This window comes from Panulirus ornatus, chromosome 18, assembly GCF_036320965.1.
Source record: "Panulirus ornatus isolate Po-2019 chromosome 18, ASM3632096v1, whole genome shotgun sequence".
Classification (NCBI taxonomy): domain Eukaryota; kingdom Metazoa; phylum Arthropoda; class Malacostraca; order Decapoda; family Palinuridae; genus Panulirus; species Panulirus ornatus.
The window spans coordinates 57,212,163-57,334,058 of record NC_092241.1 but is presented as its reverse complement, the minus strand read 5'-3'; the positions used below and the strand labels follow the sequence as shown (position 1 = coordinate 57,334,058).

General features: G+C 44.0%; 5 protein-coding genes and 4 long non-coding RNA genes across 24 annotated transcripts; 4 read left to right on the top strand and 5 right to left on the bottom strand.

Annotated features, from left to right (window-relative positions):
- The first annotated feature begins 391 nt into the window (after nucleotides 1-391).
- On the top strand, nucleotides 392-2,361 carry LOC139755147 (uncharacterized). The gene is made up of 2 exons (XR_011714053.1): nucleotides 392-529; nucleotides 1,469-2,361. It is a non-coding gene; the product is annotated as an uncharacterized lncRNA (long non-coding RNA).
- Nucleotides 2,362-13,478: 11,117 nt separating this feature from the next.
- On the bottom strand, nucleotides 13,479-15,667 carry LOC139755146 (uncharacterized). Its single transcript, XR_011714052.1, has 3 exons — nucleotides 15,521-15,667; nucleotides 14,514-14,619; nucleotides 13,479-14,035 (listed from the first exon to the last, which is right to left on the bottom strand). It is a non-coding gene; the product is annotated as an uncharacterized lncRNA (long non-coding RNA).
- A 3,999-nt stretch (nucleotides 15,668-19,666) lies between these two features.
- Nucleotides 19,667-21,637, bottom strand: LOC139754918 (uncharacterized). Its single transcript, XR_011713984.1, has 3 exons — nucleotides 21,512-21,637; nucleotides 20,460-20,565; nucleotides 19,667-20,221 (listed from the first exon to the last, which is right to left on the bottom strand). It is a non-coding gene; the product is annotated as an uncharacterized lncRNA (long non-coding RNA).
- Nucleotides 21,638-24,011: 2,374 nt separating this feature from the next.
- On the bottom strand, nucleotides 24,012-52,019 carry LOC139755145 (uncharacterized). Of its 3 annotated transcripts, none has more exons than XM_071673298.1 (4): nucleotides 51,780-52,019; nucleotides 31,342-31,581; nucleotides 28,946-29,310; nucleotides 24,012-28,649 (listed from the first exon to the last, which is right to left on the bottom strand). In XM_071673298.1, exons 2-4 carry the CDS (start codon nucleotides 31,359-31,361, stop codon nucleotides 26,257-26,259), a joined length of 2,778 nt encoding a protein of 925 aa, XP_071529399.1. In that variant the 5' UTR covers nucleotides 31,362-31,581; nucleotides 51,780-52,019; the 3' UTR covers nucleotides 24,012-26,256. The 3 variants fall into 3 exon arrangements, with proteins under 3 accessions (XP_071529399.1, XP_071529398.1, XP_071529401.1); XM_071673297.1 differs by lacking the exon at nucleotides 51,780-52,019 and adding an exon at nucleotides 36,643-37,229; XM_071673300.1 differs by lacking the exon at nucleotides 51,780-52,019 and adding an exon at nucleotides 36,643-37,229 and having other exon boundaries at nucleotides 24,013-28,649; nucleotides 29,216-29,310.
- A 5,077-nt stretch (nucleotides 52,020-57,096) lies between these two features.
- Nucleotides 57,097-70,841, top strand: LOC139755143 (NPC intracellular cholesterol transporter 2-like). 5 transcript variants are annotated; one of them, XM_071673295.1, is made up of 5 exons: nucleotides 57,097-58,218; nucleotides 66,389-66,475; nucleotides 67,114-67,218; nucleotides 68,994-69,163; nucleotides 70,396-70,841. In XM_071673295.1, exons 2-5 carry the CDS (start codon nucleotides 66,409-66,411, stop codon nucleotides 70,477-70,479), a joined length of 426 nt encoding a protein of 141 aa, XP_071529396.1. In that variant the 5' UTR covers nucleotides 57,097-58,218; nucleotides 66,389-66,408; the 3' UTR covers nucleotides 70,480-70,841. The 5 variants fall into 5 exon arrangements, with proteins under 5 accessions (XP_071529396.1, XP_071529395.1, XP_071529394.1 ...); XM_071673294.1 differs by having other exon boundaries at nucleotides 57,097-58,333; XM_071673293.1 differs by having other exon boundaries at nucleotides 57,097-58,901.
- A 3,808-nt stretch (nucleotides 70,842-74,649) lies between these two features.
- LOC139755142 (mite group 2 allergen Pso o 2-like) lies at nucleotides 74,650-81,542 on the top strand. The gene is made up of 5 exons (XM_071673291.1): nucleotides 74,650-74,704; nucleotides 75,385-75,483; nucleotides 79,627-79,731; nucleotides 80,265-80,434; nucleotides 81,142-81,542. The coding sequence occupies exons 2-5, from the start codon at nucleotides 75,417-75,419 to the stop codon at nucleotides 81,268-81,270; spliced, it is 471 nt and encodes a 156-aa protein (XP_071529392.1). The 5' UTR covers nucleotides 74,650-74,704; nucleotides 75,385-75,416; the 3' UTR covers nucleotides 81,271-81,542.
- Nucleotides 81,543-90,990: 9,448 nt separating this feature from the next.
- LOC139755140 (uncharacterized) lies at nucleotides 90,991-108,736 on the top strand. Of its 10 annotated transcripts, XR_011714048.1 has the most exons (8): nucleotides 90,991-91,194; nucleotides 96,112-96,162; nucleotides 97,092-97,190; nucleotides 102,192-102,289; nucleotides 103,415-103,552; nucleotides 106,837-107,218; nucleotides 107,258-107,287; nucleotides 107,376-108,736. XR_011714048.1 is itself a non-coding variant. In XM_071673289.1 (6 exons), exons 1-6 carry the CDS (start codon nucleotides 91,059-91,061, stop codon nucleotides 106,885-106,887), a joined length of 573 nt encoding a protein of 190 aa, XP_071529390.1. In that variant the 5' UTR covers nucleotides 90,991-91,058; the 3' UTR covers nucleotides 106,888-108,736. The 10 variants fall into 10 exon arrangements, 1 of the variants encoding a protein (XP_071529390.1); XR_011714050.1 differs by lacking the exon at nucleotides 107,258-107,287 and having other exon boundaries at nucleotides 106,837-106,958; nucleotides 107,288-108,736; XR_011714047.1 differs by having other exon boundaries at nucleotides 106,837-106,958; nucleotides 107,258-108,736.
- Nucleotides 107,350-109,246, bottom strand: LOC139755141 (uncharacterized). The gene is made up of 2 exons (XR_011714051.1): nucleotides 108,089-109,246; nucleotides 107,350-108,027 (listed from the first exon to the last, which is right to left on the bottom strand). It is a non-coding gene; the product is annotated as an uncharacterized lncRNA (long non-coding RNA).
- Nucleotides 109,247-113,495: 4,249 nt separating this feature from the next.
- LOC139754917 (uncharacterized) lies at nucleotides 113,496-117,859 on the bottom strand. Its single transcript, XM_071672742.1, has 2 exons — nucleotides 117,142-117,859; nucleotides 113,496-114,450 (listed from the first exon to the last, which is right to left on the bottom strand). Exon 2 carries the CDS (start codon nucleotides 114,397-114,399, stop codon nucleotides 113,608-113,610), a length of 792 nt encoding a protein of 263 aa, XP_071528843.1. The 5' UTR covers nucleotides 114,400-114,450; nucleotides 117,142-117,859; the 3' UTR covers nucleotides 113,496-113,607.
- Between the last annotated feature and the right edge of the window lie 4,037 nt (nucleotides 117,860-121,896).

Here is a 121,896-nt window from a genome sequence, read left to right as displayed (position 1 = left end):
TATACCTCTATATCTGCGTGTGTGTGTGTGTGTGTGTATGAGTGGTTTCTCCGTATCAAGGCGAGAGCGCACTTTAGTAAGACTTTATATAATTTTAGCTAACATATAATTTTTCTATGCATGTGGCACGGCATGTTTCGTGGAGACAATCCTCCTCCTCAGGTGTCAGTATCTAAGAAAATTATCTAAATCTCAATATCACAACGGAGTAACACCTTTCAGAATCTACCCTTATATCTGATTTGGAAGTTCCAACCGAATGAGTGTGGATATGAAGAAAAAGTAGCATAATATATTAGGTTTTCATATTTCTGTTCAGTGGAATACTCCTTCCAACCAGACACAGCATGACAGTGATGAAGTTACGGGCTTTCAATCATAACATTCAACACTCAATGGTGAAGGCCACACCACAGTCAGCCGCCACAGACATATATAAAGGCTGAGGTGTGGTAGAGAGGCACAGTCGGAGAGTGAGTCCCCGAAGTTAACTGAAGTCAACAGTATTCGCTGCGCACTTCAAGGACAAGTAAGTCTACCACACGACTAGCCTCTGCATGTATGTATGTATATATGTATGTATGTATGTATGTATGTATGTATATATGTACCCAGGTGTCTCAAACATTTAAACTGAGAGTATTTACTAAATAACTTTATTTTATAAAACTTAAGATTGCATGACATAAACAGTAACACACATAATCATGGGTACCAAGTTCCCATGGATATATGTATACCAGTTCATGAGACGTAATATGAAAGTCTGTTGAACTAAAATAGTTAATTCAGCCTTTCATTCCTAACTTTTGAAGCACCATCTATGTTGAACGATGTAGTTACATTTTACCATAACATGAGCAAAATGTGATAAAATCCTTAACATACATGTGGAACATGTGCTTGAAAGCAAGTGAAACACGAGGGACACCATGATATACAAGTAAAACTGAACAATAAAAAACAATTGAAACGTGTGCCTAGATCCACATCACACAAGTAAAACATAAAATACATATTAGGATATAAGTGAAACTTGCTAGAATACACAATACACACGTGAAATATGTACTAGAAAAAAGACATACAAGAGAAACAAACTATTACCATAATCTATAAGTACAAAAATTTGTTATATATGCAACTACTATATGTAAATTCAAGAGAAAGAAGTAAACCATTACTACTAATTACATCATGCACACACTATTATAAATATATATAGATATACACCTAATCAATCAGTATACACCTAATCAGCGTTTGAATCCTTTGCTTTATACGTAAAATTAAGTTATGAAGTACCTCCCAGACACTGAATGATGATTGTAGCCGTAGAACTCATCAAACAATATTTAACTACATCATTTGTTAGTGGTCATGTGCATTGAAAGTCTATCCGTTCACTCCAGTAGGATGCAGTAAACTCATCTTGTAGGAATCAGTAAATTCGGTTCTTCATGTACAGTGAAGGTGTTGATGCTCCTGCTGATGGTGGCGCTGGTGATGGTGGGCGCGAGTCACCTGGACTTTGGGTGGCCATATTATTACCAGCAGCGAAAGTGAGTTGATTTACTTATTGACAACTTAACACTCACATGAACCAATGGTGATGAAAACGTTAGTGTAAAACAACATAGATGTAACTCAACATAAATACTGTATGTCTTCATTATATATATATATATATATATATATATATATATATATATATATATATATATATATATATATATATATATATATATATATATATATATATATATAATTGTGTGTATGTGCATTAAGTAATATTCATTGTTTTTTCAGCCACATAAATGCTGCTCGAAGGGCCCAGCAGTCACTCGTAAACTTCGACCGCCCATCTTATTATTACTAAGGACCGACCACCCATCCACCTGTCTTAGGACTTCCTGTACTGTGCCCAGAAGATGACAATTTCACCTCTTATTTCTATTTTCGTAAGGGTCATTTCCTTATCGATCTTTGTCAAATTCCATTTGATTGCTTATCCTTGGTTCGCTAGGTAATCCACGTAAGTATAGATAACATCATCTTCCAACTTATATCATCTTGAACAAACAAATTCCGATCGCCCGAGGATTATTCGATTGGTTGATTATAATTGTTGTTTTGACTGATTATTTGTCTACATTGGAGAGATGATTTTTGGTGTAACATCTTGGTACACCTAAGAAACTTTACTATTATCAACATCACCAGTGAGATGGAGGGACTTACTGTGTAAGCAAAGTGTAAAAGATTATACCTAGCTATTTAGCCAGTGAACAGATACACCTGGATAACTCGAACAGACTGTCACAAAATTAGTTCTTCAAGAAATAAATATAATGGTTACAACGACTTACTTTGATTTGTCCCTACCTTTGTCTTTAGGATTATGGGAGGGAGACTTTGGAGGAACAGTGGAAATTAACCTGCTGAAAGAAATAATGCTCGTATTTAGGGGTACCATATGCATGGGAAGAGCAAGCTAATCTTCCTGGTATAGCCTTTCATAATCTTATATGTTCTAGATGTATAACCATAGAAACTGAATAATCATCGGTACAGAAAATGGAAAACATGGATAACATATATGTATAACCAAGTGAAGGTGCCAGACGATGAAAGGATTGTTAGCCTACTGTAACGTCCGCCTATGACTTTACGTAACACACGCAAATATTTCGTCCAGAATATTTATATCTTTATTTCTTACAATGTGTCACTGCTTTGGTTGCACTTGATTATATTTTCCTCGTGATAATTATATTGGGTTTACCACCATCGTACCAGAAAGTAATGGGTCATCCTGAAGAAGACGTTGTCGAAAATAGGTGAGAAGAATCATTCCTGGATCTTGCTTTCAGTTTTCGTGGCTACAGATATAACCCATCCACCTCAGTTCACAATACTGGAGTTCACTGCTCCCGCAACAACTGGGTCAAGTCCTGGAAACCCATTTGGGCCTCCTGAACTGAACTACTTACATATTTTCTTTGCCTCTCTATGATTTTCCAGAGTCATGCTTGTTGGATGATCCATTCATATAATGCTTGATGCCACCACTACTGAACTAGCTATGCCTCTCTCTGTCCCCCATACAGTAAGTTGTTAAGGGCCTGCAACTGTTACGTGTTCCAGTCTTCCTTATTGAGGTCTGGCGTTTAACCCTAACCTTGCTCAAGTAGAGGTCATCTTAGTCTTTCAGTTTAGAAATGAGAACATTTGCTGGAATTCTTGACAGAACTATTCACAAAGAATTACGGACGAGTCTCGGATTAGAGTTTCTCATCATGGTAAATAAATCAAACTATCCTGGACGATGTGGATTGTGAACATTCTGTAACACAAAAAACTGGAAATGTTCTAATACCAAACTTAATGCTCTTCAACTCCTTATCCTCAGTCATGAGCTTTTCCACCTGTTCTCTCCTTGCCTGCCTGAACTTGACCATCCAGCTGGTAGTCCATAATCTGAGGCATCAACCGGGTTATTCTGCGAGTTGTCAGGTGGTATCAGGACATCTTCAGCTCTACCTCGGGTGTCAACTTTGACATAAAGGCTAGTAAGAAGACACATGTCAGTACATCCCTTAATGAAGTATCTGTAGTAATATACCTTACCAATCCCCGACTTCATTTTCTTGCTAATCTAGAGTCTGCGGATATCTTATTCATATAAACCAGATTCACTATCATCCTTCCTTTGCGCCATGCAGCTCTACCATAATGCATAAACAAGTCTGCCTCTTTCATGATATATCGTCGTTCGACTGGTTCACCTTTGCTTCATAAAGGTGTTATCTCGTCCGTCATGGAGTGAGACACACATTGACCCTAGTGCTGATTGTAGGTTAGAGACAACTGCTCCCATAGGAAGTTCTACTCTTGTAACCTGGGAGTAATGAAGTGGTATCAGGAACCATCTTACACCCTACGTTGTAAATGTATCTGAGGTCTAATGAGGAGCGGGTGGTGGTCAGCTGGGGAAGCTCAGTAGGTGGTGGTCAGCCGGGGTAGGCGAGCCAGTGAGCAGCTGAGATCAACACTAATTCATCTTTTCTTGTTTCCATTTGTGATAAAGTATAGCAAACATGTACGAAAAACAAGAAAAACAAGTAGAACAAAACTATATACAAATGGAATTCGCCAAATATTATGCCTCACAGTTAGGTTCCTTGTGTACTCATAGGAATATATTTGATCACGCGCAAAATTGCATTTGGTTGGGTTGGGCCATTTTTTCGTCTGTTTCCTTGCGCTACCTCGCTACCTTTGGAGACAGCGACAGAGTATATATATATATATATATATATATATATATATATATATATATATATATATATAGCCAGAGGTTGAACCTTTATGTGACAATCATTTTTCATTTCATTTCAAGCTAGAAGTTTCAGTTTTCTGAATTATTTCTTACATTTTTCATATGTATATATATATATATATATATATATATATATATATATATATATATATATATATATATATATATATATATGTATGTATATTATCCCTGGGGATAGGGGTGAAAGAATACTTCCCACGCATTCCTCACGTGTCGTAGAAGGCGACTAGAGGGGACGGGAGCGGGGGGCCAGAAATCCTCCCCTCCTTGTATTTTAACTTTCTAAAAGTGGGAAACAGAAGGAGTCATGCGGGGAGTGCTCATCCTCCTCGTAGACTCAGATTTGGGTGTCTAAATGTGTGTGGATGTAACCAAGATGTGAAAAAAGGAGAGATAGGTAGTATGTTTGAGGAAAGGAACCTGGATGTTTTGGCTCTGAGTGAAACGAAGCTCAAGGGTAAAGGGGAAGAGTGGTTTGGGAATATCTTGAGAGTAAAGTCAGGGGTTAGTGAGAGGACAAGAGCAAGGGAAGGAGTAGCACTACTCCTGAAACAGGAGTTGTGGGAGTATGTGATAGAGTGTAAGAAAGTAAATTCTCGATTGATATGGGTAAAACTGAAAGTTGATGGAGAGAGATGGATGATTATTGGTGCATATGCACCTGGGCTTGAGAAGAAAGATCATGAGAGGCAAGTGTTTTGGGAGCAGCTGAATGAGTGTGTTAGTGGTTTTGATGCACAAGACCGGGTGATTTGAATGCAAAGGTGAGTAAGGTGGCAGTTGAGGGAAAAATTGGTATACATGGGGTGTTCAGTGTTGTAAATGGAAATGGTGAAGAGCTTGTAGATTTATGTGCTGAAAAAGGACTGGTGATTGGGAATACCTGGTTTAAAAAGCGAGATATACATAAGTATACGTGTGTAAGTAGGAGAGATGGCCAGAGAGCGTTATTGGATTACGTGTTAATTGACAGGCGCGCGAAAGAGAGACTTTTGGATGTTAATGTGCTGAGAGGTGCAACTGGAGGGATGTCTGATCATTATCTTGTGGAGGCTAAGGTGAAGATTTGTATGGGTTTTCAGAAAAGAAGAGGGAATGTTGGGGTGAGAAGGGTGGTGAGAGTAAGCGAGCTTGGGAAGGAGACTTGTGTGAGGAAGTACCAGGAGAGACTGAGTACAGAATGGAAAAAGGTGAGAACAATGGAAGTAAGGGGAGTGGGGGAGGAATGGGATGTATTTAGGGAATCAGTGATGGAGTGCGCAAAAGATGCTTATGGCATGAGAAGCGTGGGAGGTGGGTTGATTAGAAAGGGTAGTGAGTGGTGGGATGAAGAAGTAAGATTATCAGTGAAAGAGAAGAGAGAGGCATTTGGACGATTTTTGCAGGGAAAAAATGCAATTGAGTGGGAGATGTATAAAAGAAAGAGACAGGAGGTCAAGAGAAAGGTGCAAGAGGTGAAAAAGAGGGCAAATGGGAGTTGGGGTGAGAGAGTATCATTAAATTTTAGGGAGAATAAAAAGATGTTCTGGAAGGAGGTAAATAAAGTGAGTAAGACAAGGGAGGAAATGGGAACTTCAGTGAAGGGGGTTAATGGGGAGGTGATAACAAGTAGTGGTGATGTGAGAAGGAGATGGAGTGAGTATTTTAAAGGTTTGTTGAATGTGTTTGATGATAGAGTGGCAGATATAGGGTGTTTTGGTCGAGGTGGTGTGCAAAGTGAGAGGGTTAGGGAAAATGATTTGGTAAACAGAGAAGAGGTAGTAAAAGCTTTGCGGAAGATGAAAGCCGGCAAAGCAACAGGTTTGGATGGTATTGCAGTGGAATCTATTAAAAAAGGGGATGACTGTATCGTTGACTGGTTGGTAAGGTTATTTAATGTATGTATGACTCATGGTGAGGTGCCTGAGGATTGGCGGAATGCGTGCATAGTGCCATTGTACAAAGGCAAAGGGGATAAGAGTGAGTGCTCAAATTACAGAGGTATAAGTTTGTTGAGTATTCCTGGTAAATTATATGGGAGGGTATTGATTGAGAGGGTGAAGGCATGTACAGAGCATCAGATTGGGGAAGAGCAGTGTGGTTTCAGAAGTGGTAGAGGATGTGTGGATCAGGTGTTTGCTTTGAAGAATGTATGTGAGAAATACTTAGAAAAGCAAATGGATTTGTATGTAGCATTTATGGATCTGGAGAAGGCATATGATAGAGTTGATAGAGATGCTCTGTGGAAGGTATTAAGAATATATGGTGTGGGAGGCAAGTTGTTAGAAGCAGTGAAAAGTTGTTATTGAGGATGTAAGGCATGTGTACGTGTAGGAAGAGAGGAAAGTGATTGGTTCTCAGTGAATGTGGGTTTGAGGGAGGGGTGTGTGATGTCTCCATGGTTGTTTAATTTGTTTATGGATGGGGTTGTTAGGGAGGTGAATGCAAGAGTTTTGGAAAGATGGGCAAGTATGAAGTCTGTTGTGGATGAGAGAGCTTGGGAAGTGAGTCAGTTGTTGTTCGCTGATGATACAGCGCTGGTGGCTGATTCATGTGAGAAACTGCAGAAGCTGGTGACTGAGTTTGGTAAAGTGTGTGAAAGAAGAAAGTTAAGAGTAAATGTGAATAAGAGCAAGGTTATTAGGTACAGTAGGGTTGAGGGTCAAGTCAATTGGGAGGTAAGTTTGAATAGAGAAAAACTGGAGGAAGTAAAGTGTTTTAGGTATCTGGGAGTGGATCTGGCAGCGGATGGAACCATGGAAGCGGAAGTGAATCATAGGGTGAGGGAGGGGGCGAAAATCCTGGGAGCCTTGAAGAATGTGTGGAAGTCGAGAACATTATCTCTGAAAGCAAAAATGGGTATGTTTGAAGGTTTGGTCGCATGGAGAGAATGAGTGAGGAAAAATTGGCCAAGAGGATATATGTGTCGGAGGTGGAGGGAACGAGGAGAAGTGGGAGACCAAATTGGAGGTGGAAAGATGGAGTGAAAAAGATTTTGAGTGATCGGGGCCTGTACATGTAGGAGGGTGAAAGGCGTGCAAGGAATAGAGTGAATTGGATCGATATGGTATACCGGGTTTGACGTGCTGTCAGTGGATTGAATCAGGGCATGTGAAGCGTCTGGGGTAAACCATGGAAAGTTATGTGGGACCTGGATGTGGAAAGGGAGCTGTGGTTTCGGGCATTATTGCATGAGAGCTAGAGACTGAGTGTGAACGAATGGGGCCTTTGTTGTCTTTTCCTAGCGCTACCTCGCACACATGAGGGGGGAGGGGGATGTTATTCCATGTGTGGCCAAGTGGCGATGTGAATGAATAAAGGCAGGCAGTGTGAATTGTGTGCATGGGTATATATGTATGTGTGTGTGTGTATATATATGTGTACATTGAGATGTATAAGTATGTATATTTGCGTGTGTGGACGTGTATGTATATACATGTGTATAGGGGTGGGTTGGGCCATTTCTTTCGTCTGTTACCTTGCGCTACCTCGCAAACGCGGGAGACAGCGACAAAGCAAAATAAATAAAAAAAAAAAATATATATATATATATATATATATATATATATATATATATATATATATATATATATATATATATATATATATATATATATATATATATATATATATATATTCCTATGAGTCCACAGGGAAAATGAAACACGATAAGTTCCCAAGTACACTTTCGTGTAATAATCACATCATCAGGAGAGACACAAGAGAGAAATATAACAGTCAGTTGATATACAACCAAGAGACGTAGCTAGGACGCCATTTGGTAAACATGAGATTGTCGATGACAGACAACGAGCGTTCATAAACTTATTATGTGGACAAGGTGAATTGTTTACAAATTTTATCAACAATAAAGTTATCCAATTTGTATTGACCTTCACTAATATTAAGATTATAATTCTTTGTGTATTCAGTAATAGAAGATTCAATGACATTTCTCGTGGTACTGGAGTTAGAGTTAATAACTGAGATTACATTACTCCAGTCAATACAATGATCATAATTTCTAACGTGATTAAACATGGTATTTGATTTTTGTCCCGTTCTTATACTATATTTATGTTGCATAAGTCTAACGGAAAGATCCTTACCAGTCTGCCCAACATAAAATTCATCGCAATTTCTACTTGGCACTTTATAGATGCACCTAGGAAAATTTTCTGGAGAATTCCTGATTAAGATATTCTTTAAAGTATTATTGTTGCTGAAGGCAACATATACATTAAAGGATTTTTAGCAACATGGGAAGTGAAGTAAAATTGTTATTAAAAGGGACAACTAAATGATTCTTGGTATCACTGGGAGGTTTGGGCTCAAGTCTATAAAATCATTTCTTTGCTAACTTAAGGGATTTATCAATGAAAGATCTAGGGTACTTTAACTTAGATCCATTAGAATATATTTCCTCAAACTCATCATCAATAAACTCTGGACTGCAAATACGTAATGCCCTAAGGAACATAGATTGAAATGATCCTCTCCAATATATATTATCATTATCATTAGTATCATTATTAGTAGCAGAAGTAGTATCTTTTATTTATAATCATTATACTTTGTCGCTGTCTCCCGCGTTAGCGAGGTAGTGCAAGGAAACAGACGAAAGAATGGCCCAACCCACCCACATACACATGTACGTACATACACGTCCATACACGCACATATACATACCTATACATATACATATACATACCTATACATACTCACTTGCATTATTTCCCTGCAAAAATCGTCCAAATGCCTCTCTCTTCTCTTTCACTAATAATCTTACTTCTTCATCCCACCACTCACTACCCTTTCTTATCAGCCCACCTCCCACGCTTCTCATGCCACAAGCATCTTTTGCACAAGCTATCACTGCTTCCCTAAATACATCCCATTCCTCCCCCACTCCCCTTACGTCCTTTGTTCTCACCTTTTTCCATTCTGTACTCAGTCTCTCCTGGTATTTCCTCACACAAGTCTCCTTCCCAAGCTCACTTACTCTCACCACTTTCTTCACCCCAACATTCTCTCTTCCTTTCTGAAAACCTCTACAAATCTTTACCTTCGACTCCACAAGATAATGATCAGACATCCTTCCAGTTGCATGTCTCAGCACATTAACATCCAAAAGTCTCTCTTTCGCGCGCCTATCAATTTACACGTAATCCAGTAATGCTCTTTGGCCATCTCTCCTACTTATATACGTATACTTATGTATATCTCTCTTTTTAAGCCAGGTATTCCCAATCACCAGTACTTTATCAGCACATAAATCTACAAGCTCTTCACCATTTCCATTTACAACACTGAACACCCCATGTACACCAATTATTCCCTCAACTGCCACATTACTCACCTTTGCATTCAAATCACCCATCACTATAACCCGGTCTCGTGCAACAAAACTACTAAAACACTCACTCAGCTGCTCCCAAAACACTTTCTCCCCTATCCCTGGGGATAGGGGAGAAAGAATACTTCCCACGCATTCCTCACGTGTCGTAGAAGGCGACTAAAGGGGACGGGAGCGGGGGGCTAGAAACCCTCCCCTCCTTGTATTCTAACTTTCTAAAAGGGGAAACAGAAGGAGTCACGCGGGGAGTGCTCATCCTCCTCGAAGGCTCAGATTGGGGTGTCTAAATGTGTGTGGATGTAACCAACATGAGAAAATAGGAGGGATAGGTAGTATTTTTGAGGAAAGCAACCTGGATGTTTTGGCTCAGAGTGAAACGAAGCTCAAGGGTAAAGGGGAAGAGTGGTTTGGGAATGTCTTGGGAGTAAAGTCAGGGGTTAGTGAGAGGACGAGAGCAAGGGAAGGAGTAGCGCTACTCCTGAAACAGGAGTGGTGGGAGTATGTGATAGAGTGTAAGAAAGTAAACTCTAGATTGATATGAGTAACACTGAAAGTGGATGGAGAGAGATGGGTGATTATTGGTGCATATGCATCTGGGCATGAGAAGAAAGATCATGAGAGGAAAGAGTTGTACATGTGTATATATGTATATGTTTGTGTATGTATATGTATGTATACGTTGAAATGTATATGTATATATATGTGCATGTGTGGGCGTATATGTATATACATGTGTTTGTGGGTGGGTTAGGCCATTCCTCGTCTGTTTCCTTGCGCTACCTCGCTAACGCGATAGACGGCGATTAAGTATGACAGTAAAATATATATATATATATATATATATATATATATATATATATATATATATATATATATATATATATATATGTATATATATATATATATATTTGCTTTGTCGCTGTCTCCCGCGTTTGCGAGGTAGCGCAAGGAAACAGACGAAAGAAATGGCCCAACCCACCCCCATACACATGTATATACATACACGTCCACACACGTAAATATACATACCTATACATCTCAATGTACACATATATATACACACACAGACATATACATATATACACATGTACATAATTCATACTGTCTGACTTCATTTATTCCCATCGCCACCTCGCCACACATGGAATAACATCTCCCTCCCCCCTCATGTGTGCGAGGCAGCGCTAGGAAAAGACAACAAAGGCCCCATTCGTTCACACTCAGTGTCTACCTGTCATGTAATAATGCCCGAAACCACAGCTCCCTTTCCACATCCAGGCCCCACAGAACTTTCCGTGGTTTACCCCAGACGCTTCACATGCCCTGATTCAATCTATTGACAGCACGTCAACCCCGGTATACCACATCGATCCAATTCACTCTATTCCTTGCCCGCCTTTCACCCTCCTGCATGTTTAGGCCCCGATCACTCAAAATCTTTTTCACTCCATCTTTCCACCTCCAATTTGGTCTCCCACTTCTCCTCGTTCCCTCCACCTCCGACACATATATCCTCTTGGTCAATCTTTCCTCACTCATTCTCTCCATGTGCCCAAACCATTTCAAAACACCCTCTTCTGCTCTCTCAAGCACGCTCTTTTTATTTCTACACATCTCTCTTACCCTTACATTACTTACTCGATCAAACAACCTCACACCACATATTGTCCTCAAACATGTCATATCCAGCACATCCACCCTCCTGCGCACAACTCTATCCATAGCCCACGCCTCGCAACCATACAACATTGTTGGAACCACTATTCCTTCAAACATACCCATTTTTGCTTTCCGAGATAATGTTCTCGACTTCCACACATTCTTCAAGGCTCCCTGGATTTTCGCCCCCTCCCCCACCCTATGATTCACTTCTTTTGTAGGTTATGGGTTGCCTGGACTTTTCGCCTGTTGCTTACAAAGGTCATCGTTAACAACGTTAAGGTCTAGTAATAACTAAAGGCATACAAGATCTAATTGAATATGTGGTCTTGAATGCCACAGAGTCTGGTTACTTATGTCATCTTTTGGAAGTTGCGGGTTAACGAGCCTTGGGTTGAAGCTTTGCGGCTTCCTATATCTATATACGGAGAAGCTAACTACACGTGACGCAAAGGAAGGATGAGAGTGGGTCTGGTTTACAAGAATATAATATCCCCAGATTTTAGATTGGTAAGGGCACCGACTGGTTTTATGAGAATGATGAGAATGATTTGAGGAAGTTCAGGTCAGCATAAAGCTCCGGCATAGTGGAATGATTTGATTTGATTTCGTAAGACGCAAGAAGAGCAGCATTTAAGAGATCTTGAGAGAGTATTTGATAGAGAGGAGCCGCATGATCCCAACGTACATCCTGGTAAGACGCAGGTATTACGGAGGTAGGTGACCGAGTTGGGTCTGAATTTCGTTTACCTGGAGGAAATGTTGTCCAAACATAGGCATCACTACCAAAACTAGAATCTTACAGCATATAGCTACTGTAAAGGAAAATGAAGACGTGGACTGGTAACGTATACTGGTACAGAAACTTCATTAAGGGATATGCTGACATTTTGTGTCTTCTTACTCGCTTTCATGTCAAAGGTGACACACGAGGTAGAGCTGAAGATGTCCTGATACCACCTGACAACACGCAGAATAACCCGGCTGATTCCTCAGATTATGGACTACCAGCTGGATGGTCAAGTTCAGGCAGGCAAGGAGAGAACAGGTGGAAAAGTTCTCAATATATCACATTCTCTCATGACTGAGGATAAGGAATTGGAGAGCATTAAGTTTGGTATTAGAACATTTCCAGTTTTTTGTGTTACAGAATGTTAACAATCCACATTGTCCAGGATAGTTTGATTTATTTACCAATGATGGGAAACTCTAATCCAAGACACGTCAGTAATTCTTTGTGAATAGTTCTGTCAAGAATTCCAGCAAATGTTCTCATCTCTAAACTGAAAGACTAAGATGGCCTCTACTTGAGCAAGGTTAGGGTCAGACGCCAGACCTCAATAAGGAAGACTGGAACACGTAACAGTTGCAGGCCCTTAACAACTCACTGTATGGGGGACAGAGAGAGGCATAGCTAGTTCAGTAGTGGTGGCATCAAGCATTATATGAAAAGATCATCCAACAAGCATGACTCTGGAAAATCATAGAGAGGCAAAGAAAATATGTAAGTAGTTCAGTTCAGGAGGCCCAAATGGGTTTCCAGGACTTGTCCCAGTTGTTGCGGGAGCAGTGAACTCCAGTATTGTGAACTGAGGTGGATGGGTTATATCTGTAGCCACTAAAACTGAAAGTAAGATCCAGGAATGATTCTTCTCACCTATTTTCGACAACGTCTTCTTCAGGATGACCGATTACTTTCTGGTACGATGGTGGTAAACCCAATATAATTATCACGAGGAAAATATAATCAAGTGCAACCAAAGCAGTGACACATTGTAAGAAATAAAGATATAAATATTCTGGACGAAATATTTGCGTGTGTTACGTAAAGTCATAGGCGGACGTTACAGTAGGCTAACAATCCTTTCATCGTCTGGCACCTTCACTTGGTTATACATATATGTTATCCATGTTTTCCATTTTCTATACCTAAGATTATTCAGTTTCTATGGTTATATCTTTAGGACATATCAGATTTTGAGAAACTATACTAGGAAGATTAGCTTTCTCTTCCCATGGATATGATACCCTTAGATAAATGTTACTTTCCACGTTACCTCTTGCAAATTCTATCTCTGCTATGATCCTAAATAGAAAAGTAGGGAGAAATCAAAATAACTCTTTGTAACCATTACATTTATTTCTTGAAGAACTAATTTTGTAACAGTCTGTCAGAGTTAACCAGATGTATCTGTTTAATGGACTAATTAGTTGGGCTCCATCTTTTACAGTTTGTTTACACAGTAAGTCCCTCCATATCACTAGAAATGTTAACAACAGTAAAGTTTCTTAGGTGTACCAAGATGTTACACCGAAAATCATCTCTCCAATGTAGACAAATAATCAGTCAAAACAACAATTATAATCAACCAATCGAATCATACTCGGGCGATCGGGATTTGTTTGTTCAAGATGATATAAGTTGGAAGATGATGTTATCTATACTTACGTGGATTACCTAGCGAACCAAGGATAAGCAATCAAATGGAATTTGACAAAGATCAGTGGGGAAATGACCCCTACAAAAATAGGAGTGAGAGGTGAAATTGTCGTCTTCTGGGCACAGTATTGGAAGTCCTAAAACAGGTGAATGGGTGGTTGGTCCTCAGTAATTATAATATGCGGGTAAGTAGGTTTTGGGTAGCCACTTGTATGGTGCATATGGCCTTTCCCAAAAGCTGAAAATAATAAAGAATTCTATTCAATACACACACACACACACACACACACACACTCATATATATATATATATATATATATATATATATATATATATATATATATATATATATATATATATATATATATATCTATATATATATATATATATATATATATATATATATATATATATATATATATATATATATATATATATATATATACTGAAGAAAGAGTTGAGAGAATTTATGGAGACAGATCTTTACGTTGCTTTACGTCGTTTTCAACACCAATGGTTCAGGAAAGTGTTACGTTGTCAATAAGATAATCATCTCCTCCAACAACTGAAGGAAGCAAATCTCGGTAACTTTGGGAAGAGAGTGAGGCAAATGAAGACACACATCATGTCAGTGTGTGATCATAAGATTTTGGGAATAACTTTCATTTTTGATATAAATAACACATACGAACACACACAAAAGTTATATAACTCACCTTCGCTGACCATAATTATAACGATAATATGGGTTCACTTCAACATACGGGTACATCGCGCCCACCATCGCCAGCGACACCATCAGCAGGAGCATCAACACCTTCACTGTACGTGGAGAATCGAATTTACTGATTTCGTACAAAATGAGTTTACTGCATCCTACTGGAGTGAACGGATACTCTATGAATGCATATGACCACTAACAAATGATGTAGTTAACTATTGTTTGGTTAGTTCTTCGTCTACAATCATGATTTAGAGTCTGAGAGGTACTTCAAAACTTAATTTTACATAGAGTGTAAAGGTATCACACACTAACTGATCAGGAGTATACATATATATATATATACTTATAATAGTGTTTGCATGTTATAATTTTGAGTAATACTTTAAATTCTCCTTAAAAATTCAGATATAGTACGTGAATGTATAACACTAATTGTTATTGTAGTTATATATCATTATGGTAATTATTTGTTTCTCTTGTATGTCATTTTTCTAGCATATGTTTCACGTGTGTGTTGTGTATTCGAGCAAGTTCCACTTATATACTAAGGTGCTTATTATGTTTTAGTTCTGATTTTGGTACGTTTAAATATTTTTATGGGTGTCTTCGGGTTTAGTTTTACTTGCATATTATGGTGTTTCACTTGTGTGATATGTTTTCTAACACTTATTCCACATGTATGTTCCCGTGTTTATCACGTTTCACTCGTGTTAGGGTTAAAGGAAACTACATCATTCAATATAGATGGTGCTTCAAAAGTTAGGAATGAAAGGCTGAATTAACTATTTTAGCTCAACAGACTTTCAAATTACGTCTCATGAACTGGTATAGCTATATCCATGGGAACTTGGAATCCATGATTATGTGTGCTACAGTTTATGTCATGCAATCCTAAGATGTATAAAATAAAGGTATTTAGTAAATGCTCTCAGTTCAAATGTTTGAGACACCTGTGCAAATACATCCATACATACATACATAGTCGTGTGGTAGACTTACTTGTCCTTGAAGTGCGCAGCGAATACTGTTGACTTCAGTTAACTTCGGGGACTCACTCTCCGACTGTGCCTCTCTACCACACCTCAGCCTTTATATATGTCTGTGGCGGCTGACGGTGGTGTGGCCTTCACCATTGAGTGTTGAATGTTATGATTAAAGCCCATAATTTCATCACTGTTATGTTGTGTCTGGGTGAAATGCTTATTTCATTGTGCAAAATTATGACAAACATTTAGGGTCCTTTTTTGTTGTTATATCCAGACTCATTCGCATGGAAACATCGAAATTCGATGTAATGGTAGAAGCTGGAAGGTGTTACTCCGTTGTGATGTTAGGATCTGAATAAATTTGCTAAGCATTGGCATCTGATGAGGTGTATAGTCTCCACGAAACATGGTTTACCACATGTTTAGAAAAATTACAAGTTTCCTTGAATTGTTTAAACTTTTTCTCAAGTGCGATTTCACCTTCACACACACACACACACACACACACAGGGGAGCGGAGGATTTCCAGCCACCCGCTCCCTCCCCTTTTAGTCGCCTTCTACGACACGTAGGGAATACGTGGGAAGTATTCTTTCTCCCCTATCCCTAGGGATAATATATATATATATATATATATATATATATATATATATATATATATATATATATATCTATATATATATATATATATATATATATATATATATATATATATATATATATATAACTATCATATATTTTGATATACTCTGTCCTCGTCTCCCGCGTTAACGAGGTAGCGCAAGAACACTCTTCCCCTTTACCCTTGAGCTTCGTTTCACTCAGAGCCAACATATCCAAGTTCCTTTCCTCAAATATACTACCTGTCTCTCCTTTTTTCTCATCTTAGTTCCATCTACACACATTTAGAGAGAGAGAGAGAGAGAGAGAGAGAGAGAGAGAGAGAGAGAGAGAGAGAGAGAGAGAGAGAGAGAGAGAGAGAGAGAGAGAGAGAGAGAGAGAGAGAGAGAGACGTTGCCTAATGTGGAGAAAGTAAGAAAGGAAATATCTTAGAGAGAATAGGATGCAGACATTTCTAATTATAAATCCGCAAATAACGTTCGTCATATATTTAAAGTGAGGTATACTAAATCATGCGCTTAGCTTCTTCTCTTTGTAAATCAAATTAAATCAAAATGAAATGTCTCCCTTCTACATCTGTAGTATTTAGTGCAGCTGTTAATTAGGGAGTTCTAAATTAGATCTAGACCCACGAAACCATTCATATATTTTGAATGCTCTTGCTGTATTCTGTATCATTTTATCTCTTATAATTTTCTTGTCCAAACGAAGCAAGTTATAGTCGTCTCCATCGCTCTAATAGGAATTGTTGCTCAGTGTGGGGAAGATCTAGTAACTCATTGCTCGGCTCTTTCGATTCTATTTGTCTTTTTACAAGGAAGGCGATCAGCTCTGAACACAATATGAATGGTTAGAACACACCAGTGAATCGTCAAAGCTGACGAATATTTTCTTTTCTACACTTGAATTTGAATGCCTTCGCGGTGAAGGCAATATTTTCTATAGAAAACAAGAATAGTGATGATAAATCTATAGAGAGATAGCTCTATGCGATGTTGTCACAGAGATGAGGATGCTGAATTAAGAAAACTATCAAAAGTGAGGCATAATATCTAGCGAATTCCATTTGTTAATAGTTTTGTTTTACTTGTCTCTCTTGTTTTTCGTACATGTTTGCTATACTTTATTACAAAAGGAAAGAAGTAAAAATATATTTCTTGTTGATCTCAGCTGCTCACTGGCTCCCCTACCCCGGCTGACCACCACCTACTGAGCTTCCCCAGCTGACCACCACCTGCTCCTCATTAGACCTCAGATACATTTACAACGTAGGGTGCAAGATGTTTCCGGGTACCACTTCATTACTCCCAAGTTACAAGGGTTGTACTTCCTTTGGGAGCTGTTGTGTACAACCTACAATCTGCATTTCTTCGTCTACCAGTTTCCATATCAGGTCACAAACAAGAGATCTCGGTAGCAAGAAGACCACCTTTATAAGTTCAAAATAACACCATCTCATTCCATAAGCGAGAAAAACTGTATATAAAATGCTTATCCGGACATCTGAAGCAGATAAAGTAAGGAAAAGAAATGTTACTAAGGGACACACCACTTTATATTTACTCGACAGTCATACATAACCAGTATACTAAAGGTAATCCGTTACTGGTAAATTATTGTTACAATGATCATATCAATAATATGATAGAGACTTCCATAGACACAGCTATCTTGACCTCTGGAGGACGACCATACGACCCCGGGGAATGACGAGCAGGCCAGCGTATCCAAGGGTAGTTCAGTCGTACTCCTGGGTCGCATCATGGTAGTCAATAGGTCAGTGCGTGTCTCAGTTCATGACGGACGAGAAAACATCTTTATAAAGCAAAGGTGAACCAGTCGTACGACGATATATCATGATAGAGGCTGACTTGTTTATGTATCACTGTAGAGCTGCCAACCTATCCGTCATGATGCAGGGCTACCAACCTATGCGTCATAATGCAGGGCTACCAACCCGTGCATCAGGATGGAGGGATACCAACTTGTGTAACATGATGTATTGTTGCCAACCTCTGTGTCATGACGTATGGCTACCAATCAGGGCGTCAGAATAAAGTAATGGCATATTGGAATGATTTGATTTGATTCTTTTAGAAGGAAGAAGAGCAGCATCTAAGCGATCTTGAGAATGTATTTGATAGAAAGGAGCCGCATAATCCCAATTTTCATCCTGGCAAGACGCAGGTATTTCGGAGGCAGGTGACCTGTTGGGTTTGAATTTGGTGTACATGGAGGAAATGTCGTCCAGACCTAGGTATCACTACCAAAACTAGGCTCTAACAGCATCCAGCGACTATCAGTCAAAATGAAGACGTGGATTGGTAAGGCATATTACTACAGATACTTCAATAAGGGATATACTGACATGTTGTGTCTTCTTACTAGCCTTTATGTCAAAGTTGACACACGAGGTAGAGCTGAAGATGTCCTGATACCACCTGACAACTCGCAGCATAAGTTGGTTGATACCTCAGATTATGGACTGCCAGCTGGATGGTCAAGTTTAGACAGGTGAGAACAGCTGGAAAAGCTCTAAGTACAGGATAATCTCTTAAGGCTGAGGGTAAGGAGAGAAAGGGTATTAAGTTCGGTATCAGACATTCCAATAGTCTTTTGTGTTACAGAATGCTCAGAATCCACACTAACGAGAAAAGTTTGACTTATTTTCCAATGATGGGATATTCTGATCTGAGACCCGTCCGGAATTCTTTGTGAAGTGTTTTGTCAAGAATTCCAGCACATGTTGTCAACCCTGAACTGGAAGAAGATGACTGATTGTGGAGCAAGGTTTGGGTCAGACGCCCGCCTTAGCAGTTCCAGGCCCTAATAATCTCACTGAATGGGTGACAGAGAAAGGCATACCCAGGTGAATGGTGGTAGCATCGGACATTACATGCATGGATCATCCTATATGCAACACTCTGGAAAATCATAGTGAGGAAAAGAAAATACGTAAGCAGTTGAGGTCAGGAGGCCCAATCCGGTTTACATTTGTTGCAGAAGCATTGAACGTCAGTATTGTGAGATGAGGTGGATGAATCATATCTGTAGCCACGAACACTGAAAGCAAGCTGCAGTAATGATTCTTCTCACCTATTTTCGGCAAGGTCTTCTTCAAGACGACCCATTGCTTTCTGGTACAATGATTGTAAACCCAGTATAGTTAACACGAAGATATCATAATTGAGTGCAACCAAAGCAGTGATAGACTGTAAAAAATAAAGATATAGATATTCTGGATGAAATATTTGCGTGTCTTACGTAAAGTCATAGGCAGACGTTACAGTAGGCTAACAATCCTTTCATCGTCTGGCACCTTCACTTGGTTATACATATATGTTATCCATGTTTTCCATTTTCTGTACCTAAGCTTATTCAGTATCTATGGTTATATATTCAGAACACATGAAGTTTTGAGAAGCTATACCAGGAAGATTAGCTTTCTCTTAAAATGTTAATTTCCCAGTTTCCTCTTGTAAATTCTGTCTCCACCATAATCCTAATTAGAAAAGCAGGAATAAATGAAAATAACTCATTGTAACCATTCTATTTATTTCTCGAAGAAGTAATTTTGTGATTCTGTTCAAATTAACCAGGTATATCTCTTCACTGGACTAATCAGTTAGGTACAATCTTTTGCACCTTGTTTACACAGTAAGTCCACTTCATATCACTGGTAATGTTAACAACAGTAAAGTTTCTTAGGTGTACCAAGATGTTACACCGAAAATCATCTTTCCAATGTAGACATATAATCAGTCAAAACAACAATTATAATCAACCAATCGAATCATACTCGGGCGATCGGGATTTGTTTGTTCAAGATGATATAAGTTGGAAGATGATGTTATCTATACTTACGTGGATTACCTAGCGAACCAAGGATAAGCAATCAAATGGAATTTGACAAAGATCGATAAGGAAATGACCCTTACGAAAATAGAAATAAGAGGTGATATTATCGTCTTCTGGGCACAGCACTGGAAGCCCTAAGACAGGTGCAGGGATGGTCGGTCCTTAGAAATGAAAATATTCGAGTGAGTAAGGTCTGGCTAGGCTCTGCTTGTGTGCAAATGGCCTCTGGAGAACGCTGAAAATAATAATGAATATTACTTAATGCACACACACACACACACACACACACACACACACACACACACATGTATATAATCTTCTCCTCCAACAACTGAAGGAAGCAAATCTCGGGAAGACAGTGAGGCAAATGAAGACACACATCATGTCAGTGTGTGATCATAAGATTTTGGGAATAACTTTCATTTTTGATATAAATAACACATACGAACACACAAATAAGTTGTATAACTCACTTTCGCTGACCATAATAATAACGATAATATGGGTTTACTCTAATATATGGGTAGATCGCGCCCACCATCGCCAGCGACACCATCAGCAGGAGCATCAACACCTTCACTGTAAATGGAGAACCGAATTTACTGATTTCGGACAAAATGAGTTTACTGCATCCTACTGGAGTGAACGGATACTCTATGAATGCATATTACTACTAACAAATGATGTAGTTAAATATTGTTCGATGAGTTCTTCGACTAAAACCATGATTCAGTGTCTGAGAGGTATTTCAAAACTTAATTTTACATAGAAACTAAAGGTATCAAACACTAACTGATCAGAATTATAATTATATACATACTTATAATATTGTTTTCATGTTATAATTTTGAGTAATGTTTTTAATTCTGATTATAAATCTAGATAGAGTAGGTGCATATATAAGACAAATTGTTAGTGCATATATGAATGGTTATGGTAATTATTCGTTTCTCTCGTATACCATTTTTCTAGCATATGTTTCACGTGTGTGTTGTGTATTCTAGCAAGGTTCACTTATATACTAAGGTGTTTATTATGTTTTAGTTATGTAGTTCTGATTTTGGTACGTTTAAATATTTGTATGGGTGTCTTCGGGTTTAGTTTTACTTGCATATTATGGTGTTTCACTTGTGCGATATGTTTTCTAACACTTATTCCACATGTATGTTCCCGTGTTTATCACGTTTCACTCGTGTTAGGGTTAAAGGAAACTACATCATTCAACATAGATGGTGCTTCAAAAGTTAGGACTGAAAGGCTGAATTAACTATTTTAGCTCAACAGACTTTCAAATTACGTCTCATGAACTGGTATAGCTATATCCATGGGAACTTGGAATCCATGATTATGTGTGCTACAGTTTATGTCATGCAATCCTAAGATGTATAAAATAAAGGTATTTAGTAAATGCTCTCAGTTCAAATGTTTGAGACACCTGGGTACATATATACATATATACATACATACATATATACATACATACATACATACATACATGCAGAGGCTAGTCGTGTGGTAGACTTACTTGTCCTTGAAGTGCGCAGCGAATACTGTTGACTTCAGTTAACTTCGGGGACTCACTCTCCGACTGTGCCTCTCTACCACACCTCAGCCTTTATATATGTCTGTGGCGGCTGACGGTGGTGTGGCCTTCACCATTGAGTGTTGAATGTTATGTTTGAAATCTCAAAATTTCATTACTGTTATGTTGTGTCTGGGTGAAATGATTATTTCATTGTGCAGAATTATGACAATCATTTAGGGTCGTTTTTTGTTGTTTCTATTGACACTCATTCGGATGGAAACATCGAAATTCGATGTAATGGTAGAAGCTGGAAGGTGTTACTCCGTTGTGATGTTAGGATCTGAATAAATTTCCTAAGCATTGGCATCTGCGAGGTGTATAGTCTCCACGAAACATGGTTTACCACATGTTTAGAAAAATTACAAGTTTAATTAAATTGTCGAAACTCTTTCTCAAGTGCGATTTCACATTCACACACACACACACACACACACACACACACACACACACACACACATATATATATGTATATATATACATATATATATATATATATATATATATATATATATATATATATATATACATATATATATATATTTTTTTTTTTGCTTTGTCGCTGTCTCCCGCGTTTGCGAGGTAGCGCAAGGAAACAGACGAAAGAAATGGCCCAACCCACCCCCATACACATGTATATACATACGTCCACACACGCAAATATACATACCTACACAGCTTTCCATGGTTTACCCCAGACGCTTCACATGCCTTGATTCAATCCACTGACAGCACGTCAACCCCGGTATACCACATCGCTCCAATTCACTCTATTCCTTGCCCTCCTTTCACCCTCCTGCATGTTCAGGCCCCGATCACACAAAATCTTTTTCACTCCATCTTTCCACCTCCAATTTGGTCTCCCACTTCTCGTTCCCTCCACCTCCGACATATATCCTCTTGGTCAATCTTTCCTCACTCATTCTCTCCATGTGCCAAACCATTTCAAAACACCCTCTTCTGCTCTCTCAACCACGCTCTTTTTATTTCCACACATCCCTCCTACCCTTACGTTACTTACTCGATCAAACCACCTCACACCACACATTGTCCTCAAACATCTTATTTCCAGCACATCCATCCTCCTGCGCACAACTCTATCCATAGCCCACGCCTCGCAACCATACAACATTGTTGGAACCACTATTCCTTCAAACATACCCATTTTTGCTTTCCGAGATAATGTTCTCGACTTCCACACATTCTTCAAGGCTCCCAGGATTTTCGCCCCCTCCCCCACCCTATGATTCACTTCCGCTTCCATGGTTCCATCCGCTGCCAGATCCACTCCCAGATATCTAAAACACTTTACTTCCTCCAGTTTTTCTCCATTCAAACTTACCTCCCAATTGACTTGACCCTCAACCCTACTGTACCTAATAACCTTGCTCTTATTCACATTTACTCGTCATATATTTAAAGTGAAGTATACTAAATCATGCGCTTTGCTTCTCTTTGTAAATCAAATTAAGTTAAAACTGAAATGTCTGCCTTCTACATCATTGTAGTATTTAGTGCAGCTGTTAATTAGGGAGTTCTAAATTAGATCTAGACCCACGAAACCATTCATATATTTTGAATTCTCTTGCTGTATTCTGTATCATTTTATTTCTTATAATTCTCTTGTCCAAACGAAGCAAGTTAAGTAAGTCGTCTCCATCGCTCTAATGGAAATTGTTGCTCAGTGTGGGGAAGATCTGGTAACTCATTGCTCGGCTCTTTCAATTCTATTTGTCTGTTTACAAGAAAGGCCATCAGCTCTGAACACAATATGAATGGTTAGAACACACCAGTGAATCGTCAAAGCTGTTGAATATTTTCTTTTCAACACTTGAATTTGAATGCCTTCGCGGTGAAGGCAATATTTTCTATAGAAAACAAGAATAGTGATGATAAATCTATAGAGAGATAGCTCTATGCGATGTTGTCACAGAGGTGAGGATGCTGAATTAAGAAAACTATCAAAAGTGAGGCATAATATTTAGCGAATTCCATTTGTTAATAGTTTTGTTTTACTTGTTTCTCTTGTTTTTCGTACATGTTTGCTATACTTTATTACAAAAGGAAAGAAGTAAAAATAAATTTCTTGTTGATCTCAGCTGCTCACTGGCTCGCCTACCCCGGCTGACCACCACCTACTGAGCTTCCCCAGCTGACCACCACCCGATCCTCATTAGACCTCAGATACATTTACAACGTAGGGTGCAAGATGTTTCCGGGTACCACTTCATTACTCCCAAGTTACAAGGGTTGTACTTCCTTTGGGAGCTGTTTTGTACAACCTACAATCTGCATTTCTTCGTCTGCCACTTTCTATATCAGGTCACAAACAAGAGATCTCGGTAGCAAGAAGACCACCTTTATAAGTTCAAAATAACACCATCTCATTCCATAAGCGAGAAAAACTGTATATAAAATGCTTATCCGGACATCTGAAGCAGATAAAGTAAGGAAAAGAAATGTTACTAAGGGACACACCACTTTATATTTACTCGACAGTCATACATAACCAGTATACTAAAGGTAATCCGTTACTGGTAAATTATTGTTACAAGGATCATATCAATAATATGATAGAGACTTCCATAGACACAGCTATCTTGACCTCTGGAGGACGACCATACGACCCCGGGGAATGACGAGCAGGCCAGTGTATCCAAGGGTAGTTCAGTCGTACTCCTGGGTCGCATCATGGTAGTCAATAGGTCAGTGCGTGTCTCAGTTCATGACGGACGAGAAAACATCTTTATAAAGCAAAGGTGAACCAGTCGTACGACGATATATCATGATAGAGGCTGACTTGTTTATGTATCACTGTAGAGCTGCCAACCTATCCGTCATGATGCACGGCTACCAACCTGTGCGTCATGATGTAAGGTTGCCAACCTATGTATCTGCACATAGGGTTACCAACAGTTCACGCACGACACAAGGGTTGTCAACTACAATGTTTGGTACAAACTGAAGCACCACTGAAGCAATTGCTCTTTAGTTGATTCGCTGCAACACTGGTGTAACACTCACCACAGTGTTGCCACTCAGCTGTAACACTCAAAATATAGTAGTGACAACTGCAACACTGGCGCAACACACAACACAATGTGCCACTCATTTGCAACACTGGTGTAATACGACACAGAGTTGCCAATCAGGCGCAACACTGATGTTCCAGCTAAGTTGCAATACTACGTTATGAGTGTTGAAGCTGAATGGCAATAGTGTGTCCTAGGTGTTGCAACTCAGTAGCAACACTGTTCTGCTGCACTACTCACATCACAATGTCACCACTCAGCTGCAACACTCATGACGTAGCATTGCTACTTAGCTGGAACACTCATGACACACTCTTGCCACTCACCTGCAATACACAACACAGAGGAGGATTGTTATTCAGCAGCAATAATCACAACTCAGGTTTGCCACTCAGATGCAACACTCACAACACTTACAATACAAGGAAGCCAAAAGTCGCTCAGTTATGAGTGATATTGATAACGCGATTACAGTCTAGTGTTGCGTGATACTACGGATGACAGTCTAGTGTTGCGTGATACTACAACTGACAGTTTAGTGTTGCTAGATGACACAACTGACAGTTTAGTGTTGCTAGATGACACAACAGACAGTTTAGTGTTGCTGGATGACACAACTGACAGTTTAGTGTTGCTAGATGACACAACTGACAGTTTAGTGTTGCTAGATGACACAACTGACAGTTTAGTGTTGCTAGATGACACAACTGACAGTTCAGTGTTGCTAGATAACACAACTGACAGTTTAGTGTTGCTGGGTGACACAACAGACAGTTTAGTGTTGCTGGATGACACAACTGACAGTTTAGTGTTGCTAGATGACACAACTGTCAGTTTAGTGTTGCTGGATAACACAACTGACAGTTTAATGTTGCTGGGTGACACAACAGACAGTTTAGTGTTGCTAGATGACACAACTGACATTTTAGTGTTGCTGGCTGACACAACTGACATTTTAGTGTTGCTAGATGACACAACAGACAGTTTAGTGTTGCTAGATGACACAACTGACAGTTTAGTGTTGCTGGCTGACACAACAGACAGTTTAGTGTTGCTAGATGACACAACTGACAGTTTAGTGTTGCTGGCTGACACAACTGATAGTTTAGTGTTGCTGGATGACACAACTGACAGTTTAGTGTTGCTAGATGACACAACTGACAGTTTAGTGTTGCTGGCTGACACAACTGACAGTTTAGTGTTGCTAGATGACACAACTGACAGTTTAGTGTTGCTGGCTGACACAACTGATAGTTTAGTGTTGCTAGATAACACAGTTCACACTTCATAATCATCAGTGATGAAAACTTTTACTAGAAGACGAGAGTTCATCTCAATCTTAGGTAAAGGTGAACAGAGCGCAGTTCAGTCGTTCAGTTCAATGTTCACAAAGTGTAAAGCCTGATTCAGTGTACTGTTAACTGAGCGTAATGCCTGATTCAGCTCTACATCATGAGATCGAAGGCCAGGGGAATATGGCTTCCTAACGTGGATGTCTTGTGTAAACATGCCGGATGTCTGTCCCTCAGTAATGAGGGGTTGACTGATTAATCTTCTTTGTCCTGTTGATAGTTCTGTTAGCGGGTTACTTGGCGCGACAAGTTGCAGGCAGCCTGGGAGCTGGGTGGATCGACCTCAGAAAGCGTAAAGGGAGAGTTAGAATTTGGGGGACTCATCACCGGTGTGGTAGGTGGGCGTAACGATTCTGTGGCTAATGGCACGGCGCGGCAACCTCGGGGCTCGGGGCGTCTGCTTGCTGGTGGTCAGGGCAAAACTACCTGTGCGACGGACCCCTGCGCCAGGCAACGGGGTCCCGTTCTCGCTAGGGAGCGGGGCCCCGTTCTCGCCAGAAGGCACCGTGTCCTGGCCAGGGAGCGGGGCCCCGTTCTCGCCAGAAGGCACCGTGTCCTGGCCAGGGAGCGGGGCCCCGTTCTTGCTAGGGAGCGGGGCCCCGTTCTCGCAAGTCTGAGAGACCGCCTCTGTCACTGGCTCGCTGACAGGCTTCCGCTTAAAGCTCCTAGCCAGGGCGCCCAGCCCAGATATTGCCCTCCGGAAGGATCCCTGTCGCCGGTCGGGTAGTCTCTGGAACGGTACTTCTCGTTCCACCTTCGGGATACTGAGGGAGACGGACCGACGGACCAGTGTTGAAGACAGCCGTGGGACGCGCACCGACCCTACCCGCTGGGGCAAGTCAGGTTCCAGGAACGTCCTCGTGGCGACATTGTCGGGAGGGGAGGTGGTAAGCGTTCTGAGGGGCACCTCTATACCCCGTGCGTCTTCGTTCCTTCCTTGCAACGATCTCTCAGTGTTTCCTGTATCTCTTACGTTGACGGCTTCAGATGGGACCTCCTCGAACAGGCCGGGTCCGCTGTTCATCGTGAGCGCTGCCCTTGAATACCTAGGAGGGACGGGTTCCGTAAGCTTCCCATAGTCCGTGGCGTTGATTCGACGACTGACTGAGTTGAGGACATTTTTACTGACCCGACGTCCGCGCTGCGAGTACGTCCGTATGAACCTCCCTCTATAGGGTTCTGGGGCACGCACCACGCTGGGATCCATCAGGTTTACGATGCTGGCGTGATGGTCATCTGTGGACGGCGGTGGGGATGTTGTGGACGACACAGAAGTCTGGGCAACTCCAAAGTTATCTTCGTCAAAGTTTTGAGAAGGAAAACTGTTTGTCGAGCTGAAGTTAGAGGGACATTTGGAACTAACAGCCAAGTGTTCCGTAGATCCAGCGTCGAACTTGATCCAGTGTTCCCGCTGCACGTTCTCTGTCACCTGAAGGACTGAGGCCTCACAGTCGCCGGGAATGGCACGAAACTCGTTTTCATCGTCGACTCTGGAGGTCATGGATGCGGACGGGTGATTAGCAACATAGAAAACATCTGCCATGTCCGCTTGATCGTCCACCATCACATCGGATCCCACCTTAAAACACTCCATGTCAAGAGAGTCGTTGCTGAGAGCAAGTGATAGTTCAGGGCTCAGTCCTCCAAACCTGTCGTCTTGTGTAAAGTTATCAGGCAGTTGGTCGCTGAGGTTGTCGGTCGCGTCCAGATGGTCCCTGAGTTCATCTTGTCTCCCGCCGTAAAGGACTTGAGAGTAGGATCTCGGAGGAGGTAAGAAGTCCTTATTTTGACCGTCTCGTCCCTTTCTGTCGTAGAATGTAAAGTCCTCACAGATGAAGCTATCAGAGGAGGCCCAGAGGCGAGGGTCAGTGATGCTGGAGGAAGCACCGACGCCTTTCTTAGAGGGGGAATTGGAGGCTGATTGAGGAGCCACGTTGGTGGTGGAGATGGAGCCATATTGACCTTGCAACCGAGACTCGGGGAAAAGGTGGTTTACGCGTTCAGAGAACTCTCTAAAATCGAGAGAATTTGCTTCGTTCATTTCGTGAACGATATTATGATTTCTTCTCCACACTCGGGGAGAGGCGGGGCTCTCGATCACCACATTCGACAGCTTCCGGCCGTCTGTGGTACACTGTCCAGTCTGTGGGGCTTCCTTTATGACGAACGGCGGACAAAACAAACTTTTATCCACATTGGCATTTTTCTCTCTTCCACCACAGTTATGGCCTACGTCCTCCCAGCCTGTTGGTCTCTTCTCGACCTGACAGGACGAACGGACCTTGTTCTTGTTCCTCAGGGAATCCCATCTTGTCTCGAAGGAAGCGTCGCCCTCCAGGACGGCAGCTTCCCCGCGATGAAATTGGGTGGTCTCAATCTGTCTCGCTTGGCCATGGCTTTCCTCGAGCCACATGGGCAGCATGTTTCGTTCATTGCCCAGGTCCGAGGCGTGTCCCGCCAGCTTGAAGGCTCTGCGGAAGGGGAGAGGGTTTTCACCAGTTTCTGCCTCAGATCCTGCCCGTCCGTCACAGAAGGGGTCTGCTAAAGGCGGTCTGTTCCCTGGGTATGGCGGCGGGCAGACCTCGTCCTCCTGCAGACCACAACAGCCAGCAGGAACGGGCAGATCGCTCGGGTTACTCTGCCACTCTCCTCCGCCGTCTTGGCTCCTCCTCTTCTTCTCCTCCTTCTTACTTCGATCTGGGGAAGGCATAAGATTTCCGGCATGAACGACGGAGCGAAGAACACGAAATGAAATAAGGAAATGTTTACGTGTTAGTTAAGACTTACGGAACAGATATTCTATATGTAACTTAATAGTCTATCTCTTGAGAAAATATTCAGATACTTACTGAAACATAATGCTTTATCTTGGCCATAGATATATCCTTAGATTCACAGGAATAGGCAAATAAAATCTAACGAAAAAGAAATAGTTTTCGCTTTGAGCGGGACAGTGAGTGAGGGAAACATGGCGCAGCGTCAGAAGCTCCTACCTTTCTTGGTCGACCTAATGAAGATCTTAAGTCTCTTGAATCTGCTGGCAGGCGTCGGAGGCAGGATCTTGCCCGCAGGAGCCACAGCGATGCCGTCTCCTGTACCACCAACATTACCCACAGCAGCAGCAGCAGCAGCAGAAGTAACAGCAGCAGTTGTTATATGAGAATACGAAGGCCTGACATAATGAGCAGCAGTAGCAGCAACAGCAGCAGGAGCAAGCGCAGCAGGTGAGAGAGCAGCAGCGGTAGGGTGGAGGAGCAACAGACCTGGGCGTGTTGGGGGACCCGGCGGCGGGATGAGGTTCGACACGCTGCTGCCAGCCATCGATACTCCCCCTCCTCCAGCAGTAGGACCCTGCTGCCTGTGGGCACAACACACGCACGTCAGACTAGCTCTCCTGCAGAGAGAGAGAGAGAGAGAGAGAGAGAGAGAGAGAGAGAGAGAGAGAGAGAGAGAGGAGTTAGATAGACATATCGAAAATTCCTCACAACGCTTGTCTCTCCTTTGACGATTCTGTAATTCCACCTCTGGACTCAATGAACATACCTGGTATTACTGTAACATCCACTCTTTTTCTGGAAACCCCACATCACAGGAATAGCTAAGTCTGCTTCTATGAAAGTTGGTGTCCTGTTTAGATGTCGAAACTTTTTCTTTTGAACAATTGCTCCGTTTATACAAGGGATTGATTCGTCCTTGTATGGAATACTGCTCTCACTTCAGGGGTGGTTCTAGGTCTGTATCCTTACTAGACAGAGTTAAGTCGAAAGCGGTCCGCCTTATAAACTGTCCCAGGAAACTTCCAAACCGCGATGTTGGTTGACTTTCCCTCTTCTATAGTTATCACTTTGGTTTTTGCTCCCAAGAGCTGGCTGCTTGTGTCTCCCTCCACCACTAGCTAGACCACGCAATACTCGGCAAGCTGCTGCCTCACATGATTATTGTGAGGCCGTCGGCAACTCAAGGGTGGGCCGTTTTGATACCTGTAATACCTAGTAAGAATATAAGACAGGACAAGACTCAAATGCCTTGTTTAATCATGTTGAAAATTATGATCCTTGTACTGACGGGAGTAATACCGAGTCAGTTATGAACTCTAACTTTTATACCACGAGAAATATCACTGAATCTTCAATCATCAAATACACAAAGAACTGTAACATTAATATTGGTGAAGGTCTATACAAATTGGATAGCTTTATTGTTGATAAAATCTGTAAATAGTTCCCTTTCTTGTCCACATAATGGATTTCATGATACGCTTATTGCCAGAATTGAACACAGCCTCCATTTGGGTAGTCACTTGTTTACCACAGCAACCAGCACTGACGATCGTTATAGGTAATCTACCCTTATCGCGCCAGTCCTGCCCCCACCTCCCCTTGTGAAGCACTCCTGGCCTATTCCTGTAAAAGCTCTTCTCCCAGAGAACCAAAAAAAACAAAAAAAACATACCTATGAGACACTACTCAGAAATCAGCAACAGATCAATCTCCTATGCAGAAAAAATCTTGAAAGTCTTACACAAAATCCATCCTGGAACAATTGCCTACCCAAACTTCCTCCCAGTGCAATTAAAACCCTAAGTAACTCTCTTGCTACAAGTCTTCACAACTTGTCGAACTTTGACACGAAATAGTTTACTGCAGTCGTTATCCAAGTACTTACAGATATCTTCAACCACTTCTGGCTACACAACAAAATCCTTAACATCTGGAGACTTGCTGGCATAATACTAGTACTAAATCCCTGCAAACTACCCAACGCCTCGGCCCTCTCCTACCACACCTTCAATCACTTCTATCCTCAGTATCCAAATTCTCACCCTCACAACATGGCTTCAGACCCAACCACTCTACCATCACGCTACACACTGACCTCACACAGTATATCCTAGATGGCTTCGACCGACCACAGCTCACCCTTCCGCACACTACTAGTGGCATTGGATATCATCAAAGGCTTTGTCACTGTCCCCAACACAAAAGAGGTACTTCATACCATCCTCCGCAACAATGATAAAAAGTGATTACCCTGGCTGCCATGTCACTCACGATCGCTTCACCTTTAAAACAGAAACTCTATAGTTCCCCAAGGAGTAGTTCTTTCTCTGTCCCTCTCCAACTCTCTTCTCTCTTCCTACACGACCTTTCATTACCTCTACAGCAAACCACGGCATGTAGGTTCTTTCATATGCTTGACAACCTCATGACACATCCGTCATTAGCGGGTCGAGTCATCAGGTCAGTGTGAGTACGACATAGGTCATGAGGAAGAGTTGAACCCTTACGTCACATACTGGTAGGTGTGGGTGTCATACTGAGGAGGTTATGTAACACACTAACAAGATGATGGGTAGCGAGGCTCTACCGCTGCCACCACCACCACCTACCTGGACAGATTGATCCACATGATGAGTAGGGGGACGCCTCCGGCTGCCTATTTCCTTCACTCACTCTCCTCTTCTTCCTCCATCCGTTAGCTCATCCACTCTCCTCTTCTCCTTCCTTTTATTTCCCTTATTCTTCTCAGGTTGCTTCCTGTCCTTCCCTCACCTGTCTCTTTTCCCGTCTCTTGTTTCCGTCGACGGTAGCAGAGGCGTAGGAGGGACGTCGCTTTTCTTTCCGCAAAACTGAAAACACAGGCTGGATGAAACACACACACACACACACACACACACACACACACACACACACAGACGACGCTAAATGGATTAGTCTTCAATAATCCCAGGTCCCTGGGTGACCTACTGGGGCTTCCCAGGGTGAGGAGGCTGGGACGTGAACCATCCCCCGTCCCTCTCCATCAACACCACACCCTACGTGGGGACAAGACTCCCTCCCCAAGCATAACAAAAAGGCAGAAAAGTCATCAATAAAAAAAAAATGGAGTCATTGATAAGAAATTTTATCTGTTCTTTCGTGAAGATCTTCCACAGCTTCCATGAACGTTCCTACCAAGGTCGTGCTGACGCCTGATGATGTGTGTGATTCATGGTTACTGGCAGACTGACACAGTCCCTTCCGTCCTTGACCAGGAGAACACATCAAGTGACACATGTGGACAGAAAACACTTGAGAATCTCGGACATCGGACAACCTTATGAATTGCTTCGATAGTTCCCTACGACCTGTGTTCAACACAGGTACATGCCACGCCTCCTCACAGCATTGTTTCTAACCTGATTACAACACACTATACGTCATTCGGTGACGAGATCATCCAATAAACCAGAAGCCTTAAAAATGTTTGAATTGTTGTTGTTCATAAGGATTATGAAGGCGACCAGGTATGAGGATATTACACAATGGAAGAAACTGAGGCAGAAGCTCAGAGCGAGTTCTCTCACTTCCTGGGTAGGTTGACAGCTGTGGTTTACACCTTCAGTGTAAGAGAAACACTGTCTAAGACGTTACCTTTTGTGGAGTGTGTTGTTATGACGTTTAACCCAATAAGTCGAACGTCTTAACCCTCTCAAGTAGGACGAATTAACTCCTCGGGTGCGACAACTTAACCCCTGGGTACGATGACTTTACCACTGAGTACGACAACTTAACCCCTGGGTACGATGACTTTACCACTGAGTACGACAACTTAACCCCTGGGTACGATGAACCCAAGAGTTAACTAATCATCGTACTTCCCTGAGTAGGTAGGCACTCTTGATGGAAATAAGACCACTAGCGGATTAGGTATGTCTACGAGAGGGACACCACACGACCAGTAGAGGGAGCAGGCCTACTTAATGAAGTCACATGAGCATCGCAGTGACGTCATACGGGATCAGCAGGTGGAGAGGAAGGGGTTACGGGGGTATGGCTAGGGGAGAAGGGGGAGTTGCCTATCAGTATTTGTCCACACGAGGAGGGAGTTTACCCGCCGAGGGTTCCTCATACTTTAGTATCTTGTCAGACATTTTACTCCTCCTCCCCCACCCACATTCTCTCTCTCTCTCTCTCTCTCTCTCTCTCTCTCTCTCTCTCTCTCTCTCTCTCTCTCTCTCTCTCTCTCTCCCAGAACATTTCCTAACATCTTCTTGGGTCGGGCCCCTGTCATTCCCTCACATGTCTCCTGACTCGCATCTGGGTCAGTGTTCTGTTGCCTCACTGGGTCACCCCGTGAGGGGGTGGGGGGGGGGGGGGTGTTCTGTCCTCATCCCCTGAGGACAATACTGCCGTCGACATTATTGTCCTCCTGCACAGATCATGATCAACAGGACACCTCGTCCACAAACGGCCCAACGTAAAGTTCTCATCTCACTCGTGACCACACGGGAGCTCTTCCCTAGTCATACTCTCACGACACTCAAGTGTGAACCTTGACGCATCACCTCCTTGCCTGGTCATGTCTCCCCCTCCTTCCTGATCCTGTCCCTCCTTCCTGATCCTGTCCCTCCTTCCTGGTCCTGTGTCCCTCCTTCCTGGTCATGTCTCCCTCCTTCCTGGTCCTGTCTTCCTCCTTCCTGGTCCTGTGTCCCTCCTTCCTGGTCCTGTGTTCCTCCTTCCTGGTCCTGTGTCCCTCCTTCCTGGTCCTGTGTCCCTCCTTCCTGGTCATGTCTCCCTCCTTCCTGGTCCTGTGTTCCTCCTTCCTGGTCCTGTGTTCCTCCTTCCTGGTCCTGTGTTCCTCCCTCCTGGTCCTGTGTCCCTCCTTCCTGGTCATGTGTCCCTCCTTCCTGGTCCTGTGTGTCCCTCCTTCCTGGTCATGTGTCCCGTCTGCCTAAATCACAAGGAAGGCCACTGCTTTAGATACAGTGGGATGTTACGGGCGATACTCTGAGAACACACCACGTCATGCGCGTTAGTCAAACGCAGCGCAAGGAGCTGGTCGCATCTTATGAGACCAGGATTCGTATCCTCGATGTTCCTACGTTCAATATATTGGATGAATGAATGTGTTGTTGTTGCTGGTGACACGACGCCGCCACCAGCACTAGTGCCTCTGTGACCTCACACAGGGACCGAGTCTTGGTATGCGACTGTTCTTAGATCGGTCAGACTCTCCTGTGTCGGTTATGCAAGGTCTGTGCTTGTCTAGTATGACATAACTAACTCCGCACTTGACCTTCACATTCTTAATAAACTTCCACAAGTGTTCTTTCCTCCACCTTAAACTCCTGAAACTCTAATTTCCCGTAGGTATTTTCAGCGAGGTGAAGGTCAATGCTTTCCTTCATTTCCAGCGTCCTAGCTGCCCAATAATTCCTTATGTTCACAATCCTCTTCAACAAAAGACGCTTCGCCTCATTCGAGGTAAAACGTTTGCCCACGAGTTTGTACAAATCCATCGCTTCGAGTGAAACCAAATGAATCAAGTCTTAAGTAGCTTGATAGATCAAGTTCATCAGATCATTAGAAAATGTTAAGTACTCGTATTAGATCACCTCTTATCCTTCTCTTTTCTAAGTTAGATAGATTCAGATCGTTTAATTGGCCTTAGCATGATGCGCTTCTCAAACGTAGAATCATCTTGGTTGCTGGACGGTGTGTTCTTCTGTCCATTCTGTTTATATCTTTTGTTAGGTAGGATGACCAGAACTGAACACAATTTTCAAGATGGGGATTAAACAATAAATTGTAAAGAGTAAAGAGTAAGGCTGAGCATTATGGATTTAAACTCTAAGACGTTACCTATAGATTCAAGAATTTTCTCTGCTCTTTTCACTGCTCCTATACACTACTTACTTGGTTTTAAGGCACCATAGATTATTACGTCCAATTCTTTTGACTCATTTACCTTCTGAAATTCAATGGAAGTCATACGGTAGTATGCCTTTTCGTTATTACTACCGATATGTAAGACTCTGCACATATCAGAATCCATTTGCCACACCAACTCTCAGCACATAAGTTTAATGCACTTCTCCGCCACTCTGCACTTCCCTCATTTTCCTCCCTCAGTATACGCCTTCCTCATTCTCCTCCCTCACTATACACCTTCCTCATTATGCACCTCCCTTATTCTCCTTCCTGACTCTACACCTTCTTCGTACGCTTCCCTCATTCTGCACCTCCCTCATTCTGTACGCCCGTACCCCTCACAGTCCTCTCGTGTGCCCTTAATCTCTACTTTTCCTCACTGTCATTACGTTTTCTTCTCAGTGAGGAAGAACATGTTGTCTTTCCACGGCTCATGGCTCATTTTCCTTTCTGACACCCAGAACCGTAATAATGGCCAGGCCTTTGACCTTGAAGGGCCAAGGGTGGGTGTAGTGAAGATGCCTATGTGAAGGATGTAGTGAAGATGCCTTTGTCAAGGATGTAGTGAAGATGCCTTTGTCAAGGGTGTAGTGAAGATGCCTTTGTCAAGGGTGTAGTGAAGATGCTTTTGTCAAGAGTGTAGTGAAGATGCCTTTGTCAAGGGTGTAGTGAAGATGCCTTTGTCAAGGGTGTGGTGAACATGGCTTTGTCAAGGGTGTAGTGAAGATGCCTTTGTCAAGGATGTGGTGAAGATGCCTTTGTCAAGGGTGTAGTGAAGATGCTTTTGTCAAGGGTGTAATGAAGATGCTTTTGTCAAGAGTGTAGTGAAGATTGTCAAGGGTGTAGTGAAGATGCTTTTGTCAAGGGTGTAATGAAGATGTTTTTGTCAAGAGTGTAGTGAAGATTGTCAAGGGTGTAGTGAAGATGCCTTTGTCAAGGGTGTAATGAAGATGCCTTTCTCAAGGGTGTAGTGAAGATGCCTTTGTTCAGGGTGAGGTGAAGATGAGTTTATTGGAGGGAGATATTTTACATTAGCTCACGATTGTTGGTGTTTATAACTGATATTCCACTCTTTAATACCTCTACGGTTCTGACCTTTTCCCATCATCTTTCCACTTTTTCCCATTTATGTAAAAAAAAAGATGTTTGACTCATTCTTCTGTCTCTTTATATTTCTTATCCCGGAGCAGTGTACACTAGCACATGGGTGTTGTACACAGTGTACGCTAGTGCAGGGGTCGTCATCCTGTTGATTGTTGATCATGATGTATAAGGCTCCAGGGGTCGTCATAGTGTTATATGTTGATCATGATGTATAAGGCTCCAGGGGTCGTCATAGTGTTATATGTTGATCATGATGTATAAGGCTCCAGGGGGTCGTCATAGTGTTGTGTTGATCACCTTATATAAGGCTCTAAGAATATATCTTCACTAAGGTTATTTCCCAAGGTTCTCTCGCTATTGATAACATCAACACATTCCCTACGACTACGCTGATGCTGCACATTGGCTTGTTCACATTCACCCATGACCTCGACGTTGAATGTTATTATGTACAAGGTGCTGCCAACACCCGCCCCCAGCTGCTGGAAGAGATGGTGTTTTTGAGTCTATCGCGCTTGATGGCTACTGGGTGTGTGCTAAGGACAACAACAGGACTAAGACATGATGGAGATCCTGACAGAGGACATGAAGGGAGTCGAACTCTGGCCTCGCTATCTCTCTACTAGCATAAGCCTTTCTCTCCTAACTCTGTAGTGTTCATAGTGACATAAAGTCTCAACCTTTCTACAGAAAAAAATGAAGTCCCACCCATTTCTTATTCTCGTGCACCATCACCCATAAGATATCTCATGTCAATGATTCAACAAAAGTAACTGTAAGGGTTCGTGGCTGTGAGGGTTTACTGTCCACAGAAATAAGAAATGGTGGTCGTCCAGGACCATCCTATACTCAAAAACTTCAAGAATGAGAAAGATGTTTGAGGTGAACGTTACCTGTCAGGGCGGTAGTTAATCCGACGACTGGCGAGGGACCAGCTCGATGCCTCCGCCGAGAGGAGGGTCTCCTGTCTTTAGCTCCTCCTGCTACACACACACACACCCTCACCCAGATACACCGCCAGGATACTGATGTAGTAATGTTACGCAAACGATGCCTTAATAAAGACTGCCCTCACCTTCCAGTTCAGTGTCATTATGAAATATTTCTACACTTTTCGGGCGTCCAACTTTAGCACGACACGAGTATCTCTCCCTCTGGCTAGACAATGTATGTGAGCGACAGACACAGATCTCTCTCACATCTCTGACGAGGGAATCATATGATTTTTTTGCACTTTCATCGCAAACTCCTTCCTCCGTGGTCCTTCAAATGCTTTCTGAACGACTTCCTCTGTGCACTAATGAATCACGAAAGATCCTCGTCGCCAGGAGTTGGTTTGCCAAATTTTCCTTTTCTAGATCTTCACTTTTTCTTTGTATTCCCTTGTACCCTAGTGTAGTTGAACCAGCTTCCGCCAGGGGGTCTAGCTGGCATAGGTGCTGCTCTGGTTGTCACCACCATCAGCTGGTTGAGAGTGAGTTGTGTGGAGGCAGCGTAGTCACCTCTACCTGAAAGGCTTCCTTCTTTCTTCCCTCCCTCCCTCTCCCTCTCCCTCTCTCTCCCCTCTCCCTCCCCCCACCACCACAAGCTCTCACCTGCTTCTCCCTGACTCCCACACCATCCTCTCCCACCCCTCTTTCCAGGTCGTCCGCCTCAACAACACACACTTGTAGTGCAAAAAAATCTTTTGAATAAGATCATCATTTTTTTTTCATTGGGATGATGATAGACGACCATGATCATCATAGGGAAATATATACAAATAAGAAGTGTTCATCATGAGACTGTGAAGGTAGGATGGGAGAGACAACGAGATGAGAAATCATCAGTCACTGGATGAGACACACTTAGTGTGGATGACGCCATCACTGGATGAGACACACTTAGTGTGGATGACGCCATCACTGGATGAGACACACTTAGTGTGGATGACGCCATCACTGGATGAGACACACTTAGTGTGGATGACGCCATCACTGGATGAGACACACTTAGTGTGGATGACGCCATCACTGGATGAGACACACTTAGTGTGGATGACGCCATCACTAGATGAGACACACTTAGTGTGGATGACGCCATCACTAGATGAGACAAACTTAGTGTGGATGACGCCATCACTGGATGAGACACACTTAGTGTGGATGACGCCATCACTGGATGAGACACACTTAGTGTGGATGACGCCATCACTAGATGAGACACACTTAGTGTGGATGACGCCATCACTGGATGAGACACACTTAGTGTGGATGACGCCATCACTGGATGAGACACACTTAGTGTGGATGACGCCATCACTGGATGAGACACACTTAGTGTGGATGACGCCATCACTGGATGAGACACACTTAGTGTGGATGACGCCATCACTGGATGAGACACACTTAGTGTGGATGACACCATCACTAGATGAGACACACTTAGTGTGGATGACGCCATCACTGGATGAGACACACTTAGTGTGGATGACGCCATCACTAGATGAGACACACTTAGTGTGGATGACGCCATCACTGGATGAGACACACTTAGTGTGGATGACGCCATCACTGGATGAGACACACTTAGTGTGGATGACGCCATCACTGGATGAGACACACTTAGTGTGGATGACACCATCAATAGACACCAAACTATCAATTAATGTGACACGTATGACACTGTCGCATATCTGACACAGTTTTTTGGGCATCATCAAGAAGCATGACACACTCATAGGGTATCATACCACCACTAGGTGTCATACCATCACTAGGTGTCATACCACCACTAGGTGTCATACCATCACTAGGTGTCATACCATCACTAGGTGTCATACCATCACTAGGTGTCATACCATCACTAGGTGTCATGCCACCACTAGGTGTCATACCATCACTAGGTGTCATACCATCACTAGGTGTCATACCATCACTAGGTGTCATACCATCACTAGGTGTCATGCCACCACTAGGTGTCATACCATCACTAGGTGTCATGCCACCACTAGGTGTCATACCATCACTAGGTGTCATGCCACCACTAGGTGTCATACCATCACTAGGTGTCATACCATCACTAGGTGTCATGCCACCACTAGGTGTCATACCACCACTAGGTATCATACCACCACTAGGTGTCATACCATCACTAGGTGTCATACCATCACTAGGTATCATACCATCACTAGGTGTCATGCCACCACTAGGTGTCATACCACCACTAGGTATCATACCACCACTAGGTGTCATACCATCACTAGGTGTCATACCATCACTAGGTATCATACCATCACTAGGTGTCATACCATCACTAGGTGTCATACCACCACTAGGTGTCATACCATCACTAAGTATCATACCATCACTAGGTGTCATACCATCACTAGGTGTCATACCATCACTAGGTGTCATACCACCACTAGGTGTCATACCATCACTAGGTGTCATACCACCACTAAGTTTGATGCCATCAACAGATGTGACGACATCAACAGGTGTGACATCATCAACAGGTATGACAGGTATGAGACCATGAATGGGTGTGACACTATTCATAGTTGTGACTCTATCAGCGGTTGTGTGACACAGTCACCAGGTAACAACCAATAACCACCATAACATCAAAAGGCGTGTCACCATTAGTAAGTACCACATCAACAGATGCAGGTACTACTACATCAAAGGCACTGCATGAGTTAGCAATACGTACATTCCAATGTTCACTTTCTTATCAGGGAGATAGATAACGCTCACACGATAGATAGGTAGACTATCTCAGCTAAGCTGGGGCGCCGTCTAAAGCCAAGTTAAAATAACAATGTCTGAAGTTTACTCGGTTGTTCGGTACATCACGTGAAGCAGCTTCACACTGTGGCAGACCTCGACCAGATAATCTGGCCCAAGGTTGGACGTAACTAGCGGGTCCTTGTTTATCTATCAGCCTTAGGTCGTTCCAGTGAGCTTATGACTTGAAACTCAAAGAAAACATCAATGGAAATTATTCATTTTTTTCATTTTTTTTTCTCTCACTCCATTTTTGGGGACGGGAGTCAGTGAGGCAACTGGGGATGCGAACGTAACTGGTTCGTTCCGGGTCCGTTGTGTGTCAGGGTCTTCTGCCGGCGACGCCCTCAGCACCTCCTGGGTTTCTTGCATTCGTGGGAAGGCTGGAAGGTGTCGGAGTGGGCTGGGCGGACGCTGTATGCACAGTCCCTCGGGAGGGAACGGTGTCTGATGAAACATGAATTAATAACTACTTGTTGCTGCGGATTTAGCTGTGATGTGACTTCGAAGTTTCATTCGGTCGAGTTTCCTCAATCTCCTCTCTAGTGAGTCCTCCCCCCCCCCCCCCCACACACACAAGAGAAGCCTCCACGGTAGCCCAGGGAATAGGAATATCCGTATGGACGAACCCTTCCCTAGACGCAGATGCACACATACCCTGTGTGTATCTATATGTGTGGCAAGCCTCGGGTGATCTTGTGATTCGAGATCCCATGAGTCGGATGAGAGTAAACCCGGATATTCCCGACATGTAGAGTGGAGGAACTGCTGCAAGACGGTGTATCGCGGTCGCAACAGACAGACGAATGCTTCAGTAAAGCAGAAGTGAGCTATGCAGTATGGTCCTCTCACAGCTGATCTGTCTGTCTTCCTTCGAGGAGGTTGCTGGGAAAAATGATATGTTCGAGGAGGATAGGGTGGGGTGGGGATGGGGTGGGGTGGGGTGGGGTGGGGGGATTGAGGTGCGTGGATGACGTCATGATTCTACCTGACATCACTGGAGGAATACGAGACATCATCTGGCTAGCTGTGTCATAGAAGGACATGACAATAAGGGAGAGATTTATGGCTCGAAGTATTTGGAAGGACAGGACAGCACTGAGCTATGTGGACAATCTTGCAGGCAATAGAGCCACCAACAGTAACTCGAAACTTAGTCTGTCTGTTCCCAGAGGAAGTTGTCTAAGAGAAGTTGAACACTTATTCAAAAGTGGATCAAAGTGTTATTTCATCTTTTTCTCCTGTTCTTGTGGTGGTGATGGTCCTGCCCCCACACAGGACGAGTTTATTTTCCGACCAAGATACAAGATTGGCGGAGTGAGGGGCTGGCATGACCTAAATCATTCATGTGTTGTCCGTCCTTTACAAACACCTCAGTCCGTCAGTGTGGCAAAATAGTTCTTACAGTGTACCATCTTAACTTCCTCCTGTGATCAAAGGTTGATCAATCGACTATGAAGAAGTGAGACCTTAAAGAGAGAAGGCATTCATGATGTGTGTGTGTGTGTGTGTGTGTACTCATGGTGTCAGGCCTGGTGTGTGTGTGTGTGTGTGTGTGTGTGTGTGTGTGTGTGTGTGTGTGTGTACTCATGGTGTCAGGCCTGGTTATGTGTGTGTGTGTGTGTGTGTGTGTGTGTGTGTGTGTGTGTGTGTACTCATGAAATCAAATCAGTATTAGTTTTGCTCTTGAATTGACGAATTGGCTGGTGAAATGTCTCTTCCGATCTTTCCCTGTGTATATATAATCTTAGTACCTACATGATCAATAAAGAATATTCTTATCAGCTCCACCAAAGATGTCTCCCCCACACGTCATCTACCTGGATACTTGGAGAGCAACACTGTTTTCTGCAGGAGAGGTCTGTGGCACAGCACATCTCTAGCTGGCCTGAATGAGGCAGTCTTCACGACCAAGTCTTACTTCACATCAGCCTCGTCCTCTGCTGCGTGACTGAAGGCCCGCCCTGAAGACGATTCCGTCTACACATCTGGCAAGCAAAGACTCACGTTGGAGGAGGATTTTCGCCGGTCTGCACTTCGCTGCTTTCCTACAAAAGGCCGGTTTATTTATGGCAATGAAGGACGAAGGACTCAGTTCGTTGTGCCTCAACACCCACAGCCCAGCAGATTACTCCCTAACACACACGAGACGCTGGTCTCAACGAATACTGAAGACCGTCAGGTCAGCCTTGGTGTCACAAGGATTAATCCTATGGAAAGCAGCAGGTTCCGAATCTGTTCCAGGATTCGTCTCTCCTCTGGCTACAACCTGGAAACTGTTCAATAAGAACAGTGAAGCACTGGTAGCCAAGCATCCCGGTGCCTATCGAACACTCCTGGACATACTCAAGATGTTGTCAAGGAAAACAGGAAACTGGAAATATATGACTGGGTGTCACTGTGAGGAATTAAACCATTTATAGCGTCCTGGAACTGTAAGGCTTTGGTCTTCTATCTTCATATACCGAGAGCAACAGCTAAACACGTTCCTTCATCAAGGGCGACCACATACTGCAATACCTTCAATGGTCTAATGGTGTTTTTTTTGTAACCTATCAACAGAGAACGCTTCTGAACACCGTATTATGTAACTTACAGAAGAGATATGTGACTTACAAACGAGATATGTGACTTACAGAAGAGATATGTAACTTACAGAAGAGATATGTAACTTACAGAAGAGATATGTGACTTACAAACGAGATATGTGACTTACAGAAGAGATATGTAACTTACAGAAGAGATATGTAACTTACAGAAGAGATATGTAACTTACAGAAGAGATATGTAACTTACAGAAGAGATATGTAACTTACAGAAGGGATATGTAACTTACAGATGAGATATGTAACTTGCAGAAGAGATATGTAACTTACAGAAGAGATATGTAACTTACAGAAGAGATATGTAACTTACAGAAGAGATATGTAACTTACAGAAGAGATATGTGCAGTGGAACACACAGTTCGCTGGAAAGCAGATGGAGGAAGCAGACTGCAACACATGAAGCAGGTAGGGGAGGGTGGAGTCTGACCTGCTTGTTGAGGTGGGACGCACGCACGGACGCTGGCTCACCTCCTCCGTCCTCTGCTGTGGTGGGTGACGGTGGGTCGTGGTTGGTGGTGGGTCGTGGTGGGTCGTGGTGTGTGGTGGGTCGTGGTGGGTTCTGGTTGGTGGTGGGTCGTGGTGGGTCGTGGTGTGTGGTGGGTCGTGGTGGGTTCTGGTTGGTGGTGGGTCGTGGTGGGTCGTGGTGTGTGGTGGGTCGTGGTGGGTTCTGGTTGGTGGTGGGTCGTAGTGGGTCGTGGTGGTGGTGGGTGTTGTTGCTGGTGGTTGTTATTGTTGTCGTGGTGGTGGTGGTGGTGGGTCGTGGTGGGTCGTAGTTGGTGGTGGATGGTGGTGGGTCGTGGTTGGTCGTGGTGGGTCGTGGTGGTGGTGGGTGCTGTTGCTGGTGGCTGTTGTGGTAGTGGTTGATGAGCTAATGATGGTAGTGGTAGTGGTGGTGGTGATGGTGGTAATGGTGGTGGTGGTAGTGGTGGTGGTGGTGGTGCTAGTGGTGGTAGTGGTGATAGCGAGTCTGGTGGTGGTGGTCGTTCCAGTGTTGGTGATAGTGGTGATGGTTTTCATAATGGTGGTGGTTTTGGTGATGGTGATAACGGTCGTGGTTTTGATGCTGGTGATGGTGGTAGTAGTAGTAATGGTAGTTGTTATCATGCTGGTGGTGGTGGTGGTAGCTGTGGTAGTTGTTATCATGCTGGTGGCGGGTGTGTACAGGCAAAGAAGACCCACAGTGACCTGATGCTGAAGACTCGTGTGTGTGTGTGTGTGTGTGTGTGTGTGTGCGTCGGGGGCAGGTGGGTGAGGAAGCGAGGGAGGGAGGAGACGGAGGGAGAGCGACAGGGAGGAGGGAGGCTGACGAATGTATGGTTGGGAAGGGAAGATATGGTGACTAGGGGGAGGGAGGCAGGCTTGACCAGGACACAGGCTACAGGTCAGGGCTACACCAGGTCACGTCCGCACGTCTCTCCTCGGGGCTTCGTTCTGTATATTCTCGGGAAGTCTTGACCCAGAAAATGATGTGTGTTTTCAGGTCATGACCTCCCGAGCGATGCGCGTTCGCAGGAGGTGAGCAGCTGCGCATAAGGCGGAGAACTCCTGTTTATCATGGGGTCGTGGCCACATGATTCAAGTCTTCCGTTATTGTTACGTCATCTGATCCACTGCGCGCATTCTTTATGGTTTTCCAGAGTACTGGAAAGAGGTTTAGCTAACCTCTTGGCTTGTTTATAGGGCGCGCTGGCGATGCCTGATGGGACGCGCGGGTATGCCAGGTATACGAGTTTGGGGAAGACCTCATCGTGTGCGACCTCCTACATGAAAGGGTTATCACTATCTTGCCTCTGTCAGACTGGCACAAAATCCTCCTAACCTGTTTCTCGAGTGGTTCTTCTTCCTAGCCCTTCCTGCATTTGTCTTTTCATAGGTTGTTACGTCATTCAACAGATCCATCACCTGGCTGACGGTAAACACAATGGGCCATACAAACAAGATGGTGACGTAAACATCCAGAAGTGGATGATGATGGTCAGCTCTGACGTAAAAACGCTCGTAAACTGTCCACTGGAGACGGCAAGAAGGGTAATTACAAGACGATAAAAGACGAAGATCTTCCTGTTGCAATGAGAGATTACATGGTCAGTCTACGTGTTACATCTGGAGCGTTCCCTTCTGAAGGGGAGGGATATAGACTCCACAGGGGATTGGCCATAGGATACTCCGTCAGTGCCGCTATAGCCTGTGTACAGGAGGAGGTGCTTGAAACACACAAGAGAACAATGCGGCAAGAGGATCCTCATGGTAGAGATACGTGGATGAAAACGCAGAGACGAAAGGCATACTAAGGATGGTAGACAAAGTAGATAGGGACATTCAGTTCATAGTGGAGCTGGAGGAGACATGGACATTCAGTTCACAGTGGAGCTGGAGGAGACATGGACATTCAGTTCACAGTGGAGCTGGAGGAGACATGGACATTCAGTTCACAGTGGAGCTGGAGGAGACACGGACATTCAGTTCACAGTGGAGCTGGAGGAGACAGAGACATTCAGTTCACAGTGGAGCTGGAGGAGACGGAGACACTCAGTTCACAGTGGAGCTGGAGGAAAACAAGACAATACCACGTCTTGAGAGACACTAACACACAAGGGAGGATCGAGGAGTAAGGGGTCGTAGTCTACTGAAAGTCACAAGTTGTGATGATTTCACACCACCTCTTGTCAGCGCACACAGTGACAGAGGACCACAACAGGTGGAGTCTTTCCCACGAACGATCAAGTTCTGCAGCGAAGAATACTTCGATGATAGATTCAGTTACATTACAGAGGCTCTCAGTAAATCGACTTATCCAGAGGGTCCATATGGTAGCCAAGTGATCCACATGGTAGCCATCTGATCCATCTTTTTCTTCTTGGTTTGGGTATCAATTGATCCACCTACTACTGGATGGAGGCACTTAACTGATTCACCTACTCCTTTTTATCTAAAAATGTTAACCTTCATTATTTTTTTCTCTTTCGTATAGGCAATTAGTCCATCCACCTATCCCATTTTACGTCCTGTTACTTATCTAGTCCACGCTCTAGTTACTAACGACCGTATGGTAATCTGTGACTCACTGGCTTGCCCAACTGGCAAATCGCTGGGGCACACAAGCAGACGATTCTTAATAACAGTAATCGAAGCAATATCTGTAGAAGAAGGAGAGAGAATCAACAATACAGAGTGTGGCAAGTGAGGTCAGTCTTATAAGGGTCAGATTAGGAGAGTTGATAAACTGAACTGCTTCATCCTCGGCTCCTGTCAGATCCCAAGATGTGAGGCTTGTACTGACGCCATACAGGAACGTATCAATATTATGTATAAATGAAGCAACTGCTCGGAGGAGAAGAATCCTCACCCTTCCAGGAGGCTTCTCGGTGTCTCAGGGGAGAAGACTTAATTATCTGTGCCACGTCTGGTTTCCTGGAGGGATTAGACGTCACCGTGATGGACCTGGGGAGCTGACGGAGGAGACAGAAGAGCGGGGGAAAGAAAGCATCCTGAGGGAATTACGAGGAGCAACAAGGGTTCAGAGTCGCTACCTCTGTTACGTCAACCACACTGGGACATCCTGTCCACATCTATGATTGTGGAGGAAGACGAGACGAGACGAGACGAGACGAGATGAGACGAGACGAGACGAGACGAGATGAGACGAGACGAAGCGAGACGTACGTGCGAGGAGAGAGACAACTGCGTGAGGGAGGGAAAGCCAGAAGATGGAAGCTTGGTGATCAGACCCCTAATGCTACACCACCTTCCCGTAGGCTTCCGTATCATTAAGAGCGACAGCGCAGCATTCCAAGATGCCTCTCTCAGAGAGGAATTCTCGACATGGGAGCATATCTCGCCTGAAGGTAGAGTCTCAGGGTAGATCACCCAGCTGAAGAACAGCGTTCTGCATAAGAAAATGAACCTGTTACCTCGTCTACAATGCGTTACTGCTGTGATGCTAAACTTGGACATCTGAGGGCAAGAGAAAATTCCCATTTTCTTTATCTTTCTTTCGGAGGCAGACTTAGCTATTTGTGTACTGTGGTTGGTGGGGGATGATGCAAAGATAGTAGATTATGTGTTATGGTGATGCAATCCATGTTTCTCGTGATGACTGGTGGATTTACAGAGCTATCGAAGTAGGAAAATATCACAAGAGACTTATGAAGTAAATATGATAATCTTGGGTCTTTAGAAACATGAAATTCACTATTACCTATGTATATATAATATCTATAAACCATCCATAAGCACAATGAATCGTTATGACACAGATTAGAGAAAACGGGAGAGAGATAGAGTATTTGTTCACCGTTACTTACAACCCAGTTTTGCCAAGAGACAAGAAGGACTAACGCGTAACGTGTTACGTGTGAGTTACGCGTTAGTTACGTGTGAGTTACGTGTTCACATATGGTATGTATGAGATGGATAGATAGTATGTTTGTTAACTGAATACTAACAGCCCACGCGTGGGTGAGGCACAAAGAAAGACAGCCGCCTGGGCCTAAGGAGTAACACTTGACAGCCACTGAAGTGCTAGCTCTTTGCGCCGCAGTCCGTCACTACCCCTGTATACCCAGGCGGATAGTACCGGCAATCTAGTACCTCTCTGGTCGATGGCTACCTACTCCTTACCTACCCATCTACATATCTACCCACCTACTTGCCCTTCTACTCACTTACCTACCTACCCATTTACCTACGTACCCTCTTTAAGCAGTTCTGCTCTCCCTCCATCCACTGAGGATTACACAAGTCTCGCCTGGGCTCGGTCCACGGCCCGTTCCTCCTGCTGGGGTAACCAACTTGGTGAGGAGGGGCCCTCAGCGCCCCCCCCCCCCCCCAGTGGGAAACACGCCACCTGCCTGTTGACGTGTCGCTTCCCAGCCCCCCCCCCCCCTGGTGGACGCCACCTGCACCTGTTTCCGTAGTTTGTTTACAACGAGTGACGGAACCGATCGGGTTATTCCCAGAGCACTTGAACTTTATCACTGAGATACGCTACGAAGAGAGAGATGACCGACCGTCTACGTCGGAGGTAATAGGAGGATAAGAATAGGTTAGGATTAACTCGTAGTAGGGGAATCTGAAAAGAAATGACAGAGGTTTGATGTTACTAAGTCCCACACCACATCAGCAGGGGGTCGGCTACCAATTGTACCCTATAGCTGTGCCAACGTTGCTCTCGCAGGGCCTTCCTTACCCCACTAGTGTCAGACGCTGCGTCTCCCTGGCTCGGGGGCCTTAAGAGCAGCCAGGGAGGAAGTGTGGTCATGACGCTAGAGATAATTTCTTGTGTACATCTGAAGAATGTATGATACACCCATGAAGAACTGCTTACATGACACTTCATGTTTCCCTACGTAACTGTAGCAGACGATGACCCATGACTGTAACTGTAGCAGACGATGACACATGACTGTAACTGTAGCAGACGATGACACATGACTGTAACTGTAGCAGACGATGACCCATGACTGTAACTGTAGCAGACGATGACACATGACTGTAACTGTAGCAGACGATGACACATGACTGTAACTGTAGCAGACGATGACACATAACTGTAACTGTAGGAGACGATGACACATGACTAACTGTAGCAGACGATGACACATGACTGTAACTGTAGCAGACGATGACACATGACTGTAACTGTAGCAGACGATGACCCATGACTGTAACTGTAGCAGACGATGACCCATGACTGTAACTGTAGCAGACGATGACACATGACTGTAACTGTAGCAGACGATGACCCATGACTGTAACTGTAGCAGACGATGACCCATGACTGTAACTGTAGCAGACGATGACGCATGACTGTAACTGTAGCAGACGATGACACATAACTGTAACTGTAGGAGACGATGACACAAAACTAACTGTAGCAGACGATGACACATGACTGTAACTGTAGCAGACGATGACACATGACTGTAACTGTAGCAGACGATGACCCATGACTGTAACTGTAGCAGACGATGATCCATGACTGTAACTGTAGCAGACGATGACACATGACTGTAACTGTAGCAGACGATGACCCATGACTGTAACTGTAGCAGACGATGACGCATGACTGTAACTGTAGCAGACGATGACACATGACTGTAACTGTAGCAGACGATGACACATGACTGTAACTGTAGCAGACGATGACACATGACTGTAACTGTAGCAGACGATGACACATGACTGTAACTGTAGCAGACGATGACACATGACTAACTGTAGCAGACGATGACACATGACTGTAACTGTAGCAGATGATGACACATAACTGTAACTGTAGCAGACGATGACACATGACTGTAACTGTAGCAGACGATGACGCATGACTGTAACTGTAGCAGACGATGACGCATGACTGTAACTGTAGCAGACGATGACACATGACTGTAACTGTAGCAGACGATGACACATAACTGTAACTGTAGGAGACGATGACACATGACTGTAACTGTAGCAGACGATGATGCATGACTGTAACTGTAGCAGACGATGACACATGACTGTAACTGTAGCAGACGATGACGCATGGCTGTAACTGTAGCAGACGATGACACATAACTGTAACTGTAGCAGACGATGACACATGACTGTAACTGTAGCAGACGATGACGCATGACTGTAACTGTAGCAGACGATGACACATGACTGTAACTGTAGCAGACGATGACGCATGACTGTAACTGTAGCAGACGATGACACATAACTGTAACTGTAGCAGACGATGACACATGACTGTAACTGTAGCAGACGATGACGCATGACTGTAACTGTAGCAGACGATGACACATGACTGTAACTGTAGCAGACGATGACGCATGACTGTAACTGTAGCAGACGATGACACATGACTGTAACTGTAGCAGACGATGACACATGACTGTAACTGTAGCAGACGATGACGCATGACTGTAACTGTAGCAGACGATGACACATAACTGTAACTGTAGCAGACGATGACACATGACTGTAACTGTAGCAGACGATGACGCATGACTGTAACTGTAGCAGACGATGACACATGACTGTAACTGTAGCAGACGATGACGCATGACTGTAACTGTAGCAGACGATGACACATGACTGTAACTGTAGCAGACGATGACACATGACTGTAACTGTAGCAGACGATGACACATGACTAACTGTAGCAGACGATGACACATGACTGTAACTGTAGCAGACGATGACACATAACTGTAACTGTAGCAGACGATGACACATGACTGTAACTGTAGCAGACGATGACGCATGACTGTAACTGTAGCAGACGATGACACATGACTGTAACTGTAGCAGACGATGACACATGACTGTAACTGTAGCAGACGATGACGCATGACTGTAACTGTAGCAGACGATGACACATGACTGTAACTGTAGCAGACGATGACACATGACTGTAACTGTAGCAGACGATGACGCATGACTGTAACTGTAGCAGACGATGACACATGACTGTAACTGTAGCAGACGATGACGCATGACTGTAACTGTAGCAGACGATGACACATGACTGTAACTGTAGCAGACGATGACACATGACTGTAACTGTAGCAGACGATGACACATGACTGTAACTGTAGCAGACGATGACACATGACTTGTCTTCATGGCCGAGACTGGGATGGGGTTACCCCAGCTCCTGGGGGAACCTGGGGCCAATGTGTGGCCTTACTTGCCTCAGCTGTGACAGAGCACCGCACTGAGGACAGTGGCCAGCATCATTCACACTCCAAGACGAGTCAGTCATAAGGTATACTGTAGCTCATGAGCTCTGTGTTAACACGATGTCCCACTTGGGATAACAATCCCAGGGTAAACAGAGAGAATGACTTGATGTCTCTGTTCCCACTCCCTCGGTACACTTGGGACTGAGGGATATCGATGACCTGCCCACAGACACGATGCGATGTGGCGTCGACACAAAAACTGTGGCCAAGATTCCATCACAAGATGATGAAAACTAAAGAAAAATGAAGATCAACGTTCGCCTCCATTATCTATCGTGTGTCTGCCTCTGACCACTACCCAGATGAACGAACGATGGTGTAATGTTCAAAGACACCTTACTGACGCAGGGATGATTATGATGACCTACGATGCGGAGGGACAAGGTACTACGTCATCTTCATAAACGATAATAATGATTGTTGTTGTTGTACGAGCAGCAGCATGACGTCATCCTTACCGCCAGAACGTAATATCCCATCAACGAGCTGATCCCGAGGTTGGGACCCTCCATCCCTTAGTGAGGACAGCCACGAACCCACATCGTTGACTTCACCTACACCAGTATGGAGAGAGAGCGCGAGTCCTTCCCCTCCTTAAGGCAGTGTAGGATCTATCCCCCATCGTGAGGACGCAGCCTGGTAACGTTTGCTAAGATGACCTATGACCTACAAACGTAGCGCAAAAGCAACAGGTACTGCAACGTTTTTACAGAAGAGACTCCACCACACAAGATGCCGCAGTGGTCATCAAAGTGGGTAATGACCCTTATCCTTGAGAACTGGTAAAGTCACGAAGATGATGTGAGGCTGGAACAGAGTGGACACTGTATACCATACTAGCTGACAGTGTGTACCATACTAGCTGACACTGTGTACCATACTAGCTGACACTGTGTACCATACTAGTTGACAGTATGTACCATACTAGCTGACAGTGTGTACCATACTAGCTGACACTGTGTACCATACTAGCTGACACTGTGTACCATACTAGTTGACAGTATGTACCATACTAGCTGACACTGTGTACCATACTAGTTGCCAGTATGTACCATACTAGTTGACAGTATGTACCATACTAGCTGACACTGTGCACCATACTCTATGTGGGGATGTAATAAATGAAAGTACTCATTGTTTCTTAATTTCTCTTTCCAGTGGTGATTGTGCATTAAGTACGAATATACACTTCTAAGATGGGTAAGACTACGTTAGCACAGAACAGTTCCCTGAGGCTTGAACACAATCGAGAACAAAGTAGAACATTTGGAAGTCAGGAAAGAGAAGGGACGTGGGGAAGGGGGCATATCCTCAGCAACAGAGCTGTGGGCTTGCGAGACAAAGCTTTGTGAAGAGGAGGTCTAGATCACAACTCTTAGACTCTTGATAACAGATGTGTCATGCTGATGCAGTGGACTGAGAAGAGGATACAAACCTGGATCCGAGGAAGAGAGACGAGGGGCGCTGCCTGGGTGTGTGGGGAACGGAGATCTGGGAACACTGGAACAGAAGGACATAGTAATTTATCGAGCGAGGCTGCAGGAACATGACCAGCAAAGAACTACAAGAAAGGTCCTAATGGCTGGTTTAGTAAGGTACAGACTGTTCAGGGTCGTTAGCTGACGGCGAAAATGGAGAAATTAAGGAGATCCAGAGACATGGAAGTTATGAATTGCGACGAAAGGAGGTTCCACTTTTTCCTGCAGCTGGAAGCTCTGGTGCTGTCCATCCCTGACAGGAGACCACTCTAAAACTACATAAACTTTCAACCAATAGTTTTCACTTCTGCTCTCTCTTTTAAGTCTTTGAAACTCTCCTTAAGTTTCACTTTCTCAGACACTTAGAGAATTCCCTTCCCTTCTTCCTGATCTTTCATAGTGGTTTCTCAGTGTTAGGTCCACTGGTGTTCTACCCTTCGTGACTCACCTCTGGTTGTCCACTTCTTAAAGACTTTGATGAGATTTTTGTCGTATTGCTCAACGTCATCATGTGACACAGTTTGGTATAAGTCTTTTGGAGTTTTTCTGCTTCTCTTTCCCTGTTCTCTGATGCACAGTCTCATCTCTTACAGCTCCACTGCAGTAGTTGTCGGTGGAGCGACTCTCCCCCATCCTATCAATACGGGTGGGAGGCACACTCCCTCCCACACGGGGACCGAGGCTGACACGTCTCTCACTGGACAGTGAACGTAGACAGCTGACTCCCTGGGCCAGCTGCTGACGGGGTCTGGGGAAGATGCGCTGACGTGATGACGGGGGGGGGAGATGTTGGAGAAGGGCTGATGAGGAGTTTGGGTTGGGCTGGGTGGAGGCAAGAGAGAATTGAGCGAGAGAAAGGTGTAAGATGGTGAGGGGGGTAATGAGAGGTAGGAAGTGAGGGTGAGGGAGAGAAGTGGAGTTGTGGGGGTGAGGGTGGGGAGCCGGGAAGAAAGATGAGGAGGAACGAGTAATGGGGAGGAAACAATCCACATCTATTCTTTATATCAAGCCCCCATTTAACCGCCTATCAGACACACCCATTTTTGTCCTCAAAGACAATGATATCTCTTTCCACACACTCCTTATTCCCTTAACACATCCAATGATCTACTTTAGCTCCCGTAGTTCCACCTCCGGCCGTGTCCACTCCCAGGTATCTAAAACATTCGACTTTCTTCAAGTTCTCTCAGTTCATAATCATACTCACCCATCCTGTCTCTGCCATCATCTCTCACCTTCTTCCATCTAAACATTCTCCCAAAGTCAGACACCAGCTTCTGCAGTTTCTCCCTCGAGTCTGTCACCAGATCCGCGTCATCAAGGATGATGTAGATGATCAGTAGTCCCCGGCATCATACGGTGCTTAAGAAGCTCCGGAGTTCCCTCCTGACTCCACTGCCAATGAGAGGGAGAGCTCTGGCCGTGGTAGTACTGGTCTGTTCTACGACCTTTTCCTCTCTGTGAGACCTTCCTTTTTTTTTCTATTCACTATACCAACATTTCGTGGTCTCTCTAGTCACCTCTCCTCAGTTGAACACCATCTGTCTCGTACCTCTCCTGATATCTTGCTTCTCTCTAAGACACAGTTGTCTAATGATGTTCTCAGGTCTATCCATCCCTAATGCATTGCTAACTACATCCTGCTGTCTTGGTGCACAAGGAGGTTATTCATATTGGCCGCAGTGTCTCTCCTCCTGAACACACTCGCCTCATTTCTGAACATTTGAGTCTGGCCACAGTAGATCAATAATAACATTGCCAATATCCTATCACAGTGATGCTACAACTTATTCATAACATGCATGCAAATCTCTCCATCAAAGGTATCCATCATATACCTGGTTCCCTCTCTCTCACACTGGTCTAGGACTTGCTACACCATAACTAACGTATCAGACAGACTATTGGGTTGTTATGTAATTCGCTATTCCTTGTGTTGTGTTCCTCGTACCCGCACGCTACAACTATGACGGCCTTCTGAACTTAACTTAGTCCTTAGCATTATCAACAAGGTCTGTTGCTGCTGTTAGGATGTGGTGCAAACAAGACAGTGATAGTCATCATCGCACTATCCATTTTCTTTATCCTTCCTCTCAAAGGCAGGTCTTCTTGGCTTCACAGTGGACGACACGACAAGGGTGGAAAGGTGACCCTAAACATTGTCATCTCGCATGTAAGGCCAGTGAAACCTGGAAGCCGAGAGGGAATGAAGAGATCAATTCCAGGTTCTTCTGGTGTCGGTCAACTTGTGTTGCAATGGTCGGTGTCTTCCTTTGTGCGGTTCTTAGAAATGGACGCACAACTTCTAGGGGGAAAATAAGGTCATCCATCGAGCATCCACTGCCGTAAACTGCAGGCCAATGACGCACTTCGGACGCCCTTATGGCTGAGTGTATTGAGAGACGATGTGTTGGTGTGAGGATAGAGACGTACCTCTCTGTCAACACTGTCATATAACCTGAATTTTTTTCGTGACAGCCAGTTTATCGACCGGTCCCATAAGGAGTGAGTGAACAGTTGGGTGGACTGTAGACCAGCTGCTGCGACCAGGATTCGACCCTATGTGGGCCCGACCTCTGGCAACTTCTGGAGTTGTGAACCGCTTGGATGGTCGTGTTGGTTGAATGAATTTAGATGAATTAGGGCGATCATTTGCGAACGATAGGGACAAAAAAGAAGAAATCATTCGTAAAACTGTTTTCATCGTATCGATATATTCCAGTTATTTCAGTCCTTTTGCTAAGTCATGAGGTGTAGATACACGTAGCCAAGCCTCTCTCTAAATGACTGGTTTGGTCGTATGCGCGCACTGTTTATGAGGTTTGAAAAACCTCATGTATATATACATGGTATGTTTGAGCTTGACTGTTACACTGATTCACCGAACCCCAGTTATCTTGTTCCGGCCAACGCCAGTATGACGTAAAAGACATGATCCCACTCGCCCGTCCAGGTATCAAAACCATGGCAAATTGTTCCGCCGAACCTCGATCGTTCGAAACATCTGCCAAGGATGTGAGTATACTTTCCTTCACATGGGTCAAATATATACTCATATCTTTATAGACAATTCAGCAACACACGCTGACGCATTGCTTACAGTAATCTTTATGACACGGAACCTAGGTCAGAAACATATGATTTCTAATAAGCATTTGATTCGCTAGCTCATAGTTTACAATCTTTGCGGACACGATGCCGAAGCGCTGGTCACTTAGCTTGCGTGGAATGGATACATACGCCATCTATTGAGAAATCATAGATGTATTACGTATAATACATCCAAACACTGTTAATTCATCTCTGCTGCTGGTCTCATATGGCAAAAGATACCTTGCTATATGTGGAAATATGGCAAAAGATATCTTACTATATGTGGAAATATGGCAAAAGATATCTTACTATATGTGGAAATATGTTTCTTATGTGCATATCTATAGAGCAGCTTGAGCGTTCCTTATGATGACCTGTCATGACCCCGGTATAGAGTATTCTAATATCTTGAGACGATTCGCTCCTTCTTGTCCAAGTCAAACACCATCTACTCCCCATGACTGATTGGTTTTCCGGCTGAGGGTGAAGCATGTGAGTTCCTTATCATATCAAATTACTCTCACTAACTGTACCATTAGTCTTAATGGCATGTTAAACTCTCACTTCCCTGTTAATCTGCTGTAACATTACACATTTCTCCCTACGTCTGATCTGGTTAACCAGTGTTATATAGGGCTATAAGATCATTCATCCACTACGAGTCGATATATAAATTCTACTCAGCTTTATTTGGCTCCTGTGGACACTCGCTTGTTCATATTTGACTATCTGGAACTGGTCAGTTGCCAGTTTGAAAATCGGTCGACCACGTCCGATGACTAACTCATCCAACTCACCCCCACACGATGACTGTAACTCATCCACCTCACCCCCACACGATGACTGTAACTCATCCACCTCACCCCCACACGAGTGCTTAGGGAGTTATGTATTGTAAGTTTGTTGTACATAATTCTTAAAACATAAAAAAGAAGCATTCGTATACTATGTACTCGAATACCCTTCGTCTCACGTTGGTGAGCAACGGGGTCTTCACCAGTCATTTCCCATCAGCCTCACACAGCCAGCAGATAGCATTTTACCGAACCTAACTGTACAACGCGGAGGTATATGAATACGAATAAAGTGGATATAAACGTGCACCTTCATATCTTTGAGTTCCCACTTGGTATCACTAGGTAGATGACACGAAAGACGTCGGGACAATTTTGTGTTGGTCATGCCTATATATAACGAACGGGGCGTGTGGTCCCTTATGTATGGGAGTGAGTAACTGGAATTCGTATATAACACGACTTCTCTGGAGAGTCGCTGGTCTTGGTGCTAGGTAGCTTATAAAGCGAGAGGTTTTTTTTTTTTTTCATGCCTTGGTAATAGATAATCAAACCTACTTCCTGGTCGTTGTTTATAGGTTCCAGGTTCCCCTCTATCAGATAGGCGGTAGACACAGATAGGCGGATGGGGTTAGGGGCCACTGTCTGATTTAGGGTCGTCTGGTCTTGTAGTTGTCTCGTTGGCTTGGGTTTGAGTAGGACCAGAAGGTACCCAAACCTGTACTCTCTATAGATGCGAAGGTCGTGTGTTGACTCTGATTTCTTGATGTCTATAAAGTTATGTATAAAGATCCTGTAACTATAAACAATTAGTTATGTTTCAAGGTTAAAAAAAAAAAAAACAAGCTAAAGAGATGAATATTTATTTCTTGAGTATCGGATAAACGAAACGTAGAATGAATTGTCTGCTGATGTCACAAATGTCGAAAAGATTTACACATTTCAGAAAATGAATTTATTAATTCTAGTCTTTAATTATTATTAAGTAATAATGAAGACTAGTAATGACATCACTGAGTTACCTCGTTAGGTAATCTCGTCAGTCCAATAAAATTTTTGATATCTGTTTTCTTCATGTGTAATATTCTCTGTAACTTAACGGAGTAACGTATGATGATAATAATGATGATGATGATGATAATGATAATTACAAGGATAATAATGATAATAATAATTATAATAATGATAATAATAATAATAATGATAATAATAATAATAATGATAATAAAATAATTAGATTGATAATAATGATAATAATGATACTTAAAATAATAATAAAAATAATAATAATATTAATAATAATACTACTACTACTACTAATAATAATAATATTAATGATAATGATAATAATGATTATCATTATTATTATTATCATCATTATCATTATGAGAGTAACAAAAGTTATAATTATAATAACCTCGACGATAATCATTATTGATAAAACCAGCAAATATGTTATGATTCTTATTAATCACCGTCACGTTTATCAACAACAACAACAATCATAATAATCCCACAACCTAAAAACATTACTAACAACATTGACAACAACTACATTATGTTACCCTGCGGCAACAACCCGTGGCACCCACACCCCCTGTGGGGGTACTCGTGCACCCACGGGTACAGGTGCACCTACGGGGTACAGGTGCACCCACGGGGTACAGGCGCACCCACGGGGTACAGGTGCACCCACGGGGTACAGGCGCACCCACGGGGTACAGGCACACCCACAGGGTACTCGTGCACTCACAGGGAGGGAGATAGCACAAGGGGAACACCGCTGGCATTTCACTGGGTAGAGACGGCCATGAGACTTCCCACCTGATGCTGTTTGGTCTCCCTGGGTATATATATAACAATGAGGAGCTTAGCTGTTCCTTCACATCAGCCCTGGTCCCTCCCTGTGTCACACAGCATCCCTGGAGCGAGGGAGGGAGGGAAGGACGGAGGGAGGGAAGGACGGAGGGAGTCATGTTGTGTTTACCGTCCTCGACGAGAGGAGGTTGTGTGGTGGGGAGGACTGAGGTAGGACTGGAGTTGTGTGAGGTCGAGACGTGGGCCACTGGAGGCGAGAGGTCTTGGTCTGGTAGCATCGAGTGCTTCCAAGACCAGCAGATGGTGGTGACGTGCCTGGACCAGCAGATGGTGACGTGCCTCGACCAGCAGATGGTGATGTGCTTCGACCAGCAGATGGTGATGACGTGCCTGGACCAGCAGATGGTGACGTGCCTCGACCAGCAGATGGTGATGTGCTTCGACCAGCAGATGGTGACGTGTGAGCAACACAAGACACCTACAAAGAGGATCATGAAGCGTGCGACCGAACGGTAGCGAATGTGTTGGTTCATCTTGCCCCCGTTCCCTCAACTCTTCCAGAGCCGTGAAAATTGTGTTGTTAAGGGTTACTACTGGGAAGCACGGACGGACGGCACTGTGAAAGGTGTCCGTGACTCGTTCGTGAGGCGGTTCGTGCATCATGATCTCTCGCGTGACGTGAACGGCTGCAGGAGACGATAAGCTTCATGAAGCATTTGCTCGAGCGAGCGACTCGACCCCCCCCCCCCCCCGACCGACCATCAGCCGAAGAGGACGAAGGTGTGAACCTTAACCTCTTCCTGACCTCGATGGTTAGGTCATGATGGCATGGCCTTTGACAACCTGGCCCCCAACGGTTAGGTCAAAGGACACAGGACATCAGTACTCGAAGGAGTCCAACCGACCTTGCTCAAATGGGTCAAACTTAGTGTGGCGTCCTGAGGATGTGCTGGGTCCTCTGAGGAAAGCGGACGTTCCTCGCCTCCAGTAGAGACACACCTGACCACACCGGCCATACGTACGTCCGTGTGTTAACACTGCCTCGCCAGACGCCACAGGGTCCGGCGGCACCTCCTGGGTGCGCTGGCTGGAGGAGGAGCTGCAGGTGGTCATATCGTAGTGGCAGAGATGTGCCACATGACGTGTGTGAGAGAGACAGACTCCATTGCTTTCTTGAAGTAGGTGCGCTGCGTACGTCTGCGTCTCTAAGGAAAAGTGGATAATGATACATAGAAATTAGATACGTGAATCTGAATTGTAAAAGGAAATTCAGTATGCAAATGTAGAAGCTAAACAGGTATGCAAAGAGGGCGATAATCAAGCAGAGTGTGAATAATTAAGCAGAGTGTGAATGATCTTGTCAGTTTACATGAAGTAAAGTGAGAAAATGAGGAAGTATAGATCCATGTTGCTATCCTATATGTTTTCTAACGTAAGAAGACTTAAGTCGTCAAGTAAAACTTGTTAAGTCTTGCTATACTACATGTGGTGCGCAGGGTTGCCAACCAATATGATCTCTAGCCATGTCCCGGGGCAGTACCAACCATGTCCTGGGGCAGTAGTACATTCCATGTCCCGGGGCAGCACCAGCAATACCCCGGTGCGGTACCTTCCATGTCACGGGCGATACCAACATGTTACTCTTACACCACTCCGTCCGTCGCTGCATCGTTTCCCTGGTCAACTCGTCATTTCCCTGATCAGTTCGTCGTTCCCCTGGTCAGCTCGTCGTTCCCCTGGTCAACTCGTCACTCCCCTGATCAGCTCGTCGTTCCCCTGATCAGTTCATCGTTCCCCTGATCAGCTCATCGTTCCCCTGGTCAGCTCATCGTTCCCCTGGTCAGCTCATCCCCTGGTATCTTCAGGTATGTTATTAGTTTCTTAACTCATCATGTGTCAGGTGCTCCACAAGGCCAAGTACCATCCGAAGTTTCTAACATGACCTTCTCATCTAACCTCTCTCTCTCTCTCTCTCTCTCTCTCTCTCTCTCTCTCTCTCTCTCTCTCCGTGTGTGTGTGTGTATATATATATATATATATATATATATATATATATATATATATATATATATATATATATATATATAAGAGGAAGACTATCTTAAAGAATTTCGCGTCAGTGTGATAACATTCCCGAGGTGGAGCTAATCACGCCAAAGGCATTAGCAGTGGTGACAATTTTCTACCCACTAGGAAGCGCTGGCCTCCACCCACGGTTTCCTGGTCTTGCATAGGCTATCGCACGCCAATAAACTCAATGAAATACCTCAAATTCAATGATAGATCCCATGAAATAGCTCCTGTAGTGGGCGTGACGAATCATCGAACTTCGTCGCTGGTTCAAATGAATTCATATTCCAAACCGAGTGATGACACAAGCAACGTAAAACAACAAAGGATATCCGGCATAATGGAGGACTTTAATTAGCAGAACTCAAACTGTAAACGTTCTTTAATGTTAGTAGAACATGATCGTCTTGGTAGCGCACGTTGTCTGTCGTGTGCGGCGCGTGGGATGGTGATAATCACAACACACACCCAACGTTGTTTACTTTGGTACGCCATAACACAGCTGACGTAGGGACCCAGCATGTAAGGAAGGGACCGTCGTTTGATATATAAACAAATGTATGGCCTCACTATATCATTTTCTTGACTCCTAACTTAGAAATGGAATAAAAAAAAATAATCACTCTTCGCTGAATAAAGCTCGTTGGTTTTAAATCTATGATTTTAGGGAAACATATAGATTTCTGAACATTAAACAAGTCATAGATTCCTCCTGGTAATGTCTTAATCGTAGAAATTACTGAATCCTTTTTTCCTGAGGCATATTTGAATACAACATATCACAATGCTACAACCAAACCCAAGAATAGAAAAATACTACATGGTGTTTCGTGAACACATGCAACGACGCTCCTAGAGTAATACAAAACTTTACTATCAATCTTTTTTTATGTTAATTGAGAGGGCACGGGTAACTAAGGCCCTAATCATGACCAACCCATTTGGTAAACACTCACTTGTTTACCAAATGGCGTCCCAGCTACGACTCTTCGTTGTATATCAATCGACTGTTATATTTCTCTCTTGTGTCTCCCCTGATGATGTGATTATTGCACGAAAGTGCACATAATCCTCCCCTCTCATTTCAATTTTCCAAAAGAATGAACAGAGAAGGAGGCCAGGTGAGGATTTCAATCAAAGGCTCAGTCCTCTGTTCTTAAAGCTACCTCGATAACACGGGAAATGGTGAATAGTATGAAAAAAAAAACCCATATATATATATATATATATATATATATATATATATATATATATATATATATATATATATAGGGATAGGGGAGAAAGAATACTTCCCACGTATTCCCTGCGTGTCGTAGAAGGTGACTAAAAGGGGAGGGAGCGGGAGGCTGGAAATCCTCCCCTCTCGTTTTTTTTAATTTTCCAAAAGAAGGAACAGAGAAGGGGGCCAGGTGAGGATGTTCCCTCAAAGGCCCAGTCCTCTGTTCTTATATATATATATATATATATATATATATATATATATATATATATATATATATATATATATATATATATATATATATATATATATCATATTTTATTCATGATACTTTGTCGCTGTCTCCAGCGTTAGCGAGGTAGCGCAAGGAAACAGACGAAAGAATGGCCCAACCCACCAACATACACATGTATATACATACACGTCCACAAACGCACATATACATACCTATACATTTCAACGTATACATATATATACAAACACAGACATATACATATATACACATGTACATTATTCATACTTGTTGCCATTACTCATTCTCGTCGCCACCCCGCCACACATGAAATGACAACCCCCTCCCCCCGCATGCGCGCGAGGTAGCGCTAGGAAAACCACTACCACTCTCAGGATGCGAACCCAGGCAGCCTGGACCCCGGGCTGTTCTTGAATGCCCCCCGCAGCCCCGGAGGAGCTGATCAATACCAACCCCAGAGAGAAGGACTGAGGGACGATCAGAATTACTCTTATTTGCCAGGGAGGTCGGGAAGCACCGCTCTCCGTCTCAGTGAACTGGCAAATGGACTGTAAGAAAGTTTGGCTCCTCAGGATCCTTCCAAACGACTTGCCCTCCCTTTATTTCAGTCACTGTTTTCGGATGGAGGAATGACGACTGATGATAAGACTAACGTCGCCTTGTTCGAAGATCTCGATGGGGGTCGTTTGGAAGTGCGTTACGTCGCAATCGCAAACTTTGCGTTTCAATCGCAAACTTTGCTTCGCGATCGCAAACTTTCGTCCGGTTGTGACCGGAGCTGAATGTTGATCTAGGATGTTCCTCGTGGCTGTGGTGAACTTTGCGGCAGATGTTGCTGAGCGTCCAACGACCCTCATCTTCTGCTTATCAAGTTAGCATTACACCAGCAACCTCCTTCTTCAGCACCGTGGCCAGGAGGCGCTGCCTTTTCGTCCAGGATTGTTATTGCATTTGGCACATCATCTTGATATCGATTAACTCTAAAGAGTCCATAGTCGCTCTGTCGCTCTTTAAGGATCTCAGATGAGTTATTTCAGGGCATCTCCCCAGAAGCGATGCAGCATATCTTCTGAAGTTTATCCTTAGGTCAACCACAGTGGCTGAATGCCGGGTCTTGTTACGTCTGCCTCTGTACGATGGACACAGTGTCTTGCTGTTTCTTTTCGTCATGATTGTATTCTATGTTCTTGTTTTTCTCTCCAAGAATCAGAACCCTGATCCTGGCTTTTGACGTGAACCTCACGCTTCAGGTCAAAGGCTATGGGTGTCAAGGGTAGTAGAGCAAAGACGCTTTTGACCCGACCAATAATAGTCGGGTCAAAAGGTCCTCGAAGTGACTGGCTATAGGTTTATGGAGGGTGGAACGAAGATGAGGAGATCAGGAGAATTTCTCTCGCTGATGAACACGATGGCTTAATGATAGTTTGGAGGGAGGGTCTCGTGAAACAGTGAAGATAGCCTTTCACTTGACCTATAAGTTAATTCAGGTTTAAAGGTCAGCAGTCTCGAGCATGAGGTGGAGATGCATCTATCAAGATTGTAGTGAAGATGCACCTTGGTTGGTGTCTGCTCTCCGTAGTGAAGATGATAGTGTGTCGTGGCATCGCCTTCGAGGGAGACACGGTACCCTCCCTCGCGAAGTCTGACGGTTCATAGTTGGCTTTATCTTCCTATGTTCTCTCTGGTGCTGGAAGGTGATTACAGTCCAGTGGTTCGGCTCATGAATTAGTCACTGGTAAAATGAAGAGTGACACACCATACCTCTGTGAGGCCTGCAGTGTGTCTCAGTCATACACTATGGTGTTAGACCAGGTAACCAGTAGATAGACGTCTTCTGCACATCTCATCCTTGCCATTTCCTTTATCATTACTGTATCGCTTCTCCCTTCCGTTGACCTTCGGGCATGTTCGCGTGAGAGCCTCCATATCCATTGGACATTTCCGGGACCATCGACCCGAGGTACAAGCTGTAATGGTGGTAGAGATATTGTTAGACATGAGTCCAGACTCACTAGGATGACAAATATAGACTCATGCCCTACAATAAGAACAGTTCTTGACCTAAAGATAACTTATGAGTCCTGCCTGTGATGCCCGCACCTTTGTAAAAAAAAAAAACTGTGTAGACATATTCTTGAAATGATATCCCAGGGTAATAACTGATGGTGTGAGAAGCGACAGAAGAAATTACATTACCTATTATTATCTGCTAATCTCTCATACAGTCAGTTAAGGACACATACGCTTCTGATTGGCTGAGTATCACGGATTACATCCAGGCCAGAAATCCTCATGTAATGGTTACATTTATAGGAATAGTAATATCTTTTGTAGAGGAATGTTTGAAGTAGACCAAATATTCACTGGATGTCTAAGGGAATATTTGAAGGCACGTAAAATGTAATCACTGGAACCACCTTATATTACTTAGTGGTGCTCAGGCCTGACTAGTGTCTCATTTTCACTTTCCAAGAAGCAAGAAAAGAAAATACGGGGACACTGCAGTAATACATCGAGGACCCCAGTCTAAGATAAGTCGGTAGTTTCACAAACATTAGATATCTAATCAAACGTCCGGTATCTACCGGAGGCCCGGGTATTCACCTTAATTGCCAAGGAGGCTAAAATAAGGGTTTACCCACCACAATCAGTGTTCACCTGTAGGTTCCCAACCTTGAACATATTCCCAGCGGTGGTCATCCCCTACGTGTATATATAACGCACCATCCACAGAGACTGTCCTCATTGCCGCCACCACTGTACTCGGTCATCACAACAGGTATGTTACCGTCACACTCCGGGTCTGGTGAGGGACGGATCGAACGAGGAGGGAGCGAGGGAGGCAAGCCGGGAGGGAGGGAGCGAGGGAGCGAGGGAGGCAGCGAGGGGGGCAGCGAGGGAGCAAGGGAGGCAGGGAGCGAGGTAGGCTGGCAGGCAAAAAGTGAGGCAAGCAGGGGGGGAGTGAGGCAGGGAGGCGTGAACAATCACAGAGATTCCAAGGCCAGTGATGAAAATATTCAGCACAAAAGAGTCATTCGTATGGAAGGACAGGTCATTTTCCTCATTCGCATCAGTCAGTCTTGATCTCCCACACACACACCGTAGCTGTTGTTTGTTATCATCATTGAATCGTAGGTAACACAGCGTCTTTCTGAGCACTCTAAGACGTGGAACTGAATGGTTAATATCGGCTCTCGTGCGATCTGTACTGAAGTGAGCCTAATATATGACTTCAGCGACCCTATCTGACTTCCTTTGAAGCTGTATTTGATAACATAAAACAAGTGAGAGTGATAAATCACGAGAGCCTTGATCAATCAATCAGATCAATGTTCTTTGGCAAAGAGAAAAAAATGTCGGTGTTTTAATGTCGATTGTTTTTAGGAATGTGTTGAAACGGTGTTGTTGCATTGGTTATCAGCAGAGCTTATTTGTCTATCTTGGTATAATCATTCCATGGCCGAGTCCTATGAAAGGCTACGCTTCTTCCAGTAGCAGGGAAATGCAGACTCCTTTGGCGTGTGAAGTTCTTTGACGAGATCATAACCTCCTCTAAGTGACGCAGCCTCGCCAACCGAAGGTGGCTTTGCAAACTCTCCCTCCCACTATGTTCTTCTTAAGGTACCTGTTCTGAATTGATTTTATGTTTTGTTCTCTTGGAGGCATCATGAACTATTGTGGGATCAATGTTCTGGAGTGATTTTAAGTCTCGTTCTTCCTCTGGTTCTTGTAATTGTAGCCAGAACTGGAGAAAACAGGTGCTTCACTTCCTCCAAAATTCGTCAATACTTTCCCTTATCCTTTGTTATTCCGCTTCATAATTCTCTCTATATTTCAATTAAGGCCCGGCCTTGATGTGGACTTTTCTCCGTGATTGGAGCCTTCAACATGAGAAAAAAGTAATTAATACTAACTATTTATATCATCCACACTCGATACAAGTCATACATATCCTCCAGCAAAAGCACCTGTAAATTTGTATGCGTCAAACATCTTGACATATTTACAACTGGGGTTGCATGATGAACATATCCGAATGGCGCCGACCAAACACTTTACGAAGGTACCTTTAGTCTATTCTTCCTTTTTCTCCTCCACTTTTTTCTCATATTTGATCGCCGTTTCCCGCGTTGGCTTGGGAGGTAGGTAGCGCGAGCGCTAAGGAAACAGACGAAGGGAAGGAGGCCACATCTGCTCTTCCATGCATATTCTCCAGCAGCCATGCACTAAAGTCTTCCACTGCCCATATACCGTTCCGTCGAGATGGAGGCTAAGCCATCAAGATAAGGAGATGGACATTAGGTCTTTATTTCAGTGTTGGGCCGAGACGAACGAACGAGATGGGATTGCGTTGGGGCGCTGCTCAACCCTAGTGGGAAAGAATGGATCTAACTGCAATCGCTGTTTGCAGATGACGCCGTACTGTTGTACCAGAATGCTAACTGGATACCGAGTGGCGGATGGGTCGCTTTCCTCTGAAAAAATAGGAGAATGTTGAGAGTAAATGCACGATTATGGTTCTTGATGAAGATGGCATACCACTGTGTTGTTGTATGCACAGTAAAGATTTGGGAGATGTGAATAAACTTCAGCGAGGATGGTAGTGAGGAAGGTGAAGCGTTTGGAGTCGGGTCACGCAATGGAGAGAGAAACATGGTCGTATCGTTGTGCACTGAAAGTTCTGTTGAACTTAAAGATTTTAAGTGTAGTGTGTGAAGTGTACTTATTAGAAGTAATATGTTTTCCTTGTGCCCTTACTTACGGAGTTTCAGTCTCCCTTACATTCCCCCTCATAACCCTCACATTCCCCTCATAACCCTCACATTCCCCTCATAACCCTTACATTCCCCTCATAACCCTCACATTCCCCTCATAACCCTTACATTCCCCTCATAACCCTTACATTCCCCCTCATAACCCTCACATTCCCCTCATAACCCTCACATTCCCCTCATAACCCTTACATTCCCCCTCATAACCCTCACATTCCCCTCATAACCCTTACATTCCCCTCATAACCCTTACATTCCCCTCATAACCCTTACATTCCCCCTCATAACCCTTACATTCCCCTCATAACCCTCACATTCCCCTCATAACCCTTACATTCCCCTCATAACCCTTACATTCCCCTCATAACCCTCACATTCCCCTCATAACCCTTACATTCCCCTCATAACCCTTACATTCCCCCTCATAACCCTCACATTCCCCTCATAACCCTCACATTCCCCTCATAACCCTCACATTCCCCTCATAACCCTCACATTCCCCCTCATAACCCTCACATTCCCCTCATAACCCTCACATTCCCCCTCATAACCCTCACATTCCCCCTCATAACCCTCACATTCCCCTCATAACCCTCACATTCCCCTCATAACCCTCACATTCCCCTCATAACCCTTACATTCCCCTCATAACCCTTACATTCCCCCTCATAACCCTCACATTCCCCTCATAACCCTCACATTCCCCCTCATAACCCTCACATTCCCCTCATAACCCTCACATTCCCCCTCATAACCCTCACATTCCCCTCATAACCCTCACATTCCCCCTCATAACCCTCACATTCCCCCTCATAACCCTCACATTCCCCTCATAACCCTCACATTCCCCTCATAACCCTCACATTCCCCTCATAACCCTCACATTCCCCTCATAACCCTCACATTCCCCTCATAACCCTCACATTCCCCTCATAACCCTCACATTCCCCTCATAACCCTCACATTCCCCTCATAACCCTCACATTCCCTGCAGTTCATGCCAGAGTAACACAGTGATATTCCCTCGCCTCACAGATCCGCCGGAGCCAGCAGCCATGCGCGCACTCGTACTCCTGATATTCTTGGTCGCCTCCGCGTCAGCCACGTTCTTTCAGGACTGTGGTGAGTACAGTACTTCAGCCACTGTACATGTACTAAGGCCACTGTACGTGTACTAAGGCCACTGTGGTGAGTACAGTACTTCAGCCACTGTACATGTACTAAGGCCACTGGGGTGAGTACAGTACTTCAGCCACTGTACATGTACTAAGGCCACTGGGGTGAGTACAGTACTTCAGCCACTGTACATGTACTAAGGCCACTGTGGTGAGTACAGTACTTCAGCCACTGTACATGTACTAAGGTCACTGTGGTGAGTACAGTACTTCAGCCACTGTACATGTACTAAGGCCACTGGGGTGAGTACAGTGCTGTAACTTTTCCTTGAAGGTAATGCTATGAATGTGTCTGCTGAGTGTTGGAGGGACATGTTGCAAGCGAAGAACTTAAGGGAGGTGTTTTGTTGAAGGGTTGTTGGAGGGAGGGAGATGATCTCCAGATCAGGTTCGAAAAGGTTCAAATGAGATGCAGTCATTTAGTGTGGTATAGATCACAACTTTGCTACACACATAATACGTTACAATATTGACACGTATGGCCTATGTTTTGCTCCATCCTGCAATCAACACATGACTCAATGAATTTCCAGTGTGTGTGTGTGTGTGTGTGTCTGTGTACTGAACACACTGATGTGTCCTCAGGATCAGTGGGGTCGAACGTGGAGGTGAACGTCGAGGGCTGTGACGTGCCGCCTTGCATACTCGAGCGAGGCCAGACCATCGACGTCAACATCAAGTTTACCGCCAGTGAGTATACACCTCCAGCTGCAAGTACAGTACCCGTAAATGTATATATATATATATATATATATATATATATATATATATATATATATATATATATATATATATATATATTTTTTTTTATTTTGCTTTGTCGCTGTCTCCCGCGTTTGCGAGGTAGCGCAAGGAAACAGACGAAAGAAATGGCCCAACCCACCCCCCCACACAATGTATATACATACACGTCCACACATGCAAACATACACACCTATACATCTCAATGTACACATATACACACACAAACAGACACACACATACACACCCATGCACACAACTCACACTGTCTGCCCCCATTCACTCCCACCGCCACCTCGCCACACATGGAACACCATCCCCCTCCCCCCTCATGTGTGCGAGGTAGCACTAGGAAAAGACAACAAAGGCCCCATTCGTTCACACTCAGTCTCTAGCTGTCATGTAATAATGCCCGAAACCACAGCTCCCTTTCCACATCCAGGCCCCACACAACTTTCCATGGTGTACCCCAGACGCTTCACATGCCCTGATTCAATCCACTGACAGCACGTCAACCCCGGTATACCACATCGATCCAATTCACTCTATTCCTTGCCCTCCTTTCACCCTCCTGCATGTTCAGGCCCCGATCACACAAAATCTTTTTAACTCCATCTTTCCACCTCCAATTTGGTCTCCCACTTCTCCTCGTTCCCTCCACCTCCGACACATATATCCTCTTGGTCAATCTTTCCTCACTCATATATATATATATATATATATATATATATATATATATATATATATGTGTGTGCATCGGAACATGGAACGTTCATGTATGAATCATTGTAAACAGTACTACCTCTGTGTCTGTCTGAGAGACATTACAGAGATGAGGTCGGTGACTTGCGTTAGGGCGTCCTCGGAACCAAGGTGTCGGCGGCCTGTCTCCCAGATGCAACTCCTTTCCCTTCGGAAAATATAGAGAAAACAAATTCAACAATGGTGAAAAAAGAAAATAGAAATGATAGAAATCGATATAATCCACCATGTAAAAGTGCTAATACTGTAGTACTATCAGTACATCACTGTTACGCCCTTGGTGACATTGCTTGGGGAGATCAGGAGAGGGGAGGAGTTTCAGTCACCCCAGCGCACAAGACCCCGCCTTCTTGTGTGTTGGACCAATGAGCGAGCTCGTCACCCGCCGCCCTTTTCTCCCCCAACCCCACCTTCCCCACGCAGGACCCAGTGGAAAGTAACCGTTTAATACGAACGAACCAATATCTGGAAAATGGCGACCAAGGAAGTGATGTGACGTCATGGATGTAAACAAAGACAGCAGTTGATCGTAACACATAACGCAAAGTGGCTTGTGAAAAACACCTACAGTAGAAGGAAACAAGGATGTTGGGTCGTGCGAGGGTAGTGGCAATAGGTGCTGGTGCAAGGATGATAGTGCATGGATGGTGGCATCATCCAGGACCTGTGGTGCTGGACGCAGTGCTTTCCAGGGTCTAGTGTCTTCAGATAACACACCACATACCACTGGAAGGTAAGATATGCGATGGAGGATCCAGGCAATGGTGAAATGATTTATATCAATCACACGTGTTCAGACGTCTAGAAGATTTGAAGAGATGTTACGGGCGTGTCTGCCATTTTCTATATCAGTCTCCTGCTCAACAAAGATCCCCCCACCCCCAGATCGACATTCCCCCACCCTCCCCCTACATTACGGTCAGTTTTCCTTGGCTCATACTAACATGTCTACCCCTCACCAGGCCGGAGCTCACAGACCCTCACGGTTGACGCTGGGGCCAACATCGGGGGCATACAAGTACCGTGGCCGGGCGTCGACACAAATGGATGCCTTTATACTGCATGTCCCTTCGCGGCCGGCTCTCGTGTTGACTGGACCATGCCCGTGGACATCTTGAGAGAGTATCCAGCGGTTAGTATCATGAGTAGCTATCTATCTGTACTGTACGGGGAGGGAGTTGTACACTCGTGAAGCCCCATCTCTTGTACTGTACAGGGAGGGAGTTGTACACTCGTGGAGCCCCATCTCTTATACTGTACGGGGAGGGAGTTGTACACTCGTGGAGCCCCATCTCTTGTACTGTACGGGGAGGGAGTTGTACACTCGTGGAGCCCCATCTCTTATACTGTACGGGGAGGGAGTTGTACACTCGTGGAGCCCCATCTCTTGTACTGTACGGGGAGGGAGTTGTACACTCGTGGAGCCCCATCTCTTGTACTGTACGGGGAGGGAGTTGTACACTCGTGGGGCCCCATCTCTTGAACATTCTTTACTATCGTACAATTTTTTCTTTAATTTTCTGTAATGTTGTTTAATCAGCTATTTACTCCGTCCAGTTCATCCATCACTTCTCATCTTTTTTATCAAATTTCTTGCATAACTTTATGCCATGTCGTCTAGCTGTTTTAATATCAGATCTTTCAAGGAGCTGTTTAACTGTCTACATTATCAGTCTGGTCTAAAAAACTTAAAGGTTATGATCAGGTCACCCGTCACTCTTTCTCTTCCATGATGGGCAAAGTTAAAGCCTCTGGCATCTTCCTGTAACTCAGCTCACTTAATTCTGGTACATCTTTGTTGGTCTCCTGCAGAACTCCTCTGTAAGTTCTTTGTGTTGCTTTACTTACAAAGCCTGAGAAGTATATTATACATTTGCCCTTATCTATCATGTAAACATCTTGTTGAGTATTTCCTTATCCACGAACTTGAATGCAGTTACAATAATTGCCAGCAGACAGATGGTCTCCTTAACTATTCCTCTAAGGTGGGACTGTGGTAAACTGGTTGGGGTCGATGTTGACTCAAATCTCTCACTCTCTCACACAGCTTATTTCCGTGAGTTATCTTATTTTTCCATGACCTTCTTTGAATCATCGTTTCCTATTTGTTCAAAAATGTACACGAATCAGCGAGACAGTTGGAAAAATACAATAATGAGTTTGGCTAGTTCCTAGAACACGCATTACACCATGCATTAAAGCAGTGTAGTCTGCTTGGTCTTGTCTTTAAGCCACAGCACAAATGATATTCAACTTTTCCGTTGTTGTGTGTTGTCATCTCCATCGCCTCCAAGTCTGGCGTAGCCACATTGAGAATTCAATTTCCATCAACTGACTAATTTCGTCTCGTCCCTCTGTTTCCAGATCTCGACCATTGTGACCTTCAGGTTGGTGGATGGCAACGGTGATTTCCAGGCTTGCGCCGTCCTCCCAGCCACCATCGTTTAACCAGCTGGAGTTGAGCTACGCTTGGGCGTCCAGGCTGAGCTTGAAGATGCTCTGCAGTTGCCAATCCCAACACTATAGCGCGTCTAGCCTGATGACCAGCATCCCTAACGCTCAAGAAATACAAGCATACATTGAATGAGAGGAAAAAAAAAGGCACTATAACTAAGCGAAAACAAAATAACTAAATTGAAAGTAATTATGCAAACTTTGTGCTTTCTTATCAGTGTTTTTCCATAAATATTGTTAAACTTGGCTTGGTACAAGTTATACAGTGCTTGGTAATTATTTTTTTACGACAGAACACCCAGATTAACCCATATATGTAGGCGAATTTACTCAAATAAAGCCACAATATACCCAAATGAGTCTTATTACTTAACTTAGGCTCTATAAGATTGGGAAATGTTATAACTTAACTAGGTTTAGCTCACCTAACGCGACCAATGAAATTACTCAAATCAACTGAAATAAACCACTGAAGACGGATTATCCAAATGAAGCCATGATTCATCCAAACGAGCCTTACAGCTTCAATGAAGAGTTAGCAGTACAAGGAGAAGACTACAATATAAATCATTCCTGTGAAAGCTTAGCCTAACTTAACCTTACCGAACCTAGCCCAACCTAACCTAACTAAATTCAACCTAGGCCAACTTAACCTACCCTAACATACTGTAGTCAACTTAACAACATAACTTAGCATAACCTACACTGACCAAACTTAATCGAGCCTAACTAACCTAACCTAGTCAACTTGATTTAACCTAACCTAACCTAACTTAACAAAAGGGACATTTTCATTATGTACGTCTATACCGCAGACTTCAGTCAGGTTGTAAGACCTTTTTCATCAGGGTATATCATGGTTTTCGTCTGGGTAATTCACCTTCCATGGCGTGTACGAAAGATAATTCCTGGTAATTGGTTGGAGCCAGACACCTCCCTGCTCTGCAGATTCCTGGTCGTCAGACAATCATCTTGCTATCTCTGTCTCTCTTGTGGATGATGATGGCTGGTGATGTTTTACATCTGATGCGCACTGAAATATGCCAATGTCTTGAGACACGCACAAGTGACTGAGAATTTTCTTTTAGTCGTAAAACAATGTGCGATCCATTCTTATTCTTAAGCGTTATATTCCCGTATGAATATTCTTGGTTCTATTGATTTGAAGTAATCAAATACCCTTGATAAGCTTCATTAACATGGCTCAAACGTTTGTATACACGAGACTGCTCAAATAGGTTGCTACAATAAGGTAATTATACATATACAGACACTCACGTAAAAGCAAACAAACAAATACTCACATTTAAATGCGAAGCCGATTCGATTCGTGTAACTCAGGATCCAATACGATGTCACTCGAATCTACGTTACTCCCCGTATACCACTTGATTGTGTCTTACCAAACAATGTCACATGAGACGAGGATGAAGCAGTGTTGAAAAAGGATTTTCACCGTAAGATCATGCTACATATTATTTTCTTTTCTGTTCTTACGGACAGATTCATGGGTTAATTATTTAGCAGGGTAAGTGATGAAGGAAGACAGACACCGCTTTCCTGAAAATCCTATATGCTCCATCGATTAGGTTCGTGATTAGATCTAATTCGAATATCAAGGAATGATTCGATTTGTGTCTTGATTCGAAAAAAAAGAATATGCTTTGCAAGGATCTAATATAAATGTCAAAAAGTACTGCTTCGAGATGTGTTATGATGTACATAAAGGTAGCATCCTAACAAGCTGTCATTCCTATGAAAGCAAGGAATGATTATTGCGAAATAATAGCGGAGGAACAGAGTAACTTAGAAAGGAATTGTGTGGACAAGGCAGGAGGAAATCCAACACTTTCACGCAAAATCATCATTAGTAAATTGACATCTGAAAAGCAGCAATTCAGCCTAAGGCAAGATTCACTGAGGATTGTGTAAGGGTAAGTGAGGAACTGAAAGGATAAGTTCAAAAGTGTTTTCACAGTGGAAGACACTGTAGATCGAACACCGGTGAGATGAAATGGTGAGGAGGTACAGGAAAGTTCTGAAATATTTTGAAAAGATTAATTAGACTACTACAGGGTCTGCACCCATAATAGAAAGCTCACAGTCCCGATGAAATTTCAGGCAAGTGTGCTTGGGATGTGTTTAGATCCTGTTGACAAACCACTTAGATAGATATTCAAGATAACACTGGAAAAGGTAAAGCACTAAGGGGGGAGGGGGGGGTGGAAATTGGTAAATATTTGTATTGCATTTAAGTAAATGCATAAGACTATTTCCAGCAATCAGTTCACATCTTACATCAAGCTGAGATTTTTTGTATGGTCCCCACTCTTAAAGAGGAAGAGAGAGTTCATAGAAAAGGTCCAGGGGAAGGCAACAAAGATGGTGTCAGAATTAAGAGAACTGAGTTAGTGGGGAACGCTAGGGACCTCAAATCTCTTTCTCATGGGAGAGAAAAAAGAGTAAGGGGTGATCTGATCATAACCTTTATGTTCCTGAACCACACTGATGACCTGGTCGGTAGAGTTGCCAGGATTTGAGCAACCAGGCGACGTAAAATGAAATTCATCAAAAACTTGTTTAAAAAAACAAAAAATGTAAAGTAATACTTTTGTAGGATAAGTTTGATGGTAGACAGTCATTTCTCTACTGCAGATATGTTGGTATTTACAGCACATTAGGGCAGCAAGGCCAAGGGTTATATCACTGTGTAAAGTATGATGGTCTACATGAGTGCCTCCATGGTATAGAGGTGAGCATTAACGACACATGCACGGGCCCGCATGGGTTCGAATCCAGGGTGGGAAAGTCAGCCCACAGTTCGCTCAATTGCTCGTCCTCTCCTCAGTATTTGTCAATCAACTGGGTACCAGGCTGAGGCTTATGGATGGGGTGGTGAGGGAGGGAAATGCAAGAGTTTTGGAGAGAGGGACGAGTATGCAGTCTGTTGGGATGAGAGGGCCTAGGAAGAGAGCCAGCTGTTGTCCACCGATGATACAGCACTGCTGGCTGATTCGAGCGAGAAACTGCAGACGTTGGTGACTGAGTTTGAAAAAGCGTGTGATGGGAAGTTGAGCGCAAATGTGAGTAATTTTTCTAATAGGTTTATCAGTGTTGAGGGGCAGGTTAGTTGGGGCGTGAATCTTTGATGGAAAAAATTTGGAGGAAGTGAAGAGTTTCAAATACTTGGCAGCAAACGGAACCATGGGAGCGGAAGTGAGTCACAGGGTGGGTAGGGGGTCACTGAAAGTTCTGGCAGCACTGAAGAATGTGTGGGAAGGAATATCTATATTTGGTAAGGCGAAAATAGGAATGTTTGAAGGTATGATAATCCCAACAACGTTGTTTGGACAAGAGACTTGGGCTGTAGGTGAGGTTGTGCGGAGGAGGGTGAATGTGTTGGAAATGAAATGTCTGAGGACAATATGTGGTGTGAGGTGGTTTGATCCAGTAAGTAATGAAAGGGTTAGAGAGATATGTGGAAATAAAAAGAGTGTGATTTAGAGAGCAGAAGAAGGTGTGTTGAAATGGTTTGGTCACATGGAGAGAATGAGTGAGGAAAGATTGACAAAGAGGATATATGTGTCAGAAGTGGGGGGAGCAAGGAGAAGCGGGAGACCAAATTGGAAATGGAGGGATGGCGTGTAAAAGATTACGAATGGTTTACTTTACTATATATCTGGAACACAGCATCACGTGTCGTTCCAGGAAATAGATGGACGGTTGAATCCATTCCCTCAACGTGTCCAGGAACTGCTCTGGGGTAAGTGTGGTCGCAGCGGACACAAAACTTCCTCAATATCTGGAGGGCAGTTGTCTTACCACCACTGATGCGTTCCACTTAGTAACAATGACGATGCTAATCTACCAAGACGACCCCACTGGTATGATACCCTTCCCTCGAAGGTCGAACTCCTTAGATATGTATATTGAAGGTACCTTGCTCATGGAACACTTTTAATGATATATAGAACATATAGTTATATAGAATACCTGAGGTAGAAGTCTGTGTCGAGCTGTGTGTCGATCAACGAAGGCAGGGGTGTGTTTGAAGAGTACCATCCGGGAACATCATGTTGTTATCAGACCACTGGCGCTCATGGCACCTGGACATATTCACACGTTCCTGCTGCCATGTTCTGCTTGGAGTATATATATATAGAGAGAGAGCGAGGCAGGTGCAAGGCTCCCACTAGCTCAACACTCCCGTCAGCAACAGGTTGGTTGTTTCTGTCTGTTGTATACACATAATGTTGTGAGGTTGGTGTAGGATGACCTGACCTTCTACCTGGCATAACAGAGATGCTCACAATAGACTTGAATATAGGAAACAAGTCAGGTAGAGAATTGATGTCATGCTCACCTCCACATTAGTATATACATATATATATATATATATATATATATATATATATATATATATATATATATATATATATATATATATATATATATATATATATATATGGACCTTACCCAAACGCTAACCCTAATCTTAAGCTGTTGTGTGGTTAGTTACCTACGAACTACCATAGCCTACCAGTTCTGTAATATCTGTCTTAAATAAATGCAGGGATAACTGTGTAATTTCCAGGTATACATTGCAATCTATGAAATGCCTTCGATTTTATGTAATGGGTAACTGTGTCATTTTGAGATATTGAGACCTGAGTTTACGGACCTCACAGACCCACACAGACCCATCGTCTGAGCGAGGTGGCCTGGCCTTAACTTGAAAGTAAAAAAAAAATATGCAATCACCTTAAAATCATTAGAAAAAAAAGTATAGCAACATAAAGAGAGACTTCCTCCTTTAAGTATAGGATGTGTACACATATCTTACGGGACTGTTTAATGGGTAACTGTATCAAATATATATATATTTTTTTCCTTTCACAGCTTCGCTGAATTTATTATCATCATCAGCCATCATGCGCAGACTCTTACTCACGCTCTGCCTGGCCACTGCAGCTTACGCTACTACCTTTCAAGACTGCGGTAAGTTCACTGCTGCAGTGAATATATATATATATATATATATATATATATATATATATATATATATATATATATATATATATATATATATATATATATAAAGATGTTCTGGAAGGAGGTAAATAAAGTGCGTAAGACAAGGGAGCAAATGGGAACTTCAGTGAAGGGCGCAAATGGGGAGGTGATAACAAGTAGTGGTGATGTGAGAAGGAGATGGAGTGAGTATTTCGAAGGTTTGTTGAATGTGTTTGATGATAGAGTGGCAGATATAGGGTGTTTTGGTCGAGGTGGTGTGCAAAGTGAGAGGGTTAGGGAAAATGATTTGGTAAACAGAGAAGAGGTAGTGAAAGCTTTGCGGAAGATGAAAGCCGGCAAGGCAGCAGGTTTGGATGGTATTGCAGTGGAATTTATTAAAAAAGGGGGTGACTGTATTGTTGACTGGTTGGTAAGGTTATTTAATGTATGTATGACTCATGGTGAGGTGCCTGAGGATTGGCGGAATGCGTGCATAGTGCCATTGTACAAAGGCAAAGGGGATAAGAGTGAGTGCTCAAATTACAGAGGTATAAGTTTGTTGAGTATTCCTGGTAAATTATATGGGAGGGTATTGATTGAGAGGGTGAAGGCATGTACAGAGCATCAGATTGGGGAAGAGCAGTGTGGTTTCAGAAGTGGTAGAGGATGTGTGGATCAGGTGTTTGCTTTGAAGAATGTATGTGAGAAATACCTAGAAAAGCAAATGGATTTGTATGTAGCATTTATGGATCTGGAGAAGTCATATGATAGAGTTGATAGAGATGCTCTGTGGAAGGTATTAAGAATATATGGTGTGGGAGGAAAGTTGTTAGAAGCAGTGAAAAGTTTTTATCGAGGATGTAAGGCATGTGTACGTGTAGGAAGAGAGGAAAGTGATTGGTTCTCAGTGAATGTAGGTTTGCGGCAGGGGTGTGTGATGTCTCCATGGTTGTTTAATTTGTTTATGGATGGGGTTGTTAGGGAGGTAAATGCAAGAGTTTTGGAAAGAGGGGCAAGTATGAAGTCTGTTGGGGATGAGAGAGCTTGGGAAGTGAGTCAGTTGTTGTTCGCTGATGACACAGCGCTGGTGGCGGATTCATGTGTGAAACTGCAGAAGCTGGTGACTGAGTTTGGTAAAGTGTGTGGAAGAAGAAAGTTAAGAGTAAATGTGAATAAGAGTAAGGTAATTAGGTACATTAGGGTTGAGGGTCAAGTCAATTGGGAGGTGAGTTTGAATGGAGAAAAACTGGAGGAAGTGAAGTGTTTTAGATATCTGGGAGTGGATCTGGCAGCGGATGGAACCATGGAAGCGGAAGTGGATCATAGGGTGGGGGAGGGGGCGAAAATTCTGGGGGCCTTGAAGAATGTGTGGAAGTCGAGAACATTATCTCGGAAAGCAAAAATGGGTATGTTTGAAGGAATAGTGGTTCCAACAATGTTGTATGGTTGCGAGGCGTGGGCTATGGATAGAGTTGTGCGCAGGAGGATGGATGTGCTGGAAATGAGATGTTTGAGGACAATGTGTGGTGTGAGGTGGTTTGATCGAGTGAGTAACGTAAGGGTAAGAGAGATGTGTGGAAATAAAAAGAGCGTGGTTGAGAGAGCAGAAGAGGGTGTTTTGAAGTGGTTTGGGCACATGGAGAGGATGAGTGAGGAAAGATTGACTAAGAGGTTATATGTGTCGGAGGTGGAGGGAACAAGGAGAAGAGGGAGACCAAATTGGAGGTGGAAAGATGGAGTGAAAAAGATTTTGTGTGATCGGGGCCTGAACATGCAGGAGGGTGAAAGGAGGGCAAGGAATAGAGTGAATTGGAGCGATGTGGTATACCGGGGCTGACGTGCTGTCAGTGGATTGAATCAAGGCATGTGAAGCGTCTGGGGTAAACCATGGAAAGCTGTGTAGGTATGTATATTTGCGTGTGTGGACGTACGTATATACATGTGTATGGGGGGGGGGGGGTGGGGCCATTTCATTCGTCTGTTTCCTTGCGCTACCTCGCAAACGCGGGAGACAGCGACAAAGTATAAAAATATATATATATATATATATATATATATATATATATATATATATATATATATATATATATATATATATATATATATATAAGGTGGTCATTGGAATATATCGGTCATTACGTAACAGAGGTCAATTATATAGCAAGGGTCATGACTTAGCATGAGGTCATCATATAGCAGGGGATCATTACTTAGCATGAGGTTATCATATAACAATGGTCATTATAGAAATACTTAGAAACGTAACAAGATACGTAACAAGATTCAGGGAGTTGCCTCCGTTGTCTTCGGTTGCATATCATTATAAAGAAATATTCAATACCTTCTTTGTAAACTTCAACACTGCAACCTCGGGCCACTGTCCAGGAAATTCAAAGTGCACTAGTTAACTACCCATACTAGGTTTTCCTCCACTTGCAAATCGTAGGAAGAGAGAAATGTTACTACCATGCTATTTCTCAAGTCTTAGAATCTTACGTTCGAATCCTAATCAGTTACAATCATTTGTGTACATGGTTATGTTGTGTTACATTCCTGTGTTACGGCCCCAGCAACAGGACGTTACGAAGGATACAGTGTTATGAATCACCTTCACTAAAGTGTTACAGTGTTATGTGGGGACATGATAGCGATATCTACATCATATCTCTCAAGATAAACTCATGATTTATATTCATACATCAACAACTAATCTACGTATCATTTGGTAACTACAGTGAGATCAGGTATAAGAAGGAAGTGAATTATGTGAATATCTCAGAATCATACATAATAAATGAATGAATCTTAACTTAAATCATGATGAACATACAACTATGTGAACGTGTATAAATCATGAAGAACTCATAAGTTTAACGTGAACATATATAAATCATGAAGAACTCATAAATTCAACGTAAACATGTATAAATCATGATGAACATACAACTATGTGAACGTGTATAAATCATGATGAACATACAACTATGTAAACGTGTATAAATCATGAAGAACTCATAAGTTCAACGCGAACATGTATAAATCATGAAGAACTAATAAGTTCAACGTGAACATATATGAATCATGAAGAACTCATAAATTTAACGTGAACATATATAAATCATGAAGAACTCATAAATTCAACGTGAACATATATAAATCATGAAGAACTCATAAGTTTAACGTGAACATATATAAATCATGAAGAACTCATAAATTCAACGTGAACATGTATAAATCATGATATACATACAACTACGTGAACATGTATAAGTAACGTCTACAACAGAGACACAGATGGTACTTCCAACATACAGGGTTGAATACCTGACGTACACCAACACGGTCAGTCAAACTCAGTGTGACGATACATCACAATGGTACGACCTTTGATATTTCATCGGGTATGACGACGACCCGCTGACCTTTGACCTGATCCTGAAGGGATGGGCTACTTCCAAGGAAGCCATACCCAAGGGTCGTACCGTCGTGCTCCAGGGTCGTACCGTCGTGCTCCAGGGTCGTACCGTCGTGCTCAAGGGTCGTACCGTCGTGCTCAAGGATCGTACCGTCGCGCTCAAGGGTCGTACCGTTCTGTTGAAGGGTCGTACCGTCGTGCTCAAGGGTCGTAACGTCATGCTCCAGGGTCGTAACGTCGCGCTCAAGGGTCGTACCGTCGTGCTCAAGGATCGTACCGTCGCGCTCAAGGGTCGTACCGTCGTGCTCAAGGGTCGTACCGTCGTGCTCAAGGGTCGTGCTCCCGGACACGTGGGAACACATAGAAAGGAGAGATAACAGGAGACCTGATGGTCCATAACGAGGCTGGTGGCAGTCAAAAGAAGATAGCAAGGCAAAAGGTGTACATACCTCCCCATCCACCTCTCACTCCGGCTCAACTGTCGGCAGGAAAAAAAAAAATGAGAGGGGAAAAAATACCTTACAGGATAGTACTAAAAAAAAATACTGCTCTTAAAAATCGCATAGGAAAGTCTGGGTTTGGAAAAAAAAAAAAAATTCCCCGTTAGTCAAACAACAAGACTCTGCTCCTCTGCTGGATAATGAAAACGGTGGATAATGAAAACGGGGCGTGGTAGAATGCTGGTGGACTCAGTACGGTTGGTTGCTCTGCAGGTTCGGTGGGGTCGGGCGTGGCGTTGACAGTGGAGGGTTGCCAGACGTCGCCTTGCCAATTACACCTGGGCCAGAGTGCCAACGTAAGCATCCAGTTCACGGCCAGTAAGTACAAACTGCTTGTTTACTTCCTGCTCCCACCAACTCTAAACAACAGTTCCTCTTCTGTATTTGGTCCTGCTTGCTCAGGTCTCTTGACGTCAATCAGGTGCTCCCCTTATGACGTTTTCTGTGACCTCAGTGCCTGTATAATGGCTTCCTTATGACGTTTTCTATGACCTCAACACCTGTATAATGGCTTCCTTATGACGTTTTCTATGACCTCAACACCTGTATAATGACGTTCTCCAATTTTCGATAGTAACCATCATGTCTGAAAAAAGATTCGAGAGAGAGAGAGAGAGAGAGAGAGAGAGAGAGAGAGAGAGAGAGAGAGAGGGGGGGGGGGTTGGATGTCTGTCCCTAAAGATTCTTTGAGTCCCAGGCGAGTGGGTGGTGACGAGGATCAAAACACACTGTAAGGGAAGAGAAAGGAGTAGTGAGTGATGTGTGCGAACACTGACGCTCTCTCTCTCTCTCTCTCTCTCTCTCTCTCTCTCTCTCTCTCTCTCTCTCTCTCTCTCTCTCTCTCCCTGCAGGCCAGGCCTCCCGGAGCCTGACCGTGCACGTGACAGCCGACATCTACGGGGTGGAGGTGCCGTGGCCGGGGCTGGACACGGACGCCTGCCACCACACCACCTGCCCGTACGCCGACGGAGACCACGTCGACTGGGCCATGACCGTCGAGGTCTCCAAGCACTACCCTCTGGTGAGTAGCGGGGGAGGGGCACACACACACTACCCCCTGGTCAATTGTGGGGGAGGGGGAGGAGCACGACCCCCTGGCCAATGGTGGGGGGAAGAGCACAACCCCCCTTGTCAATGGTAGGGGGCAGGAGCACGACTCCTCTGGCCAGTGGTGGGGGGACACGCACACACTAACCCCTGGTCAATGGTTGGGGAAGGAGCACTACCCCCTGCTCAATGGTGGAAGGACCCCTGGTCAATGGTGGGGTGGGTGAGGGGAAGAGCACTACCCCCTGGTCAATGGAGGGGTGGGTGAGGGGAAGAGCACTACCCCCTGGTCAATGGCGGAGTATAGGAATAAGTCTTAAGACATCAAGGATGACCCGTTCCTTGCCTGGGGTCGGTGTTCTGTTCCACACACACACAATACCTTCGACCTCCCCCCACCCACCGTTGATGGAGCTCCCCCTGTATGATGACCCCCACTCCTGACCCTCAACCATCAGGACGTAAGCCAGGCATATCAAGTGATCCTCCTGCAACCCATCTCTTCCTGTCCCGCGTTGCATGAAGCAAAACTCGAAACACTAATCAACATGAACCATTATTCTAGGAAGGGAATCATGAGGTAATAGACACACACACACACACACACACACACACACACACACGTCATGCGTTCATGAGACTAACACTTCGTCCATCTCTCTGTCTCTCATTCTACTCCAGATCTCGACCAAGGCGACCTTCAAGCTGGTGGACGGTGGGGGCCAGTCGCAGGTGTGCGCCCTTGTAGATGTGAGGCTGGTGCCAGCCCTCCCCTCCTTCTACCTCCATCACCATGACAACATACAGTGAGGGAAGCGGACCATACAGTGAGGGAGGCGGACCATACAGTGAGGGAAGCGGACCATACAGTGAGGGAGGCGGTCCATACAGTGAGGGAGGCGGACCATACAGTGAGGGAGGCGGACCATACAGTGAGGGAGGCGGACCATACAGTGAGGGAGGCGGAACGAGGCAAAAATATGTGATGGAACCCCAGACATCTTCCCACTCTGTTATCACACGGATGTACACATCATTTCTATCTGCAAAATAATAAAGCTTTGACTTTGACTTTGAAATAGACAAAATGGAAATGTTTATCCTTGTAGATGAGAGCGCGCGCACACACACACACACACACACACACACACACACACACACACACGAGCAATATTGTCACTGATGAACAATATGCTTTTCCCTCTCTGGAGATCGACTCTGTTGAAGAATGAGGCATTACCTTCCTCACTGGAAACCTTCAGCAAAATACAATTAAAGATTTATATATATATATATATATATATATATATATATATATATATATATATATATATATATATATATATATATATATATATATATATATTCCTATGGGTCCACGGGGAAAATGAAATACGAAAAGTTCCCAAGTGCACTTTCGTGTAATAATCACATCATCAGGGGATACACAAGAGAGAAATATAAAAGTCAGTTGATATACATCGAAGAGACGAAGCTAGGACACCAATTGGTGAACATGTGATTGTCCAAAACATCGTATGTTTTGGACAATCACATGTTTACCAAATGGCGTCCTAGCTTCGTCTCTTCGATGTATATCAACTGACTTTTATATTTCTCTCTTGTGTCTCCCCTGATGATGTGATTATTACACGAAAGTGCACTTGGGAACTTTTCGTATTTCATTTTCCCCGTGGACTCATAGGAATATCTTGATCACGCGCAAAATTGTTATCCTTTCCAACATATATATATATATATATATATATATATATATATATATATATATATATATATATATATATATATATATATATATATATATATAAAGAGAGAGAAAAGTAGCTACACCGACGTCCTCAGCAGGTATGTGTGGGTCCGTATATCCGTCACCTCATGTATTGGACGTATTGTGAACTTACGTTATAAAAACAAGAGAACAAAGGAAGACAACAGAGGGAAGACCACAGTGGGCATCCCAGTCTTGCCTCAGTGGTGGAGGGGTTTACCACCAGTGGGGGATTTCCTCACGGGTGTAGCGGTGGGGGTGTAGCTGGGTAAGACGGTGGTTGGGTAAGGTAGTGGCTGGGTGGGGCGGTGGCTGGGTAAGACGGTGGCTGGGTAAGACGGTGGCTGGGTGGGGCGGTGGCTGGGCAAGGTAGTGGCTGTGTAAGGTTAGTACCTGGGTGGTGGCTGGGTAAGACGGTTGCTGAGTAAGATAGTAGCTAGGTGGGGCGGTGACCGGGTGGTGTTGTTGTCGGTGGTTGATGAAGACCATCACAAGGATGACCTGAAGTATGGTTGCCACGGGAGCTGTGATGAAGAGCCTCTCTACCTGCAGGGTGACGAGGGCCACATCGAGGTGGGAGTGAGATCGACGTCACCCGAGGTCAGGAGCGAGAACTCGGCTTCGTTGGCTGGAATATTTCACCATTGAAGTGGTAGGATGGAGGCAAGATGCATATCCCTCCGACTCAACTCTTGCGTTTGTCGTCCACAGACGCAAGTACGGACGCCCGCTGACATGGCGAGAGGCGTATATAACGCATGAGGGACTGATGAGCAAACTGGTTAAGAAAAGCTGTGGAGGTTGCCTACATATGGGCCGATGAAGTGATGAACAGACGTGGGAGCATCATACGTTGGGTCGGACCAGAGGCCAAAATGACGGTCTTTCAGGAACACGGCGCAGGAACGTGGAACACGGCGCAGGAACGTGGAACACGGCGCAGGAACGTGGAACACGGCGCAGGAACGTGGAACACGGCCGCCCGAGGATAAGGAAAGCGGGTCAGGATCTGGCGAGGCAGGCAGCCATCTCTCGCTGGGATATACAGACTTACGTCTGTTTCAGTACCGCGAGCAGACACTTTAGGAGAATAAAACTCAAGAAACTCTCTCTCTCTCTCTCTCTCTCTCTCTCTCTCTCTCTCTCCCCACCACTGTAATGACCCCCCCCCCCCCCAGTATAGTACACTGTACATAAACGTTGTTTTTCATTCATATGAAGAGCGTGAAAGTCTTGGCAAATAGCGGCAGTACAGGGTTGTTATGGTACATGACACAGGACGGGTTGAGAACAGGATGTGGCGTCAGGGTGTGTCAGTCAACCCCCTGGCGTCAGGGTGTGTCAGTCAACCCCCTGGCGTCAGGGAGTGTCAGTCAACCCCCTGGCGTCAGGGTGTGTGAGTTAACCACCTGGCGTCAGGGAGTGTCAGTCAACCCCCTGGCGTCAGGGTGTGTCAGTCAACCCCCTGGCGTCAGGGTGTGTGAGTTAACCACCTGGCGTCAGGGAGTGTCAGTCAACCCCCTGGCGTCAGGGTGTGTGAGTTAACCACCTGGCGTCAGGGAGTGTCAGTCAACCCCCTGGCGTCAGGGTGTGTGAGTTAACCACCTGGCGTCAGGGAGTGTCAGTCAACCCCCTGGCGTCAGCCGTGGGCGGGGCGAAACCGCGTTCTCTACTTTGATCGGCTTGGTCATGAGGGAAGAGGAAGGGAAACAGAAAGACAAAGGGAAGAGTCCGAGTGAAGAGAGAGAGAGAGAATACAGGTATAGAGTGTGTGGATGGTGTGTTGGAGTGTGTGGATGGTGTGCTAGAGTGTGTGGATGGTCTGTTGGAGTGTGTGGATAGCGTGTTGGAGTGTGTTGATGGTGTGTAAGAGTGTGTTGATGGTATGTTGGAGTGTGTGGATGGCGTGTTGGAGTGTGTTGATGACGTGTTGGAGTGTGTTGATGGTGTGTTGGTTACGTGTTTTCGTTGCGTCGTTTCACGCCCCTCCTGCAGCTTGGGCTGGGTGGGTGTGTGGTGACGCACCTCCTGCAGCTTGGGCTGGGTGGGTGTGTGGTGACGCACCTCCTGCAGCTTGGGCTGGGTGGGTGTGTGGTGACGCCCCTCCTGCAGCTTGGGCTGGGTGGGTGTGTGGTGACGCACCGCCTGCAGCTTGGGCTGGGTGGGTGTGTGGTGACGCACCGCCTGCAGCTTGGGCTGGGTGGGTGTGTGGTGACGCACCTCCTGCAGCTTGGGCTGGGTGGGTGTGTGGTGACGCCCCTCCTCCAGCTTGGGCTGGGTGGGTGTGTGGTGACGCACCTCCTGCAGCTTGGGCTGGGTGGGTGTGTGGTGACGCACCTCCTGCAGCTTGGGCTGGGTGGGTGTATGGTGACGCACCTCCTGCAGCTTGGGCTGGGTGGGTGTGTGGTGACGCACCTCCTGCAGCTTGGGCTGGGTGGGTGTGTGGTGACGCATTTGTTTGTTACTTTAGGAAGGAAATGACGAAAGGTTAAGTTGTGACTTGTTCACTGTGGTGTATACGTAAGAACCTCTTCCTTACAACCTACCCTCGCTGGCTGTAACCACATGGGTAACTGACGACCCTAATCTAGGCCACGCCGTTAACGCTTTATATATATATATATATATATATATATATATATATATATATATATATATATATATATATATATATATATATATATATATATATGTTGGAAAGGATCACAATTTTGCGCGTGATCAAGATATTCCTATGAGTCCACGAGGAAAATGAAACACGAAAAGTTCCTAAGTGCACTTTCGTGTAATAATCACATCATCAGGGGAGACACAAGAGAGGAATATACCAGTCAGTTGATATACATCGAAGAGACGAAGCTAGGACGCCATTTGGTAAACACGCCATTTGGTAAACATGTTTACCAAATGGTGTCCTAGCTTCGTCTCTTCGATGTATATCAACTGACTGTTATATTCCTCTCTTGTGTCTCCCCTGATGATGTGATTATTACACGAAAGTGCACTTGGGAACTTTTCGTGTTTCATTTTCCTCGTGGACTCATAGGAATATATATATATATATATATATATATATATGTTTCCTTGCGCTGCCTCGCTGGCGCGGGGGACGGCGACGGGGCAAAGTGAATAAATATATAAATATATATAGGGGAGAAAGAATACTTCCCACGTATTCCCTGCATGTCGTAGAAGGCGACTAAAGGGGAAGGGAGCGGGGGGCTGGAAATCCTCCCCTCTCATTTTTTTTTTTTTTTTTTTTTTTTTTTTAAATTTTCCAAAAGAAGGAACAGAGAAGGGGGCCATATGAGGATATTCCCTCAAAGGCCCAGTCCTCTGTTCTTAACGCTACCTCGCTAATGCGGGAAATGGCGAATAGTATAAAAAAAAAAAAAAATATATATATATATATATATATATATATATATATATTCTTTTTTTTTTTTTTTTTTTTTTCTTTGTCGCTGTCTCCCGCCTTTGCAAGGTAGCGCAAGGAAACAGACGAAAGAAATGGCCCAACCCACCCCCATACACATGTATATACATACGTCCACACACGCAAATATACATACCTACACAGCTTTCAATGGTTTACCCCAGACGCTTCACATGCCCTGATTCAATCCACTGACAGCACATCAACCCCGGTATACCACATCGATCCAATTCACTCTATTCCTTGCCCTCCTTTCACCCTCCTGCATGTTCATATATATATATATATATATATATATATATATATATATATATATATATATATATATATATATATATCCTCCCCTCTCATTTTTTTTAATTTTCCAAAAGAAGGAACAGAGAAGGGGGCCAGGTGAGGATATTCCCTTAAAGGTCCAGTCCTCTGTTCTCAACGCTACCTCGCTAACGCGGGAAATGGCGAATAGTTTGAAAGAAAGAAATATATATATATCCGTTGGCCTGTGGTCTCTGGTGTTGTAGTGACGGAACCACGGTGAGGGGGTGCGACATGTGAGGTGTGTGAGCGGGGTGCGACATGTGAGGTGTGGGAGGAGGTTTATAGAACGAATAGTTAAAAGGAATTGGGTCCTTCCAGAGGCGTTGACTACGTCATGTCCGGCCCCGTGGGAAACCCTGGCCACGTGGTGCCCAGAAGAGAGAGAGAGAGAGAGAGAGAGAGAGAGAGAGAGAGAGAGAGAGAGAGAGAGAGAGAGAGAGAGAGGGGGGGAAAGGGGGAGACCCGAGTACTTGTGTGTACCGACCACCATGAGGTTCTACTGCTGCCACGCACAGCACAGTGCGCGGTTATTATTATCATTATTATTATCATTATTATTATTATTATTATTATTATTATTATTATTGTCACTATTATCACTACTGTTATGATCATCTTTATTATAATTATCATTATCATAATTATCATCATTGTTATCGCACTCTGGTATGCCTTTCTTGCTGTGTGATATGTTTCTGGTACGTTCCAGTATCACATGATGTTTCCAGACTTCATTCGTTCGCTTCTTCCTCATACTGGATCCTTCCAGCTGCGGCTCACTGCTCCACCACACTCACTGCTCCACCACACTCACTGCTCCACCACACTCACTGCTCCACCACACTCACTGCTCCCCCACACACACTGCTCCACCACACTGACTGCTCCACCACACTCACTGCTCCACCACACTCACTGCTCCACCACACTCACTTGACCAGTGACGAAGCGCATGGCCCACCCACTGCTGCAGACGGTGCACACTGCAGACTTCCTCATGGACTGATTCTCACGGGAGCTGCATTTCCAGTGGAACCCTCTGAACCCTGATGTTTTGGATTCTGCTCTAGAGCCAGTACACTGGAACAGGCATATGGAACCCAATGTCCAGCACACAAGAAAAGGCACCTGGAACCCAATGTATTGGGTAGGTGTAGCCACTGGGTGTAGTACACTGTGGCGACACCAGGTAGTGACATCAGTAGTGGGTGGGTGTAGCCACTGGGTGTAGTACACTGTGGCGACACCATGACCCTCACTAGGTGATTGAAAGAGCCACCCGTCTGATCACCCAGCCATGACACCCACTTGTTGCTGGGTGAACCTGACCATATCCGGTCTGGGTTCCTCCCTCACAGCTCATGACGTACCTGAGTACATGTGATATGTACAGAAGCACGTGATCTATGGGCACATGAGTACATGTGATATGTACAGAAGCACGTGATCTATGGGCACATGAGTACATGTGATATGTACAGAAGCACGTGATCTATGGGCACATGAGTACATGTGATATGTACAGAAGCACGTGATCTATGGGCACATGAGTACATGTGATATGTACAGAAGCACGTGATCTATGGGCACATGAGTACATGTGATATGTACAGAGGCACGTGATCTATGGGCACATGAGTACATGTGATATGTACAGAGGCACGTGATCTATGGGCACATGAGTACATGTGATATGTACAGAAGCACGTGATCTATGGGCACATGAGTACATGTGATATGTACAGGAGCACGTGATCTATGGGCACATGAGTACATGTGATATGTACAGGAGCACATACTCTATGGGCCTCGCTTGGCCTGGCAGAATCATAGACATAATATAACCATATGTGTCCTGTTCCTCTATTCTCCCGAGATTTAAGCCAGGTTAACATCCAGGTCTGATCATAATGTTAACATTGTTAATGTGTTGTATTCGGTACAGTAGTTGCTTCAGGGAGACACATGGGTCATTAGGGATATGTGATTTGACCCTTGGTTGTCTAGCCAGACACTGTCTTGCCTTACCTGGCCGCAGCTGCAGAAAGACAGACCTTCCAAACATCCCGCATAGGTTCGAAATCTGGTCTCCAACACTCGGTCCATAGTCAACCCAGGTGTTCATCCTTCCTTATTAGGCTGGATAATATATATATATATATATATTTATATATATATACATATATATATATATATATTTATATATATATACATATATATATATATATATATATATATATTCATATATATATATATGTATATATGTATATATATATATTTATATATATATATATTTATATAGATATATATTTATATAGATATATATTTATATATATATACATATATATATATATATATATATATATATATATATATATATATATATATATATATATATATATATATATATATATATATATATATATATATATATATATATATATATATATTTATCCCTGGGTGTAGGGGAGAAAGAATACTTCCCACGTATTCCCTGCGTGTCGTAGAAGGCGACTAAAAGGGCAGGGAGCGGGGGGCTGGAAATCCTCCCCTCTCTTTTTTTTTTTTTTTTTTTCCAAAAGAAGGAACAGAGAAGGGGGCCAGGTGAGGATATTCCCTCTAAGGCCCAGTCCTCTGTTCTTAACGCTACCTCACTAATGCGGGAAATGGCGAATAGTATGAATATATATATATATATATATATATATATATATATATATATATATATATATATATATATATATATATATATATATATATATATATATATTTCCATGTGTGACGAGGTGGCGATGGGAGTGAATGGGGGCAGACAGTGTGAATTGTGTGCATGGGTATATATGTATGTGTCTGTGTATGTATATATATGTGTACATTGAGATGTATAGGTATGTATATTTGCGTGTGTGGACGTGTGTGTGTATACATTGTGTATGGGGGTGGGTTGGGCCATTTCTTTCGTCTGTTTCCTTGCGCTACCTCGCAAACGCGGGAGACAGCGACAAAGCAAAATAAATAAATAAATAATATATATATATATATATATATATATATATATATATATATATATATATATATATAAAAGGCTCTGGCAAGGCAAAGTATTCTTGATGTTCGACGTATGTCTAAAGTGGAGTAAAGAAAACGGGCACAGGTGAGAAACGAGCATCATAACCACAGTGTCTTATGGAGGACCGGCCAGTAAACACCCCGTACGTGCCCTGCTTTTACAAAGAGATAATAGAGGAGGGGAAGATTTCCCGCCCACAGCTCCCAACCCTCCCTCTCCCACACTCAGGTCAAGCCTGTTAGTATAGGGGTGTAGTAGATAGATAACTGTTTACAACCAATTAGCTAATGATGATGATACACAGTTGAGGTATTACAGAACTAGGAAGCCATGGTAGTTACGAGTTAACTAGGAGGCAATGGTAGTTACGAGTTAACTAGGAGGCGATGGTAGTTACGAGTTAACTAGGAGGCGATGGTAGTTGCGAGTTAACTAGGAGGCCATGATAGTTACGAGTTAACTAGGGGACCATGGTAGTTACGAGTTAACTAGGGGACCATGGTAGTTACGAGTTAATTAACCATACAAGAGGTTAAGGTTAGCGTGAGCTGGGTGCTCTCACGCTTTGGATATACACACGAGTGAGGTACAGGGAGGTATAAGTGGTATACAGGGTACAGGAACTGAGTAAATAGTGTGGTTTTTTACGTGATGGATTAAGTGTTAAGTGATGAACAGTTACAGCAATACAGTGTGTGTGTGTGTGTGTGTGTGTGTGTGTGTGTGTGTGTGTGTGTGTGTGTGTAGAGGCTATCTGTACTAGGAAAGATCTGTGCTCCCCCCTCCCCTGGGAAGAGGAGGAGGGGGCAGGAGTACCTCCCCATCTGGGATTTCACGTTATCGAGGCCTGGGGTAGGGGAGTAGGGGGCGGGGCCGTAGCGAGGGGCGGGGCCGTAGCGAGGGGCGGGGCCGTAGCGTGGGGCGGGGCCGTAGCGTTATCATTATTCCCGGACTTTCCTCCAGCGGGAATTCAGGACCTCACTAGCTGGCTGTCATCATCATCATACTGGCTGGCTGGCTGGGATGATGACCCTTGTGCATGACGGGATGATGACCCTTGTGCATGACGGGATGATGACCCTTGTGCATGGCGGGATGATGACCCTTGTGCATGACGGGATGATGACCCTTGTGCATGGCGGGATGATGACCCTTGTGCATGACGGGATGATGACCCTTGAGCATGGCGGGATGATGACCCTTGTGCATGACGGGATGATGACCCTTGAGCATGGCGGGATGATGACCCTTGTGCATGGCGGGATGATGACCCTTGAGCATGGCGGGATGATGACCCTTGTGCATGACGGGATGATGACCCTTGAGCATGGCGGGATGATGACCCTTGTGCATGACGGGATGATGACCCTTGTGCATGACGGGATGATGACCCTTGTGCATGGCGGGATGATGACCCTTGTGCATGACGGGATGATGACCCTTGTGCATGACGGGATGATGACCCTTGTGCATGACGGGATGATGACCCTTGTGCATGACGGGATGATGACCCTTGTGCATGACGGGATGATGACCCTTGTGCATGACGGGATGATGACCCTTGTGCATGACGGGATGATGACCCTTGTGCATGACGGGATGATGACCCTTGTGCATGACGGGATGATGACCCTTGTGCATGACGGGATGATGACCCTTGTGCATGACGGGATGATGACCCTTGAGCACGGCGGGATGATGACCCTTGTGCATGGCGGGATGATGACCATCCTTGAGCATGACGTGTTCGTGTTCGTGCTGGGGAATAGAATAATAAGAAAAGAGATAGGTGATTTGATCACGCGCGCGCGCACACACACACCAAAACGCAAACAATATCTGGCAACCGTCTTTAATCCGGGGGTGAGGGGGGGGGGGGTATGTTGGGGGGGGTTAGGGTAGGGTAGGGCAGTGTGTGTGTGTGTGTGTGTGTGTGTGTGTATAAAGCTTCTGGCCGCCCCTGGAGCCCCAGTGAGACCCCAGCCATGATCGAAGGAAGAGTGACAGTGTTCCTCCTGCTAGGGGTGTCGGCCCTGGTCCTCAGCAACACAGCTGATGAGCAGCAGACACAGACCAGCAGCCACGGTGGTCATGGAGGAGGACAAGACTCCTATGATCTGCGTGAGTTACAAGTATTTTCTTACGTTTGGCTTCCAGGCAGCTGACGCTGAACACATTGTTGTTCTCAGTGACAGGTGTCCTTGTGTGAGTATATATATATATATATATATATATATATATATATATATATATATATATATATATATATATATATACGAGAGAGAAATGTAACGGTCAGTTGATATACAACGAAGAGACGTAGCTAGGACGCCATTTGGTAAACAAGGAACTACCTGAGTGGAGGTCGGGTGCGTTCGAGTCTGGCAACAACGTATCATAAACTTATTATGTGGTGTCACGACATAGGGAACTGTTTACAAATTCTATCAACAATAAAGCTATCCAATTTGTATAGACCTTCACTGATATTAAGGTTACAGTTCTTCGTGTATTTAGCAATAAAATATTCAATGATATTTCTCGTGGTACTGGAGTTAGAGTTAATAAATGAGATGGCATTACTCCAGTCAGGACAATGATCATAACTTTTAACATGATTGAACAAGGCATTTCATTTTATGTTCTGTTCTTATACTATATCTATTTTACTTAAATCTGAGAGAAAGGCTTGCCAGTCTGGCCATCATAAAATTTATCACAATTCTACATGGCAATCTATAGATGCATCCTGCAGAACTTTCTGATGAGTTCCTGATTAAGGTATTCGTTACAGTACTGTTGTTGCTGAAGGCAACATTTACATTAGAGGATTTAAGGAACATGGGAAGTAAATTAGAATTATTAGTAAAAGGGAGAACTAAAAGGCTCTTGGTGTCAGTGGGAGGTTTGGGTTCAACTCTGTAAAATGATTTTTTTGCTAACTTAAGGGATTTATCAGTGAAACGTCTAGGATGCTTTAACTTGAACCCAATGAAATATATCTTCTCAAACTCATCATCATTAAACTCTGGACTGCAGGTACGTAATGCCCTGGTTCAGTCCATTGACTCTGATGTGTAGATAGTAGACTATGATGAGTAGATAGTAGACTATGATGAGTAGATAGTAGACTATGATGAGTAGATAGTAGACTATGATAAACAGTCAACTCCTCTGGAATGGGACCAATGCCTGTCACACACGTGTTGAACGAAAAAGCCTTTAATAATATCTAGAAGGTCATGACCAGGAGAACCCAAGGTGCTTTTCCTGAAAGTGTCATCCTTCGCCACGGGTCGAGGTCTACACCAACCTCGGGTATCCTGGTGTACTCTGCTGCGGCACGGAGAGCCAGGGGGTGTGGCCTGGGGGAGCAGGGAGGTGAAGTCTACAGGGTTACAACACGACAGGAAACTGGGGCGACGCTGAGCAGTGGTCTTGGTGCAGAGCAGAGCAGAGCAGGACACATGCACCCGTTTCCCGACCATTCCTTTCCCAGCGACCACACTATCCTCCCCACATCCCACACCCCCAGCGTCCCCTCCCCCCGGCGTTCCCCCCCCCCCCCCAGGGTAGTAGAAGGCAACAGGTCCATCTTCATCCCTAGTAGGGCACCACCAGGCACTTGTGTGTATAGGTTTCAGTGGCCATAAGCAGGATTGGTGCAGTTGTCTCTGTCTTTTAGTAAGATCTGGTTCGGTGCCATCCACCAGGCCACCTGCTATAGCATTGCCTCGTGTCTCGTCTGACACCGAAACCTGATCACATTCCTGGTGCCTCACCCATGGGCCTCACCAGCGCAACCTCAGCTACGAGTGCCGCCCTGACAATTATGATAACACGCCAGACATGAGTCGAGGAGGCGTAGAGAGAGAGAGAGAGAGAGAGAGAGAGAGAGAGAGAGAGAGAGAGAGACTGTGTGTATTTCCACAATAACATGAACATTTGTTTCTGGCATTAGCAGGAGTATCTGTTCGTGACGACAAATCACGTTGACCTCATCAAGAACAGCTGAACTTTGACCTAATGTGACACAGCTCTGACCAGTAACTGTAGGTGTGAGTGAAGGACATAAAAACTGTCTCCTGATAAAGAGATCGTTATCTCTAGTGAGAGCGTCTTAATCTCTCTTTGGTCGTCCCCTTATCTCCCCTTAACCATACTCCTTTCCTCCCTCGAGGCAATAAACATACATAAGGTCGGGATCTTATCATGCGTGACGACCCACATGTTGGAAGACATCACAATTGAGCTCGTGGGTCATCTGAATTCCTATCGTACCACAGGAAATTGAAACACGATAAGTTCCCAAGTGCCCTTTCGTGTAATGATCACATCATCCGGGGTAGATACAAGAAAGAAATCTGACTGTTATATTTCTTTCTTGAATCTCCCGCTGATGATGTGATCATTACACGAAAGTGCACTTGGGAACGTATCGTGTTTGATTCCCCTGTGGTACGGAAGGAACACACAGACATATGAGCAAAACGTTATAGTCCTTCATCACTTGCTGAAGAGAAGACCCCCCCCCCCTCGACCACACCTACTGGTTTGAAAGAATTATCTTTACCTCAGAGACACGCGAGTTCTCAGTGGCGCCGATGTAAACCAAGACTTCCATTTTAGTCAGCCATGACATGATGATTATCAGAGCAATTGATTCTAGGCTGGGGGGGGAAGGAAGTAGGATTCCATGGGTTGCACACTTTCTCAATGAATGTGGTCAGGACCTACGCTTGCGAAGGGCAAACTCACACCTTCCAGTCCCTCACCTATGGCGTTCCACGCGGGAACTACGTAGATGCGACCCGTCGTGTCAACGACTCTGCCACTGGACGTAGCGTTGCCAACTTCGTCGCCCTCAACCAAACCCAAGACCTGAGTCATGTACATGAACCTAGCTACCACAACTCCCCCACCCCCACCCCCCCCACTCCCCCCGCTTACTATGTCCCTAAGCTCCTGTTCCCCTCCAAGATGTCCAAGTCCACCAAGTCTCTCGATGCTGAACGGAAGGCCTCAGTGTATTCATGTAATCGTCTGGGTATCGTCTCTCTCTCTCTCTCTCTCTCTCTCTCTCTCTCTCTCTCTCTCTCTCTCTCTCTCTCTCTCTCTCTCTCTCTCTCTCTTTATATATATATATATATATATATATATATATATATATATATATATATATATATATATATATATATTAAGCTTTGTGAGAAAAGCTTAATAAGCTGGTCCTCTCGATCGTCTCCAATCATCAACATCTGGACCTCTTTCGCCATTGTCACCTCCTGCCGCCAGAGATCCCTCTCCCTCGAGTTCCAGTTCAGTGCCAGAACAGCATCCAGACCCATCCTAGCTGGTACAGACGGCTACAAGAACAGTCCCATCCCAACCATTATCACCATCATCCCAGCTGGCACAGACGGGAACAGTCCTATCCCAACCATTATCACCATCATCCCAGCTGGCACAGACGGGAACAGTCCTATCCCAACCATTATCACCATCATCCCAGCTGGCACAGACGGCTACAAGAACAGTCCCATCCCAACCATTATCACCATCATCCCAGCTGGTACAGACGGGAACAGTCCTATCCCAACCATTATCACCATCATCCCAGCTGGCACAGACGGGAACAGTCCTATCCCAACCATTATCACCATCATCCCAGCTGGTACAGACGGGAACAGTCCTATCCCAACCATTATCAACATCATCCCAGCTGGTACAGACGGGAACAGTCCTATCCCAACCATTATCACCATCATCCCAGCTGGTACAGACGGCTACAAGAACAGTCCCATCCCAACCATTATCACCATCATCCCAGCTGGTACAGACGGCTACAAGAACAGTCCCATCCCAACCATTATCACCATCATCCCAGCTGGTACAGACGGCTACAAGAACAGTCCCATCCCAACCATTATCAACATCATCCCAGCTGGTACAGACGGCTACAGAACAGTCCTATCCCAACCATTATCACCATCATCCCAGCTGGTACAGACGGGAACAGTCCTATCCCAACCATTATCAACATCATCCCAGCTGGTACAGACGGGAACAGTCCCATCCCAACCATTATCACCATCATCCCAGCTGGTACAGACGGGAACAGTCCTATCCCAACCATTATCAACATCATCCTAGCTGGTACAGACGGCTACAAGAACAGTCCCATCCCAACCATTGTGATCATCGTGGATAATAACCAGGTGGTGTTGTAATGTGCACCCGCATGCTTGTGTAAGACAACCCCTCCTACCATCCAGTCAATTGCTCAACCTCACTGCTGACTTGTACGTGTATGTTGTGTATGTGTACGCCCCATGGCTGAGGTTGTGACTACTATGAATTACCATTATCATCCTTATTACTATCATTATCATTATTATTATTATCATTATCATTATTATTATTATTATTATCATTATTATCATTATTATTATTATTATCATTATCATTATTGTTATTATTATTATTATTATTATTATTATTATTATTATTATTATTATCATTATTATCATAATCATTATTACTATCATTTATTGTCCTTGTTATCATTATCATTATTAAGATTATCATTAATATTATCATTATCATCATTATTATCATAATCATTATCATTATCATCATTATTATTGTTATTAATAGTTACATCCATACAATTCAAGGCACCTTTATATAACGCACGTAATGCACTTATGATCCAACCAAACAGTAAAAAAATAATCTTAATATTGCACTTATAAAACAGATCAAGAACATCCTATTTTCGCTTTCTCACTTTCTGTGCTGTGTGGTCTGGCAGACCATGCCAGACATTCACATAGTCCTACACATAGTGGATCACATAGTCCTTCACATAGTGGATCACATACCTTGCTTCTGCTCGATCAATCAGTTTTGAGTTAATCATCTCTGATTAATATGTTGTGTCTTCAATATTGCTCTTATGATTAACATAAAATATTTTGATGATATGTAATACACCTTATCTAAAACACCTTTTTTTCTCTCTCTTCTTCCCTCCAGGGGCGATGTGTGACAACTCGTCTGACCAGCAAGAGTGCCTCCGCAGGGTAGGTCAAGGGTCAGAGGTCAGCCTCGACTGTGTTATAGGGTGAAAGTCAAAAGTCAAGTTTTGTATTGTTTTTCCCTACCTCGCAAAGAGCTGATGTTCAACATCACAACTCACTCTGTTTACTTAGTGCATTATCATAGTGAGAGACAGCTGTCTGTATGGCACCTTTTCCGTGGTGTCAGCCTTTTCACACTACGTTGTCCCCTGTATTTCACATCGCTCCAATTGGGTCTATTACTTGCACAACTCACATCCTCCTGTGTATTCACGCCCCAAGCCCTCAGAGCCTCTTTCACTTCATCCATCTTGGATATTTTGGGTGGCACAGTGACCCTGTCGGCCTTGTTTAGAGGCGAGGCGAGGACACAAAGGAAAAAAATGCTGAAGTGGATGGATGTGTTGGGAGTGAAACGGTATCGGACAGCATGTGGCGTGAGGAAGGTCGATCCAACAAGAAATGATCTAGTAAGAGTGAGGAGTAAGAGGGACGAAGAGGGTCTGTTGATATAGCTTGGACATACAGAGAGGATGAGTGTGGAGAGGTTGACCAAGAGGGCGTACATTTAGATTGTGTATGGAGCAAGGAGAAGGTGGAAGAATGGATAATACGATTCTCTGAGGGCTCGGGGCCCAATATATATATATATATATATAGGTGGTGCGAGATGAGCGAGTGAATTACAGCGATGTGGTATACAGGGGGCGACGTGTTGTCAATGGGCTAAACCAGTGCATATGGAGCGGTAAAGAGGGAAACCACGGAAAGGTCTGTGGGGGACGGGGGAGGGGGACTCTAATGTAGACAGGGGAGCTGTGGTTTCGGTGCATTACACATGACAGCCAGAGAAAAGCTGTGAGCACATGAGGCCATTGTTCGTGTATTCCTGACGCCAGCACGTCACGTAACCCACCCATCTGGTCCCTCAGGTAGCAGTGTGTCAACGAGTCCACAGGACGACAGGGAGGCCAGGCATGTACCATGAGTCCATCATCGTCTGTGCTGAGAAGCTCAACATCACACTCCCTCCAGGTAACTCATATGTGGTAACTCACGCGTGGTAACTCACACATGGTAACTCACTTGGTAGCTCACACGTGGCAGCTCACACGCAGTAACTCACGCGTGGTAACTCACACATGGTAACTCACTTGGTAGCTCACACGTGGCAGCTCACACGCAGTAACTCACGCGTGGTAACTCACGCATGGTAACTCACACGTGGTAACACACGTGGTCACACACATGATAACTCACGTGGTAACTTACACCTGGTATCTCGCACGTGAACACATGCTCCTAGAGTGGAATTTCTTCTTGGTGACACCTATAAGGTCTCTCCTAGTAGGTAATGTTCTACAGTGACTCACCAGTGAGTCACTGCTCCAGTATATCTCTCATGACTCACCAGTGAGTCACTGCTCCAGTATATCTCTCATGACTCACCAGTGAGTCACTGCTCCAGTATATCTCTCATGACTCACCAGTGAGTCACTGCTCCTGTATATCTCTCATGACTCACCAGTGAGTCACTGCTCCTGTATATCTCTCATGACTCACCAGTGAGTCACTGCTCCTGTATATCTCTCATGACTCACCAGTGAGTCACTGCTCCTGTATATCTCTCATGACTCACCAGTGAGTCACTGCTCCAGTATATCTCTCATGACTCACCAGTGAGTCACTGCTCCAGTATATCTCTCATGACTCACCAGTGAGTCACTGCTCCTGTATATCTCTCATGACTCACCAGTGAGTCACTGCTCCAGTATATCTCTCATGACTCACCAGTGAGTCACTGCTCCTGTATATCTCTCATGACTCACCAGTGAGTCACTGCTCCAGTATATCTCTCATGACTCACCAGTGAGTCACTGCTCCAGTATATCTCTCATGACTCACCAGTGAGTCACTGCTCCTGTATATCTCTCATGACTCACCAGTGAGTCACTGCTCCTGTATATCTCTCATGACTCACCAGTGAGTCACTGCTCCAGTATATCTCTCATGACTCACCAGTGAGTCACTGCTCCAGTATATCTCTCATGACTCACCAGTGAGTCACTGCTCCTGTATATCTCCCATGACTCACCAGTGAGTCACTGCTCCTGTATATCTCCATGACTCACCAGTGAGTCACAGGTGGTGTCATATTTCTATGAGGGACTCATGGTTATGTCTTGACTCCTCTGACTCTTTCTCTCCCTCTCCCCTCATCCTGATGAGGAGGAGGGAACACGTCTCATTGCTCGTGGGTCATGACGTCTCATGAACGATGCCTGTGTGAGGAGGAAGGAGCACTGGTCGAACACCACGAGACACACACACACACACACACACACACACACACACACACACACACACACACACACACACACACACACAGGGGTCCCGGGTTCGATCCTGGCTGTTGGAGGTTTGTATGTTCTATGAAGGTGCGCGTTTCTATACACTTTATTCGTATATATATATATATATATATATATATATATATATATATATATATATATATATATATATATATATATATATATATATATATATATTTTGCTTTGTCGCTGTTTCCCGCGTTAGCGAGGTAGCGCAAGGAAACAGACGAAACAATGACCCAACCCACCCACATATGCATATATATACATACACGTCCACACATGCAAATATACATACCTATACATCTCAATGTACACATATATATACACACAGACATATACATATATACACATGTACATAATTCATACTGTCTGCCTTTATTTATTCCCATCGCCACCTCGCCACACATGGAATACCATCCCCCTCCCCCCTCATGTGTGCGAGGTAGCGCTAGGAAAAGACAACAAAGGCCACATTCGTTCACACTCAGTCTCTAGCTGTCATGTAATAATGCACTGAAACCACAGCTCCCTTTCCACATCCAGGCCCCACACAACTTTCCATGGTTTACCCCAGACGCTTCACATGCCCTGGTTCAATCCATTGACAGCACGTCGACCCCGGTATACCACATCGTTCCAATTCACTCAATTCCTTGCACGCCTTTCACCCTCCTGCATGTTCAGGCCCCGATCACTCAAAATCTTTTTCACTCCATCTTTCCACCTCCAATTTGGTCTCCCACTTCTCCTCGTTCCCTCCACCTCCGACACATATATCCTCTTAGTCAGTCTTTCCTCACTCATTCTCTCCATGTGACCAAACCATTTCAAAACACCCTCTTCTGCTCTCTCAACCACGCTCTTTTTATTTCCACACATCTCTCTTACCCTTACATTACTTATTCGATCAAACCACCTCACACCACATATTGTCCTCAAACATCTCATTTCCAGCACATCCACCCTCCTGCGCACATCTCTATCCATAGCCCACGCCTCGCAGCCATACAACATTGTTGGAACCACTATTCCTTCAAACATACCCATTTTTGCTTTCCGAGATAATTTTCTCGACTTCCTAACATTCTTCAAGGCTCCCAGGATTTTCGCCCCCTCCCCCATCCTATGATTCACTTCCGCTTCCATGGTTCCATCCGCTGCCAGATCCACTCCCAGATATCTAACACTCTTTTCTTCCTTCAGTTTTTCTCCATTCAAATTTACCTCCCAATTGACTTGACCCTCAACCCTACTGTACCTAATATATATATATATATATATATATATATATCATAGGGTGGGGGAGGGGGCGAAAATCCTGGGGGCCTTGAAGAATGTGTGGAAGTCGAGAACATTATCTCGGAAAGCAAAAATGGGTATGTTTGAAGGAATAGTGGTTCCAACAATGTTGTATGGTTGCGAGGCGTGGGCTATGGATAGAGTTGTGCACAGGAGAATGGATGTGCTGGAAATGAGATGTTTGAGGACAATGTGTGGTGTGAGGTGGTTTGATCGAGTGAGTAACGTAAGGGTAAGAGAGATGTGTGGAAATAAAAAGAGCGTGGTTGAGAGAGCAGAAGAGGGTGTTTTGAAGTGGTTTGGGCACATGGAGAGAATGAGTGAGGAAAGATTGACCAAGAGGATATATGTGTCGGAGGTGGAGGGAACAAGGAGAAGAGGGAGACCAAATTGGAGGTGGAAAGATGGAGTGAAAAAGATTTTGTGTGATCGGGGCCTGAACATGCAGGAGGGTGAAAGGAGGGCAAGGAATAGAGTGAATTGGAGCGATGTGGTATACCGGGGTTGACGTGCTGTCAGTGGATTGAAGCAAGGCATGTGAAGCGTCTGGGGTAAACCATGGAAAGGTGTGTAGGTATGTATATTTGCGTGTGTGGACGTATGTATATACATGTGTATGGGGGGGGGCCATTTCTTTCGTCTGTTTCCTTGCGCTACCTCGCAAACGCGGGAGACAGCGACAAAGTATAATAAATAAATATAAAAATATATATATATATATATATATATATATATATATATATATATATATATATATATATATATATATATATATATATATATATAAACAAAGTGCATATGAACGCGCACCTTCATAGAACATAAAAACCTCCAACAGCCAGGATCGAACCTGGGACCCATGTGCAGCAGGCGGGAGCGCTACCGCTAGGCTATGATCGCCCCTAATAGGGAAATGACTATTCGAATACTATGTACTCGAATACCTTTCGTCTCACGTTGGTGAGCAACGGGGACTACACCGGTCTTTTCCCATTAGGCTCACACAGTCAGCAGATAGCATTATATATATATATATATATATATATATATATATATATATATATATATATATATATATATATATATATATATATATATATATATATATATATATATATATATATCCCTTGGGATAGGGGAGAAAGAATACTTTCCACGTATTCCCTGCGTGTCGTAGAAGGCGACTAAAAGGGGTGGGAGCGGGTGGCTGGAAATCCTCCCCTCTCGTTTTTTTTTTTAATTTTCCAAAAGAAGGAACAGAGAAGGGGGCCAGGTGAGGATGTTCCCTCAAAGGCCCAGTCCTCTGTTCTTAACGCTACCTCGCTAACGCGGGAAATGGCGAATAGTTTGAAAGAAAAGAAAAAGAAATATATATATATATATATATATATATATATATATATATATATATATATATATATATATATATATATATATATTATTATTTTATTTTTTTTATTATACTTTGTCGCTGTCTCCCGCGTTTACGAGGTAGCGCAAGGAAACAGACGAAAGAAATGGCCCAACCCCCCCCCCCCATACACATGTATATACATACGTCCACACACGCAAATATACATACCTACACAGCTTTCCATGGTTTACCCCAGACGCTTCACATGCCTTGATTCAATCCACTGACAGCACGTCAACCCCGGTATACCACATCGCTCCAATTCACTCTATTCCTTGCCCTCCTTTCACCCTCCTGCATGTTCAGGCCCCGATCACACAAAATCTTTTTCACTCCATCTTTCCACCTCCAATTTGGTCTCCCTCTTCTCCTCGTTCCCTTCACCTCCGACACATATATCCTCCTGGTCAATCTTTCCTCACTCATTCTCTCCATGTGCCCAAACCACTTCAAAACACCCTCTTCTGCTCTCTCAACCACGCTCTTTTTATTTCCACACATCTCTCTTACCCTTACGTTACTCACTCGATCAAACCACCTTACACCACACATTGTCCTCAAACATCTCATTTCCAGCACATCCATCCTCCTGCGCACAACTCTATCCATAGCCCACGCCTCGCAACCATACAACATTGTTGGAACCACTATTCCTTCAAACATACCCATTTTTGCTTTCCGAGATAATGTATATATATATATATATATATATATATATATATATATATATATATATATATATATATATATATATATATATATGTAAACACTTGATGACGCCTCTCCTTTATACTCCGCATTACAATACTTCCGTTCTACTGAAACCATTCAAAAACTTCACAAACACACAAAAAATACAGAACTCTATTCCTTGTCATGATTTTTGAAAGACCATGTAACGCCAAGTGGATCTGACCTGACCTCTCCTCCCTCTTTTGACCTCTTCAGTGCCCCCTGGAGGCAATGGACAGATAACCTATCGCATGTGGGCCAGAGCCAATCCACAGCTGAGGCGACAGATATTCAACTGCATCCACGGAGGAGACGTGAGTAGTACATGGCGTACATGTAACTGATATGTACTTGTAGTACATTTCTTGATCATGCCTTGTGTGGCATATGTGTGAATAATTTGTCTAAAACATATGTGTACGTATGTATGAGGTGTGTAATTACAGTATGAGATGTATCTGTAGTACATGATCTGTACCTGTTGTACATGATTTATACCTGTACATGCTATATAGCAGTAGTACTTCAACTATACCATTAGCACAAGTTCTGTATAAACAGACGGCCATCAGCTCTGTGAAGTGGTCAAACTGTGTGTCAGTTTTGGTAGATGTTTCTTATCCCATAGTATCTATAATGATAAACGTTTCTTATCCCATAGTATCTATAATGATAAACGTTTCTTATCCCATAGTATCTATAATGATAAACGTTTCTTATCCCATAGTATCTATAATGATAAACGTTTCTTATCCCATAGTATCTATAATGATAAACGTTTCTTATCCCATAGTATCTATAATGATAAACGTTTCTTATCCCATAGTATCTATAATGATAAACGTTTCTTATCCCATAGTATCTATAATGATAAACGTTTCTTATCCCATAGTATCTATAATGATAAACGTTTCTTATCCCATAGTATCTATAATGATAAACGTTTCTTATCCCATAGTATCTATAATGATAAACGTTTCTTATCCCATAGTATCTATAATGATAAACGTTTCTTATCCCATAGTATCTATAATGATAAACGTTTCTTATCCCATAGTATCTATAATGATAAACGTTTCTTATCCCATAGTATCTATAGCGGGGGTCGCTCTTATCCTGAGATAGTACAGCTGTAGTACATTGACATCCTCTGGCAGATAAACTCGTCATAGACCATTAGTTCTTCTGATTATCTGTCTGCCTCATGTACAGGCGTTACCTCATGCGTAACGTCTGCCCCATGTACAGGCGTTACCCCATGCGTAACGTCTGCCTCATGTACAGGCGTTACCTCATGCGTAACGTCTGCCCCATGTACAGGCGTTACCCCATGCGTAACGTCTGCCCCATGTACAGGCGTTACCCCATGCGTAACGTCTGCCCCATGTACAGGCGTTACCTCATGCGTAATGCCTCACTAATGCGTCTCACACGAACAGGCGAACAATGGTGGCAGTGGTGGTGAGAACAGGACCATCTTGGCCATGAGGGTGAGGGAAATGATGAGTGGCGTGGACGAGCCAGAGTTACTGCAGGAAATGTTGGACCGAGTGGACTCCTGCCCTCCCGGCACTGGGGTAAGCTGCACACACACACACACACACACACACACACACTCCTACCTCACACCTTTAGGCATACCCCACACCTGCAACCTTACCACACACACCTGATGCCTTATCACACACCTGATGGCATACTTCACACCAGCTACCTTAACCACACACACCTGCTGGCGTACTCCACACCTACGTCCTTATCACACACCAGATTGTATTACTCCACATCTGCATCCTTACTACACACACCTACCTCCTTACATCAGCGTAAACTCCACACCTGCTGCATTACCACACACCTGCTGGCATACTCCATAAGTAGAGTAATGCCACACAACTGTATACTTAACACACCACTGTATACTTGTCACACCACTGTATACTTGCCACACCACTGTATACTTGTCACACCACTGTATACTTGCCACACAACTGTATACTTGCCACACCACTGTATACTTGTCACACCACTGTATACTTGCCATACCACTGTATACTTGCACCACTACTGTATATTTGCCACACCACTGTATACTTGCCACACAACTGTATATTTGCCACACAACTGTATACTTGCCACACAACTGTATACTTGCCACACCACTGTATACTTGCCATACCACTGCTGTATACTTGCCACACAACTGTATACTTGCCACACCACTGTATACTTGCCATACCACTGCTGTATACTTGCCACACAACTGTATACTTGCCACACCACTGTATACTTGCCATACCACTGCTGTATACTTGTCACACATTTGTTGACCAAATATCATCACCTGGAACTGTTGACATCCAGCTCTCTCTCTCTCTCTCTCTCTCTCTCTCTCTCTCTCTCTCTCTCTCTCTCTCTCTCTCTCTCTCTCTCTCTCCTATTCTGGTTCTTCTATCAGTCTACCTCTAGCGATGTTATCGTTATGTCTCCACTGTCATATCTATCATTGTCTCTTAGTACCGGGTCATCATTCTTAAGTTTCATTAACATTTTACAACCATCTGTCCTTTTTCTTCTCTCCTTTTTTACCTCTCTGACGTGACGTCAAAGTACGTGTACTTTGTGTAAATTTTGTGTACTTTGTGTAAAGTCAGCACTAACTACATCTACATTTCGTTTTTTTTTCTCTTCTTTTTTAAGCAGAGCGCATTTTCTCGCTATCAATATTATGGTATGAACCATATCTTGCTGGATACAGCGAAGGAATCCCTACAATACTTAATAATCATGTCGGAAACAAGGGTCAGTGCCTGGCCAATCCGGCCATTAATCAAGGAAAACGGGGACTGGGGTCAAGGCAACGAAACCATGGTAAAGATACTGAGTTATCTTTTTTCTTCTTCATTCGTGTTCATCACGGAAGGTAGCCACTCGTGCCACTGAACAATATATTGACATGTATGATGAAGACGTAACAGCAACATGAAAGAATATAAAATTCAGGAAAAGGCTCGACTCAGATACGTTTTATCAGTGGACACTGAAAACTGCTAACAACGACGTAGTTAAACCCCTCGACTGCTCACCTGAATTAGTCCCTTACTACTGAGAATGGTCCTAGGGAATGGAAGTCAGCCAGTGGAACACCGTTATTCAAAAAAAAAAAAAAAAGTAGGTAACATGGCCACAGCCCGGAAATCATCCCCCAGTTAGCTTAAAATCTGTAGTTGGTAAACATATGGAAACCATCATTCGAGACAGGATTGTAAATGATTTTAAGAATCGCCTTATGATATATATTTTTCTTTAATGAAATTGTTCTTCTATGACCAAATTTGCTTAATTTTTTGGTGGTATGATTCTCAAGTATGATAGCTGTAAAGGGGATGATGTCATCTATCTAGATCTTTAAAAACCATTTGATAACGTTTTGCATCGAAAAATAACTTGCGATAGTTAAGACGGATTGTAAAGACGATATGGTAGTTCAGTAGTTATAAGATTGCTGATTGGACGTATACTAGGGAACAGTGAATAATGGTCGAGCCTGAGAATGGTAAGACGTGGTGTGCCACAGGGACCAATTTTGGTACCGCTTCTCTTTACCAAATCAGTGACACTGATCATGACGTTCACTGTAAGATATCTAAATCCGCAGACGATACTAAGCTGGGGATTAACTCTACAACAGAAACTGAACATCTGTAGCAATAGTCTGATAGACTGGCTTCACGGGTAGTTAATGAATTTCAGCAGTGAGACACACAGGTAAGAAAAACGTGGAGGCAAATTGTAGTAGTGATTCTCTTGGGCAATGAAGAAGGAGGTAAGAGAAGATACTTAGATGCAACAGTCTATTATGACCTAAAGATGCGGCAACAGCCAATAGAAGTAGTGATACAAGACCAATAGAGTTTTTGGATTAATGAGTAAATCTTTCGAAGTTAAGTTTAAGGAAATAATCCATGCTATATTTAATTGATGCGTCCCACACTCGAAAACTGTCTTCAGTTTCGGTTACCATACATGAAAACTTACAATTGCCTTCAGTTTCGGTTACCATACATGAAAATTTACAATTGCCTCAGTTTCGGTTACTGTACATGAAAACTTACAATTGTCTTCAGTTTCGGTTACCATACATGAAAACTTACACACTAATAAAGAATCGAACAAACAAAATTTCAGAATGGAGGGGTTCAGCCTCGACCTACCTACATGATTGATTCCCAGATTGAGAATTGGATCCTGTTAGAGGCGATCAGATGAGGTACACTTACTCAACTTGGAGACGAGATGGTTAATAGATGATCTAATACAAGTACTCACAATCATCGCCGGTATTCAGGATCTAAGAGGTAACTTAAGGGTCAAATTCTCTGATCCTAACCCTCTCTTTGCCACTGTTTACCATGAATAAGGTGAAGTATTTTTTTTTCAACAGGATTGTTAACATATTGAATAATTAGCCAGTTAGAGTGGTTGACACCAGCGCCATAGATACGTTTTAAGGACAGACTTGGTAAATGCTTTGACTGACGTTATCTATATGATATTATTCATGTTTGATGTTTCCATCTTTATCATCTTTTAATACTTCTTCCCATACCATAGTAGTGTCTTGAGTTCCTGATGTCTTCCATTCTCCCACACGTTCTCGAAAAGACCCAGTATGATCTGTTGCTGTTTGAATTCCTTTCACATTTCTTTATACACCTTCTTGAAAATGAATGACCTGCAAATAAGTCAATAACAATGATAAAGAAATAATCTTGTGATAGACTTTAGTCCTTGAATTCTACGCAAGACTGGAAGCCAAAATTTTTCTAAGCTGATGTAGTTTATTTATCTCATCCCACAGCGTCTGGAGCTGTACCGGTGCGTCATGCGAGGATGTGCAACGCCACAATGATCCCTGGTAAGGTCCCAGAAGGTCCCAGGAGGGCTGGTGAGGTCTGGTGAGGTCCCAGGAGGTCTGGTGAGGTCCCAGGAGGTCTGGTGAGGTCTGGTGAGGTCCCAGGAGGTCTGGTGAAGTCCCAGGAGGTCTGGTGAGGTCCCATGAGGTCTGGTGAGGTCCCAGGAGGTCTGGTTAGGTCCCAGGAGGTCTGGTGAGGTCCCAGGAGGTCTGGTGAGGTCCCAGGAGGTCTGGTGAGGTCTCAGGAGGTCTGGTGAGGTCCCAGGAGGTCTGGTGAGGTCCCAGGAGGTCTGGTGAGGTCCCAGGAGGTCTGGTGAGGTCCCAGGAGGTCTGGGGAGTGCCAGGAGGTCTGGTGAGGTCCCAGGAGGTCTGGTGAGGTCCCAGGAGGTCTGGTGAGGTCTGGTGAGGTCTGGGGAGTGCCAGGAGGTCTGGTGAGGTCCCAGGAGGTCTGGTGAGGTCTGGGGAGTGCCAGGAGGTCTGGTGAGGTCCCAGGAGGTCTAGTGAGGTCCCAGGAGGTCTGGGGAGTGCCAGGAGCCTCGTGGGAGTCTTGCAACAACTTGATGAGATATTCAATTTAGAAGGTTTTTTGAGATGCATTTCAACGCGTCCCTCAGAGGATTACAGGAATATTTAGATAATTAGTTATGTACCCGCAGGATCTCCATTACGGGGCAGGGTACGTTGAGGCTCCTCTGGGGTGGGAGGGTCCTTGGGGAGGCTGTATATATATCATTATTTGGATGTTACCGGACTCCGCGTGCTCCAGATTACATAGAAATTGAAAGGTCACCTTTTGAGAGGCTGTATCACTGGAGTACAGTCTCGCTACAGAACTTCTCATTTTAAAGGAGTCTACATTTTCCTGCTACTGGAAGTAGCGCATCTTTTGGCCTTTAGAAAGGTCCTGGGGGTAATAGAAGGACTCCTTCACAGGCATTGGTCCTGGGGTAATTACAGATAAGTGAAATATGAAAAATATAATTCTCGAGGGAAGTCCACTGTAATACAACAGGGGAGGACGGTACTGATATCCTGAAGGTCATAGAACATTTGGAGACTTGATGACCACTGGACCACCAGAAACCTTTCATCTGTTACGTCATACATGGAGTTTCCCATACAGGAAACATCCAAGACCTGCCATCCAAGACCTGCCAGGGTTCACCACATCACTCCCTCTGCAGGAACCATCCAAGACCTGCCAGGGTTCACCACATCACTTCCTCTGCAGGAACCATCCAAGACCTGCCAGGGTTCACCACATCCCTCCCTCGGCAGGAACCATCCAAGACCTGCCAGGGTTCACCACATCACTTCCTCTGCAGGAACCATCCAAGACCTGCCAGGGTTCACCACATCACTCCCTCTGCAGGAGCCAAACCTGGTCACAGAAGGTAGCAAGACCATCCTTGATACAAGACGACACCACGAACACTCACCCACTCTACCACATTTGAGAACAGTTAACGTTGAGAGTGGGAGACTATTTGTATACCTTTGACCAAACTTGTTTACAATTTGTTGGTATAACCTGGCTTAGTTTGGTATAACCTAGCTTAAGTTGGTAGAATAATGAGTACAACCAAGCTTAGGTTGGTATAACCTAGCACAAGTTGGTAGATTAGGTTAGTACAACCAAGCTTAGGTTGGTATAACTTAGCACAAGTTGGTATAACTTAGCTTACATTTGTATAACCTAGGTTAGCTTAGGTTGGTATTTTATAGCCTAGGTTGGTTTGTAACTTAGCTTATAATGTAAACAAACGAAATGAATTCCCTTCTCCACCCATGTGGTTACTTCCTGTATTCATCTAAGACTAGACAAATAAATCTCCATCTTTAAGAATTATTTGCTTATCCAAGAGTCCACGTACACAATGCTACTGCAGGTCTGACGGATCTCGACCCATCTACACCTGATCCAATACCATGACACTAGGGGAAAGTCTGGTCACCACCGCGCGGGTCAAAGTTTACATAGACCATTTGTTGTTATCACAGTGGTAAGGAGGAGATGGTAGTGGTGTTTGCCTTTTACACTACAGGTGCACAGTGACTTGTGGCTCACCCTGCCAGTTTTGAATCATGTAGTAAAACCTGAAGCATTGTCGTATCAGTGTTTGCTATGACCATAACTTGTTACCATAACCTTTGCTATGACCATAACTTGTTATTGATTCCCCTTCCCCCACACACCTTCACTGTTGATCGTGTGTTTCATCACTGTCTTAAAAAAAAAAAAAAGAAAGAGGAAAACTATATATACATATATACTACAACCTGCTGATTGTAGTATGGTCACCCAAGTCTACAACTCAGCAGTTTCCAGAACCTAGTTTCCCGTACATCTCATAAAACTTTCCCTTGACAACTCTAATTTTTCTAAATCAAAACTTTCTATACACTTTGAGACAAATTCTAATAAGAAATTGAGACATTTCCTCCACACTGTAATGTCAGATAGCGATACAGACTATGAACATTAATTGAAATGTTTATACGAAAAGAGATATATGGAAATAACAAGGCTATAACCTTATAAAACAAGGTCATAACCTTATAAAACAAGGATATAACCTTATAAAACAAGGCTATAACCTTATAGAAGAAGGCTATAACCTTACAAAACACGGCTATGAAACAAGGTTATAACTTTATCAAACAAGGCTATAACCTTATAGAAGAAGGCTATAACCTTACAAAACAAGGCTATAAAACAAGGTTATAACTTTATCAAACAAGGCTATAACCTTATAAAGAGCAAGGTGATGACCCCATCAAAACAAAGCTCTAACCTCAAAATCATGTCCACATTATCAAACTCTCCTGCTGTCCACCTCCCTCCCTCCCTCCCTTCCTTCCTCCCTCCCTGGACAGAGAACATGTGTGGGAAGTCCCAGTGGCTCAGCCTGACCTGCTGGTCCGGGACTTCCCATGCCAGAGGTGTAAGTGTCCCACAAGTCCCAGGCTGGGAAAGCCCTTTGGAGGTGGGGCTGGTCATATGCCTGTGTGTGTGTGTGTGTGTGTGTGTGTGTGTGTGTAAATATGTTCTGTACACTTCAGTACGTAATACACCATATGGGGTCTCGGCGCAGTTCATCATCCAATCAGGATGAATTTTATTCATAAAAACTGTCATTTTTTAGTTCTACTAAGAACATCTCAATATCTGAATGGACGAGCCAATAATAGATCATGAACACATCTGAACCATAAAACATAAATCTGGGTTTATATAACACAACACTTTAGTTTTAGTATATTACATGGGCACGATGAGGTAAGAAGAAGAGATCTTGTACATTGCTAGGCTGAACCTGTGAGTAACATATTTGATATTCAAAATGAGTAGATTAATCATCTACTCATAGTTTAATTAATGTGATAATATTACTTATAAGAATTCCATCAATATTTGAACTAATGACCTCTGGGAGAAAATTTAGTGCATCTACAGTGGAAACATCAACAGTGGCAACATCAACAGTGACAACATCAACAGTGACAACATCAACAGTAGCAACATCAACAGTGGCTACATCAACAGTGGCAACGTCAAGTGACATCAACAATGGCAACATCAACAGTGACATCAACAGTGGTAACATCAACAGTGGCAACATCAACACTGACATCAACAGTGACAACATCAATCAGACACAATTGGACACATGTATGGTTTGTGTTTGTTGACCAGATCAGCACCAGTGTGGATAAATGAGTCAGACATTAGACAGTAAATATCTACAACCAGTTACCACAACCATTTTGATGGTATGTTCCTGACTGCACTGAGCTACACTCGGTATGACTGGATCATTAGACCCACGCAATGTAGTTTACTGAGAGTTCAGCAATAACTTAGAGTTATACTGAAAGGAAGAGATGGCTTCATCAAGCAGTTCAGTATTCAAAGTAACAATATCTTATTTTTATTGTTTAGTTGAGGGGCACAAACTTGATAACCCAATACGTCCGTTTACAAGCTCGATAGGTTCATCAGCGTCGCCCTTCGCCCCCCATATACCACTTGATCCAATTCATTCTATCCAGCGCACATTTCTGACCCTCCAGAACATTTATTTCCAAACCTTCCATCTCCAGAGAGAGAGAGAGAGAGAGAGAGAGAGAGAGAGAGAGAGAGAGAGAGAGAGAGAGAGAGAGAGAAGCACGGCCAACTTGACTTAGGAGCACTGAAGCTTTGTATTTGGAACCATCTTACTCCGTCCATGTCAAGATCACTGATCTTAATTTTCGTTGATTTACAAGATAGTTTCCAAGCTAACTTTAGAAATATCTTCTTACATGCACCATCCCTTATCTCTCCCTCTCATGCACCATCCCTTATCTATCTAGAGCATGTTGTGATATGGGTCATGAGTTAACCTTAAACGAATCTTTTAAGAAATTCTCAACCCAATAGAGCGAATGTTTAGGTAAGACTCCTGCCTACTGGCATGCTGGCTCTTACGTCTACTGACGCTCTGGCCTTGTTTACCGAGGAATATTAGTGTCAGGATTGCCCGGCCGAGTGGGGGAGTATACAACAATTGTTTCCAGCATAGGCAATGGAGACGCCCCTCCGTCGCGCCCTTGTGTCCATATACACGCACCTCACCCCTGGCCCTACTGCTGTCGACCAGACCAGCAGCCTGGCTGGCTGGTCGTCATATATACAAGAAAATATATTTCCTTCTTCTTTGTGGATGAGAATGTTCAAAGAGGAACGGAAATGACAGAATAATTGCCACAATTATCCTCGCCCCTAATCTCTGTCCATTAGCTATCGTTCGTTCTCAGTACGCTGGCGTCACCAGCATTACCTACAAGAAGGAGAAGGAGGAAGGGTATGTTGTTCTTTATCTATCTGATTATTTATTCATTTATTGATCAATAGCATTATTTATTCATTTATTGATCAATAGCTTTTTTCTCTGGATACTACTATTAGTATATTAATCATTTTGCGTCCCTTCTGTGATAATGATTACAGATATTAAACAGAATTATCATCATTATTCTATCATTCACAGATACCAAATGGAATTATCATTATCATAATTATTCTCTCATTGTTATCTTTAGGGGAAGTGATTGGGTGGGAGGTTATTGAGCAGTCATCTCTCATGCCTGTGCTCCTGGGTTCGATACCAGCTCAAAAGAGGGATAATGTCTTTTCATGTTGGTATATATACAGTTATGTTCCAGTACATATGTGTCCTAATGGTCAGGTTAGGAATGATGTTCTTTGCTTCTCATCACCAGGATGAACAAGACGGTAAGTAGGATGAACAAGACGGTAAGTAGGATGAACAAGACGGTAAGTAGGATGAAGAAGACGGTAAGTAGGCTGAACAAGACGGTAAGTAGGATGAACAAGACGGTAAGTAGGATGAACAAGACGGTAAGTAGGATGAACAAGACGGTAAGTAGGCTGAACAAGACGGTAAGTAGGATGAACAAGACGGTAAGTAGGCTGAACAAGACGGTAAGTAGGATGAACAAGACGGTAAGTAGGATGAACAAGACGGTAAGTAGGCTGAACAAGACAGTAAGTAGGCTGAACAAGACGGTAAGTAGGATGAACAAGACGGTAAGTAGGATGAACAAGACGGTAAGCAGGATGAACAAGACGGTAATTAGGATGAACAAGACGGTAAGTAGGCTGAACAAGACAGTAAGTAGGCTGAACAAGACGGTAAGTAAGCTGAACAAGACGGTAAGTAGGCTGAACAAGACGGTAAGTAGGCTGAACAAGACGGTAAGTAGGATGAACAAGACAGTAAGTAGGATGAACAAGACGGTAAGCAGGCTGAACAAGACGGTAAGTAGGATGAACAAGACGGTAAGTAGGATGAACAAGACGGTAAGCAGGCTGAACAAGACGGTAAGTAGGATGAACAAGACGGTAAGCAGGATGAACAAGACGGTAAGCAGGCTGAACAAGACGGTAAGTAGGATGAACAAGACGGTAAGTAGGATGAACAAGACGGTAAGTAGGATGAACAAGACGGTAAGCAGGCTGAACAAGACGGTAAGTAGGATGAACAAGACGGTAAGTAGGATGAACAAGACGGTAAGTAGGATGAACAAGACGGTAAGCAGGATGAACAAGACGGTAAGCAGGCTGAACAAGACGGTAAGTAGGATGAACAAGACGGTAAGTAGGATGAACAAGACGGTAAGTAGGATGAACAAGACGGTAAGCAGGATGAACAAGACGGTAAGCAGGCTGAACAAGACGGTAAGTAGGATGAACAAGACGGTAAGTAGGATGAACAAGACGGTAAGTAGGATGAACAAGACGGTAAGCAGGATGAACAAGACGGTAAGTAGGATGAACAAGACGGTAAGTAGGATGAACAAGACGGTAAGCAGGATGAACAAGACGGTAAGCAGGCTGAACAAGACGGTAAGTAGGATGAACAAGACGGTAAGTAGGATGAACAAGACGGTAAGTAGGATGAACAAGACGGTAAGCAGGATGAACAAGACGGTAAGCAGGCTGAACAAGACGGTAAGTAGGATGAACAAGACGGTAAGTAGGATGAACAAGACGGTAAGCAGGGTGAACAAGACGGTAAGCAGGCTGAACAAGACGGTAAGTAGGATGAACAAGACGGTAAGTAGGATGAACAAGACGGTAAGTAGGATGAACAAGACGGTAAGTAGGATGTAACTACACGTCATCACCCCAGCCCTTCATCCTTCTCCCCCCTAGTTAGGTTGTGACCCGTCGGTTAGTTCCTGGTCGAGCTGTGGTTTGACCCACAGGATGATCTTGTCGATGCGAGTCTGGTCCAGACGGGCGTCGTTTGTGACCCAGGCGAACCCACGTTCGGCATTTTGGCTGGGGTCGACGCCTCCGGCCGTGCAGCTGTCGCCCTCAGGGTAGAAGAAAGGCATGCAGTTGGTGTTGGGGAAGCTGGAGATTCCGCGATCGCTGAAAGGTGCCCTCCAGGAGTTGCCAGCCTTGCCCCCAGTGTACTTCCCCACGGATATGCGTCTGCTGTCGAAGAGGAAGTTGAGGAAGTAGGCGTCGGCAGTGGTGCCATCAGAGTACACCAGCGTCACTCTCAGTTGTAAGGGGACGCTGAACAGGAGGTCATAAACCCGGGAACCCTTTTTCTTTTCTAAATAAATGTCGTCACTCCAGATGCTCTGCCATCCTTGGTCGCAATCCACCGTTACCATGGACGTGGGCCTCTTCCGTTTCCACACCCTAGTCGATGTCTGTGTGTGTGTTTGGCTGATGTTCCAGCAGGAGTCAGGGCACTTGTCGCACATCTCGCCCCAACACTCAGGCCTTCCATACTTGTGGCATCCAGGGGCCGAATGATCGAAGCAGGTGGCTATCGGTCGGTGGGGCGCTCCAGCTCGTACCTCGAATATTTGCATTGACGGATTTGTCAACATGAGTCGCTTCCTCCTCCTGGCGCAGTAGTCGTAGGAGGAGAGGAGACAGAGGGTGTTCTCGGTGTTGATGATGAAGGAATGACAGTCTCCCATCCTGACGCAGGCATGAGTACACTCCAGCAAGGCCCAGGGGTCGAGACCAGACTGGAAAGCACAGAGATCAACCTTGGGTTAGTACACTTACAAGAAACATTGACCATTCCAGCAGACTGGAGTATCCAGTTAAGCAAATCATTACCTACTTGCACGAAGACTTGGGATGAAGTTCAAAGGCTGAGCTGGGTTTCTAGTTACTATCTGTGAAGTATTGCTAACCAGTCAAAACCATTTACTGTCATTTATCGGATCTATTTCATTGTAAGTCCTGACTGGGGATGTGAAATCTGGTGGAAAACAGATTATGCAGAGAACCATATCTTCGTTAGTAGGTGACAGACAGGTCACTTGAGCTCAACAATCAAGTTTGAGTGAGGTTTTAAGCATCGTGGCCGCCCAGAGATTACAGAGCTGACGCTAAAATGTAGATAGTAATAATGATAATGATAAATATCGTTACTACAGAGCATTTGTCTGTAAAGACACACAACTGATGTTATTACCTCTCTCTCTCTCTCTCTCTCTCTCTCTCTCTCTCTCTCTCTCTCTCTCTCTCTCTCTCTCTCTCTCTCTCTCTCTCTCTCTCTCTCTCTCTCTCTCTCTCTCTCTCTCTCGGAGTGTACGCAAAAAGGTTCTTGACAATGCGTGTTTCAGGAGCACCTGTACCTATACGTCAGTTAAGACACAGCAGAAGCAGAGGTTCCTCTGTTCCTTCAGTATTGACCTCACCTAAGCGTGCAACAGACATCATCGCACGTTGATTGGCTATACGAGCTTTAGACCTATCAACTGCCAATCAGGCCGTTAACCTCAAGTTATAACCACCACCCGAGCAACCCTGAACACCTTCTCCAGGTGGCACAGGTACTTCTGTGACCACATACACTCAGCCTGGGCAGCAGTCAGGAATCGTGACCATGGAAGTGTGAGTATGGGGATTGGGTCAGTGGAGATTATCATCATTCCATTATCATTACTTTATCATCTCCGAGAAGTGCACATGTATTATTGTCTCACGCACCATTCTAATTGTCCCTTCCTTATCATTGTATTTTTGCTCTTGATCGCGAAAGATTATGTTGGAGGAAAATACAATATCGACACTATTATGAACTTCCTTCCTTCTGTTACTCCTCTCGTTACGTAATGTCTGAATAGGCTAACTTCCATCACTTTTTGAGGGTTAATGTCATCTGTTATCAGGAATACCATTCCTCATCTTCCTTAGTCTTCTACCTCCCGCCTTGTTACCATAGACCCCTCTGGATAGAGGAGGTCAGATCTTATCTCCTTGGTAAGCTTTTATTGGCACAACTCCAACACGATCAAGTACCTTTCCCCCTCATACGATCCTTAAATTCCATCTCTCTGGCATAGACTACTACTCCATCGTGAGTAGCCTGTCCCCGAGCATTCCTCACACATCTGTGTTATTGGCAGGGCTGCTCTGCCCTCTTACCTCGTTTGGTGTCTCCAGTTCTTTGCCTTCTAATTGTATTCTCTGCTTTTTTCCCCTCCTTTCCTTCGTTTTATGACATTTGAGGAATAACCCCTCCCCCCCCTCCCCACCGAGCTTCACTTTTGTTTTTGAAGTTTCCTAAATTGTCTGAGTTCCTCTTGAATGAGACGAGTCCAAATTAGATTTTGCTATCACTTTTCATCCCTTTACGTCTTAGTTTCTTTCTTTTTTTTGTCACGGGCATTTCGTTTAGCAGTTCTATCGCCTCTGATAATTCTTTGATACTAATTACTTGTTTCATTTCCATTTTCTTCTTCCTCTGATTCATGATCTCCTAAGTCATACATAAGCCAGTGATTTGCGTCTATCTTCCCAGCCAGAATTAACCAGTTATTTACATCTACCAATCTCCTGCCTCACTAATCTTTCCAGTTCTGGTGCCACCCACTCATTCTATCTAGATCCTTCACCGATGAACTGTCGATCTCGTGTCGCTAACTCTCTCTCTCTCTCTCTCTCTCTCTCTCTCTCTCTCTCTCTCTCTCTCTCTCTCTCTCTCTCTCTCTCTCTCTAAAATCTCCCTTTTGGGCTAAACAGTCATCTCTTATCAAAACCTTTGGTCGAGCAGGTCATAAATTTCCTTCTTTGATCCATTTCTAACAGGGCAATTCCTTTCTTCTTCTTTTTTCCCCTCGTTACAACTTTACTTAATTTCCCCTGTAGACTGTTTGCCTGTCTTCAGATCTCTGTTCCGCTGCCCCAGTCTTTGCGCTCCTATTCCCACCTCCTCCTCGTCTATTGCCCCTATTTCCAATGGATTCCGCAATGGTACAGGAAGAGGCAGCCTCGAAGACGAATACAAAACAGTGATCCAACTCACCTCGTCGTTCACCAGTCCTCTCGCCTCCTTCCCTCTGGTTACGTACTAACTGCATCATCCCTGCAACTTAGTATTCAAACCCCCTAACCTCCTCCTCTCTCATTCGTAACGCATTCCCTGATTTATGATTTGATCCCATTCATTATCACCCGAGCCAACAAACCATTTACCATTGATCAACAGTTCACTAGGGGATTATGAACACCTTGTTTGGGTGTGGATCGACTGCCGCGCCTAGGATTCGAACCTGCGATTATTGACCACTACGCCACGGAGGCCAATGTGTGTGTGTGTGTGTGTGTGTGTGTGTGTGTGCGTGTATGTGTGTGTGTGTGTGTGTGTGTGTGTGTGTGTGTGTGTGTGTGTGTGTGTGTGTGACACAACAAGGAGGCAGACATACCTGACCTAATTCTATGATGTTGAGAATTTTTTTGAGCGTCGAACCAGATGTTGCCCACGTAGCCTGGGGATGTGATAGCTATGTGGCCATATGAGGTCTTCCATGTGGAGCTCCCCGCACCACATACCCACGCTACCCACGCCACCATCACCAGCGCTGACGGGGCGCCCAACGCAGCCATGATCCAGCAAGTCCTGGAACAACAACTAAGGAATGAGATTCCTACCAACCAATCCGTCCAGCGACATGACCAAAAGACCTGCTGGAAAGTCAGACATTGTCAAACCTCAGCACTTTCATGACCCCCCGTCTGCAACACGAGTCGAAACTCCCTGAGTATACAACCTATTCAAAGACTTTATTTCCCTGAAGATACATAGACAAATAGCATCAGCGGTGGTGGAGGTGAGGGGCACACTAGGCCAGGTGAGGGGAGATGGACATTTGGGTTACGTGAGTGAGATGTGGGGTCATACAGAGGAGGTAACGTGGTACATCCTCTTGTCGTGAGGGAGAGAGTAAAAGTACAACACAAGACCATATGGCTCGCCTGCCTTGTGCCTCAGTGTACGTCACTTGAAGACCAAGATTTTCAAACATATTGAGTGATGATTAAAGGTGCCCCCATCCACCACACAACTCGTATACAACTTACTGGTGACTGTATTAAACCAGCTGACACGGGATTTACATTCTCTCGAACCTCATCTGACGAGGAATCTCCAGGGGAAGCACCCAGCTGATAGCACTTTACCGACCTAACTGTACAACGAGGAGGGTATTCGAGTACTTAGCATACGAATAGTTGTTTCCTATTAGCCAGGCCCGTAGCCTAGCGGTTAGCATTCCCGCCTCTTGCACAGGGGTCCCGGGTTCGATCCTGGCTGTTGGAGGTTTGTATGACATATATATATATATATATATATATGCTTCTCTTCCACTGCACAAAGACGCTTTGGTCTCACTGTTCAGTGGGGCACTAGATCATTATTGTCTCCTATCATCTTGCACTGAGTCCTGGTGCGCCCATATCCATCCTACACTGGTTCCTGGTGCGCTCGTATCACCCTGCACTCTGCACTGCAGGTCGCTCAGACACAGGCTACTTGCTGTGAGGCTTCACATTGTGCCACTTCTCTCATGTAACACCAACGTCCGTCTTCACGAGCAGAGAACACATGACTGTTGGCACACACACGACCATGACTGGATCGTCGACGTGGTGAGGATCATTATAGTGGAACACTCAAATATCAAAGAAGGGAATCGTTCACGTTAAATACCTCACCCTAGTAAGAGAGACAGATCTTAACAGTTAATGTAGCAATGCGGGAGAGGATGGATGTGGGGCCTTTGCCCCTCTCCTCTTCCCCGCCGTCTGAGGTCAGTAGCGTCGAGGGACCCCCTGCAGTGACAGGTGTGTCGTATGACTTTACCTACGTCAGCTGGACGAGGAGGAAGCCTCAGCTGCTCGCGGGTGTCGAACGGGCGGCGTCAGTTTCCCTTAATGACAGGTTTAGGATCTTCCCTCTCGTCCTACCAGAGACCTGACTGCTGAGTGGCTGCTCCTGACTTCTTCAGCAAGTCCTTGACCAGCTCTAGTTACTGCAGCTTCGTTCCGGCTACCCTGCTAACTCCCCAAGGGCCTCCTCCTGTATACTGAGTCTACCTGTCCGGGAGACCTTCCTTCTTCTTGTGTGTGTGTGTGTGTGTGTGTGTGTGTGTGTGTCTTCTCACTGGTAGCCAGCCCTTGATAATCAACCACTTATTTACAATTGACAGTTGTAAAACATCTTACAAGAATCATTCCAACCCTTGAGACAATTATGTGGACGTCTGTATCATGAGATAGTAGTCGAAGGAAAGCACAACTTCAGCCTATGATGATCACATCTATATTCTACTTGTTCGTTTTTGGCAACGAGTATTTCCATACAAGGCCACTCGACCTCAGCCATTACTTGTTGAACGTCCACTTCCCATTGATCCTTCCAGAAGATAACGAGGTTTTTTTTTTAGGACAGTGAATGGTTGGTTCATATGCCTGACGAACTCGTCGTTCCTTTGCTATCCAGAGGACAATCAACCCTCGGCTAAAGAAGAGAAAATATACAACACAAGGTAGTGGCGCGGGGCGGGGCGTGGCGGGGCGGGGCGTGGCAGGGTATAGGTCCCTCTACCTGCTCCCCACAGATCACCCTGAACAGACAGACGTTGTATGTTCGACCTTCATCCTCGACTGTGAACATTTGGATCACATCGTTGTTCAGCTGGTGATGGTGATGATGGTGGTGATGTTGACGATGGTGAGGGAGGGAGAGAGGGAGGGAAATGTCGTTCATAATCTTACCACCACTCCTCCACACTCAAGCCTGTCTTGTCCTCATAGCATGACACATATTAACATTCATGAGGTAAGTGTATATATATATATATATATATATATATATATATATATATATATATATATATATATATATATATATATATATATATATATATATATATATATATCTTCATTCTTCATACTACTCGCCATTTCCCGCGTTAGCGAGGTAGCGTTAAGAACAGAGGACTGGGCCTTTGAGGAAATATCCTCACCTGGCCCCCTTCTCTGTTCCTTCTTTAGGAAAAAAAGAAAAACAAGAGGGGAGGATTTCCAGCCCCCCCCCCGCTACCTTCCCTTTTAGTCGCCTTCTACGACACGCAGGGAATACGTGAGAAGTGTTCTTTCTACCCTATCCCCAGGGATAGTAATGATAGGGTAAGAGAGATGTGCGGTAATAGAATGAGTGCATTTGAGAGAGCAGAAGAGGGTGTTTTGAAATGGTTTGGCCACGTGCAGAGAATGAGTAAGGAAAGATTGACAAAAAGGATATATGTGTCGGAGGTGGAGGGAACGAGGAGCAGTGGGAGACCAAAGTGGAGGTGGAAAGATGAAGTGAAAAAGATTTTGAGCGATCGGGGCCGTGATCATCCCATCCTGTGAGGGGCACAGGGCGCGGCGTAAGGGATACAACAACAACAACAACAACAACAACAACACACCATCAAATTAGAAAAGTTCGCCAACAGAAAATGAAATAAAAACTAATTTTTTCAATAACTTTAGATTTGTAATCCACCCCTTAGTTATAGTTCATGTTGTCGCTAAGTGAGGATACCCAGCGCTGTTTGAGGTTGTGTTTATGAGGTTGTGTATATACGAGGTTGTATTTATGAGGTGTATGTATGAGGTTGTATTTATGAGGTTGTGTATGCATGAGGTATCTATGAGGCTGTGTATGCATGAGGTTGTGTATGTAAGAGGATGTTTATGTATGAGGTTGTGTATGTATAAGGCTCTATATGTATGAGGCTCCGTATGTATGAGGTTGTGTATGTATGAGGCTCTGTATGTAAGAGGTTGTGTATCTTTGAGGTTGTGTATGTATGAGATTGTGTCTGTATGAGGCTCTGTATGTATGAGGCTCTGTATGTATGATGTTGTGTATCTATGAGGTTGTGAATGTATGAGAATGTGTATGTATGAGCTTGTGTATGTATGAGGCTCTGTATGTATGAGGCTCTGTATGTATCAGGTTCTGTATGTATGAGGCTCTGTATGCTTGAGGTTATGTATGTATGGGGCCGTGTATGTATGAGGCTCTGTACGTATGAGGTTGTTTAAGTGTAAGGACATTACTGATTGGATCTTTCTGAATTTATTTCCACTGAATAATTTGCAATATGATGTGGTCCTCAGTCCAAAATGAATTCTCAAAGTTTAAATGTTTTTCGAAGGATGAATCACGTCTTGTTTTTATGCTACTAACACAAATGTTTATTTCAACCCACGATTGTGTATACAGGTCCTGCTTACATGTTTTCATACACAGCATTACACAGTATACCTGTAAGGTCTACAAATATGTGAAAGTTCATAAGATTCTTCTCTACCAAAAAACCTAGCATAATTTATACTTATAATCTAAGTTACCAAAAACACTTATGAGTACCTTCTTTGGTCAGGGTTTATGTACTTAATTCATTTTACGTAAACTACTTACATCATACATTTACGATGACGATCGCTGGTTTCTTCTAGTAGTACAGCTCATCAACCAGTATAGTCACCCACCCATGAACCATTTTCTATATATAGTTTTCTATGAAAAAAAGTTATCATCTTTGCCGACAGTTGACGATGCGACCTGACTGTAGCACCAATTTCGTTTTTTTCTAAGATATATGGTTATAGTAGAGAGTTATACTTCTTAACTAGATATTCCCCGGTCATTAGTGTACAGCCTCGATCCTCTGTAATCTGTATCAGTTTCAGTGTACCTGTGTGAGTGATGGTAGTACATTTTAACCTCGTTGGGTCGACACATCACTGGGAAATTATGATCATGCAATGAATTTTTACGTTAACGAAACCATGAATTCAAACGAAAAGCACAACAGAAAGATTAAAAGGTGTGTTGCTAAAGAGACAATTATATATATATATATATATATATATATATATATATATATATATATCTGGGTGTACTTGATTGGAGTCGGTGATTGGTGGACAATAGATTGAAAATACGTCTACTATTTTCATGGTTAGGGGAAACTCAATATGTAAATATAGTGATTAGTGTGGGGAAAATGCGTTGAAACATTGCGATATACAAAGACATGAACGGTTTTAGTCCAATACAGACTCGAGAAGTTATATGTGGACTTTGACTGTTGTCATGTGATTGTCTGGAAAGCATAAACATA

Excerpts from the sequence above, each read along its gene's own strand:
- LOC139755145 (XM_071673298.1), bottom strand. The coding sequence starts at position 31,361 with ATGTGGATCAATCTGTCCAG. Across the intron at positions 29,311-31,341 it reads ATGTGGATCAATCTGTCCAG|GCAGCAGGGTCCTACTGCTG; the intron begins GTAGGTGGTGGT and ends TTGTGCCCACAG. Across the intron at positions 28,650-28,945 it reads CATTAGGTCGACCAAGAAAG|ATCGAAGTAAGAAGGAGGAG; the intron begins GTAGGAGCTTCT and ends TGCCTTCCCCAG.
- LOC139755143 (XM_071673295.1), top strand. The coding sequence starts at position 66,409 with ATGCGCGCACTCGTACTCCTGATATTCTTGGTCGCCTCCGCGTCAGCC. Across the intron at positions 67,219-68,993 it reads CAACATCAAGTTTACCGCCA|GCCGGAGCTCACAGACCCTC; the intron begins GTGAGTATACAC and ends ACCCCTCACCAG. Across the intron at positions 69,164-70,395 it reads TCTTGAGAGAGTATCCAGCG|ATCTCGACCATTGTGACCTT; the intron begins GTTAGTATCATG and ends CTCTGTTTCCAG.
- LOC139755142 (XM_071673291.1), top strand. The coding sequence starts at position 75,417 with ATGCGCAGACTCTTACTCACGCTCTGCCTGGCCACTGCAGCTTACGCT. Across the intron at positions 79,732-80,264 it reads AAGCATCCAGTTCACGGCCA|GCCAGGCCTCCCGGAGCCTG; the intron begins GTAAGTACAAAC and ends CTCTCCCTGCAG. Across the intron at positions 80,435-81,141 it reads TCTCCAAGCACTACCCTCTG|ATCTCGACCAAGGCGACCTT; the intron begins GTGAGTAGCGGG and ends ATTCTACTCCAG.
- LOC139755140 (XM_071673289.1), top strand. The coding sequence starts at position 91,059 with ATGATCGAAGGAAGAGTGACAGTGTTCCTCCTGCTAGGGGTGTCGGCC. Across the intron at positions 91,195-96,111 it reads ACAAGACTCCTATGATCTGC|GGGCGATGTGTGACAACTCG; the intron begins GTGAGTTACAAG and ends TCTTCCCTCCAG. Across the intron at positions 96,163-97,091 it reads AGAGTGCCTCCGCAGGGTAG|CAGTGTGTCAACGAGTCCAC; the intron begins GTCAAGGGTCAG and ends TCCCTCAGGTAG.
- LOC139754917 (XM_071672742.1), bottom strand. The coding sequence starts at position 114,399 with ATGGGAGACTGTCATTCCTTCATCATCAACACCGAGAACACCCTCTGT.